Source organism: Nematostella vectensis, chromosome 2 (genome assembly GCF_932526225.1).
Source record: "Nematostella vectensis chromosome 2, jaNemVect1.1, whole genome shotgun sequence".
In the NCBI taxonomy this organism is placed as follows: Eukaryota; Metazoa; Cnidaria; class Anthozoa; order Actiniaria; family Edwardsiidae; genus Nematostella; species Nematostella vectensis.
In genome coordinates this window covers 1,059,696-1,183,709 of record NC_064035.1, presented here as the reverse complement: position 1 = coordinate 1,183,709, position 124,014 = coordinate 1,059,696, and the positions used below count along the sequence as shown (strand labels likewise).

The 124,014-nt window shown below is 41.4% G+C and overlaps 6 protein-coding genes across 17 annotated transcripts; 2 read left to right on the top strand and 4 right to left on the bottom strand.

Annotated features, from left to right (window-relative positions):
* Positions 1–3,816: 3,816 nt before the first annotated feature.
* Positions 3,817–13,859, bottom strand: LOC5509118. Its single transcript, XM_001629606.3, has 5 exons — positions 13,703–13,859; positions 12,792–12,983; positions 11,162–11,209; positions 5,652–5,816; positions 3,817–5,178 (listed from the first exon to the last, which is right to left on the bottom strand). Exons 1-5 carry the CDS (start codon positions 13,857–13,859, stop codon positions 4,505–4,507), a joined length of 1,236 nt encoding a protein of 411 aa, XP_001629656.1. The 3' UTR covers positions 3,817–4,504.
* LOC116616106 lies at positions 13,790–31,775 on the top strand. Of its 4 annotated transcripts, none has more exons than XM_048724344.1 (7): positions 13,790–13,919; positions 17,883–18,552; positions 20,788–20,871; positions 25,831–25,958; positions 26,348–26,464; positions 30,975–31,117; positions 31,508–31,775. In XM_048724344.1, the coding sequence occupies exons 2-7, from the start codon at positions 17,936–17,938 to the stop codon at positions 31,622–31,624; spliced, it is 1,206 nt and encodes a 401-aa protein (XP_048580301.1). In that variant the 5' UTR covers positions 13,790–13,919; positions 17,883–17,935; the 3' UTR covers positions 31,625–31,775. The 4 variants fall into 4 exon arrangements, with proteins under 4 accessions (XP_048580301.1, XP_048580300.1, XP_048580299.1 ...); XM_048724343.1 differs by lacking the exon at positions 13,790–13,919 and adding an exon at positions 17,248–17,388; XM_048724342.1 differs by lacking the exon at positions 13,790–13,919 and adding an exon at positions 17,571–17,742.
* A 686-nt stretch (positions 31,776–32,461) lies between these two features.
* On the bottom strand, positions 32,462–49,526 carry LOC116616105 (serine/arginine repetitive matrix protein 2). 4 transcript variants are annotated; one of them, XM_048724341.1, is made up of 9 exons: positions 49,395–49,526; positions 47,629–47,676; positions 46,979–47,035; positions 39,179–40,314; positions 38,745–38,806; positions 38,566–38,650; positions 35,934–36,043; positions 33,672–34,404; positions 32,462–32,788 (listed from the first exon to the last, which is right to left on the bottom strand). In XM_048724341.1, exons 3-9 carry the CDS (start codon positions 47,032–47,034, stop codon positions 32,751–32,753), a joined length of 2,220 nt encoding a protein of 739 aa, XP_048580298.1. In that variant the 5' UTR covers position 47,035; positions 47,629–47,676; positions 49,395–49,526; the 3' UTR covers positions 32,462–32,750. The 4 variants fall into 4 exon arrangements, with proteins under 4 accessions (XP_048580298.1, XP_032233863.1, XP_032233862.1 ...); XM_032377972.2 differs by lacking the exon at positions 47,629–47,676; XM_032377971.2 differs by lacking the exons at positions 47,629–47,676; positions 49,395–49,526 and adding an exon at positions 47,134–47,288.
* Positions 49,527–53,596: 4,070 nt separating this feature from the next.
* On the bottom strand, positions 53,597–70,429 carry LOC5509135. Of its 5 annotated transcripts, none has more exons than XR_007307068.1 (17): positions 69,831–70,428; positions 64,744–65,328; positions 63,228–63,296; positions 63,122–63,156; positions 62,618–62,754; positions 62,288–62,384; positions 62,081–62,136; positions 61,264–61,452; positions 60,849–61,050; positions 60,308–60,412; positions 59,919–59,976; positions 59,435–59,600; positions 59,234–59,348; positions 58,988–59,154; positions 57,140–57,272; positions 56,344–56,776; positions 53,597–56,084 (listed from the first exon to the last, which is right to left on the bottom strand). XR_007307068.1 is itself a non-coding variant. In XM_048724080.1 (17 exons), the coding sequence occupies exons 1-16, from the start codon at positions 70,276–70,278 to the stop codon at positions 56,540–56,542; spliced, it is 2,799 nt and encodes a 932-aa protein (XP_048580037.1). In that variant the 5' UTR covers positions 70,279–70,429; the 3' UTR covers positions 53,597–56,426; positions 56,531–56,539. The 5 variants fall into 5 exon arrangements, 4 of the variants coding, with proteins under 4 accessions (XP_048580037.1, XP_032233875.2, XP_032233874.2 ...); XM_048724080.1 differs by having other exon boundaries at positions 53,597–56,426; positions 56,531–56,776; positions 69,831–70,429; XM_032377984.2 differs by having other exon boundaries at positions 53,597–56,773; positions 69,831–70,429.
* A 2,317-nt stretch (positions 70,430–72,746) lies between these two features.
* Positions 72,747–108,799, bottom strand: LOC5509114 (histone-lysine N-methyltransferase 2C). 2 transcript variants are annotated; one of them, XM_032377982.2, is made up of 40 exons: positions 108,395–108,799; positions 107,019–107,065; positions 104,216–104,382; positions 104,042–104,129; positions 103,552–103,643; positions 102,910–103,402; positions 102,621–102,725; positions 102,195–102,252; positions 101,381–101,558; positions 97,730–97,844; positions 97,218–97,514; positions 96,456–96,911; positions 96,122–96,235; positions 95,788–96,000; positions 95,135–95,316; positions 93,945–94,109; positions 93,599–93,720; positions 92,736–93,313; positions 92,552–92,662; positions 92,072–92,253; positions 91,634–91,788; positions 90,404–91,126; positions 90,122–90,195; positions 89,945–89,992; positions 86,141–89,863; positions 81,865–86,055; positions 81,645–81,752; positions 81,434–81,543; positions 81,183–81,309; positions 80,841–80,975; positions 80,652–80,764; positions 80,149–80,284; positions 78,667–78,829; positions 78,227–78,315; positions 77,787–77,834; positions 77,492–77,628; positions 76,780–77,026; positions 76,113–76,289; positions 74,962–75,048; positions 72,747–73,319 (listed from the first exon to the last, which is right to left on the bottom strand). In XM_032377982.2, the coding sequence occupies exons 1-40, from the start codon at positions 108,399–108,401 to the stop codon at positions 73,227–73,229; spliced, it is 14,454 nt and encodes a 4,817-aa protein (XP_032233873.1). In that variant the 5' UTR covers positions 108,402–108,799; the 3' UTR covers positions 72,747–73,226. The 2 variants fall into 2 exon arrangements, with proteins under 2 accessions (XP_032233873.1, XP_048580036.1); XM_048724079.1 differs by having other exon boundaries at positions 92,558–92,662.
* A 5,525-nt stretch (positions 108,800–114,324) lies between these two features.
* LOC116616111 (uncharacterized protein K02A2.6-like) lies at positions 114,325–114,978 on the top strand. The gene has a single exon (XM_032377989.1). The coding sequence runs from the start codon at positions 114,325–114,327 to the stop codon at positions 114,976–114,978; it is 654 nt and encodes a 217-aa protein (XP_032233880.1).
* The last annotated feature ends 9,036 nt before the right edge of the window (positions 114,979–124,014 follow it).

Genomic DNA, 124,014 nt, shown 5'->3' with positions numbered 1-124,014 from the left:
ACGAGTTAGCAATTTGGACACTCTGTGACCTGCCTTGAAGAAAAGCGGCAACCCACCTGACTAAGGAGGGGTGTAACCCATATCTAGAAAGCTTACTTAGCAAGATACGATGATCAATAATATCAAAGCCCTTTTTGAAGTCTGCAAAAAAGAATCTTAGCGAACAGCTGCCATTATCCAGCGCTTCTAATGCGATATGTAATAAATAGACTAACGCTTGAGAAGTTGATCTACCTGCAAGGGCGAACTGTTTGGGGTCAAGTTTACTAGTTAATGAGGGCGTAATCCGGGACAAGGTGAAACTTTCCATTATTTTAGCGACTTGACTTGTTAAAGAAACTGGTCTAATGTCTTTTTCTACAGACTTAGCGGGTTTCTGCTTGGGAAGGGGTTTTACAATTGCACTTTTCAGCAGGGAAGGGAGCGATCCCTCAACCAATGACGCGTTGTAAATGTCACTAACAACGGGACCAAGCTCATGAGCAAACTCCTTTAAGATTATGTTCGGGAGACCGTCCGGGCCAGGGGCTTTTTTTACTTTGATCCCACGGAGCGCTAATTCTGCTTCCCATGGCGTTGCGAGCAGGTCTGGAGGTACAGAATCCACAATAATTTCTTTAACATCCGACTGTGCCAGGGGGGTGAAACCGGAGGTGAGACTTACAAAAAAGTCATTGATCTTGTCACACAGGGAGTCAACGGAGTCAATAATCAGACCATCAACCAGTTGGAGGTACCACTGCCCAGAATCATCAGAAACTCCAGAAAGAAAATATTAGGAGGGCACAAGTTATTGTGCACCTTGTACATTAGTATAGCAATGTCCTGCAGCCGTCTAACAGGGTAGGTAGCTTAGCCCGTTCGAGGAGGTTAGCGTAACTAGAGCTTTTGTCTTTGAAAACAGCCCTGAGTCCTCTTTCTTGTACCCTTTCGAGCTTGCGCTTGTCACTTGATCGGCAAAAGTGCCACACAAGGTGACAGTAGGTGAGGTGAGGCAGAACTGCCGATTTAAATAGTTGTAATTTGGCGTTGGTGGGGATAAGATTCCTGAGGCGCATTAGAACACCAGCTCTTTGACTGGCTCTTCTACAGATTTCATTGATATGGGTGCAAAAATTTAACTGGTCGTCAATCGTGACACCTAGTAGTTTGAGTTCATTAGTGTCATTTATTATTTCACCATGCGCATAAAGAGCTGCGTTAGCGTCGGCGATTACCAGTAAGATGTAAAAGCTGATACTTTTTTAGATTGCCGGCTAGGAGGTTTGAATTGTACCACTGAGAAGCATGGTCTGCACTCACTCTGAGATCTGAAATCACGGTGCTAAGATCGCTTCCAGTGTGATAAATCTGATGATCATCAGCATACATGGATAAATTTCCGTCAATGTGATAGCATAGGTCGTTCTGAAAAATATTCCATAATAGTGGACCTAGAGCAGAACTCTGTGGACATCCCCGATTGATATTCTTGTATGAGCTGACATGGCGGCCTAGGCGCACCCGGTTATTCCTTTCAGAAAGGTAGCTACCCAGTAGTGCTATCAAGTTCTCTTGGAAGCCGTAAGCTTCCAAGAGAAGCAGTGGTGGATGAAGTGAATCAAAGGCTTTAGACATATCTGTTGAAAGGATGCTAACTGACAGTTTATTATCCCTTGCTTTTTTCCAGCCTTCTATTAGATTGATTAGGGTCGTCTCACAGCTGTGTGATTTTCTGTATGCCGAGGAGTTAGTGAAAAAGTGTCTTTCAAAACCCTCTGCAACTTGTGAGCATATAAGCTTTTCAAAGACCGTATCTACACAAGGCAAAACAGTAATGGGTCTATAGTTCTCCTTTGAATATTTCTCGTCTTTCTTAAATACCGGGGTCCAATCACCGAGCTTCCATGAGCCAGGCCACACCTTTGACTTGATGCATGAATTAAAAAGAGAAGTAAGAGGTTTAGCAAGCTCCGTTTCACCTATTTTTAGAAGTTTAGGGGGAATGGCATCACACCCAGCTGCTTTTTCAGGTTTAAGGGAGTGAAGTTCTTTTAAAACCTGGCCTTCCGTGACAGGTCGCAGCTCACGGCAAGGAGTGGTGTTAGAACACACTTCCAAGATGCGTATTGTGCTTGGATGATCCATGAAATCGTCAGGTGAAGACAATTTAGCCTTGTCGCCACCGATACCGTCTGCAATGGTGGAAAATTAATCTACCACTATCTCAGCTACGCGACTTTGGTCTTTAACAAGTGTTCCATCGACATCGTTGAGATGAATTTCATTGTCTCGAGTCGTATTTTTAGTGCTTTTAGAACGTTTTGAAAAACTCCCTAGGTTTCTCTTTAAGATGCTCACATTGTTTCCTCCAGTAGTGCTTTATGGCTATTCTTCTTTGTCGAGTGGCCTCATTGCGGGCTGCCCTTTTGTTTTCCCAGTTCTTAGGGGTTTTGTTTTTTAAGAATTTGGATGTTGCCTTGCGTTTGGCTCGAATGGCCTGCTTCCATTCGGACGTCATGTAAGGGACGTCTTTATCACGCACTTTCATTCGCTCCATTGGGGCAGAGTCTTCTGTGATGCGTTGGAAGAGGGAACTCCAGAAATAGACCTTGTCGTCAACATCGTCAAAGATATCGCGCCAAAGTGCCAGGGCGCAACATTCAACTGCATTTTAAAGTCATCACAGTCAGAGAATTTATAACTTCTGAAAGAGATAACTTTAGGTTTGTTAGGGTTAACTCGGTCATTCAAGATCCCATAAACAAGCGCATTGTAACTGAGCGATGGATAGTAGTTACCACTGTGTTTTATTGTCTCTGGCTTGTTGACAAGGAGTACATCAATGAAAGACAGTGTAAGTTTGTTGGCACGCATTTCAATCCTTGTTGGCTTTGTAATAGTGCAAAGAAAACCTTGCTCGGTTTCTAGATCGGGAAGCAATTTCCCCTCCGGTTTGTCTGGTCTGAGTCTATTAAGGTTGAGGTCACCTACTGGGATGACATTGTTGCTTTGTAAGCTAGCCCAGTTACAAATATCACTTAGTTCATTTTCTAAAAGGATTTGATAGTTACCAGTGAGAGGCTTCGGAGGGCGATAGGGGCAAAGCATTGTTACCGTCTCCGATTTTATTTTCGTCTGTATGGCTATAGGTTCGATAGTTTTATATTTTTTCGTAATATTAAGCCGCTTGTATGCCAGACAAGCTGAGACAATTGCCATCACCCCTCCTCCGCCCTTCTTCTGGTCATTACGGTGGATAGAATAACCGGGAAGTGCGAAACAGTTGTTCATATAGGAAGAATCTATCTTTGTTTCACTTACGAATATCATATGCACATTCAGTTTTTTTATTAATCTGGATAACTCCTCGAATTTGTTTTGAATGCTGTTAATATTTATGTGGCACAAAAGTATGCCTTTTGTGTTACACTTTCTTAGAGTCTCTAGATGTTACACTTTCGTAGAGTCTCTAGATGTTTCTAGAGTTTTGTTATAGTTCTCAGTCCTGAGGTACCATTGCGCAAGTTGTCATATGCTTAGCTCGTGTGGTGTGTCAGTGTATGGCACGCAGTGTGTTAGTGCATGGCTCACTGTGCAGGTGGTCCCTGGGTACAGCTTGTGTGGTGCAGTGTATCAGTGCATGGCTCACTGTGCATGTAGTCCCTAAGTAAAGCTTGTGTGGTGAAGTGTGTTAGTGCAAGGCTCGATGTGCATGTGGTCCCTAGGTACAACTTGTGTGGTGAAGTGTGTGTCAGTGCATGGCTCACTGTGCATGTAGTCCCTAAGTACAGCTTGTGTGGTGAAGTGTGTAAAGTGTGAGGTGCAAGTATCAACTACTTTTCAGCTCATTTTAATAAATCTCAGTATGTACAAATGCATTTGTTATTTTTCATTATAATTATAAAAGTATTTTTTAATCCAGTACAAAGTATACGAGCCATCGCGTACCCAAACTGGAGGAGTCCTTTAAGGTGAGGTATCCGTTGGTAAGCCGATTAATTTTCTTCGTAACACGTGATGAATAACGAAGAAATACGCATGCGTATGGATCTAGCATGGCGGTAATGTCTCGCACCAGATGCTTGACTAGATGGCACTCTATGGATCTCGTGAATATACTATTCTGTCGTTTAATACATGAATATTTTCAGCAAAACCAGATGCTACGTCTTGGGAATCAATTGTCTTTTTTTAAGGCACAGCCCCAAGTCCTGGCTACGCACATGGAGAAGCACTGCTTTGCCTTCTCGCCCTTTATAAATGACATGGAATGGAAAAGCCTTGTTTATATATGACAATATTTTCTGGCCAAGTCACGTGCAATTAACACGAGCATCGTTAAATATTGCTAGTGTAGCCTCGCTCCGTTAAACGCAAACAAAGGGCATGTGACAAAGCTCATCACAGCATATTGCAACATGGTCTACAAACAATAAAACATTGTTGGGCACAGAAGTTCTGCGTGTCATTCCAAACAATAATGTCGCTATTTGCAAGGGTCTTACAATCACTGCTTTTTCATTCACGAAGTATTTGCCGTGTTTGTCCACCGCTGACCCGCTATCACCGCATCTAGGTCTGTCTCTAGGTAAGTCCTCGTGACTTGAGGGGAAGCTCTCTTACCCGTCGTCACCCAGTAGGTCACGTTAGCGAGGGGACTCACTTTGCTTTTCACCGATATCTCTCCCATCTCCTCCCTGCCTGGTGACGCTGAGAGATGCGACCCTGACTCGTACGAACAAGATGACACCGACTCCGTCAAAGAAACGGACGCCTCTGACGACTCGTCAGACATCGGAGTCGTTCGACCCGTGATCGGGACCCCCGACATTAACCGACGACTATTAGAAAGGTCACGATTATCGATCGGCGATCCTTCGGTAGATTTCTTATCACATCTTGGCGACCAAGATTGTGGTCGGTGGTTCAGACCTGGTCGGGTTCTGTTCTGGTGGTCCTCCTGGGGAACTAGTTCCGAGTGTGACCTGGTGCGGCCTTGCATAATTGCTTGTTTTTTAAGCGCTTCGAGCTGAAGTTCGCGCTTTATTTTCTCGCGTTCCTGATGCAGTATAGTGCTCAGGTCAGTGCTGGATTTGTGTCGATTAGACCTTGGCGGAACTGGAAGTTTTACCACGTTGGGTGCAGGACACTCCACTACTTCCGGTGTATGGTCATCCGGTGCTGGATATCCTGATTCTGTAGGGAGACAAGCGTAAGTTAACCACAACACCCACTTTATTATACGAACTTATTACACTATTGTTGCGAGTTCTAGTAGGTTTTCGCATTCGCGGACGCTAATATTATCTTATTTTTCGGAGTCCCATCACAAACACGACAGAAAGCCTGTGTGAAACTCGCGCCAAAATAAACAAAGAATTGGTTGCGGCCGTCACGCCAGATAGCAACGATGAAATAAAATATGTATATTTAAAAAAGCCCTTTCTGGCATAGAAACTATCTTGTTAATTCGTGGATGCTGAAAAAATTGCTTTTGTTGTTCTAATTGGCACCCAAATAGTCATGTGATTTCTTATCCCAAGACGCCTATCGCCCACCTTGTCTGACGAGTCATGGATGATTTTTAGGCTATAACTATATTCTCCTATGCGGCGACGACATCGCAGGGAGACCATAGCACTGTGTACACCGAACATTGTCCTACTTACTCGGGTCATCCTCTGTCTGCTCATGTTCTTTTGTGTTAGACCGCTGAACGTGTTGGACGCTGCGCCAAAACTGCTCGTGTAGGTTGTCTAGTGACTTGTTGTAGCTTGGAGGTAGCGATTTCGGACGCGGGGAAGAGCTTACATTCGCGTTAATACTCAGTTGCTCTGTAAGCCCAAGACACATGTAATTACGGTTAAAGAAGTGTGCGTTCTTGGGCTATCTCTAAAACGGGTAACGGGGAATCGGGGAACGGGGGACGATAAAACGGGGAATACTAAAACGGGGAATCTCTAAAACGGGGAATACTAAAACGGGGAATCTCTAAAACGGGGAATACTAAAACGGGGAATCTCTAAAACGGGGAATACTAAAACGGGGAATACTAAAACGGGGAATCTCTAAAACGGGGACAGAGTTAGGAATCGTGTTTTCCTGGTATGCATTCGCTGACAATAATAAATTTTAAAAAAGTTTTACTATATGGCTTTTAAAATTTAAAATACGAGAAAGCAAATCAACGAATATCGATTAGTTTATCGATCGATTTCAAAAAGGCGGGAAAACAAGAAACACTCGCGCACGGTCGACTAAAAAAGTGTAAAAGAGTGAAAACATTCAACTAAGACGAAGACAAGATATACCAAAAAGACCTTGGAATGAGAGATGTTGGTGTTAATAGCCCCTCAGACGTAAAAAGAAGAATGATCCATGGGCCCAAGAATGGAAAGCGAAGCAAAAAGGTTTAACTTACTTACTTGGTTTATTTACCGTTCGGCGTTGTTTTCATCGTTGTGGCAAACACCGTAATATAATTCAACGACTTTTAGGGCTATTTATTTCTATTTTAACCTTTTTGAAGCTACAGGCTTCATCCCAAACGTGCTATAGATCTAAATAATGAGAACGAAAGCTCAGATATCAGCCTTCACGGCATAAATGGACTGATTGGTGTGAAAACTCGACGGTATGTAGAGAACAAACTTTTGATGTAAGTACTTATAGCGGAGCCAAGCGCGGCCGCAGGCCGCGCGCGTAGCTCCATAGGCATAGAAATATGGTATAGGTATGCGACTTGGTTTTTGTGGTCATCGCGCGGGTACCCTGTGGTGTCACTCGCCAGCCAGCCAGCAAGCCGCGCGACTCCCAGGCCCCACTCGGCCCCGAAATGGCGACTAAATACAAGCACGGAGCAAGGGAAAAAGTTCTTGTCGATTATGCGATGATTATTTATTTTGCCTCAAATTTTGTGACTTAAGGATAAAGTCAACTAGAGGAGATCTACTGACATTCATTCACGCCAAGATTTATCTGGTTTTAGCTAGTAAATTTAAGCAAGTAGCAGTTCACATTAAAAAGCGAGCACAACCACAAGAAAGCGAGAAAAAAACAATGAAAGGTGAGTTTCGGACGACGATTCGTATTGTCTATTACGGATATGAAAGTTATTGGGCTTTTGTTGTCCTTTTTGTTTGCTTTAAGAATGCAAGTAATTATTTAGTAATCAAATTATTTGAGCATAACAGCTTTTGTTTTGGCATTCTTCGTTTTTGTCTATATTCTTGGTTGTGTTGAATAAAATACGATACACCAAAAACTGGGATTCGACTCTGCCAAATTTTCGACTTTAATAAGACTCCTTCAGGGCAGATTGATTGTGTTGGGATATTTCATAAAGGCTAACCAATATCGTGTTGCATTTGTCAAATACTGCCAAAGAAGACCGTTCTTGTCTTTATATCCTGTGCTCTTAGTCCTAAGAAGATACATATCCTTAGAAGATACAGCAGCTTTTTCAACTTAGAAAAGAGAAATTTTCCTTACCGAGGATAAAAAAAAATCAACCCCTATTGTCAATATGTATTGTTGTTATTGTCTGCATCTTGCATCTCATGTGTTTATTTTTTTTCGAATAGTTTTGGAAAATTAGTTAGATTATAAATGGCTTGATGAAAATATTGTTTTGAAAGATATAATAAATAATTGTTTTCACTCTTTCATGAACCAGAAACTACCTGAGGGCCAAGATGAATGCTAAAGACTGGAAGACATGGGAATTAAAAACCATGTCTTGAAGAGAACAGTAGGGAGTTCTTATTCACTAGTCATTTGGTACCCCCACATCCATGGTTCCAGGAAAGGGTGGGGGATTAGACTTTTTTAAAAGCATGTTTCCAAGTTAAGAGTAAAAAACAGTCAATACCACCACCCCCCTTGACATATTCTGGTTAAAAAGTGGTCTAAAACCCCACATTAACCCCTGGCTTCTGCGGGACCATGAGGGAGGGGGCTCAAATGACTAGTTCATTACTATGTGATTCAGCAGTACACACTCAATATGTTTTTTTAGAACAAGATACTTATATAATATAAAACTAAAAACAAACTTTTGCTTTTTAAATAATAAATCTGTAAAGAAAACAGTTTTTTATCAACCTAAAGATAATGGGAAAGGGAATATTTTAGGAAAGTACTGAATATAATTATTATATAATTATTATTGTTATATTTTCTTTTCAAACATTTAAAGAAGAGTCATATTTCTTCCTTTTACTTCTCCTACTTCTCCTATTTTTATGCAATTGATGCTATTTGCTATTTCCTCTCTACACAAAAAATAAATTAATAAACAAATTTGATTTTTAAATTAGAAATTTTCATTTAGTACTTTCACTTATATCTTTTTTTTAGGATTTCCTTTCCAAGTCAGTCTCCCATTACATTTATTAATGTCTCCCATTACATTTATTTTCCCATTACATTTATTTTAGAGGCTTAGTTTTATTTTACTGGAATGGTTGGATCCAGGGTTTCTAAAAACACCAAAATATAATGCTTTACTGGATGTATATTTGTAGATGATATTAATTCCCATGAGGATGGGAAATCACCACATGGAAACTTCAGTATTGCATCTCATCTAAAACTGTGTCTGACACTATATAATATCTTTGGAATCCTGTTTAATCCATTACTTGTTCTTAAGGACAAAGCTTGTCAGAATGTAGCTTTACAAATGTACATTCATGGGACTTTTATGAGGGGAAGGGTTTTTTAGGACAAGATACTTAAACTATATAACACTAAGCAACAACCATGTTATTTTTCAATAATAGAATTTAAAGCTATGTTCACATAGCTTGGATAGCATAGGCTTGGCCTCTTTAGAGGCCTGTGGTTGTGGAAGGGTTAAGATAATGGGAAAGGGGAAATGTCAATAAATGCCCTTTCAAATTATTTTCATTATTCTCATATTTTTTTCACCAAACCTTTCAAGTTGAGTCGATTTCCTTTATTTCTCCTCTCCCGTCGACTATTGTTTTAGTCAATTGATATTCTTTGCTGTTTCCTCTCTACCCCAAATATAGATCAATGAAAGGGTTTGGTTTGAAATTAGAAGTTAGCATTTTAGCACTGTCAGTGATGTCTTAGATGTACTTTTTTAGGATTTGCTTCCAAAATCAATCTGTTTTTTCTCCATTGCATTCATTTTGGAGTAGGCCAACAACAACAAGGCCACTATATGGTAAAGGGTGGGTGCACCAATATGTAATGCATTGAAGGAGATACATTTGTGGATTTTAATTTCCAGACATTTTTCTGAATATTCAGTCCAATAAAGGAGAGAATCACCACTAAATTGATACCTTCAAATTACAGTATGGCATTTAAACAGTCTAAATATATTATTTGGAATCTTTGAAATGCTGTTACATCCATGAAATATTCTGCACAAGGGCAGAGCTTGTCGGAGTATTGTTTTGATTATAAGAATATTCATAATGGAACTTCTATGGTGGGGAAATAAGAATTTACCATTAGACTCTTGACAACTTTGACAGCCATATTTACACCAGGAATTGTGTTTGTTAACTTTGATGTACTGCATAATTTAAATTATTGAATAAGGCCTGCATCCATTTGGTTGGCCCAATAAATCTCAGTAAAGAGCAGGATCCTAGATCCCCCCAAAATACTTCGATCAGTCAATACAAAAGGTGTTCAATGCTGGCTCCGCTTTTAGGCAGTGCCTTAATCTATATATTAAGTTAAAAAAACACACCAAACACTGTGTTGCTTTATGATGATTTGATAGAATATTGCATTTACAAAGAAGCTGCAGTATCTTAAAGATACTTTTTTTTGGGTATTTGCATCCCTTGTTATTTATTCTTTTGTTTGTTTGTCCGATTAATTTATTTCTTGGCTAACGGTGGCGCTCGCCGTCTTGTCAAATTGTTTTTCTTTTTTGGGGAGTATTTGCATCCCTTGTTATTTATTCTTTTGTTTGTTTGTCCAATATAAATAAGCTATGTATTTCTTGGCTATCGGTGGCGCTCGCCGTCTTGTCAGATTGTTTTTCTTCTTCGTCAAATTTTTTTTTACACAATCTTGTCAGGATAAAAATCTCCGACTCAAAAAGCTCGTCGCCTATTATCAACTTCTTAGACCTTTTCCAAGCTCTGTTAAAGCTCGGTTCCTAACTCGTTTCCTGACTCGGCCCTTTGTTTGTCTTCCGTTTTAGTATTCCCTGTTTTAGAGATTCCCCGTTTTAGTATTCCCCGTTTTAGAGATTCCCCGTTTTAGTATTCCCCGTTTTAGAGATTCCCCGTTTTAGAGATTCCCCGTTTTAGTATTCCCCGTTTTATCGTTCCCCGTTCCCCGATTCCCCGTTCCCTGTTTTAGAGATAGCCTGCGTTCTTGTATGACAACCCGGATTCGGATAAATTTTACATGCAATTTAAATATCCCAAAATAGTGAATTCGAGATATAATATATACATGATCCCACATGGATCAAATGATGCCGAGTAGATGACGCTAGAAAACTGTCGTGATCCCAATGTTTTTTTAATAATCCTGATTCCACCTACACAGTTTGATCCCTGATCCCCAAAAGGTTGATTTCTAATCCCTTATAGTAGTTATGCTTTGCCGCCTTTTTTAATTATGCTGGTGGTAGAAAAATACACTGCCAAATTCGACTATCAGTCGATATCAGGGCTTCCTGGGTGAGCAATGAAAGCAATCCCAGAGATGATATTATGATAAGTAGTTAGGCTACGTGATGGTAAGTCCTTATCATCGTTTAACACTCAATTCCAAGTCCTGATGTTAACTGCACTATTCTTAAAGTATCCCATTTGTCCACAACACACGAGTCATCGAAACAAAACAAATGCATCCTGATGTATTTGATGCGCCCTGCACAGTGGGGTACATTAGAGAACAGTGGTGAAGAATTATTGTAAACAATACAACTTGCAAAAGGGTATACTTTTATCAGGCTTCAAACTACGAAGACTTATGTTAGCTGTTATAAGAAACTTATGGAAGTTCTTATGTTAAGCAAAATACATCAATTTAATCGTCTATGTGCCTTTCACCATCAATCGGAGCAATGAAATATTGTTATGTTGCCCTCGGCGCGCGTGGGGTTTCAGCTATTATTATGTCTAAAAGGTTAAGGAGATACAAATTGCTTTTATCAAATGGATTTGCTTTTACATACCTTGAGATCCGCTAGGCTCGTAGCGATAGAGAGACCGAAAGTAGCTATCTGTAATGATAAAAGAAATTCAATTAAGTTTTAGTGTGTGGATAATCATGTCTCAGCCCACTTAATTTAACCTTGTGTTATTGCTCTTCGTAGTAATGATTCCTCGCGGTGTTCTGAGTTCACTAACGCGGTAGCATTTGGTTTGGTCTTCACTCGCTTGAACTTCAGCATAATTCTTAACCAGGTTCACCTCAGTGATCCCTTGCTGCATAATAATTCAGGGAACGCTCCCAGAAATTCCTTGATCCTCAGTAAATACGACAAGATTTGCGTATTCAGGTCTAATCGAGTAATTAAATCATTGCTGGCTGTACATAAGCACGATGAAGTCGGATATTTCCAGTGGATAGAAACCAGTGAGAGCCGGCGCTTCTGACGGTCGTATCGAAGGTTTAGGCTCCTATCTGGCGGGCTGCCGGTGGCTGCCGACACATAACCGGCATATCATGGAATGTAACTGAGCCATCACGATGTGATGTGCCGAACAAAAGTTTTAGACAATATGCAAACGATCAAAGCTATGGTACAAAACAAAGGACAGACAGGAAATGTCAAATTGGTTAGATTAGCTTTTAGCAATAACAACTAGAAATTGTTTTTTTTTTGACAAGCGACTCTAGTTTTGATGGAAAAACGACGTTCCCTATATATCAGATAGCAGCCTAGCACGTGGTTTGTTTTTAGTGTATACTAGCGAAGAGTTTGAGCTGCGTGTGGTATAAGCTATCAGCTTTGTAGTTTTATTAACCTCGGGTCAGGAAAAGAATAAAAAAGAAGTCGGAAACCAGTGACAATCTAGACTAAAATAGCGTGGGTGTATGGCGAGCTGACAAATTGTCGATGAAGCTGACCACTAGATGCAGTCGATGAAAACCATGCAAATCAAAAGTCCAAATTCTTCCCCTGAGCTTTTCCACTTTTGTCTACCTAGCCGCCCGAGGTGTTAATGCGACAACTAAAACATTTGTAAAATGTGACGGAATGTAATTACTTTAACGGAAAACTTGTAATCAATGGAATGCTTTTGTTTCATAAGGATTTTATGGCTTCTTTACCGACTGCTTCTCATAAACAAAGAAATTACTATGCAACTTTGCAAAGAACCGTAAATCTCTTTGTACACAGGGAACCCACCGTTTTTTGGGATGGAGTAGTTTGCTTAGCAACCGAGCAGACGGGGGATTGGGGACTTGTTTCGAGTTTTGTGGATGACAACAGGCAAACGCCTTTTAATTTCAATAGTCTTATATCCAAAGTCAAATTAGATGCTTAATAATATAACCATTGAATATGTGCACGAGTAAGGCCCCTGATACTGCTAGCCAAGCACACATAGTCTGTCCGATATGTCTGTCCTTCCACCCATTCCCCGACATCCGATATATCTTTTTGACCACCCGCCCCCTGGACGATATATCCTTTTGACCACCCGCCCCCTGGCCGATATATCCTTTTGACCACCCGCCCCCTGGCCGATATATCTGTTTGGCCACCCACAAACCCCGTCTACGGCATCAAATCAAGTCGAACCCCGGTTCCCGTTTAGCCTGACCCAGTCCGCTACTCTCTAGTACCGTCTCACCTTCTCTGAAGGAGGGCATGGTGGCAGACCTGTCTTTTGCGAGGGCGCGAATATCAGGCTGTGAACCACCAAGACCGCTCTGCGCCAAGCTTAGTTTCCATATCGGTTTCAATAGCTCATCACTTGTCATATATTCGACCTGTCTATCTTGGACAGTGGTCGCTCTTTGCCTGCCCGGACCTACCGGAAGTTCTAGAAAGGAAGTGAATAGAATTAGCTTCTTTGAGTTCATTTCTAAAATCTTAAGTTTCTTTGTGTAAAATTAACATTGATTAACATGCATTTCACTGTATTTTTGGGCAAAAAGGAAGGTAGTAATCTCAAACTAATGGGCAAAACATTCATAAAAAATTTCACCTGAATTACGTGCGTAGGTACTGTGCCTATATTCCCTAATCCCTAATGCTGTTATTTCTATTGTATAAGGCTAGAAATAGGCGGCGCTGAACCGTCATTAGCGTCATCCTGGGCAGAATTATTATGCTGAGTGTCAAAACATTATGGTAAAATACATATGACGCTCACAAATAAAGAGAGTTCAAAGAGAAGACCCTGCTGCTGGGTAAAATCGCTCCCAATTACTGACCATCACATAAAATCGAACTGACTAGGGCAATAAACACTTGATTTGTAACTAGATCATAAGTTAGTTTTCAGCTTAGTAAGATTCCCACGCGCTCAATCTCTTGTTGACTGATGTGTACCCACCACCATAAATACATGTGTTCGGAGCATTGCTTGTAAGTAGCAAGTATGCTGGTGGTATACGAGTCAAGCCGCGGGGCTTTCCTCAGACAAATCTCAGAAAATAAGAATAAACACGTCACCTCTCATGAAGGAGTTCTCACTAGTGATTTAGCCATAGGTTTGAGTCTATGTCTATATTTTGTCAATTGTTTTGTGTTACTTACTTTCGCAGAGTACGCACGGCTCGTCCTGGAAGAGACACGAGAAGCATCTGGGGTGACCGCAGGTGTCTATCACTCGCCTTTTGCGCGTCTTGTCGTACCTCTCGCCACAGTCTGGGCAAGTTATGAACTTCGGCGAGCTCATAACTGAAGGTGGCATCACAGAAGTTTGCTTCGTGTGCGCTCTGAAGTCTCTGTAGCTCTCGCAAATTGATTTCCTGTAAGTAATAGCGCGCGTCAGATATTAGGGATCACACGCTTTATTTGTTTTGTGACGTTTGGAATATAAAAGCTAGAACTAATGACCTATCTGATTTGAATAGCTTTTGTGTAAAAACATAGGAAATGTTTTGAAAAGTTTTGAAAGCTTATTATGGACGTTATGTGAAGTGTTTCCTCATGGAAATGCCATTTATCATCAATGCTGCTTTGATTGACACCTCATGATCGACATTGATTGACGCGACAGATGATAAAGTTTTACAATCTCACGATCATCTCTTGTGTACAAGATTGTTATATGTAAAGTAGTCACAGTATAGAAAAAGTGAGCAAGAAAAAGATAGTTGTTGTTGACAACTAAATATATTTAAGCGATTTTCTTGCCACATTTGTTTGCGCAAAAACCAACCATCTTCTAAAAAAAAACCGTCCACGGCTTGCAAAATAAATCGCGCGAAAAGAAATAAGTAACAGTAGAAATTGTGCGCCCAAAAACGTTTAAAAACATTTTCATGAAATGCAGAACAAGATCTTGTTAGAAGCTTACTTTATAAACACCGGATAGTGTATAGGATTTTCATTTCTCTATAATGTTTTAGCTACACCTGTTTGCTTGGATTTGTCTCCCTGTAATACATTGGTGTTTGTCGTACGACTAGAAAACTGTGTGAAACCCGGTGCAAATGCTTCTCTGAAATTTCTTAAAACCAGACGAAATATTGACTCTAATTTCAAGTGCTGAGAAAGTGCGCGGTGCAACTGCTATGACTTACAATATACATTGCAAAGAAGATATCCTTCACCTTTGGTCGAAAGTCTTAAATAAGTTTCCCAAATTAATGTTAGTAAACGCCTTAGCCTTGACTAGTCTGGTATAACCTCATACCCAATGACAACCATGACTTCTCTAACCATCCCGGCTTTAAAAGGTCTCCCCCGCTGTTTTTATTTCAGAAAACATTAGACCTATAAACCTTCAAATAATACTATAAACTAAAGTAAAAAGTTTCGAGTGATATAAACCTTCAAAGACTCAACTAGCCTTACCTTAAAACTTCAAATAAAGCTCAAAAGCAATTAAAGTCTTTGGCAGTCTTACAATCTGTACCGGCCTAATCGTCAGTATGAAGCGTGAGGCGTTGACAGGGGGATGTAAACTCCAAGTTCTCGGAGCTGTTGGCATTATAAGCTATCGGCTAACATACCCTCCGCCGCGTAGGAGTTGTTTACACAAAGTTTACGTAGGTAATGTTGTTTACGCAGGTAAAGTTCATGTAAACAAATCCTTTCACTTGGACATCACGTAGCTCGAACATAACAACACGAACACACGAACTTTGTTTGTAATCAGAACTTCGAATCTAAAACACAAGTTATCTACATTCTGTTTCTGGGTTGCGCATTTACGCTATCTCTTCTGGGAGGACACACAAGACAAATGCAGGACGCCTCTTGTCCCGTCTATTTTATCTGTATTATAGACATGTTCTCTTTGATCCTCAAATCCCTATACTCCTGTCCGTGTTTACCCTTGATACCCTTCTGCACAGATTCTGTGAGCATTTGTTGACCCGGAATCCTTAGAACACCAGCTAACGAAAATAGTCTTATGCGGGCATTGTGGTGCTTACTGTGAAAAACATATATGTTTTATGTCTTATCTATAGATAAGAACAAGTATGCCCGCAGCATCCCGGAGCAACAAATGCTCACAGAATCTAAGGCTTACAGAATCTAAAAGCCAGTCAAAAAGACAGGAACTGTTTATTAAAAACTGCCATTGAATTGGTTAACAAACTTACTAAACCTACTAATAAATCATACAGTTTTAACTTTTTTAAGTTTCAATTCCAGCAAAAATCTTGAAAAAATCGAGAAACATTGGCGGGTAAACAAAACACACTCGCATAAGCATATTTTCCATTCTTTTAAAAGGGAAAAATACTACATTCTTCGTCGTTTGAAAGTATTTAGTAAACAGAGTCAGAATACACGTTCGAGCACCGGAAGTCAAGCTTGCGTAGGCTTGCACATGGGTCATGTGGCGGAAACTCTTTTACCATTGACATATAGGAGACAGGCGCGTACACAGAATTGACTAGGGGGGGGGGGGGGTGCGCAGTCATAGGTATCATGAAAAATCATAGAATTTGAGGATTCCTTAATAAGAAATGACCAATTTTTTGGCCGCCAAGGGGGGGGGGGGGGTGCGCGCGCACCCTGCGCGTACTGGTACACACCCCTGTGTACGAGCCTGGGAGATATTTGTACGAGTTGTTTACAAGCGATGCATATGGGTCAATATTTTATTATTTTTTTAGCATCAAAGCTTTTTTTGGCAATGAGAAAATTCCCATGGGGACCATGGGGTTTAGCTCCGTGCCAACATCGTGTATAAAACGTGCTACCCCATGCTCACTCGGGCGCCCAACAAAAGAGGTGTTGTCCAGGCGCCCACAGCATACAGTGCAAACAAAATCATCGGCGGGAAATGCAAGCATATGCCTTTGCAACGTGTTCTTCCAAACAGAGCTTTCCAGTGGGTAAACACGCTATGACGTCATTCTATTTAACAAAATAGACAAAAAACACGGAAGACTGCTGGTATGCGAACATTCTAGTAGGAGGGATGGAAAACAGAATGCGAGCCAACAAGCCCGCCTATCAGAGGTTTTTGTTGTTTTGTTTGACTCGCGCGCTCACAAGTCTAAAAAACAGTTTCCTGTATAATCTGTCTGGTATGCGCAAGTGCTATATACATTCATAGAGTTTCTACAAAAATTGTGATACATGGCGCAAACTGCAACTGTAAACTCGTGGCCCCGTAACGTGGTAACAGTGCGTTTCTGGTACAATAGGCACGTTGCATCTCAAAAAGATCCTTGGTCGGAGCTGGGCGAGATCATGTAGTCTGCTTGCTTCTATGCTAATAGTAGGGTTCAGGCTGAGATTATTTCCTATCTTGACTATACGGGGCGTGTCAATAATGACTACAAAGGGCCTTTTTTTACATTGCGCAATTCTTCCGTACGGTAAGGGGGGGGGGGGGGGGTTGGGGTTGGATTGTTATGGTGATGAACGCAAACATTTTGTCAATGTCTGTGGATTTTAATTGAAGAACTTTGCAAAGTCGTACGGTATTTGATTATTCAAACAGTAGTAAAGTGTATTTTTTCTAGGCTACCGCTAAGAAAATTACCGCTAAGAAAATGAGTCGGCAGCTTTTATTTGATGAGACACAAACCCCGGAGAAACCAAACCCAGGAGAAATCCACCTGCCGACCGAGCTTTACCCCGAGGGTATATCGACTCAAGACGAGTGGAATTCGATTTCTCAGTTGTTGATGTTGCTTTATAATTTTACTTTTTTTGCTCGCCTAATCTTTTCGACTACCCACCTATTCCCAAGATCGAGCCGGCGCTTGAAAAATACACCATGGAAATATCAAGAAAGCAAGAATGTTCAGGTTGGATAACTGAATTTATCTCCGAATTTATCTCTGAAGTTAACAGTAAAAGTATACGTATAAAAGTATGATATAGAGTTTTCATCGGTAACGGGCCAGGTGTTTAGCGAAGCCTCTGTGTCCATGCCATCCGTGCTAGCCGTTGTTTACCTTGTAATAATACTAGTGCCTGGACCAATCACATTTCACTTAGTCTGAATAACTCAAAGTCGCTTGATAATATATGCAGAATATCGACGAGACTCAAACAAAGAGAGAAAAAAGAATAATTCGTTAGAAAATTAAATGAGTTTCTAGAGATCTTATTGCGATCAGACGTCATTTGAATCTACATCTCTCCGTTGTTTTATCCTAGTAAGTGTGTTTTATTTTCCTTTGTCGGGGATAGCTTTTAACGGTGTGTGTGTATTTTTATGAAAGAAGTACCTGCTATTCTGTATAATTTACAATACGATTCTAGTATCATATACAAATGTTTCTATTTTTCTCGCTAGAAATTTAACTATTAGAACCCCAATCAAGGTGCATTACAAGAAATAGAAGGAAGATGATTCCAAAGAAGGTCAGCGTTTCATCAAAACCCAAAAACCCGTGGCCACTGCCGAGTCTTCGACTCGTTCTAGTCAGTGTGTCGCTAGCCATCACTGTTGTGACTTGTGCGTTGATCATCTTCGTGGACGTGAGTGCACCGAACTTGGCAAGCATATTTCTCTCGCCAATGTACTTCCCTCTCGGGCAGGGACTTCAACTGAAAGCCAGACGGTGGTCAACGAACAGGACAGAGTGCGCGATTTATTGTAAAGGCAAAGACGAGAATCTCAGGCGATTTGAGGGGCTACAGTGCGGCCAGGCCGTTTGGCAGAGTACGGCCAACATCGAGGAGCAAGATCGATACGTAAAACGTATTGCTACCAATTATGTGATGTTCGAAAACGAGCTCGGCGCCTCGAACTATTTTAGAGATTATTGGCACGATAAATTAAAAGATCCTCTACCCACGAGCTTCTATATTGAGGAGACGGAGAATGCTCCGCGTGCTGGCCAGGAGTTCCGGGCTTTCCGTTGGGACCCGGCAAGTGTGAATGAGCCCTCCGCATCCGTACGCAACTCTCCCTGGAACCACAAGGCTGCTTCAACTTCCAAACACATGATCTACATCTTCAGGTACATATTCAATATGAGGTTTTTTGTTTTGTTTTTGTATGCATGAAATAATGATCAATGTCGTTATATTGATTCAATCATGCATTTTTTAAAGTATTTTTAAATATCTATTATACTGGATGCATTAGCGGCTATAATCTATTACGATATGTGTATACGTGTTGTGCATGAGGACTTGTTAACAAGTTTATTTTTTCGCGTTTGTTTATTGTTCTCAATGACTATGTACATTTTCAAGACAAACAGAAAAGGCAATGATCCATTCTAAGCTCTCTTCTTGTGCCGATGTGTTGTTTAGAGTCGGAAATCCTGGCAAAAAAACTACTTAACTCTTAATTTTTTTTCCTTCTGTGCAAAGCTCGCTACAGGTGTCCTGAGTCATTCCATAAAAATTGATTCAATTTGCTGTTTTGGCACTAAATCATCGATTACATCCCTTAAAAATGATCCAGAAAAGATAAATCGTAAACATGCTTGAACAGAAACAAAAGGATCTGGATTCTACTCAAACATAAAAAAATTCTTCCTTATTTTTACATAACCTGAATTGGAGAAAAATGCACAGTCGAGAAATTTGAAAAGGCCGTTCGTCTTGTGGACGTTCATTTCTGATCAAATCCACTTTTAGAATAGTCGTTATAGCCGTCAGCTGACCGGGACTTGTTTTTATTTGAAGAGAGGCCAGTTGTGTTTTTGTTGGTCGATGACTGGTACCGTCGGATGGGACAGTTCTTTTTTTCCTGAAACAGAATGTCTCATAAAATTGCATTACGGGGGGGGGGGGGGGGGGGGGTATGTTCTAATAGCATACCCCTAATGGATTACAGTCAGGTTAGTCATTTTCTTAGATGAGAAGTCTCTTGTGAACATGATCTGTGTAACACGCCAATACTTCCCGCGTGTCAGTGGACTTAGTTCATATCAAAGTCTAATAGAACAGGAAGTGATGAAATGCTCTGGCGCCATTAGCAACTCATTTGCAACTTAACCGAACGCGATATGTTTCGATTTCACCTGTATATTAGTCGTTTCTTGCAAAGCAACAACAGCATCGTTAAATAAAACAAGTATTATTACTAAGCCCAGCGATGTTTTACTGTCCATCACACTCTGTTGCATGTTGCTTGCCTATGTTGCATGTTGTCTGGCTCATCAATGTTTTACTGGTTACAACACTATGTTGCGTGTTGCCTGGCTCATCGATGTTTTACTGGTTACAACACTATGTTGTATGTTGCCTGGCTTATCAATGTTTTACTGGTTACAACACTATGTTACATTTTGCCTGGCTCATCAATGTTTTACTGGGTTACAACACTATGTTGTATGTTGCCTGGCTCATCAATGTTTTACTGGGTTACAACACTATGTTGTATGTTGCCTGGCTCATCAATGTTTTACTGGGTTACAACACTATGTTGCATGTTGGCTGGCTCATCAATGTTTTACTGGGTTACAACACTATGTTGTGTGTTGCCTGGCTCATCAATGTTTTACTGGGTTACAACACTATGTTGTGTGTTGCCTGGCTCATCAATGTTTTACTGGGTTACAACACTATGTTGCATGTTGTCTGGCTCATCAATGTTTTACTGGGTTACAACACTATGTTGTATGTTGTCTGGCTCATCAATGTTTTACTGGGTTACAACACTATGTTGTATGTTGCCTGGCTCATCAATGTTTTACTGGGTTACAACACTATGTTGTGTGTTGCCTGGCTCATCAATGTTTTACTGGGTTACAACACTATGTTGTATGTTGCCTGGCTCATGAATGTTTTACTGGGTTACAACACTATGTTGTGTGTTGCCTGGCTCATCAATGTTTTACTGGGTTACAACACTATGTTGTATGTTGCCTAGCTCATGAAGTTTTACTGGTTGTAGCACTATGTTGCGTGTTGAGTTTCGTACAAAAAGATCAAATCTTTAACAAAAGGACTTCTGGTATTTTCACTGGGCGACAAGCAAAGAGTGGAGCTAGCTAATGAAAATAACCCGAAAATTCGAGAAATCCAATAGTTGTACGGCTAAAGGAAAAAGTTAAAGATGAAATATAATTCCTCGATATTATGTTTGCAATACATGACACCCCACATTTATGTACGGTTTTTCTGAGACAGAAAGCCGCGTAAGAAAATTATGTTCGCGCAACCTAGATGCGCAGCTGACACTACCCGTGCGCTGCGCGCATTTGTTACTTTAGACGGACTGACGATTGCTTGTCTTTCAGGCAGGGCCGGATATTTGCGAGGCTACTGGTCCAGGGTTTCAACAACAGCAAGGATCAACGTCTTGGGGTTGAATTCGCTGGAAGGTAAAACCTCCTGTAGAGAAGGAAGATATATTGTAGTATATGCCATAGATTTCCTTTCCAGATAGGGAAACTTTGTTATCAAAAACAACAGCAGGATAAAGAGACTATTGAAAAGTGGTTAAGAGGAAAGTGTTGAGCTAAACGTCACAAATAGCCGGTCGCAGCTGGATAATAGGCTTGAGGAATAAGATAAAAGACATTGAAGTCCTGAGAGAGACCCTAAGAGAGCCAAGCGGATGAATACAAATTGTGTTTTTCAACACTTAACACAGTTGTCTTTTATTTGTTCATGTTAAACTAGAGCTACGACAAATGTGTAAAAAAGATAATTCCAAGCAGAGTTCCTTGACTCAGCAGCACTTAGGAAAACACAATACTTCCATAGGGTTCAGGGTTTAATTCGCCAGCGTCGCTCGTTCGATAACGTTTTGTTTTCTTAGTGACCTTTTAACGAACTAGAATAATGTCAAAGTCGAATTTTAAAAAGTCTGTTCACATTGAACTTGCTGTACCGTAGTGTTCTTATCAAGCGGTCACCAACTCTACAAAGTCCCGAGCTATTGGCCACTCAAGCACCGGTTTATATATTATAAACGGCCACGGCCATCATTTAACGGGTTATTCACTGCCACGGCCATCATTTAACGCGTTATTCACTGCCATTTTTTGGGCCCAAGAACTTTTGGTGACAAAAGTGATAATAAAAATAAGCAGGTTGTTGCTGAGAGCGTCAAGAGAAAACGAGCATACCAGCGACCAATGTGGCTTTCGTTTTATACCGTATCTCCTTCTGTCATTTTATACCGTATCTCCTTCTGTTATATTTTATACCGTATCTCCTTCTGTTATATATTATACCGTATCTCCTTCTGTTATATTTTATACCGTATCTCCTTCTGTGAGCGCGCTGATAATTGGACGGCACCGGTAAGTGCTGTAACTTCGACGTTTAGCACCTATTGGTCCTATTTGGTACCTATTGGTCCTATTGGTACCTATTGGTCCTATTGGTACCTATTGGTCCTATTTGGTACCTATTGGTCCTATTGCTACCTATTGGTCCTATTGGTACTTATTGGTCCTATTGGTACCTATTGGTCCTATTGGTCCTATTGGTTCTATTGGTCCTATTGGTCCTATTGGTCCTATTGGTACCTATTGGTACCTATTGGTCCTATTGGTACCTATTGGTCCTATTGGTACCTATTGGTCCTATTGGTCCTATTGGTACCTATTGGTCCTATTGGTCCTATTTGGTACCTTTTGGTCCTATTGGTACCTATTGGTCCTATTGGTACCTATTGGTCCTATTGGTACCTATTGGTACCTATTGGTCCTATTGGTACCTATTGGTACCTATTGGTCCTATTGGTCCTATTGGTACCTATTGGTCCTATTGGTACCTATTGGTACCTATTGGTCCTATTGGTCGTCCTATTGGTACCTATTGGTCCTATTGGTCCTATTGGTACCTATTGGTCCTATTGGTACCTATTGGTCCTATTGGTACCTATTGGTACCTATTGGTCCTATTGGTACCCATTGGTACCCATTGGTACCCATTGGTACCTATTGGTACCTATTGGTACCTATTGGTCCTATTGGTACCCATTGGTCCTATTGGTCCTATTGGTACCTATTGGTACCTATTGGTACCTATTGGTACCTATTGGTCCTATTGGTACCTATTGGTACCCATTGGTCCTATTGGTACCCATTGGTACCCATTGGTACCTATTGGTCCTATTGGTACCTATTGGTACCCATTGGTACCTATTGGTCCTATTGGTACCTATTTGTACCCATTGGTCCTATTGGTACCTATTGGTCCTATTGGTACCTATTGGTACCTATTGGTACCTATTGGTACCTATTGGTACCTATTGGTACCTATTGGTACCTATTGGTACCTATTGGTACCTATTGGTCCTATTGGTCCTATTGGTTCTATTGGTCCTATTGGTCCTATTGGTTATATTGGTCCTATTGGTACCTATTGGTCCTATTGGTACCTATTGGTACCTATTGGTCCTATTGGTACCTATTGGTCCTATTGGTACCTATTGGTCCTATTGGTCCTATTGGTACCTATTGGTCCTATTTGGTACCTTTTGGTCCTATTGGTACCTATTGGTCCTATTGGTACCTATTGGTCCTATTGGTACCTATTGGTACCTATTGGTCCTATTGGTACCTATTGGTACCTATTGGTCCTATTGGTCCTATTGGTACCTATTGGTCCTATTGGTACCTATTGGTCCTATTGGTACCTATTGGTTCCTATTGGTACCTATTGGTCCTATTGGTACCTATTGGTACCTATTGGTACCTATTGGTACCCATTGGTACCCATTGGTACCTATTGGTCCTATTGGTACCTATTGGTACCTATTGGTACCTATTGGTACCCATTGGTACCCATTGGTACCCATTGGTACCCATTGGTACCTATTGGTACCTATTGGTACCTATTGGTCCTATTGGTACCCATTGGTCCTATTGGTCCTATTGGTACCTATTGGTACCTATTGGTCCTATTGGTACCTATTGGTACCCATTGGTCCTATTGGTACCCATTGGTACCCATTGGTACCTATTGGTCCTATTGGTACCCATTGGTACCTATTGGTCCTATTGGTACCTATTTGTACCCATTGGTCCTATTGGTACCTATTGGTCCTATTGGTACCTATTGGTACCTATTGGTACCTATTGGTACCCATTGGTACCCATTGGTACCCATTGGTACCCATTGGTACCCATTGGTACCCATTGGTACCCATTGGTACCCATTGGTACCCATTGGTACCCATTGGTACCCATTGGTACCCATTGGTACCCATTGGTACCCATTGGTACCCATTGGTACCCATTGGTACCCATTGGTACCCATTGGTACCCATTGGTACCCATTGGTACCCATTGGTACCCATTGGTACCCATTGGTACCCATTGGTACCCATTGGTACCCATTGGTACCCATTGGTACCTATTGGTACCTATTGGTACCTATTGGTACCTATTGGTACCTATTGGTACCTATTGGTACCTATTGGTACCTATTGGTACCTATTGGTACCTATTGGTACCTATTGTTCCTATTGGTCCTATTGGTACCTATTGGTACCTATTGGTACCTATTGGTACCTATTGGTACCTATTGGTCCTATTGGTTCCTATTGGTACCTATTGGTCCTATTGGTACCTATTGGTTCCTATTGGTACCTATTGGTACCTATTGGTCCTATTGGTAGCTATTGGTCCTATTGGTACCTATTAGTACCTATTGGTCCTATTGGTCGTCCTATTGGTACCTATAGGTCCTATTGGTACCTATTGGTCCTATTGGTACCTATTGGTACCTATTGGTACCTATTGGTACCTATTGGTACCTATTGGTACCCATTGGTACCCATTGGTACCCATTGGTACCTATTGGTCCTATTGGTCCTATTGGTACATATTGGTCCTATTGGTACCCATTGGTCCTATTGGTCCTATTGGTACCTATTGGTACCTATTGGTACCTATTGGTCCTATTGGTACCTATTGGTACCTATTGGTCCTATTGGTACCCATTGGTCCTATTGGTACCCATTGGTCCTATTGGTACCTATTGGTCCTATTGGTACCTATTGGTCCTATTGGTACCTATTGGTACCCATTGGTACCTATTTGTACCCATTGGTCCTATTGGTACCTATTGGTCCTATTGGTACCTATTGGTCCTATTGGTCCTATTGGTACCTATTGGTCCTATTGGTCCTATTGGTACCTATTGGTACCCATTGGTACCTATTGGTACCCATTGGTACCTATTGGTACCTATTGGTACCTATTGGTCCTATTGGTACCTATTGGTACCTATTGGTCCTATTGGTACCCATTGGTACCTATTGGTACCCATTGGTACCTATTGGTACCTATTGGTCCTATTGGTACCCATTGGTACCTATTGGTACCTATTGGTACCTATTGGTCCTATTGGTACCTATTGGTCCTATTGGTACCTATTGGTACCTATTGGTACCTATTGGTACCCATTGGTCCTATTGGTACCTATTGGTACCCATTGGTACCTATTGGTCCTATTGGTACCTATTTGTACCCATTGGTCCTATTGGTACCTATTGGTACCTATTGGTGCCTATTGGTACCTATTGGTACCTATTGGTACCTATTGGTACCTATTGGTACCTATTGGTCCTATTGGTACCTATTGGTACCTATTGGTCCTATTGGTACCTATTGGTACCTATTGGTACCTATTGGTCGTCCTATTGGTCGTCCTATTGGTCGTCCTATTGGTCGTCCTATTGGCAGTCCTATTGGTCGTCCTATTGGCAGTCCTATTGGTCGTCCTATTGGCCGTCCTACTGGTCGTCCTATTGGCCGTCCTACTGGTCGTCCTATTGGCCGTCCTACTGGTCGTCCTATTGGTCGTCCTATTGGTCGTCCTATTGGTACCTATTGGTCGTCCTATTGGTCGTCCTATTGGTCTTATTGGTCGTCCTATTGGTCCTATTGGTCGTCCTATTGGTCCTATTGGTCCTATTGGTACCTATTGGTCCTATTGGTACCTATTGGTACCTATTGGTCCTATTGGTCGTCCTATTGGTCGTCCTATTGGTCCTATTGGTCGTCCTATTGGTCGTCCTATTGGTCGTCCTATTGGTCGTCCTATTGGTCGTCCTATTGGTCCTATTTGGCCCTTATAGGCTGATCTAGACAGCAGGATTTAGTTGTATGCAACTTGCCCGCGACACCTCTACACAACTCGAGTCAAAGAGTGTAAATCAGCCTACGACTCCTCTAAGATGCTAGACTACGAAAGTCGTAGTGTGTAATTCAGGGATTAGACATGTTTTAGGCAGGTCGCATACGACTAATTCATTCTTTCTAAATCAGCCTTAATAGAAAGGTTTTTCAGTGTTTGACGTTTTTGTGCCGTTGTCTCAGACTCGCCGGTGTCATGGCCGACCTGATTATGAGTAACGAGCCCACCCCCCTGCGTAAATTTCTGCTCGATGTCCAGTGGGGAGTTCGGTACTTTATCCGAGCCACGCCTCTTCTTTGTGCACAGAAACGTGAGTACAGCCCGCCCACCATGGGGGTTCACACTATGACTGTGTTGCGCTATGTTGCAGCACGGGAGGATAAAGGGGAGGGGGTGGATTGGGTGGATATCCACCCCCATTTTTAGTAAAAAAAAAGTTATTTTGTTTAAAGAAAATAAATGTCTGAGGGATGGGAGGCACTGTCCATGTACCTTCGCCTGCTTGACTTTGCTGACGCGACAAATTCAATTCAGCATGAAGTATCTATGTGACCTAAAAGGACCCACTGGATCAGTTATAAGCCGCCCATCCGACCATCATCCACCCTCCATTATAAGCCAACCCTGTGCAAAATAAATGAAGTCTGGTTTATGAGGCTTGTTCTTATTCAATACTTCGCTTTTCATAATGTGTTCCAGTTTCTACTGCCTTGTCCATACTATCGTACTGGACCACAAATCTACTCAACTGCACGTGGGAATCTTTGAGAGTGTCGATGAGACTGCAGCTTTTAGCCTTCTGGCGTCACGTGACAGGTAAATCCGCACGTGACTGATAACCAGCAATTTGCACATTTTCACATGACAAATATCATTCGATAACGTCCAGCCAAAGTGATGTCTGTCCTGTGAACATTTTTGTGCAGTCAAAACTCGCTTTTCTTCTGCTTAATAACTCCGCAAACAAACACCAAGGTTTTCAAAGCGCTATGAACGCACACAAAAGAAAGGTTCGATTTCTTTTATAGAATTATAATTAATTTTATAGAATTTATCATGAAACGTGAAAGAAAAAGCAATAACAAAAAAACTTCAGCATAGCAGAACAATAAAAAACTTTCTAGGTGTAAATCCATCAGTCAAATGCAAGAGTTTTTTTTCTGATATAAAAATAGTTGCATGGATTTTTATCTTACGCAAATGGCAAAAAATAACAGCGCGCGCTCGTTTTTACAGTCAAGCTTCGCTTCTCGGCCAGCTGTTTATTTTTCGTACCATTTCTCATCCTTGGACATTACCAGCCAATATACCAGCCGCCAGAAGGGCTTTATTTACTAATTATCCTACGAATGTGGATTGTGCCCAGGACTCTGTCAAAAGTGTCAAAAGCAAAATCAATTTGACTTATTATCCAACTAGCGGTCAGAAAGGATGCCGGGAAGTCCGTAACCGTACACTCGAGCTCTAAATTTATTACTCCGTAACCGTACACCCGAGCTCTAAATTTATTACTCCGTAACCGTACACTCGAGCTCTAAATTTATTACTCCGTAACCGTACACTCGAGCTCTAAATTTATTACTCCGTAACCGTACACCCGAGCTCTAAATTTACTCCTCCGTAACCGTACACTCGAGCTCTAAATTTATTACTCCGTAACCGTACACTCGAGCTCTAAATTCATTACTCCGTAACCGTACACTCGAGCTCTAAATTTATTACTCCGTAACCGTACACCCGAGCTCTAAATTTATTACTCCGTAACCGTACACTCGAGCTCTAAATTTATTCCTCCGTAACCGTACACTCGAGCTCTAAATTTATTACTCCGTAACCGTACACTCGAGCTCTAAATTTATTACTCCGTAACCGTACACCCGAGCTCTAAATTTATTACTCCTTAACCGTACACCCGAGCTCTAAATTTATTACTCCGTAACCGTACACTCGAGCTCTAAATTTATTACTCCGTAACCGTACACCCGAGCTCTAAATTTATTACTCCTTAACCGTACACCCGAGCTCTAAATTTATTAATCCGTAACCGTACACCCGAGCTCTAAATTTATTACTCCGTAACCGTACACCCGAGCTCTAAATTTATTACTCCGTAACCGTACACCCGAGCTCTAAATTTATTACTCCGTAACCGTACACTCGAGCCCTAAATTTATTACTCCGTAACCGTACACCCGAGCTCTAAATTTATTACTCCGTAACCGTACACTCGAGCCCTAAATTTATTACTCCGTAACCGTACACCCGAGCTCTAAATTTATTAATCCGTAACCGTACACCCGAGCCCTAAATTTATTACTCCGTAACCGTACACTCGAGCTCTAAATTTATTACTCCGTAATCGTACACCCGAGCTCTAAATTTATTACTCCTTAACCGTACACTCGAGCTCTAAATTTATTACTCCGTAACCGTACACCCGAGCTCTAAATTTATTACTCCGTAACCGTACACTCGAGCTCTAAATTTATTACTCCGTAACCGTACACCCGAGCTCTAAATTTATTACTCCGTAACCGTACACCCGAGCTCTAAATTTATTACTCCGTAACCGAACACCCGAGCTCTAAATTTATTACTCCGTAACCGTACACCCGAGCTCTAAATTTATTACTCCGTAACCGTACACCGGAGCTCTAAATTTATTACTCCGTAACCGTACACTCGAGCTCTAAATTTATTACTCCGTAACCGTACACCCGAGCTCTAAATTTATTACTCCGTAACCGTACACACGAGCTCTAAATTTATTACTCCGTAACCGTACACCCGAGCTCTAAATTTATTAATCCGTAACCGTACACCCGAGCTCTAAATTTTTACTCCGTAACCGTACACCGGAGCTCTAAATTTATTACTCCGTAACCATACACCCGAGATCTAAATTTATTACTCCGTAACTGTATACCCGAGCTCTAAATTTATTACTCCGTAACCGTACACCCGAGCTCTAAATTCATTACTCCGTAACCGTACACTCGAGCTCTAAATTTATTACTCCGTAACCGTACACCCGAGCTCTAAATTCATTACTCCTTAACTGTACACCCGAGCTCTAAATTTATTACTCCGTAACTGTACACCCGAGCTCTAAATTTATTAATCCGTAACCGTACACCCGAGCCCTAAATTCATTACTCCTTAACTGTACACCCGAGCTCTAAATTTTTACTCCGTAACCGTACACCGGAGCTCTAAATTTATTACTCCGTAACCGTACACCCGAGCTCTAAATTTATTACTCCGTAACCGTACACTCGAGCTCTAAATTTATTACTCCGTAACCGTACACCCGAGCTCTAAATTTTTTACTCCGTAACCGTACACCCGAGCTCTAAATTTATTACTCCGTAACCGTACACCCGAGCTCTAAATTTATTACTCCGTAACCGTACACTCGAGCTCTAAATTTATTACTCCGTAACCGTACACCCGAGCTCTAAATTCATTACTCCTTAACTGTACACCCGAGCTCTAAATTTATTACTCCGTAACCGTACACTCGAGCTCTAAATTTATTACTCCGTAACCATACACCCGAGCTCTAAATTTATTACTCCGTAACTGTATACCCGAGCTCTAAATTTATTACTCCGTAACCGTACACTCGAGCTCTAAATTTATTACTCCGTAACCGTACACCCGAGCTCTAAATTTATTACTCCGTAACCGTACACCCGAGCTCTAAATTTATTACTCCGTAACCGTACACTCGAGCTCTAAATTTATTACTCCGTAACCGTACACCCGAGCTCTAAATTCATTACTCCTTAACTGTACACCCGAGCTCTAAATTTATTACTCCGTAACCGTACACCCGAGCTCTAAATTTTATAATCCGTAACCGTACACCCGAGCTTTAAATTTATTACTCCGTAACCGTACACTCGAGCTCTAAATTTATTACTCCGTAACCGTACACTCGAGCTCTAAATTTATTAATCCGTAACCGTACACCCGAGCTTTAAATTTATTACTCCGTAACTGTATACCCGAGCTCTAAATTTATTACTCCGTAACCGTACACTCGAGCTCTAAATTTATTACTCCGTAACCGTACACCCGAGCTCTAAATTCATTACTCCTTAACTGTACACCCGAGCTCTAAATTTATTACTCCGTAACCGTACACTCGAGCTCTAAATTTATTACTCCGTAACCATACACCCGAGCTCTAAATTTATTACTCCGTAACTGTATACCCGAGCTCTAAATTTATTACTCCGTAACCGTACACTCGAGCTCTAAATTTATTACTCCGTAACCGTACACCCGAGCTCTAAATTTATTACTCCGTAACCGTACACCCGAGCTCTAAATTTATTACTCCGTAACCGTACACTCGAGCTCTAAATTTATTACTCCGTAACCGTACACCCGAGCTCTAAATTCATTACTCCTTAACTGTACACCCGAGCTCTAAATTTATTACTCCGTAACCGTACACCCGAGCTCTAAATTTTATAATCCGTAACCGTACACCCGAGCTTTAAATTTATTACTCCGTAACCGTACACTCGAGCTCTAAATTTATTACTCCGTAACCGTACACTCGAGCTCTAAATTTATTAATCCGTAACCGTACACCCGAGCTTTAAATTTATTACTCCGTAACCGTACACTCGAGCTCTAAATTCATTACTCCGTAACCGTACACCCGAGCTCTAAATTTATTACTCCGTAACCGTACACCCGAGCTCTAAATTTATTAATCCGTAACCGTACACCCGAGCTCTAAATTTATTACTCCGTAACCGTACACCCGAGCTCTAAATTTAGTACTCCGTAACCGTACACCCGAGCTCTAAATTTATTACTCCGTAACCGTACACCCGAGCTCTAAATTTATTAATCCGTAACCGTACACCCGAGCTCTAAATTTATTACTCCGTAACCGTACACTCGAGCTCTAAATTCATTACTCCGTAACCGTACACCCGAGCTCTAAATTTATTACTCCGTAACCGTACACTCGAGCTCTAAATTTATTACTCCGTAACCGTACACTCGAGCTCTAAATTTATTACTCCGTAACCGTACACCCGAGCCCTGAACCTAATCAAGCAAGGTCTTATTCCTGATGCATTCAATTTCTTAACGTACAACCAGTCCCAAAGTTCAAAGCCTGAGCCTCCATTACAAGAATTAGCCCCTAAACCTAAGCATTTCATTAATTAGCCCATAAGCCTAAGCATTCCATGAATTAGCCCCCAAACTTAAGGATTGCAAAATCAGTCTCTGACCTAGGCCTTTTTTTTAATATGCTGTAAGCCATAACTGCTTACTTGATGTGTTGTTCCATTTCCAGGATCCTGCGTGCGTGATTTGCATTTTTTCGGTGTAGCCATGCTGCTCTTAAGTCTCCACAAGCTACACACTATTCTTTTGGTGAGTTCCACGACATGGACTAGAAAATCTCAGCTTTTTGGTGAACATCATGTGGAATCCAAGGTATTTTTTGGCCCAACTGTAATGCTAGTACAGCAATACAAGGTCGGCACATAAGAAAATGCAGGCGAAACATCCCGCAGTACCAACTGTTTAAATAGCACAGCGATCCCTTGTCTTTATGCTGTGTTTGACAAAGCCTGGGCGACACATCTTTGCTGTCGTGTGTGCGAATAGTACAGCAATCCCTTGTCTTTATGCTGTGTTTGACAAAGCCTGGGCGACACATCTTTGCTTTCGTGTGTGCAAATAGTACAGCATCGTGAATGCTGCTTTTTTAATGTCGTGTTCGACGTCGATGTGATAATCGTGGAGGAAGGGGGGATGCCTAAGCATTGTATTTGTTGTTGTCCTGTTTTGGAGTCGTATCCTGATGCCTTGTTTCCTTCCCAGCCGTACGACCAGATGGACTTGACGCAGGTTCGGTGCCAGAGCATGTTGATGAGCGCAATCGAGCGAGCGCGCCGCCAGAACCTGCTCAACCAGGACCTGTTTCTGCAGACGAACTAATCCTCTTGCTCTACAGGATAGCATTATGAGGAATAGCCCAGAATGGAAAACAAAAACACATCGCTTTTATTGTGAAAATGTCAAAGATTTTATCCAAATTAATTATTATCTTTATTGTCTATAATATGAATAAATTATTTATTGCCACAAATGGAAAACAATGTTATTTTCTTTTTGAGTTCCCCCTCTCTCTGAACCCAACCTCGACGACAGCTGATGAAATAATAGATTACAAGAAAATATAGGGAATCTTAGAGATTATATCCCCCAAGTTATTTTAGCAAAAATCTTCAATTTAATATAAGCAGGCTGATCATCTCGGGCGCTGTGTGAAAGGGCAGTTCTTGAATACGTTGATTGGTCATCTCGAGCGCTGTGTGAAAGGGCAGTTCTTGAATACGTTGATTGATCATCTCGAGCGCTGTGTGTGAAAGGGCAGTTCTTGAATACGTTGATTGGTCATCTCGAACGCTGTGTGTGAAAGGGCAGTTCTTGAATACGTTGATTGATCATCTCGAGCGCTGTGTGTGAAAGGGCAGTTCTTGAATACGTTGATTGGTCATCTCGAGCGCTGTGTGTGGAAGGGCAGTTCTCAAATACGTTGATTGGTCATCTCGGGCGCTGTGTGTGAAAGGGCAGTTCTTGAATACGTTGATTGGTCATCTCGAGCGCTGTGTGAAAGGGCAGTTCTCGAATACGAGGCTGTTGTGGCAGATCTGTAGCAGGCCGCGAATTATTGGGGGGGAGGGGGGGCATGATACAAAAAAATTAAAAAAATATTGAGGACACAACCCCACCTGTACTACTCATTTCCAAATCTTGAAATGCGACCACCAGTTGGTTTATTCATTTTATTTACGCTGTTATAAAATGTGTATAGAAGTGCTTATAAATATATATGTACTAGACGTAAAAATACTGATAAAGTGAAGAGCAACCTGGCTATTCTAATAATCAATCAATAAGATCAAGAGAGCATAAATATTTATAGACATATATTTGACAAAATGTAAAAATGCTTAAAATGTTCTTGCTTAAATTCCTTGGTAATTCTGATAATCAATACATAAAATTAGTTATTGGATAACTCTATGTACAATATATCTATGCTTATCTATTGCTTGTATCACCTGCTCACCGGGATCACTTGGAATACTGAGCGAGCTGTGGAGAAACACACTTCGATGTTAAGCCTGGGTTGTGTACACAATCCAGAATAGAAAAACGTAAAATATCTGCATATCATTTGCTTCCCCTTTAGACAGATCAAAACTCTTAAAAAGTATCTATTTGATTTTGAAGCAGAGTTTTTCTTTCCCAAATATGGGTAACTCGGGAAAGATCGTCCTCCTAGAGGAGGAATGGGGCAAGAGTGAAAGAAAAAGAAGATGCGGAAGGTTTTGAATTATTAAGGTTAACTCTCACATAAGCGGGAAACTATAAAATGAGAAAAAGGTTTGTGAGTAGAACCTTCCACTTATAAGAATAGTTCCCACGAGCACAGACCAAGAAAACTGGTCAATGCCATCAACGCATTTTATGGGCAAATAGTGGAAATTTGAGCCAAAAAGCTTATTTCCGCTATCGCTTGGCCGGCGCAGACTGGTGCCGAAATTGGGAATGAAAGCGAGGCTCTGTGCATTTGTCAAAGAAAAATAAGCTAAGCAATAAGCATGATAACATTTTGATAATTTGCGACTGGTATCTGCAGCCTTTATCAAAGCTCGAGCAATTCATCTGTTATCTATTCTCTTTTCCTTAGCTGTATTCCACTTTGAAGGAGATAGTTAAGAGATTTTCCATGGTGGTTGCGTGAGTTGACTCTGTGGTCTGACATAGAGCAAAGACAAATGACCAAGCGTGTGGAGTGTTCTATGGTGTAGAGCAAAGACAAATGACCAAGCGTGTGGAGTGTTCTATGGTGTAGAGCAAAGACAAATGACCAAGCGTGTGGAGTGTTCTATGGTGCAGAGCAAAGACAAATGACCAAGCGTGTGGAGTGTTCTATGGTGTAGAGCAAAGACAAATAACCAAATGACCGGCTTACCGTTGACCGAGAGAATGTCTGAAACTGGAGTAGTTGGGCGGGAATTATTCAAGCGATTGCGTGATGGAGACCTTCGACGAGATTTCTCTTTAGAAGAAGAATTTCGTGACGATGCGTCACGTGCCGGTGAAGAGCCTATTGGCTGTCTGTTCCCCGTCGGGGATGCGTTGTGTGACCGATTCCGTCTCGGCGATGATGTGCGTGACCGGCGACCTCGGTTTGGTGACGAGGACCGTGATGATGGCCGTGACCTGTGACTACGTGTCGGTGATGAGTTGCGTGACCTGACCGGCGAGGATGAGCGTGACGTCGGTCGTGAGTGCGGCGTGCAGTATGTGGCGGGGTGTGACCGACTCAGGCTTGGCGTGACGGGTCTCGAGTGCAGACTTGGGGTGCGGTTAACCGGGTGGCGCTTTTTGGTCGAGCCCAGACTGAGGGCCGAAGCAGAAAGATGGCTGCCTGGACCTTTCGTATGATTAACTGTTCTGCGCTCGGTATTTGGACTGAGGCTCCCACCTCGACCCGATTTATTACTCGAGATTCGAGACCTTGGTCGACTGCGCCCCCCTGAACTGCTCCCACTAGTACTGATGTTCCGGAGGTCCTTGTCCTGCCTCGCGAGTCGTCGAGCGATCTCTTGGAATTCTGCTGGCAAGTTACTGTACGCCTCGATTCCATGTGTGTCAGTGCGAGGCTCGACGGTCCTATAGCTGGCAATGGGCTTGGACGGAATCTGAGGGGAAATTATCCGAGTCAAGACAACACGATTCACATGACTGAGATCATAGTTAAAATGTACAATGTCTTTTCAGACCCCTGCAGTAAATTCCTTTTTTTTACATTCATTTTTATTTTACGATTTACAATCAATTCTTTCGTTCGACTTTGTTTTCGCGTCAGTGTTCAAGCGATAAAGGCAGCTCAAACATTTGAAGAACTCAGTTTTTTTAAATTCTCATGAAAGTAATTTTGATTTTTTTAAAAATAATAAACCACATAGTTTTAGTTTAGTCGACAATGTAGAAAACAATCTCCAGCTTTTCTCGTCTTCTAGGGGTACAGTACCGTCTTCTAGGGATACGGTACCGTCTTCTAGGGGTACAGTACCGTCTTCTTGTGGTACGGTACCGTCTTCTAGGGGTACAGTACCGTCTTCTAGGGGTACAGTACCGTCTTCTATGGGTACAGTACCGTCTTCTAGGGGTACAGTACCGTCTCTTAGGGGTATGGTACCGTCTCCTAGCGGTACAGTACCGTCTTCTAGGGGTACGGTACCGTCTTCTAGGGGTACGGTACCGTCTTCTAGGGGTACGGTACCGTCTCCTAGGGGTATGGTACCGTCTCCTAGCGGTACAGTACCGTCTTCTAGGGGTACGGTACCGTCTTCTAGGGGTACGGTACCGTCTTCTAGGGGTACGGTACCGTCTTCTAGGGGTACAGTACCGTCTTCTAGGGGTACAGTACCGTCTTCTAGGGGTACAGTACCGTCTTCTAGGGGTACGGTACCGTCTTCTAGGGGTACGGTACCGTCTTCTAGGGGTACGGTACCGTCTTCTAGGGGTACGGTACCGTCTTCTAGGGGTACAGTACCGTCTTCTAGGGGTACAGTACCGTCTTCTAGGGGTACGGTACCGTCTTCTAGGGGTACAGTACCGTCTTCTAGGGATACGGTACCGTCTTCTAGGGGTACAGTACCGTCTTCTTGTGGTACGGTACCGTCTTCTAGGGGTACGGTACCGTCTTCTAGGAGTACAGTACCGTCTTCTAGGGGTACAGTACCGTCTTCTATGGGTACAGTACCGTCTTCTAGGGGTACAGTACCGTCTCCTAGGGGTATGGTACCGTCTCCTAGCGGTACAGTACCGTCTTCTAGGGGTACGGTACCGTCTTCTAGGGGTACGGTACCGTCGTCTAGGGGTACGGTACCGTCTTCTAGGGGTACGGTACCGTCTTCTAGGGGTACAGTACCGTCTTCTAGGGGTACAGTACCGTCTTCTAGGGGTACGGTACCGTCTTCTAGGGGTACGGTACCGTCTTCTAGGGGTACGGTACCGTCTTCTAGGGGTACGGTACCGTCTTCTAGGGGTACGGTACCGTCTTCTAGGGGTACGGTACCGTCTTCTAGGGGTACAGTACCGTCTTCTAGGGGTACGGTACCGTCTTCTAGGGGTACAGTACCGTCTTCTAGGGGTACGGTACCGTCTTCTAGGGGTACAGTACCGTCTTCTAGGGGTACAGTACCGTCGAAAGTGTCGCACTTACTTTGGCACTTCCGCCTCCCGGTGTGTGATTAAAGTTGGCGAAAGAGTTCACTTTAGACTTCGTGTTCGAGTAATCTACTTTTCTTTTTGTAATCTTCCCTCGTCCGCCACCTGGGAAAGAAAATGTAATAAATAGCAACGAATTATTAAACGCACAAAGGCAACTGGGGTAAGGGGAAGCCTTTAATTTGTGGACGCAGACAAAGGTCTCCTTTTTTAGAATTCAATGTTTAAAACAATGTTAAGATACAGTGAGTCAAAAGGGGAATAAATAGTTTATATTTGTCGCTTCCTGTATAAGACCCCTAGCCCAAAATAGACGCCGTGCATAAGACATTCCAAATTGTACTCTCATGGGACTTTATGCAGTTACGATGTAAGTATTATCAAATGTAATAAGTATTGTCAAGACAAAAGTTACTTTGCTTGTAGTGTAATAAGTATTGTCGAGACAAAAGTTACTATGCTTGTAATGCAATAAGTATTGTCAAGACAAAAGTTACTTTGCTTGTAATGCAATAAGTATTGTCAAGACAAAAGTTACTTTGCTTGTAATGCAATAAGTATTGTCAAGACAAAAGTTACTTTGCTTGTAATGCAATAAGTATTGTCAAGACAAAAGGTACTTTGCTTGTAGTGTAATAAGTATTGTCAAGACAAAAGTTACTTTGCTTGTAGTGTAATAAGTATTGTCGAGACAAAAGTTACTATGCTTGTAATGCAATAAGTATTGTCAAGACAAAAGTTACTTTGCTTGTAATGCAATAAGTATTGTAACGACAAAAGTTACTTTGCTTGTAGTGTAATAAGTATTGTCAAGACAAAAGTTACTATGCTTGTAATGCAATAAGTATTGTCAAGACAAAAGTTACTTTGCTTGTAGTGTAATAAGTATTGTCAAGACAAAAGTTACTTTGCTTGTAATGCAATAAGTATTGTCAAGACAAAAGTTACTTTGCTTGTAGTGTAATAAGTATTGTCAAGACAAAAGTTACTATGCTTGTAATGCAATAAGTATTGTCAAGACAAAAGTTACTTTGCTTGTAATGCAATAAGTATTGTAACGACAAAAGTTACTTTGCTTGTAGTGTAATAAGTATTGTCAAGACAAAAGTTACTTTGCTTGTAGTGTAATAAGTATTGTCAAGAAAAAAGTTACTTTGCTTGTAATGCAATAAGTATTGTCTAGACAAAAGTTACTATGCTTGTAATGCAATAAGTATTGTCAAGACAAAAGTTACTTTGCTTGTAATGCAATAAGTATTGTCAAGACAAAAGTTACTTTGCTTGTAGTGTAATAAGTATTGTCAAGACAAAAGGTACTTTGCTTGTAGTGTAATAAGTATTGTCAAGACAAAAGTTACTATGCTTGTAATGCAATAAGTATTGTCAAGACAAAAGTTACTTTGCTTGTAATGCAATAAGTATTGTAACGACAAAAGTTACTTTGCTTGTAGTGTAATAAGTATTGTCAAGACAAAAGTTACTTTGCTTGTAGTGTAATAAGTATTGTCAAGAAAAAGTTACTTTGCTTGTAATGCAATAAGTATTGTCTAGACAAAAGTTACTATGCTTGTAATGCAATAAGTATTGTCAAGACAAAAGTTACTTTGCTTGTAATGCAATAAGTATTGTCAAGACAAAAGTTACTTTGCTTGTAATGCAATAAGTATTGTCAAGACAAAAGTTACTTTGCTTGTAGTGTAATAAGTATTGTCAAGAAAAAAGTTACTTTGCTTGTAATGCAATAAGTATTGTCAAGACAAAAGTTACTTTGCTTGTAATGCAATAAGTATTGTCAAGACAAAAGTTACTTTGCTTGTAGTGTAATAAGTATTGTCAAGACAAAAGGTACTTTGCTTGTAGTGTAATAAGTATTGTCAAGACAAAATTTACTTTGCTTGTAATGCAATAAGTATTGTCAAGACAAAAGTTACTTTGCTTGTAATGCAATAAGTATTGTGAAGACAAAAGTTACTTTGCTTGTAATGCAATAAGTATTGTCAAGACAAAGTTACTTTGCTTGTAGTGTAATAAGTATTGTCAAGACAAAAGGTACTTTGCTTGTAGTGTAATAAGTATTGTCAAGACAAAAGTTACTTTGCTTGTAATGCAATAAGTATTGTCAAGACAAAAGTTACTTTGCTTGTAATGCAATAAGTATTGTGAAGACAAAAGTTACTTTGCTTGTAATGCAATAAGTATTGTAACGACAAAAGTTACTTTGCTTGTAGTGTAATAAGTATTGTCAAGACAAAAGGTACTTTGCTTGTAATGCAATAAGTATTGTCTAGACAAAAGTTACTTTGCTTGTAATGCAATAAGTATTGTCAAGACAAAAGTTACTTTGCTTGTAGTGTAATAAGTATTGTCAAGACAAAAGTTACTTTGCTTGTAGTGTAATAAGTATTGTCAAGACAAAAGTTACTTTGCTTGTAGTGTAATAAGTATTGTCAAGACAAAAGTTACTTTGCTTGTAATGCAATAAGTATTGTCAAGACAAAAGTTACTTTGCTTGTAATGCAATAAGTATTGTCAAGACAAAAGTTACTTTGCTTGTAATGCAATAAGTATTGTCAAGACAAAAGGTACTTTGCTTGTAGTGTAATAAGTATTGCCTTACATCGACTTACCTTGTCTATGGGCAGTGTTGCCGGGTGTGACCGTCTTAGCCTTTGCATTCTTTGTTTCAGCCTTTTTCGTAGCCGTGGGCACAAACTGTTAAAATGAAATATAAGACATGATTGAGATCATCTCTAACGAACACACAATGAGTTAAGAAATAGAAGACTTAACTGCGTGGTATTCGTACCATTTTTGTTGTACTGCGTGTCGGCCCATTGGCGAGTGGAGTCGTCTTGTTTGCATTTACCACTAAAACAATAGAAATTAAAAGTTCTGAGATTTCGAAGCAATCACTGCGTAACTAATTGACAGAAATGATAATCTTGCTTGGCGTCTCTTCAGAGATACTGTACCGATTCCTGGTCACGGTCTAACACTTACCTCTTGACGTGCGTATCGGCAACTTGCTTGGCGTCTCCTCAGAGATACTGCCCGATTCCTGGTCACGGTGTAACACTTACCTATTGACGTGCGTATCGGCAACTTGCTTGGCGTCTCCTCAGAGATACTGCCCGATTCCTGGTCACGGTCTAACACTTACCTATTGACGTGCGTATCGGCAACTTGCTTGGCGTCTCCTCAGAGATACTGCCCGATTCCTGGTCACGGTGTAACACTTACCTATTGACGTGCGTATCGGCATCTTGCTTGGTGTCTCTTCAGGGATACTGTCCTCTGACAGCAGCGACTCCACGCTGTTTTTCCTCGAGCTGCAGGGCGTCTTCGAAAACGCGAATTCCGAGGTCGGAGAATCTGGGTAAAAGTCTTTGTCCAATCTATCGTTAGACCAATTTCCTGAGTCAGGAATCGTATCCAGGAGTTCCCCATCCGTGAAAACCTCTGAACTTAAATCAGATAGCTCCGCATTGAGTTCATTGTAGTCACCAGTCTGTAACGTCCTGCTTTGCTGATTCACATAATTGAGCGTGCGATCGTACCGGCTCATACTCTGCAACACGTTCATGCCTGCAGCGCCATGTTTGTTCGCATCCCAAGCGCCATGTTTGTTCGCATCCCAAGTATCCTTAGCGCCCATCGATCTGTCCGTGTTTGCAGCGTCTGTAGCTCCATCATCCGGCCTGGAGTCGTGACGCGTCCCTGTGCTCATGCCAGGTTTAGGTGCCGGGGAACAGTTAGTTTCTCGCTCGTTAGTTGTCGGTGCAGTTAGCATATAGTCAGGACTCCTCTCTTTGGCGTCCGTGCGAATAGGAGAGTAGTCCCGGTCCTTACTCGGGAAATACCTCGGGCTCTCCACCTCTTGCTCAAAACCACTTTTCCTGGAAATTCTCGAGGCGTTACTCGAGAGCAATTTTCCTGGCATATCCGAGATATCCAGATGCTCAAAGCTTGCACGCAAATGCGTAGCTCCGAAATCCATGTCATCACCAGTCTCGTTAAGACTACCATTCCTCTTTTTCCCGGTCAGATCCATGCTGTCGTTTATAAGTTCTCCAGTTTTTTCACCAGAAGTTTCTAGCTTTAAATGGTCGTAATCACTTCCGGTTTTACAAGGGCTGTAGGAAGGTTTCTTGATCTTTCGTTTAGGGCTTGAGAGCGCTATGTGGTCATCATAGAGCTTCAGGTTGCCGCCCATAGAATATTTAAAGCACGCATAGTCGGACGCGAGGGTAATCGATGAAGGATCGTAGAAGGTCGATAACTCCTCCTGAATCTTTACTTCGTCGAACTTAGGCAAGTGATCGGTGTCTGCGTAAAACGCCGCGTCGGGGATAACAAGCCTCTGGCCCTTGGCCCTCCTGAAATGGACGAGCGTTTTTATCAACTTTCACAAGCATATAACAAAAAGCTAGTAAGAACAGATGTCATCTGTAATCGAACCTCCAACTAACACGGACCACTTTCCACTGGGTTTGCTTGATAGTAACTCCCTCGATAACTAGTGATCCCGATGGGTCTATGTCCGAGTGATTTCTGTTCTTTCTTACTTTTCAAATAGTTTCCTATCTCTTCAAGTAACCCTATATGTTTTAACTCCGGAAACTTGTTTTACTATATTTGTACAGTTATATGTCTACTTATATCTGTAGTGTCCGCCGCATTGCATTATGGATTGTTAAGGTGCGCAATGCACCATGGTAGAACACATGTCAGAGATCCGCCATCTTGTATTAAATGTGGAAGACCACGAGTCTGTTTCTTTTTGCTTTGTTCCTTGCCGAACACCACATTCTGGCGACGAGGATGGGATCAACAACTGGATAAACACATACTGAAGTTAAATCTGTCAAAAAAAAAGCCGGTATGGCCGTCTGTTTATCAGGATTACCAACGCCAAAAGCCTTCGACTGCATTGGCGAACCAGCCACGCTGGAACAAAGATGGACAATCTGGAAGTCCGAATTTGAGCTCTACTGCACTGCATCTGGCATCAAAGACTCGAAACAACAACGAGCAATACTTCTTCACCTAGCAGGAGCTGGAATACGAGAAATTTTTCACGCTTTTACGGCTGAACAACAGGGGGAGGACTATAAAACAGCCATGGACTCCCTCACTCAACACTTCAAACTCAAGAAAAACGTACCGATGGCCAGGCAAGCCTTCTTGACAGCGGTACCAAAACCCGGTGAGAGGATTCATCAATTTGCAATTAGACTGCAAACCCTTTGCGAACACTGCGAGTACAACGACCAAAAGGACAGTCAAATTCGAGATAGAATTTTGACCTTCATATTGGATAAACCCCTCAAAGCAAAACTCTTTCGTCTGACTCTCAGCAAGCTCCTGGAAATTGTCAACACGTACCATGACAAAGAAGCACTAGTTCTTGTGCCAGATCAAGGTGGTGTTAACCAATTGAGAGTACAACAGAAGCCTGACAGTGCTGATCCCAAGTTTGATGGCAGATGTCATCGTTGCAATAAGCAGGGTCATAAAGCTGCTGACTGCAGATGTAGCAAAAATCACCAATGTGAAAAATGTGGGAAAATTGGACATTTCAAGGTCTGCTGCAAATCAAAGCAGACATCTGGAAAAGCAAAGTCTGCAAGTGGACCAAAATCAAAGGGCAGGAAGCCATCTCATGTAAGACAAGTGGAAGCTGTTGATGTTCAAGAAACTGATAGCGAAGAGGAAGAAGATGTTTTTAATGTATTCTGCACGCACACAGAGTCACCGCCTGGTACTATGGAGATATCTATTGGAGGTGTTATACAGAATGTCATCATTGATTCGGGTGCAAGCTGTAACCTTATGTCAGAAAGGACATTCAATGACTTATCAAAAGGAGACATTGTTTTGAAGCCAAGTAGCAAGCAAATTTTTGCATATTCGTCTAGTGATGCTTTAAATCTTAAGGGTAGTTGTATGCTTAATGTGCATGTACCAGAAACAAATGTGGATAAGCGCGCAAAGTTTTTCATTGTCTCTGGAAAAGCGTCAACTTTGTTAGGTCGTGAATTATCTGAAGCTCTAGGCATACTCAAAGTAGGAGTTCAGGTTAATAGTTGTAGCTCAGATTTCTCAGCTATAAATACTCAGTTAAACAGCAAAGCAGCGCTTAAGGCCAAATTTCCTGATGTTTTTCATGGTTTGGGCAAGCTTAAAGGTTTTAAACTCAAGTTACATATTGATCAGAATATTAAGCCAGTAGCACAACCATTGCGTAGGATTCCTTTTAGTCGCAGGCAGAAGGTCGCTGACAAGTTGGAGGAACTTGAGAAGCTTGGTGTGGTGGAAAAGGTAAACAGTCCTACAAGTTGGATCAATCCCCTTGTGGCAGTCGAAAAGCCAAATGGAGATGTTCGCATTTGTTTGGACATGCGCCAGGCCAATCAGGCTATCTTAAGAGAAAGACACCCAGTACCTACTATGCAAGAAACCCTACAAGAAATCTCAGATGCAAAGATTTTCACCAAATTGGATTTAAACATGGCTTTCCATCAAATCAAGTTATCCCCAGAGTCCCGAGACATAACTACTTTCGCAGCGCCAACAGGTTTATATCGCTACTGTCGATTGCTCTTCGGTGTGAACATGGCTACCGAGAAGTTCCAGAACCTGATATGGCAAGTTTTGAAAGACTGCCCTGGAGCCTTCAACATGCATGACGACATTCTTATAGTGGGTAGGAACCAAAAGGAGCATGACGAGAACCTGGAAAGAGCTGTCCAAAAGCTGCAAGACAGCGGGCTCACCCTCAACTATGAGAAATGTGTGGTAGGAGCCTCGAGTATGGATTTCATGGGAGACACCATTTCTGCAGATGGTCTTAAGTTATCTGACAAAAAAATCGAAGCAATTGTCGAGGCACCTGCACCAACCAACCAATCAGAGGTGAGAAGTTTCCTTGGTTCTGCTCAATTTTGTGCCAAATTCATTCCACAGTTTGCAACCATTTCTGCTCCCCTGTGGGATCTTACCAGTAAAAATGCTAAATGGAAATGGGGTGCCAAAGAGGCAGAATCATTTGCACAAATTAAGCACTTGCTAACATGTGCACCAGTCATGTCTTATTTTACACAGGGAGCCCAGACCAGGATTATCACTGACGCCTCACCAGTTGGCCTGGGGGCCATACTAGAGCAAAGACAACCTGGTGATGGTCAATTTCGACCAGTGTACTACGCAAGTCGTAAGCTTAGTAAGGTTGAACAGCGCTACTCACAGTTCGAGCGAGAGGCCCTTGCTGTCAAATGGGCCTGTGAGAAATTTCACATGTTCCTTTATGGAACCCATTTTGAAATACTAACTGATCACAAACCCTTAATTTCAGTCCTAGGTCCAAAGTCTAAACCCCCGTCTGCTAGGATTGAACGCTGGCTGTTGTACCTTCAGCAATTCAGCTATGTGGTCAGGCACATTTCCGGAAAGGAAAATTCAGCCGACGCCCTGAGTCGTTTACCAGTTGGTCCAGTACAGACAGCTGATTCTAAAGCAACCAGCGAGTATGTGTTTAGCACTGCAAAGGCCGCAGTACCTGTCGCCATGACCCCAAAGCATGTAGAGGTTGTTTCAGAGAAGGACCCAACCCTTATTCTGGTACGCGAAGCAATTAGAAGTGGAGACTTCACCCGCCTCACAGGTACCTTGTACAAAGCAGTGTCAAAGGAGTTGTGGATTGCCGGACAATTAGTGATGCGTGGAAACCGAATTGTGCTACCAGAATCCCTATGGAAGCAAGCAATTATTTTAGCTCATGAGGGACACCAAGGAATGGTGCGCACAAAATCCCGCCTGCGAAGCAAACTATGGTGGCCGCAGATGGATGCACAGGCTGAACAGTTCATCAAGGCCTGCTACCCCTGCCAGCTAGTTGGACCACGTGGCAAACCGGAACCTGTTCGATCAACAGAACTACCTGAAGAACCATGGGAGGACCTCGCCACAGATTTGACTGAGATACCTGGAGGAAACCACTTGCTGGTAGTTGTGGATAACTACTCCAGATGGCCAGAGGTAGTACTCCTTAAGAAAACCGATGCGCCACACGTCATCACGGCATTGGAGGGAATATTCAGGACACATGGCATACCATACACGGTTCGCAGCGACAACGGACCGCCCTTTGCCTCGAAAGAATTTGAGAATTTCTTAGAGTTCTTAGGCATAGAACATAAGAAAGGAATTCCATATTGGCCACAGAGCAACGGCGAAGTGGAACGATGTAACAGAACAATTCTTAAAGTGATTCGGATAGCAAACTTGCAAGGAAATGATTGGAAGAAAGCGCTTGATGATTTCCTTTTTCAGTATCGCACAACAAACCATGCCGCAACTGGATGCTCGCCAGCCGAACTCCTAATGGGAAGGCAGCTCCGAGACAAGCTACCTAGTGTAAAGATTCCGAAGGATAGAGCGACAGAGTCAGAGTGGCAACACAAACTTAGGGACAGAGACGCTCTATCAAAACTCAGACAGAAAGAGTATGCTGATGCTAGAAGACATGCTGAGCCAAGTGGAATTGATGAAGGCGATGAAGTATTGCTGCGACAGACTCGCCGCGAGAACAAACTCTCTCCAGTTTTTGAGCCTGAAGCTTACAAGGTTTTGCAGAAGACAGGTAATGCAGTTGTACTGGAGGATTCTGATGGAAATAGGAAGATGAGGAATGTAGCACAAATGAAGAAGTTCATCAAACCACAGGAAGCAGTCGCCGCAGACATGCTGCCTACTCCACCTGAAATCGCGCAGGAACATCAAACCGCACCTGAGACCCAGAACCAGTCCACACTTGATTGTACAGCTGAAATGCCAGCGTCTCCTGGTTCTCTAGCCAATCAGCGACCTGCGCGCACTAGGCAACAACCTGTTCGTTTTAAGGATTATGTGCTACAATAAGTTTTGTTAGTTTTCTTTTTCTTTTCAGTTTTACATACATGCGTAGGACCCCTACTATAGCTGTTATAGTTATTTAGCTCCTAGTATGGACTTTAATGCTAAGTAAGGGGGGGATGTAGTGTCCGCCGCATTGCATTATGGATTGTTAAGGTGCGCAATGCACCATGGTAGAACACATGTCAGAGATCCGCCATCTTGTATTAAATGTGGAAGACCACGAGTCTGTTTCTTTTTGCTTTGTTCCTTGCCGAACACCACAATATCTACAGTTATATGACCTACGTAAAACGGATACTTTCCAAATTTTTCAATGGAGCTACGCTGGGAGCTACAGTGGAACCTCCATTTATAACGGACACCCGACTCTATTTTGCTCTTTTTTTAAGGTGTGCTAAATAAGTGTTAATAAGATGACTTATTTTTGGAATATTTTCTGGCTTAAGAACCTGGCGGTTTAATTTCATTGACAAAAAAGAACAACAAAAAAAACAAACAAACAAAAAATAAACAAAAAAACGGCATGTCAGGTAATGCATTAAAAAACTCATTATCCCATTTTTTTTCTTTTCTTTTTAAATATTTACAATTCCGCTGTTTAAAAGCCATTCGAGCAGGATCTATATATAGAGGTTTTAATTAAATTTTTGTACTTTCATATTAAAAAAATAAAACTTCAGTTTACTCAGCATGTTACACGGGTAATTCGAGTGAAAATACGCTTTTTGTTAGATATCTGGAGCCTGACACAAGTCTATTCATTTTTTTATATTAAAAAGTAGAGGAATAACATCTTCTGAGATATTACTCAAAGAGAAAATTCGTGTTTTAACTTACACATTCGATATAATGATGTCATTATCTCTCCTCAATAGGACAATCATGGAAATTTGTATAAAGTGTTCGTTTTCGCACCCTTAACAGAACGATTATCTAGCCGTAAATCCATGGAGAAGAATAAGGATCTCCACTTACCGTCATGTATTTTCAGAGTCTCAAAAGATTATGCCAGCGAGCAGCGAGGATTTTCAATATGCAAATTAGCCCTGCGGCAGGTGGGACGCTAGCGAGGTAGCAACATTATGGTTTTGAAATCGTCACACTGTTGCTATAGAAACTGCGTTTAACAAAGTCCTCTAAATATAATGTGTAGAATTGTATAATATAGAAAAGCCTCTTTTTCAGAGTTTTGACCGGCTTTAGCTCAATGGCACACAAGCCAAGCTGTACAAACAGGCAAGTAACGTCTTTTTGATACATTTGAATCTGGCCAATAACTCCAAGGAAAAATGAAATAGTTTGAGATCGTGATGTTGAGTTATAGGAAAAAGAGACTCTCTCGGGACTACCAGCGAGTTTGTGTAATCAAGATTTCACTCAATCAATGCAGTCATGGAAGGGGCAACTTATAGACACTATTAAGAGAATAAATCGTTTTTCTCCTATTTTATTGCTTTCTTTTACTTTTCTGGCTTCGTAGGATACGGTTGTGCAAGTACTCTGCCCTCCCCTCCCTCCAAGGGTTCCCCGTGCGGGGGAGGTAAAAAAACTAATGACCGTTATAGTGACATTTGTGGCGCTCTGTCCGGAAATACCCATTATCAAGTGATTTTCAAATGTCTTAATTGATACAACAGTAATTGCTTTTCTGGAATGGAACCCCTGTAAATACTCTAATCAACGATCATTTCTAAGGACGTCTTTATGGTGATGAATCGCAAAAAAACATTAGTTCGTTTTATTTGGCAAGACTTAACGTACAAGAAAATAAATATCTTTATCTGATAAGACCAGAAATTCGAAGGGAATATCCGTTCACACATTCCATTGATTAAAACAGGCGCCATGTTGGAAGAGTTTTTTTATCGTATTGCCTGGTCTTTTGGTCTGTTTATATATTTCCTTTTCATAATACTTTCTACCAAGTTTTGTCATAGTTATAATTTTATCAGTTAAACACCAAATGGAACATACTAAGACTCCAGAGGGGTTTTCAACTCTTGCTATGTTAAATTACTACGCTAAAACCGTGTATTTACTCGCGCCGTCATTTGGAATCAAGCCATGCGTACACCCCATAGTAGTAGTGATTGTCATATATTCACTCAACCTTCAAGATCATACCTTTCCAATTTCCGCCGTCTTTTTCTTTCCTTCCATTTCCCTCCTAGGGCGTACATTCTACAAGTGATAAAATCCTTTGTTAGGAATGCAACTAACAAGACAACTAACATCGTGATTAAAACTAGCACTTGGAAGACATCCCAAGGAATACTCGCCCTAAAGCGGTCCACATGGCGTCCACCAAGATGCCGCCAACGCCTCGTTGAGGATTCAGAAATGAGAAAAAGGGCTGTTTTAGGGGGTTTCAAAAAGAAAAGAAAATATCTCCCTTTGTTGTTGTGTACGTGGCCACACTCTTAGAGAAAGGACAACTGAAAGCGAAACAAATTGAAAGCAACAGGTTCTAACGGGTGTTTAAGCGCAAAACCACCAGTTCTGTTATGGATTTCTATACCTCCTATGTAACAACAATACTTCAAAACACGATTTCTCCGACACATAAAAAAGTGTTTTATTCCAAGACTTGGCGCCTTATTACAGGACATTCTGACAGTGGGACAGGAAAAGTAAAACAAGTAATTCTATTTTGATAAATTACTATAGCGTAGTATCCTAGAGAAAGGTCAAATGTCCACGAGTCACACAAGCCACTCGAGCCGTACACTATTTTTTCCTTTCTTGCCATAGAGGGGGGAAAACGACGAACCAACCTGTGGATCTTTCTTGACTTATGAGATTTGAAGAGACCAGTCAGCTAGCTACCAACAATAAAGATACTCATCAGATCGAGGCTGAGTAGGCAGCTTCAGCTTTCCCACAATACTTGGCGGGTATTAATAAAAACGGTCACGTGACCTTCAAGTGATGATGACAAGGCAATCAAAATAAGCACATCTCTCGCCCAGTTGGCCACGAATACTTACAACTCTTTTACTATGTTGTTCACATAACATCATTAGCTGTGCATATATAGTTTGCCCGTTTAAACATCATTAGCTGTGCATATATAGTTTGCCCGTTTAAAGTTTAAAGTTTCCCATAAGAAATAAACCTCGTAACTACCTACCCTACCCCGGACAAAGGCAGTATGTTTTGATGGTCAGCTGGTGCGTTTTATATCTCCAAATGATTATAATGAATAGTGATTTATCAGTATTAAGGGTGTACTGACATTAGTGTTGCTCAGTAACGACGTTGCTACGCTGGTGGCGTTGAGCGTGCGCCTAAACATAACACGGAATTCGTCATTCCAAGCTTTCCTGAAGTAAAAGAAATGAAAATGTGCGTTTCAAGCTCCCAAAAATTGATTTTAAGTTGATCTCAGCCTTTTCGGGTGATGATATTTCCCATATTTTGTAAAAACAAAGATTTAGCGAAGGTTTAGTCAAGCCAACTTTTTTAAAGCCAAAGTTTTCAATTTTCACTACCTGTGCTCGCTGCAAACACCAAACGCTCGCGAGCGCACTGAAAGTCTTATTTCAAAGTAGCGCGCGCTGTATCAGAATTTTAACATACTTTTTCCATTTTCATCTTGACATGACGGATATCGTTCCTTTGAAGTGTAAATACCACTAAACACTATTGGAATTTGTTTTTAAACTTCATTTAAATTTCATCATGTGAGAAATCAGTGTGTCTGGGCAGGCCGAATGAGCACGCGCGGGCTTTGTTTCACTTCCGGTTCTGCGTTTTCTAAAAAAAAAGCTTTTTTGTCGCCAAGTTATTTCAAAACGCAATATTTTCTTTGTATTCCTTTTTATTTAATTCTCCTTCATATAGCCAAGCATGGATTTAGCGTTAATCTAACAGAAACCAAAATTATATCAAATAATCTGGATTTCAGGACCTTTGAAAAATCATAAAAAAAACAATTACTCAATCATTTCTAAAACGCATGCTTGGCTTAATGCACCCGTCCCTCAAGATTCATAAAACGTATTCAATATTTGTTTTCGAGCAATTTTACTTGAAATATTTGGTTTTATCTGTATCTATGACGTCACATTATGACGTCACGGGGTAACGTCATCATAATAGTCAGCACACTTGTGGTGGCCAACTTGGCAAATATCACACCCTTATGACTTTCTGCAAGGCTTTTATGCTATATTCACTTTTCCTTAGCAACAGATGTCAGTACACCCTTAAGTATATCTCTTTAGTATATCTCTAAATACTGTATATAAAGTTCTAACACATCTCTGTCATCGATAGTAAAGATCCATTAAACATAAACAGATCAAAGAATTTGACACAACAAAGCATTCTTGCTACGGCTTAACTTAAGGATAACCCTCCACTATTCACATTTGTCTAGTATTTACTTGCTCTTTCTATAGAAATCGAGGTGTAAAGTCTCATTGCAAACCCTATTGGACGCGTATTCTGAAGTCTGTCCCATTTTCTACTTCACTATATGCTACATTATATGGATAAACTGAAAATTATTCCAACAGTGTGAAGTCGCTATCCTTACCTCGCCTCTTGAAGTGGGAAAAGGCAAATAATCCCCGAGCGAATTGGTCTTATTGGTGGACGACAACTTGAATTTGGCACCGTCGAAACGACCTAGTCCGCCATCTTTCTTAACCACAGGAATACCACATATTACAAGCGACTCCTTTGTACGTCTGCACGAAGGCATGCAATTATCGCATTTATTATGACACCAGGAAACAATAGAATTGACTTGATAGCCCAAAGTGAGCACAGAAAAAGGCATTATATCTTAGACGTTAACATACTTAAGTAATAAGTATGCTTGGCTAACGTACTAATACTAGGTAGATAAATTATCATAACTGGCTTTATTCAATTTAGAAATGTTATAGTAATAAAAATCAAGACGTGCAAATGTGTTCTGTCTGGTACATGTCAGCGGTTTCCAAAAAAAGAAAAACATGTTTCAAGGTCTAGCGAGGACAGGTGGGGCGGGGGGAGGTGGTGCGTTACTAACTAACCAAAGACTTTACAACTATATAACGTTCTAGTCTAAAATTTTTTTATTCTTGGGCAATGTGAACTTTATTTATCTTTATGAAGACTACTTTAAAATTATACTTTTTTAGGTCGCTCCTCCCTAGCTGTTGCCGTCATCCCTGCTGAAACTCTCTTGTTGCTTGAACTTTGATTACATTCCCGAGCTGGCGCCATCGTCAGGCCCGTACCAAGGATTTTTATTGGGGGAGTGCGAAATCCGAAAAAGTGGACCTAATTTTTCCGGGGGGGGAGGACTTTTTCTGATATAAATCTGACCACCCCCTTTGCAGTATCCCTACGGGACGTTTATTATCGGATTTTGCACGTCTATTTAAAACCGAAAGTGGACCTTCGGCCGTTGTTGGGAGGAGGGGTGCGTTCGCACCTCCTGCAGCCCCCTGACCGTGTTGCTTAATGCGACATGGGAAGGGAAGAGAGACGCCCCAGAAGCTGTGAAAAAAGGAAACGGGGTAGCAGGGTCTTACGAAATGTTTCTAGCTTTTTTTACTGTTCGTCTGGGAAGCTTTTCATCCCAAGCTTTTGGCCGTAAACTTCGCGAAACTTTTTTCAAGTTTCCCCATCAACTCGCTAGGAACAATAGCTTTTATAGTCTTATCTCTTTCCGTTTTAAATTCATTTGCATGCATCGCGTCATCGTAAAAACTGCACGTCTTTCCCACTACCTCCGACAAAGAGTTCGGACTCCAGCCTAACACCTAAATGTGAGGAATGAGGAATGTGGTAGATAGAAGAAAATAAGCAAAAAAGCAAATGTGTGAAGGCGTAGAAATGTCAAACGCTGTACCAGATCGATCTCGCATTTTTCGAGCGATTTGGTAACCGAAATCTGTTCACTGAACAAGTACGACGAGGAGGAGGGATTTTTGCATTTAACAGTTGAAAACTTACAGATGCTGTAATTGATTTAAACAATGAAGGTAATCTTCGCTTATTGCAGTGTTTCTGGACTTTCTTTGATTTGGGCAACTTCTAATGTTAAAACCACCACTTATACAGTCCTATGCAACAGGCCTATTTTTACCCCCCTGGATAAGGGTCCTGTGCAACAGGCCTATTTTTACCCCCCTAGATAAGGGTCCTGTGCAACTGGCTTATGTTTGAGCCCCTGGATAAGGGTCCTGTGCAACTGGCTTATATTTGACCCCCCTGGGTAAGGGTCATGTGCAACTGGCTTATGTTTAAAGCCCCTGGATAAGGGTCCTGTGCAAGTGGCTTATATTTGAGCCCCCTGGATAAGGGTCCTGTGCAAGTGGCTTATGTTTGAGCCCCTGGATAAGGGTCCTGTGCAACTGGCTTATGTGTGAACCCCCTGGATAAGGGTCCTGTGCAACTGGCTTATGTTTGAAGCCCCTGGATAAGGGTCCTGTGCAACTGGCTTATGTTTGAAGCCCCTGGATAAGGGTCCTGTGCAACTGGCTTATGTTTGAAGCCCCTGGATAAGGGTCCTGTGCAACTGGCTTATGTTTGAGCCCCCTGGATAAGGGTCCTGTGCAACTGGCTTATGTTTGAGCCCCCTGGATAAGGGTCCTCTGCAACTGGCTTATGTTTGAACCCCCTGGATAAGGGTCCTCTGCAACTGGCTTATGTTTGAACCCCCTGGATAAGGGTCCTATGCAACTGGCTTATGTTTAAGCCCCCTGGATAAGGGTCTTGTGCAACTGGCTTATGTGTGAACCCCCTGGGTAAGGGTCCTGTGCAACTAGCTTATGTGTGAACCTCCTGGATAAGAACCCTGTGCAACTGGCTTATGTTTGAGCCACCTGGATAAGGGTCCTGTGCAACAGGCTTATGTTTGAACCCCCTGGATAAGCGTCCTATGCAACTGGCTTATGTTGGAGCCCCATGGATAAGGGTCTTGTGCAACTGGCTTATGTTTGAGCCACCTGGATAAGGGTCCTGTGCGACTGGCTTATGTTTGAAGCCCCTGGATAAGGGTCCTGTGCAACAGGCTTATGTTTGAACCCCCTGGATAAGCGTCCTATGCAACTGGCTTATGTTGGAGCCCCCTGGATAAGGGTCTTGTGCAACTGGCTTATGTTTGAACCCCCTGGATAAGCGTCCTATGGAACTGGCTTATGTTGGAGCCCCCTGGATAAGGGTCTTGTGCAACTGGCTTATGTTTGAACCCCCTGGATAAGGGTCCTGTGCAATAGGTTTATGTTTGAGCCCCCTGGATAAGGGTCCTGTGCAACTGGCTTATGTTTGAAGCCCCTGGATAAGGGTCCTGTGCAACTGGCTTATGTTTGAGCCCCCTGGATAAGGGTCCTGTGCAACTGGCTTATGTTTGAGCCCCCTGGATAAGGGTCCTGTGCAACTGGCTTATGTTTGAGCCCCATGGATAAGGGTCTTGTGCAACTGGCTTGTTTGAAGCCCCTGGATAAGGGTCCTGTGCAACAGGGTTATGTTTGAGCCACCTGGATAAGGGTCCTTGCAACAGGCTTATGTTTCAGCCCCCTGGATAAGGGTCCTGTGCAACAGGCTTATGTTTGAAGCCCCTGGATAAGGGTCCTGTGCAACTGGCTTATGTTTGAGCCCCCTGGATAAGGGTCCTGTGCAACTGGCTTATGTTTGAACCCCCTGGATAAGGGTCCTGTGCAACTGGCTTATGTTTGAAGCCCCTGGATAAGGATTCTGTGCAACTGGCTTATGTTTGAGCCCCCTGGATAAGGATTCTGTGCAACTGGCTTATGTTTTAGCCCCCTGGATAAGGGTCCTGTGCAACTGGCTTATGTTTGAAGCCCCTGGATAAGGGTCCTGTGCAACTGGCTTATGTTTGAACCCCCTGGATAAGGGTCCTGTGCAATAGGTTTATGTTTGAGCCCCCTGGATAAGGGTCCTGTGCAACTGGTTTATGTTTGAGCCCCCTGGATAAGGGTCCTGTGCAACTGGCTTATGTTTCAGCCCCCTGGATAAGGGTCCTGTGCAACTGGCTTAAGTTTCAGCCCCTGGATAAGGATTCTGTGCAACTGGCTTATGTTTGAGCCCCTGGATAAGGATTCTGTGCAAGTGGCTTATGTGTGAACCCCCTGGATAAGGGTCCTGTGCAACTGGCTTATGTTTGAGCCCCCTGGATAAGGGTCCTGTGCAACTGGCTTATGTTTGAGCCCCCTGGATAAGGGTCCTGTGCAACTGGCTTGTTTGAAGCCCCTGGATAAGGGTCCTGTGCAACAGGGTTATGTTTGAGCCACCTGGATAAGGTTCCTTGCAACAGGCTTATGTTTCAGCCACCTGGATAAGGGTCCTTGCAACAGGCTTATGTTTGAAGCCCCTGGATAAGGGTCCTGTGCAACTGGCCTATGTTTGAAGCCCCTGCATAAGGGTCCTGTGCAACTGGCTTATGTTTGAGCCCTCTGGATAAGGGTCCTGTGCAACAGGCTTATGTTTCAGCCCCCTGGATAAGGGTCCTGTGCAACTGGCTTGTTTGAGCCCCCTGGATAAGGGTCCTGTGCAACTGGCTTATGTTTGAAGCCCCTGGATAAGGGTCCTTGCAACAGGCTTATGTTTAAAGCCCCTGGATAAGGGTCCTTGCAACAGGCTTATGTTTGAACTCCAGAAGACGCTTGTTGCTTGTGGGCCATGACGTAATTCCCTCCCGGCGCCAGTTGCACCTAGTTCCTCCAAAAGAGATTTATGTCTGTATTTCGATTCATCTAATGCAATGCAAAACAGAGAGCAATATTTTGATATACAACATTTATTCACATTAACCGGTTATAGTAAGAATAAACGGGTAATAATTACATCGCTTATGCAACAATCTAACAACAAGGGAAAAATATCACAGTAAACTATATAAAATACTAGAACCGAAACTACACGAGTTGATTCATTTTTTCTCATGTTGCAGCAATTTTCAATAACTTACGAATAACCTTCAAGTGCTAAATCGTAAAACCCCTTTTGTCTTAATTAAACGGCTTTAATTAAACGGCGTCTTTAAATGAATGAGGCGTGTTCAAAAGCCTTTGAAGTGCTTCAAAAAATTGATGGAGCCAATAGTACAATCCCTTTATTGGAAATAGTACGAGTAAGTTCGCAAAATATTGAACATAAAATAAAATATGGCAAACGCGTACAAGAAAACAATTTCTGGCAACAAATTACAAAGATCAAGAATTGCGCGTTGTTTTCCCTACCAGCCGACCAATTAACAACCGGAAACAAGGCAGGAATCTGAACACGCAAATACTTGTTTTCCACATGTTGACATTACCTTGTTCGTTTAAAATGACTCGTATATATCATAATATGCGGCACAGGAAATTCTATTTTACAGATCTAAATATTGCTAAAGTATTACATTTCCGGCGCTTGCATAGCAAGTGTGCCTCTATATGCGTTTCTATATGTGTGTATGTTAACATTATGACCAGACCGGCTGGAGTGTTTGTTCTTAGCTTCAGACAGAATCTGTCCAAACAAAGAACGGAAAATGTGGAGTTGGATTTCCCTTGATTCTAGATCCTCCAAGTGGAGTAAATTCTATTAACATGGGAACAAAGTGTACATACCGAATAAAACTAATTTGAAGTTTTCATCGTGATTCTGGACCAATAAAGTGTATTAATAGGAACGCTAAAACTATTTCATGGGTTAATCAAAAACACTATAATATACATTCGCTAAAAGAATTGTAAAAGAAGCCACAACATGCAAGCTTACTTCAAAGCAGAATAACCATAAATTTGTATTAAAATCTGTTACTAAATATCATTTCAAAAATAGTTCAGTTTATACAATATATTTGTCATATTTGGGTCTAGAATGGCATTTTAAGGGAGTTTGCTTAAAATAAATGCAAGTGCTTTTAGGCTGGCTGAAGTCAGACTACTTCAACAAAAGAATGCAAACAATCGAAACAAGCTCCCGTGAAAATATAGAGATATTTGTAAAACCTATAAGATATCGTGTCCTAATCAATACAGTTTTAGAATAAAAAAGAGGAAACAGATTCTGTGGACCAGCTACATAAAGAATTAAGTTTTCATTAAAATATCACTGATTTCTCTTTCGAAAGAAGTTCGTTAAATATAGCTTTATAGTACAGTTCAATGGTACATTGTACAATTATAATGAATTAAATATATGTATATATTTATATATATAATATGAAAAATCGAATAATTTCATTCAAATGTTTGGTGCGTTTTGCACTTTGAAAAGGCTGCATCTACGCTATTATCAGTTCTAGCATCTTTTGTGCAGTCTTTTCGTTAGACAAGATGTGGTAATAACTTGTTAAATAATGGTTATATAATGTGAATATTTACAGTCTCATTTATGTTTGGAGATATTGGTCTGCTATTATAGAATATAATAAAGTGTCCATCATTTACCACTTTCTAAATATGCAGCATTGCTTACGTAGTACCAGACGGACGGACGGACGGACAGACAGATGTGAAGCTAGCTGGACCAACAGTAAGTTAACAGACAGACATAAAGAGCGACAGACGAACGGACGGACAGACGTGCAGATAGTTGAACCAACAGTAAGTTAACAGACAGATGTAAAGATAGCTGGACCAACAGTAAATGAACAGACATACAGAGCGACAGACGGACGGACGGACAGACAGATGTACAGATAGCTGGACCAACAGTAAGTTAACAGACAGACTTACCGAACAACAGACGGACGGACAAACGGATGTACAGATAGCTGGACCAACATTAAGTTAACAGACAGACATACAGAGCGACAGACGGACGGACAGACAGATGTACAGATAGCTGGACCAACAGTAAGTTAACAAACGGAGAGACAGACATTGTTACATTACCATTCCGTAGATGAACCTGTGGTTTCAATATAGGGAGATCAGGAGGCATTCACATCGCATCATGAGTCACCGTCAAATCATTAAGTATTCACCTGATTAAACCCATATTATATGAAAAAGGCGAGAGCCGAGCTCTTATAAGTGCACTTGTCAGGAGCCCCAGGTGGAGACTGGTAAAACCAAGCTACACGATTGAGCTCACTAAACCGCACTAAACAAAACAAGTTCCTTAGCTCAACAGCTAGAAGGCCAGGCAGTAAGGTCTGCTGGTGTGTAAGCTGTAAAAAAAAAATAAAAGAAATAAAGGAGACAACTATCACGCTTTGATTGTTCCACAGGATCATGCCATGAGATTTCCCTGCCTTGCTTGGTCATAGGAGCACCTAGCCATGCTGTTTCATGAGATTTCCCTGCCTTGCTTGATCATAGGAGCACCTTGCCATGCTGTTTCATTATATTTCCCTGCATTGCTTGGTCATAGGAGCACTTGTCATGCTGTTTCATGAGATTTCCCTGCATTGCTTGGTCATAGGAGCACCATCTCATGCTGTTTCATGAGATTTCCCTGCCTTGCTTGGTCATAGGAGTACCTTGTCATGCTGTTTCATGAGATCTCCCTGCCTTGCTTGGTCATAGGAGTACCTAGCCATGCTGTTTCATGAGATTTCCTTGCCTTGCTTGGTCATAGGAGCACCTTGTCATGCTGTTTCATGAAATTTCCTTGCCTTGCTTGGTCATTGGAGTACCTTGTCATGCTGTTTCATGAAATTTCCCTGCCTTGCTTGGTCATAGGAGCACCTTGTCATGCTGTTTCATGAGATTTCCCTGCCTTGCTTGCTTATAGGAGTACCTTGCCATGCTGTTTCATGATGAAGTACTCGAACGAGTAAGTCATGCGCAGACGGGACCACTGAGGGGGTTCGGTCGTCATCCAAGTTGTGGTGTGTGCTGGGGGGGCCTGACGAGTACCAAGATAGCTCTCTATCGGGGGAAGGTCCTCGTACTTGTTCATTGACAGCAAGACTAGGGTGGCTTCAGATACTTCCTCCAGTTTAACTGGCTCTGCTTTGAGCTGCTGTTAAAAAAATAATTTTACGAATTTAGACTTGGATAGTGATAGGAATCTCAATGTGGATAATGACAATGCAATGTGAAAAAAAAATTTGCCCTTCAAAGTGGAACCAAATGCTACTGTGCTTGTCGTGAATAGAAAAAAGGGTAATCTTAATACCGTATACAATACTGTGTATAGTAGAAGTATAATACATAAAAAAAAATATGAGACACAAACCAACTAGGCATTTTTACAGTCTGTAGAAGACTTGTTCAATCACTGTAGAATCACTTCAGAACAAAACGATCACTAAGAAGCAAAACCTTTTTCTTCACTACAACTTTGGCGAATGATCCGGATTTCTCATGCGGTAGTGAAATATACCTCTTTCCTGCATTCTCTCTTGAGGACCTCAACCTCGTCCCGGCAAACTTTGCACACGTACATCAGGGATAAATCTAGCTGAAGGCGGTCATAGATATCCGCCGTGATACCATCACAAGCTGCGTGGATCCACCTGCAGATTCATGAAAGTGCTGTTGGTGACAAGGGCTTGGTCACTTATAATTTATGTACAAGAGCGAATTCAAGAAACGCCACAACAAGCAGGCCACCTTGACAGTTTGGAGAATTGCATCAATAAGGAAATGAGAAATGTACTATCTGATTGACATTAAGTTCAATAGTCAACCAGCAAGGTCAAGGGATGATTCAGTGCATATCTGAGCATGAAGGAATCCTCCTAGGTATAAAGTTCGCGTCAATCAAAAATGTGACCCTCGCATGCTATTTTGCTTACTTTCGTAAAACTATGTAATATCTGACTGATAACAAGAAATAGCTTTTCAAGCTGAAGATTTGGAGTAAACATTGGGAGTCACGGAGCAGTTAAGCTGATATTAGCCATTTCTTCTTGCTTTTGGGAAAGTGTCATTACTTGCATACGAAAAACAAACGTGCATCAACCTCGTTCCCAGAACCCACGTACCTTTGAGCCAATGGCCAGGTACAAGGCTCTGGGATAATCATTTTTTTTCACCAACAGAATCCTTTGTTTCCGGTTTTAATGCGCAGGTCCAAACAAAAAAGCGCCCGGAAAGAACATAGTTGGTCATCGTTTATAGAAAAGATGGTTTTGGTGTATATGTTGCCAACCGGGAATGGTAAAGCATTCCTAGTTCACGAAGTACTTGGATTCGCCTACGGTGTGTTTGAGTCTGAAGGAGAGCGCGAATACAGTTCAATTATTTTACTGATTTATCCATTGAATGTTTCAATGGAGGACAAGATTGAAAAGCTTCGCTCACGTATATTTTTGTGCTCAGGCATGTAAGGACACTCCATCGCTTCACGGCGTAATTATTTTATGTTTGCCCGCCTCGAAGTAGTCTTTAACGGACGGGGATTTTGATTCTATTGCCTTCGCGTTGTCTCTTACCGCAGAACTCTATCAAAGAGTTAATCCGCCAAGAACATGACCGGCATATACATATATATATATCGACTTCGCACGGTTTCCCGTAATTTGCCAGGATTTCCGCAAGGCCTATAGCTTGGGTAGCAAGCGTTTCGAGAGAAACGGGAGTTTCGAGAGAAGAGTAGCAAGAGAGTTTCGAGAGAAGAGTATGGCCGCGAAATCCATAAAACCGTTCCTTTCTTGTTAAACGCTTGCTAACCAGGCTACAAGCCCCCATCTATGTTATAAGACCCAAAAAGCTATAAAGGATTATTGTATGGTACTAAAAGTTCGTAAGCAGCAATTATAAAATTTGGTTTTAAACGAATACGCTGGTTTGTAGGAGTTTTCTCTGCAATTTTATTTTTAAAACAGGAATCTTTTAATAGTAATGACAGAATGTGTGACAAGCGTCGTGAAGCTTTTTTATTGTTCTATTCTCTTCTGATTTATTTGCGCATGCTCCCTGAAGCAATAAGAATCTGGGAGCCAATAAGAATCGGTCCCTGGAAGCCAATGAGAATCGCCTTAGGAATTGATTATCCCAGAGAATCTGGTCCCTGTGAGCCAATAAGAATCGCCTAAGGAATTGATTATCCCAGAGCCATGTAACTTGTCGCTGGCATAAAGGTACTGGGCACTGGGAACGAGATTTAGCGCGCATGTGCTTTCTGTATGCGCACAAACAATATGGGGCACCAACCTCAAAGATACTCCACGAGGCTCTAGTAAACACTGTATGTTGTAAAGCTAGCGTCCACTGTACTACAACTGACCTGCTACAGGAATCGCACTGAACACTCTGGGGCTGACCATTCCGCTGGCGGCACAGTGGACATGCACTCGACTTGTGCCCTTTGCAGTAACATGAATTACAGAGCGTGAAGTCAATGTGCCACTGAGATGTTGTTCTTGTCCCGCATTTATGACATTTACGACACTTCTGAAAATAAAGCAGAGGGTAGGACTAAATAAATGCGCTCCTGGTCATTACTTTGGTCCACTAACTGTACTTCAAATACCTCGCATTTCCAATGCATCTTTCCTTTGTTAGTTCCCAAGGGGTCAATGCAGTAAAGATGATAGGCCTTATCGCAAGACATGCAGGACAGCAGCCGCTCTGGACTGGACAATTGCCTTGAATGGAATTATATCATCAGAATCAGAAACCTCTTAGTGATTATATATATATATTATCAGGCGATAAAGCAGCTGTCGCAAACCTGCACGACTGGCATGACTTGCACATCAAGCACTCCCACCCTTTTCTGACTTGCTCTGTGGGCCGAACAGGGGGGGTACAGCAGTCTCCATGATAGTGGTAACCACAACGCGTACAAAGAAGAAGTTGTTCTGGGTCTCCTCCCATCTTACATTTGTCACAATGAGCTGCAAATAATACAATGTACGTTAAAGAAAAAATTGGTGATGGTAATATTGTGAAGGGGACTCAAGTAATTTCTCGGGTTTGCTTTTAAAGTATGGACTGGCAATGTGCCAGGTTTTTAAGTTGAGACTAAGATCAAGACTTCTCAACTTTATGATCTTCCTGGGCAATCAGAGGACGATATCGATTCATTCTTCATAGCCTGCTTGCAAGCATGCTACGTTCTTCAGGCATCTGTCTCTCCTTTAATTGTCTTTTTAAGGAAACTGTGGCATATGGAAAACTCAAGAGATTTTTAACATTTTAAAACAATAACTAACCAATTCCTTTGACATGGTCCAAATGGTCTGTACAGTGAAGTTTCATTGTCTTGACATCCTGTAAAATAGAAAGGAACATTTCTAAGTAATGGCACCCAAAATTTCATTGACAAATTCGACTAGTTATTGTTTTTTTTTTACAATTCCCTGATAATCTTTATAATATTCATAGATTGAAAGACCTCAATAATAAAGGAAACATGGTGTTAGTTGGTACTAATCATTATTTAATATTGCCCTCACATGATTTTAAGTATCATTCTAATTAAACCTAATTGTCTAAATTTCCAGGTTGGCTACTACACATGCAACAAACTTTGCAGAAAATTCTAGCTACATTAAAAAAATCCAACGAACAAGACTGGAGCAGGTGTTGAATGGATTCCTACCTGGAAACTTCCAGAAACCAGTGCACAGGGGTAATGGTAGACTTTGCCACATTCCCTGGCATCACAGCTTATACTTGCACCAAACCGGTTACAGTAATTACATCTCTGTGTACAAACATTGAAGTATGTATAAGTCAGCAAGAAACTGGCCAGCAAGTAACTTGTTTTATGTTTAATATAATACAGTATAATACAATAATACAATACCCATATATCTATATGTATAAAAGGATCAATCTTTCAATGGTACCAACATCGCTCAATACTTTATGTTAGAGCAAATTAAATAATATATATATATTTCATTTTTAAAGAATAATGTCATTCCAGTAGTAATAGAGCCAGTTAACATAGAGGTGTCCCTAAGAAAATTAAACACAGAACTTACTATATTAGTGTATAATTCAGACAGCAACTACCAATCTTTACCAGCTTATTTAATTATGATCTGACTGCCAGAATATGAACTGCTGGAACATGTTGGCAAATTATTCATCTTTTAAGTATGCATCTATTAAATATGTTTTTCTGCGATGTTTACCTTTGGAAGTATCTGGTTTGTGATGTCCATAGTTAGTCCTGGTGAGGAGTTTGTTGCTATCGATGCTAGAGTCCATGCAGCACATCTTTCGTGTACCCAGACGTGGCCAGTTTTGTCAGCCAGGGCAGCAAGGTCTGGCTCCTCTTCAAAACCAACGTCTGAAATATCTTCTTGGGTGGAACAGTATGGAAACCTGGATCTACTGAAACAGTATTTAAAAAAATTGAAACACAATCAGTCAAAAAGATAATTTCTGAAAACCTTTTGTTAAGCGAACCTGTTATTTATCCAGTGAAAATCTGATGTAGATTATATATCTTGAAATAATATTATAAGTTAATGCAATTTGTCTTACATTGTGAGCTTGTTAAAATGTTGGATAAGCATTTAAATACAATCTTGAGTCTTCAAGTACCTGTCGATATCGTTTCGTTGGAGGGCCATCCCAGGCCTTGGTTGGAGATTTGTATTCATCTGGTTGTTCACATGATTGGGTTCAGCATGCAGAGAATCACTTTTAGCTGGAGAGAGCCTGCCAAAGCATATCAGGCGGCCTTGTCCCAGAACACTGTTCTCAATGCAGTTACACAATGCACATTTCAGCCTGTCATAAAAAAAAAATAGAATGTTGCTTAGAAGACCCCGAAAAAATACACTAAAAATACCATGGTACAAAAAAATCACAACCCCAAAAAATATCTCTTACAAAAAAAATAACCCTAAAAAATACAATAAAAAAAGGACTTTTTTGGACTGGCACAGACATTTAGCGAATTGAGTGAGTATTAAGCATTTGCTTTAGCCCCGCTTCATATTTCAGTTGTTGTTCTAGTGTTGGCGATATCGGATATGATATTATAGTTAATTAACCTGATTAAGATCAAGTCAATTTAAATAAAGATGTGTGTTAATCCCGTGTTTATCCTACTTTCACATGGCTGCTCCATGAATAGAACAATGCAGACAATATTTCACCCCCTTATCACAGCTTTTAAATTGAAAACTTGGTGAAACTGAGGGGTTGCAATTTTAGAAAAAAGTACCTCTCATTCGAATTGTAGACCCTAAAAAATACCATGTTTTTTTTTTCGATAGGCTTTGCTTCAAATACCCTAAAAAATGCCAAACCTCGGATCTCAAACCCTTAAAAACATGACGTTTACCCTTACCCTCAATTTATAGGGAGTCCCCCCCCCCCCCCCCCCCCGGGCAATTATTATTTGCAGGCTTACATTGATTGTGAAGGAATTGGCATGTGCTGGGACTTGTCCATCCTCTCAGAGAGCAACTGTTAAATAACAAAAGCATGTTTAAAAAAGGGCAAGGCACTTAGCTTTATGATTTCCCAACTATTTATTTGCCTAAAACCTTTCACTATTTGAATACTTTTGTAACTCCTGATCCTGAAGAGGCTACTACAGTAATTCACCATTTGCTACCTTTCCTTTCTTCCCTCCAGATTCCGGATCCAATTCAACATCAATCTCCTGATCCTCCTCACTAGACCCTGTCGCTGATGAACTGCTTGACTCCATTCTGCAAATCATCAGCCAGAAATTGTGATAAAAAGAAATAAATAATTACCTTGGATCTAAGTGGATATGGGGACTTGAGCTACAGGAAACTTGTACAAACAATGACAGTATGTCTTTTAGGCAGCCGATTCAAAGATAAAAATACCCTAACATATCCTATAAAGAGTTCTACATTTATAGAGATTTTGATGATGTTATATGATTGGGTGTCTGCAATTAGAAAAGATCACATACCTCTCTCTTTTCCTTTTGAAGAGGATGGATGGCTGATGGCCTAGGTAACCATGGAAGGGGTCTGTGGCTTGGCTTTTAACTGAGTGCATACTGTGATAGCTGTGAATTCCCATCGAGGGTGAACTAATAACCTCCTTCTGCAATATCAGATATAACTTTAGGAGATTAACCCAAATTTATCACGTAAAAGGTATATGTCTAAGATTTTAAGTTTGAAAACAGGAAATAAGAAACTTTGAACTTCATTGAAAAAAACCTCTAAAATTCTTCACAAGCTTTCATAAGAATTTGACTACAATTATATAGTCCTCTTCAATACTATAATTGACTGCAATGAGCTTTTGAGTACGATTATATAGTCCTCTTCAATACTATAATTGACTGCAATGAGCTTTTGAGTACGATTATATAGTCCTCTTCAATACTATAATTGATGGCAATGTAGCTTTTGAGTACAATTATATAGTCCTCTTCAATACTATAATTGACGGCAATGTAGCTTACCATTGGGGACGAAGGTGTTCTTCTATGCACTTCAACTTAAATAAAATAAAATAAATTGTTACATTACATAGATGACAATGTTTTCCCTCATGATACACACACATACCAGATGATATGTTAGGACTTAGTTGTGAGTTCCTCCCAGTTGCACTATATAAAGATGACTTGAACCAATCTAGCAAAACAAGACATATTGTGAGCTTAGGGTATTTTGATAATTGCTATTGGAAGATAATGTATTCTTTGCAACTCATTATAATATGTAACTTATAATTGTAACAAAGTTAAAGGGAAAAAAATGTACAAAATAGTGTAAGTTTTAATATAAAATTAATAAATACCCACTACCAGCCTCGATTTGCTTCAACTATTTGCGGGCAGTGGAAACAATTTATGTAACATTTGGTTAAGAATAAAATGACTATAACTATGAGACCTTGATGGCCTTAAAGCAGCATAATGGGTGGAGAAGAGGGGCCAATAGTAATTTAACATTTACGGCAATAAGATGGCTGATCTTCTCAGTTAAAGTCACTGTATACTTTTAGAATGGCTAAAGAAGCAATTCTACATGCCTCTCATGTACCCATGTTCTCGTCTGTAAAGGAACCCTTTTTGATCTACATCCACATAAAGTATTTTTATTTCGAGATGGTCCATCCCCAAGAAAATGGAGAAATGATGAGATCTACAGCACATCAAGGGTGCAAAATGAATCACGTTATCGTCTTTGAATAGTTTGGTTTTCATGCATCAACAAGGCACCAAAAGGGTATCCTTATCAAATAGTTTCACTATGGAGAATGTTTTCAAATCATCGTTTTCTTAATTATGTGTAAAAAAACCCACATCAATATCAAAAAGGTTGTATTTTCAAACAAAAACTTAAATGTGGGGACAGGGTCTAAGTTGAACATTATTTATCTCAAACAAGTTACAAGGAAACTAACCTGGAGGTTGAACATTATTTATCTCAAACACGTTACAAGAAAACTAACCTGGAGGTTGAACATTATTTATCTCAAACAAGTTACAAGGAAACTAACCTGGAGGTTGAACATTATTTATCTCAAACAAGTTACAAGGAAACTAACCTGGAGGTTGAACATTATTTATCTCAAACAAGTTACAAGGAAACTAACCTAGAGGTTGAACATTATTTATCTCAAACAAGTTACAAGGAAACTAACCTGGAGGTTGAACATTATTTATCTTAAACAAGTTACAAGGAAACTAACCTGGAGGTTGAACATTATTTATCTCAAACAAGTTACAAGGAAACTAACCTGGAGGTTGAACATTATTTATCTCAAACAAGTTACAAGGAAACTAACCTAGAGGTTGAACATTATTTATCTCAAACAAGTTACAAGGAAACTAACCTGGAGGTTGAACATTATTTATCTTAAACAAGTTACAAGGAAACTAACCTGGAGGTTGAACATTATTTATCTCAAACAAGTTACAAGGAAACTAACCTGGAGGTTGAACATTATTTATCTTAAACAAGTTACAAGGAAACTAACCTGGAGGTTGAACATTATTTATCTCAAACAAGTTACAAGGAAACTAACCTGGAGGTTGAACATTATTTATCTCAAACAAGTTACAAGGAAACTAACCTGGAGGTTGAACTCTGTCATAATGGTAAGGATTCACACAGACTTTCTCGTTCTTTAAGTCATACCCAAACTGACAATACTCCTTATGCCTCATTTCCATCTTATGAACATCGGGCCACCTCCATAACCTTGCATAGATTACATGAGGAAAGTCCTTCTTCTCACCAACTTGAAGCCTACCATCCATAGTACGCGGAACAGTCACACATTTAGATGCTGTTCTTCCCTTAGAGGTGATGGCAATGATAAGTGAGTCAAGTTCATAGAATTTCTTCTTCAACTTTTTCACTAGGGATTCAATAGCCCTCCTACTAAAACTATCTGCCTCAACACTTTGATGACGCAAAACAGAATGCCACAATAAATTGCGAACAATTATTGGACAGGGATCTGCAGAGCATGGGATGCTATTTGGAGAGGCAATAGTGTGTGAGTTTGTAGCTACAGTATCATAAAAATGGCTTCCTCTATCGAATGAAGATGAGGATGCTGATGGCGACATTTGACAGTCCTTGGGTGACAAGGAAGACTCTGGACTCTTTTCAGGGCTGTTAGCCTTTAATGATGGTGGTGGTATACTTGTAGCTGAAGAAATGAAATACAATTTAAATAAGACTTAAGTTGATTGCATTCAAGGCTTTTATAAATATTATAAAATCCACATTTAAAGTATTGGCAGCCTAACATGTTAGCATTGTTAATCCTGAAATCCACAAGCAACATATCAATATCCAATTAACTACTGTAGTGAATGACGATTGCAACCCAATAATGTGTTACTTATAGAGAAGTCATTATTTAGGAGGCAGGGAGAAGGGTTGCTACGCTTGAAGGAGAGGGTTTTTTTGCCACAAATTTTTGGGAGGGTCTTGAATATTAAAATAGGGTTTAGGTATTCTAATCGATTTCTGGGCCTCCTGAAGGTCTAAAATTTCAAATCTCCCTGGGAATTAACTTTTACCAAAAACATAGTGTCAGAAAAGAATAGAAATTTAAAATAGAAAGTTTCAAACTTTTTTAAAACAATCTTCAATCATTCAATCAATCATATCAAATCATCGATATGCAGCTCAAAGTTGTAAGTAGTTATTATTCCTTGATCATTTGACAACAGTTCCTGACAAAGATTTCATAGATTTATTTCTGGCATTACATCTATAGGGGAAAAAAATAGCAGGTTCGATTCATAAGTGGCCCTCATTTCAAGCCTGAGAAAATGGTACATTGATTCAAGCATTCAAAAACCAAATGTAGAGCAGTTTGGCTTGCTGTGAGTCGCATTAGCAAATAAAATAATTAAAGTATATACTTTCCATGTGTTAGGCATATATTCTCCTAGCCTACTTGTAGGCTTTGATAGTTTTTCCGGCATAAAAACCCCTAAAACACGGAGTTCGCAAAAAACCCAGCTGCCATGTTGGATAATGAGCTCCGCAGGGGGAGGGGGAGGAAAAATGTGTGGGGCAGGGGGAGGGGGAAAAGAATGGCTACAGGATATGTCTCGCCTTTTTCGTTCTACGCCCCCAATATAACACGTGACGGAAAATTGACAGCTAAATAACATGTCACATAATCGTTGTCGATTATTAATCATATTTGATTCTCAAATTCAAAACAAAACAAACTCACATAGAGCTAAAATCTTCGCTGCGCAAAGGTAATAATGCAACATGTAGCTAGTCCCCATAAAACATAGCACCTAAGCCTGTTGAATTACTTGCAAACGACTGTTGTAGGATTTGCCCATTTAAAGTTTCAATTAAATACGGAACCTTTGCTGGGCCATTGAGGGAAAACTTTTACAGAGTCTCAAAGAACACAAGAATATTACGACAAGAAATCCCTTGCCGAGAGTTGTGTGAGGAATTGGGGTTTTCTGTGCCCAGTGGAACAAATTCAATGAAGCAGTCTACCAGCCGTGTGGAAGGATTCTTAGAAGAACACATACGTTTTATTTTGAATTAAAAGTCGCACTCACAAACAAGCATAGAGATAACGAACCATAGCCAGTAGATAAACGCCGGCGGTTCCTAGATCTTCAAGAATCCCACTAGTCAACTCTGCAGCAGCTGACTATGCTCTTAGTAAAGTGGGCATATTACTAGGATGGCAGAGTTTGTGCGATGTTCTTCTTGAGAGGCAATGGCTGATTGCATCTTTTATCTGCACCGGGGGGTTGAGGATATAAGTATTTATACCCCCCTCCCCTCTGGATTTTTAGGGCTCCAGATACCCATCCCCCCTGGAATTTCTGGGCTAATTTTACCCCCCTCCCCTTCTGGAAAAGTTACAGAGCTCCCTCTCCCCCCAAAGGAAATTTGTGTAACCCCCTTCCCCCTGCCAGGAAATGTGAAAAATCAGAAAGATAATAAAAGAGGTTTTAAGAAATCATAGTTAGGCTCCCCCCTCCCCCTGGGATTTATAAACTACTTCTCCCCCTCCCCCTGGAAATTTAAGAGTTTTGGCTCCCCCTCCCCTCAGAATTTCTTCTTTATCGTTATCCCCCCTCCTGGAAGTTTAGCCCTCTGGAGACCCCCTCCCCCTAGGATTTTTGAGGTCCTCAACCCCCCTAGTGGGGATAAAAGATGCAATCGGCCAATCTCAGAAACGGTAAAAATGATGCTCTTACCAAACCATGTCGGCAATACAGCCATCACATCTTTAGCTTCTAACAAGACTTTCACAGTTGCCTCCTGCTCTTGTCTTAAAATAACGGATTTGCCTTTCGAATGAAGAATAATTAGGGTTTTTTGGATCGCTTCGTTGGTAATCGCCACGTTAAATCATCACTGTAGGCCGAATGTGATAAAGCTATGGAGTGATGAGTAATGGGAGGCCATAAGCCAATCAGATCGCTTTGAAGTTTGAAATCAATGAACGAAAAAGGCGAGACATCCTGTAGGCGTTCATTCCTCCTTCTCCCTGCCCCGCGCATTTTCCCTCCCCCTCCCCCCTGCGGAGCTCATTATCCATGATGGCCGCCAGGTTTCATGCGAACTCTGTGTTTTCGGGTTTTTCGTGCCATGCAAGTAGGCTAATATTCTCCTCAACTTCTCACTTCATGTTATTTACACAAGTTTTAATATCATGTTACAGTATTTATCAGTATTAACAAAGAATACTTTCAAATTTTAGCCAGAAATGTATACAAGTTACGTAAGCTAGTGTTCCCTAAGCAGAACTATCAAGCTTTTTTTTTCTCGAGGAGGGTCTCATTTTTGGTCACCATTTGGAGGGAGGGGCAAGATTTTTGAGTTTTTAAATTGAAGGTTTAAAATTTTTGAACAAGAAATAACAATTGTTCCCTTACCTCTAAAGATAGTACCAGTAAAAAAATTACATTGCCTCCCACTGTTTTGGGGAGGAAAACAATGCCCATCCTTAAATAATTGCATACCATTTTATCAATATAAAAAATATAACAAAGTACCACAAGCAAAAATGCAAAAAGAAATCTTTATTAGATCTGTGGACCACATACAATGGGAATTTTAGGAAGGATGACATAATGAGAACTGGTGACCTCGCACCTTGAAATTTTCCCATTGAGAGAATATTTGGAGAAAAAATTGGACAAGATATCAATGGGCCTAAAAGACTCTAAAATTATAAACTGTAATAAAATCTAACAAAGGTCGTTTGAGTAAACAAGGCTTTCTAGACTTTTTAAATGGATCTTGATGTTCTTTTCCTAAAAAAATATATTTAGCTTATAATATATAAGCTTATTACAACATGATCCTTGTTTAAAAAATATAACTTCTTAAATTTAAACTAGGATGTAAGTTTTCGACGAAAACATAAGCTTGCGGGGTGGAAATATAAGGGAAAAAAAACAAATGCGTGTAGACGTGATGAGATCTTGTAACCCGGAAAGCCTTTCTTGTCTCCGTTGTGTCGTAAGTTGTATTGTTACGTGTAGATATCGGATGATGCATGGATTTTTCTCTCTCATCTTCACAAGAAAAATATATGCAAATCAAAAAAAGGAAAAGAAAATACAACCAAGTTCTTTGAAATAAAAGATGAAGCACTTGCAATAGTAATAGAAAAGCCGAGCAATATCGTGAGCGTATGCAAATAAGAACGAGTGTTACACAATTACTCATTCCTTATTCGCCGGCGAAGCTTGAAGAAGATTTAGTGTGTAAAATTCAAGACGCCCGCCCGAGAGCCAGACCTAACGCTATACGGACATAGTTAAATATATTCTGCGCTAAAAATACATCTACTCCAAAAAGCAGACGACATTTCAGACGGCGAGCAATAGCGCCAGACAATAACTACTAACCAACAATAAAACCAGACACAATAATTCAGTCTTTTTTTTTACGGACCTATTTCGGTCATTTCCTTGTTATAATCACGCTATCGCGACAACCACAAGGTCGTGTAGACGAAGGCAATCCAGAAAGGACAGAAAAGCAAACAGGTTCGAATCGTGTCACATTCAAGGAATTTTATAATTTATGCAAAACAATTGCGTGAATCATGGATCCCAATTTGCATTCGAGATTTCAATGGCCAATAACCAAATCACTATAAACCGTATATATGTGTTCTAGAATAATTCAAATTAAAACCTTCTCTAACAATAAAAATGGTGTGTGCGGTAAAACCGAACAAACAGCTAAAGTTAATTCCATCATGTCAAATGTTATCAAAGATGAGAGGACGGAAAGGTCAGATCAATGTAAGTATTCTAGGTGTTCCACTAGCCAAATAAAAAAAAAAAACACAACATAAAAAGGCAATTACACTTCTATGGTGCCCGCACACTGGCCCCCCCTTCGGGCGCCTTGTGGCGAAATCTGTTTCTAAAGGGTCGACACGGAATCTAAGATCTCAAACCGGTGCTTGCTAGATAAGCTCTGGAAAAACCTAAAGCACCTGGGACTTTTCAAAATATAAGTAGGCCCCAAAAGACGAATGGGGTTTGCTTGTCGGGGATCGAAAGACCGTTTCGTGTTTACGCCGTCGATGGGAGAAAGGCACATGCTGAGATAAAGAACACAAAACAAGCTATATGGGTTCCCCCCAAAATTACGCCTCGCCTCGTGAACAAACATATATACTGAAACACTTACCGGTCGGGCTGCGAATCCGTTCATAGTGGTAGGGGTTTACGCAGACACTTTCATACTTTAGGTCGTATCCGAAACGGCAAAAATCCAAATGTTTCATTTCCATTTTCTGAATGTCAGGCCATCGCCACAAACGTGCGTAAATTACGTGTGGAAAGCCTTTGCGTTCACAGACTTGGAGTCTCCCATCTAGAGTCCTTTGTATGGTAACGCATTTGGAAGGCTGTGCCCCATTTGTTGTTATGGTTGAAATAAGGGATTCTAGTTCATCAGTTTTTTTACGCAGCTTTTTCACCAAAGATTCGATGGCCCGTTTGGCAAACTTCTCTGTTTCGCCCCCTTGTCGATGGCAAGTAGTATGACACATTAAACTTAAAACTATACTCAAATTCGCATCAGAAGACGTTGGAGCCTTTTTCTGACTTGCTGCTTGGACCATATTTTTCTCCATTCTAAGGTCCTTCAATCACGTTGGGTCACATTATCCCGGGGATAAGAATTACCGCATAATTCTGAGGGAAATAGATGGCAATTTCCAACTCCATTCTAACCCAACTCACACTGAAGGCAAAACAAACTTGCAATGCGCAGAGAACGTGTCCGAACCAATCGAGTATGGTCATGTAGTTTTAGCCGCTCCACCAATCACGGTACGGATAGAGCAATCGATAAGCTACTTACAGTGGTTACTGTCAATCAAAATGAATGACATCGGAACATTGAAAACTAAAATTGATAAAAAGGCAAGATTTTAGGTTAGCACACATCAACAAATTCCACATATTTGTCAATAATTCTTGAATAGAATGGTGTATGGTTAGGTTTACAATCATTTGTGAGTGTTTCTAGAGAGGTACAACTGTCACACGTATGGCCCCTCCAGGACGATTCGCTTTCCGTGGCATCTGTCTGCATATATGCTAATAAATATTTTTCCCTTGAATAATGTTCGCCTAAAAAGTGCAATTAATTTCATTTTGAAGACATAAGGTTTCTGGTCCTGGGCTAGTTGTTTTGAGAAAAAACATAATCTGTGTCGAACCTTGACAACTACAAGATCAAGAATATGCTATTCTACGTTGCGTGTTACCCTGCTTTGAATAAAACTAAAATCTTGATATATTTCAGATATCCAGCCATACTGGCTCCAAAGGCTTCCGAGTTTAACACCGCTAGACAATGTTCCAGGGTTTTAATAACCAACTATGCGAGAATTTGAAGAATTATGATACCAACTGCGAGATGCTATAATTTTTATTTAAAAAAAGCCAAATATAGAGGTTTCCACACATTTAATAATGTTTTATACTGAAAACAGCTTCAATAGAGCACTTTCTAATCGTTATTTGGCATTATTCACTCTAGAATTCGAAGACTGATTGTCTACTCGTGGCATATAGTTGGAGCCAGCGCTTCCGTGGCCAGCGGGATGCTGCACCGCTGGCTCGCTAGCACCGAGACGGGTTTTCTTTTAAAAATCACGAAATTTTGGGCTGTTTACCGATTTTAACCGCGGCCCAGCCGCAAATCCAGACAGATCAGCAACCCTGTCGGAAAACCCGTCTGATCTGTGTCCTTGTTTCTGTCTGGGCTCACGTCTGGGAGACTGTCTAGAAACTCATGTCTCGTTTTAGGCCATCTCGGTTCGCATGTCTGCTCGGTCGGGCGCTCACTCAAAACAAACCACCTCATTTGCATATGGCAAGACGCCGCCGCCTGCTGCTTGAATAGGGAGAAAAAAAATCGCGGTTTGTCCGCTATGAACTTCGGCGATTACAAACTTAACTCGAAGTAATTTTTTACTTTTCGAAGGGATGATTTTCTAGCAGTTTCTAATGAAATAAAGCGCGAATTTTGCGACTCATGTCACGATACGTGTCCTCATTATTCATGAAGTTCTTGTTATTGTCAATCAACAAGGTCACGTTTTCAAAAAATACAAAGCGCTGGGCAATAAATCAAAATCTAATTTTCATATTTTAAAGGGAATTTTTCTTTTTGCCTGCCTGGCAAGAATTGTTCTATTAAAGGTGAGGGTAAATAGATACACATGAGATGGTGAGCGGGAGTAGGTGACAATATGGCGATCACACAAAAGCAAAAACAAGATTATTATTGATTGCCTTGACACTCGCCGATCTTTCTCATTTGTTCATATAAAATGTCGAATTTGGCTAATGGATTGTAAATGCTCTAGTTAGAAATTTTCATATGCGAAAATATTTCAACAAGTGTTTTTGATCAACCAAACCCACAAGCAAATACTATTTCGCACTCGCTGCAGTATTTAGTCTGTTATTGTCTGCCTTTCTCTCTCACACACCAAAAAAAACATTATTCCAGAGACCATTTTGACAAATTGTATGGTAGAGTCCCTTATCGCAAATTCACCTTGGCCCTGGGCCAAATCCTTTGGTGTAAAGCTTTGCGCGTGGGCGGGTATCTGATCACGTCTATGTGGCGACAGGATTGACAGATGCCTTTCAAAGTACATGCAATATTTACCCAGTATAATACCAGAAAATACGTGTTATACTGAAACACAAAACATATATAAAAAAAGCAGAGTTCCGTGAAAATACACCAAGGAAAGACAATTCAGCAAGAGTGTCAGAAACAAATGGCCCCGGAAGTGTTACTTATGCCGATTTTAATCCCGTGGAATACACCTTTGCTAAAATTAGCAGCACTCTAGTTTCTTTGTTCCTGGTTTGTGCTGGTACTTGGGCGGATTTAAGAAAAACACTGCTTGTTGAACAGGTGTAGTTATTTTGTAAATAATTTGCTTGTCATCAGTCTGAATGGCTTTAAAATTCCTTGCTTATATATGCCGTGAGCTATATCTTGAACGAATGGATCAGGATCGGGTATGAATTAGCAAAAACAAACGGGAAACGCGCAATTAATCAAGACACGGGATGACAAAACAGCAAATATAGCATTTATTTCCATTGCAACTGTTTAATAAAAGCAGACATTATATGTATTGTATTATATACACTCATTTTGGGTTGCACTAGAAGTGCATTAATGATATTTCAATAAAATTTGTAAAACATTTACTAAATATTCTATTCACTGGCGAAGTCCCAGCACGATTTGAACAGAATAAGAGACAGATGAACGAGAAGAGAGAGAAATGCACTCAAGTTAATGAGTAAGAAAAATCATGAAATGGAACTCACTGGCCGCTTTACAAATAGCTGTCCGAGCGTCCTCTTGGATTCCCAATAACAATTACATATATTGATTGAATTATTTAAATTCTTTATTATCTTTTAAACTGAATCTATGCTATTCTGGACTATATAAGTTGCGTTGGGGTTAATCTCTTAAAAAAATGTTCCCTAATAAATAATACGAGTGGGTATGAATCGGTAATGGCGTATGGTGATATGGCTAGTTCATCCACTTGCGGCAATTAGGAGCTCCGCACAGACATGAGATCTTGTGTTCATCATCCTCAAAGTCAAACTTGTAATCGTAGGTCAGCTGTAGAACGCAGGAAAACAAGGTTTAAGACAATAATATGGCAATAGTAGATCCTATGATATCATAATGGCATCGCTATCTAAAATTCATTAGAAATTACTAATAATCCATGCAAACGATAAGCTTATAGTCTGAATCACAAACATCGAAACTCTATTTCAACTCTGGGGATCTTGTTTTAAATTTTCAGCACTCACCGACAACTTAGACAAACTGGGATACGCCCTATAAAAAACAGTGTTGTTTCTGGTCGCCACCGCCCCTAGAATTTGTGCCGCATGCAAATTTATATATTTTTTTTTTATCACTAGTCTTCCATCTGTAAAACCGTTAGCGATCATGCAAACTTTGGTAATACTTTGGTAAGAAATGGAAAAAGATTGACTTCCTTATGGGCCACAAATCAAAAGCTGCGCAAGGGAGACCCTCTCACTGCAGTAGAATTGTCTGATTGTATGAGCCATTTTCCTCAGGCGCGAGAAATGCTATAACATACATTCTCAAATCGGCATATGTATTTTTACGTTATTTCCATAGAGAGAATACGTCTTTACGCTGCAGTATAGCTTTAAAGCCTTAAAATTTGAAATTCAAAAAATTATAAATAAATAAAAATTAAAACCGCCCGCGTGCTCTCGAAGATGAAGTCGAGAACAGAAACGAAAGTCATAGGAACAAAGTTGTTCCATTTGTATTTTTGCGATCTTTCATAAAAGGACCTTTCTATATTGTTTAGCTAATATCATATTATAATATTTGGGAAATTAGAAATCTAACATTCCTATCATAGGTTCATAAATTACGCACATGTTTACCGTATCATTCGGCTTTCATTTAACAGTGAAATACGCGAGAGCAAATATTTTATCATTTAACAGTGAAATACGCTAGAGAAAGCAGTTTATCATTTAACAGTGAAATACGCTAGAGCCAACACTTTGTCATTAAATACGCTAGGGCAAACACTATCGAGTTACATCTCCTTTTTTTCTCTTTTTCGTTCACAGCGGCTATTTGTTCTCTACCCTGCTGACAGAGGCCCTTCTCTTGTTTTCCCTCTATTTATGTGTTCTTGCTAGTGTTCGCAGTTTCGTCTGAACCAAAACAAACGACAACGCGAAAACCCAGAGACGCGAATGATACAGGAGAGATCTCTGCTAGCAGGGCATTTGTTCTCTAGTTTATTGCTCCCAATTTTTTTTGCACTTTCTTCTGGGTCATTGCTAAAAATCTTATTCCCATAGAAACTACAGCAAACCAAGAGTAACAGAAAAGGTGAGCTTATCGAAAAAAGAGTTACCCTTTCGTGTGGCTCGACAGAGCAGAGGGATTGCTGCCTATCCAAGCGAAAGCCGACAAAGTGCGGTTCAATTTAGGGCCATTATGCCCGTTTAGATAGATGTTGGTTGATCGACGAGACAAAAGAAACTATTAAGATGCATAGTCAAGAGGAAATGTACATACTTGAGGCGGGTCATCAAAGAACATAGAGTCGTATATTTGCGATAAGCATTTCGTGTGACATTTATCATGGCGCAACTGACACATAAGCCGGTTCCCCCACGCAATATACACTACCTTGTGGAGGAGCTAGCAAGCGAGCTGGCCTGATAAAGTTATCGATTGTTAAAAGTATAAATACCTCTTCCCCCTTCTCGATCTTGCGGCTCGAGATAATAATGATCTTCTGCTCCTTTTCGAATGTCACCACCTCAGCGACGCAGTTGGGCTATGGACAAGTTTACTTTGGTTAATAACTCATTTAACAAGACATGCCTAAGGCGTCGCTACAATATACACTCAAGCACTGCGCGTAAAACAAAGAACATGCCAAAAAGGCTGTAAACGAACACACAACTGTACTAATTTACACCGATGGCTTTTACATAGCGCCATGGGCACTTCCAAAGGCACTCATCCATCTTTAATAGTAATATCTAAGTGGGTGAACAAAAAGATTTATGGGAAAATGCTCTCCATCGTGAACCCGAGATAAAAAAGAGAAAAAGAAAAAAAAATTGACCTAAGGAGGGAAATTTCAACGTTTGAGAGCTATTCTAAACTGGTAAAAATGCCTTTTAAATATAGAAATCGTTTCTCTATTAATTCTCTACATACTGCATGCATAAGACAAATAGCTGCACTGGCCCGTATAACCCACCCCCTTAATAATATGAACACAAACAAAGCGTAGCCTACCATTCATGAATGGTTGATATACGAACACAAACGAAGTGTAGCCTACCATTCATGAATGGTTGATATTTGAACACAAACAAAGTGTAGCCTACCATTCATGAGTCGTTGATATATGAACACAAACGAAGTGTAGCCTACCATTAATGAATGGTTGATATATGAACACAAACAAAGTGTAGCCTACCACTCATGAGTGGTTGATATATGAACACAAACAAAGTGTAGCCTACCACTCATGAGTGGTCGATATATGAACCCAAACAAAGTGTAGCCTACCATTCATGAGTGGTTGATATTTGGACACAAACAAAGTGTAGCCTACCATTCATGAGTGGTTGATATTTGAACCCAAACAAAGTGTAGCCTACCATTCATGAGTGGTTAATATTTGGACACAAAGTGTAGCCTACCACTCATGAGTGGTCGATATTTGAACACAAACAAAGTGTAGCCTACCATTCATGAGTCGTTGATATATGAACACAAACGAAGTGTAGCCTACCATTCATGAGTGGTTAATATTTGAACACAAACAAAGTGTAGCCTACCATGCACGAGTGGTTGATATTTGAACACAAACAAAGTGTAGCCTACCATGCACGAGTGGTTGATATATCGCGCAGGCCCTCCGGCAATCGTCGCATCAATTACAGAGTCAGAGTCGATGCGAAACATGTAAATTCCTCGGTTTTGTGACTCGTAAATGCTCTCCTTCTTGTTCGCCACCTCGTTACGGATAATAGAACCGATGTATTCGATGACCATACAACCCTGTGACAGACAATAAACAACAGAGAAAAAAACACAGTTTATCCAAACGTGATAGGATTTGAAATATGAAGCGCTCAGAACATGGTTTATACTGTATAAGCACTTTAAAAATTTCATATTTAATTTTTTAAATTTAAATTTAGTTAGAGGCATTGAGGAGGGGGGAGGGGGGAGGGAGGGAGTGAGCCATGTTGAGATCGGGGTGGGGTTTGCGATAGGGTTTCGGTTGGTCAGGTACGGAGAAACGCCAGTTGAGCTGTAATCCAAACAAGATGAGGTCCAGTTAATGTGAAGTTTAGCTACTTTCCGTGCAGACAATGCCAGCATTGTATGGCTTAAGCTTGACAGCCCATTACATAGGCAATACTGTATGAGCAAAAGACGGGGTTGGCCCAGTGATATCTTTCTGGAAACATGTGCTCGCAAGGGCCGCTTCAGCAGTGTAAGATGAAGTTTTCACAGACGCACAGAGAGAAACAGCGCCACTTACCGGTTCCATGTCACGATTGGCGAAAAGACCAAGCCCCTGGATGTTAGACCTCCCAAGGAACACGTTCTGTCGCCACTCAGTCTTCAGCTTGCGGTACTGGGACGCCTTGGAGTACACGAACTGCTTCATGTAGAGCGAAGTCGATTCCTCCGCTTCGCGACTACTATTGCCTGCGGCATTGCTACCAGCGGTAGCTCTAGACGACGAAGAAGACGAGCCGCCTGTGGTAGTGCGCAAAGCGCGCGCCCTGGGGAGGTAACACGAAAAACGGTTATTCCTGTTACGCGAGAAAAAATAGAGGGTATACCGTAGAGTCAATAGAACGGTCACAATCACAGATCTCGTTACTTTTTGGGTGAAAACTTGCACGCGTTCCGGATTTCCGCGGCAAAATAACAACCAAAAGCAACTTATTCAGGACTTACAAAGTAGCCAGAAAGTTTATTTGTAGGAAAGGTCTTTATTTTCATATTTTCATGAGATTGTTTTTTGGCATTTTGGTTCGAACTGGGGGGGGGGGGGGGGAGGGCATGCGGCTTCTTAGTGCAATTCGCCTATTCCCCCGTTCTCTAAACATGCTTCGTGCGTTATTCGTGCGTTGAAGGCCTCGATCTCAAGAAGAGCAGTGCAGCCGCGGGAGTGCCACCACTGCCTACGCGCCTGATGTATGACCTCTTGAAGACTTCTCGTATCACAAATGCTAGATACTGACCTCGTGCTTCTGAAGTGCGTTTTTATGAGCGCCTCTGCGCGTGCGCACCCGGTGGGGTTAATTGCCAGGGGCATCTCCATGATACTGGAGGGGCCATAGCGCATGTTGTAACCCTGCATGTAATCCACGCCAGGCATCTGCCGACAAAATAGCAATGTTAATTATCAGCATACCGTGGATAGTGCTGAGAATTACAACTAGTAATGGTGGTGTTTCTGAGCCCCAGCCCAAGTAGTTCAATGAAGCTAACCTTAATTCACAAAATAAGGTGAATAAAAAAAGACTCAAATCTTACCGATTCGATGATCCGTAGTACGAACTGCTCCGTCAAACCAAAAAGGTCCTATGAAAAGAATGGCACACATTTGCATCAATAAGAACAATCAAATAATTTACATCTCTTTTCAAACAAATATAGCAAACATTGAGCGATGGCTGCGTATTTAGTGGTAGAACTGGTATAAGCAGATCACTGGTATAAGGCAGTAGTAATGAATCAAATTGGTATAAGGCAGTAGTAATGAATCAAATTGGTGATGCTCCAAGCTGGTATAAGCAGATCACTGGTATAAGGCAGTAGTAATGAATCAAATTGGTGATGCTCCAAACTGGTGTAAGCAGATCACTGGTATAAGGCAGTAGTAATGAATCAAATTGGTGATGCTCCAAGCGGCCATGTAGCCACGCAATGATTGAAATGCACAGATAAGAAAACAGCACAAAACCAGGACCTACCTCCCCTGTGATGTATGCGGGCCAGAGGTTCACGAGAACGGCTTCTTTCCGTAGCTTATGGATAGGTTCAAGCACTTGCTTCCAAACGTCTGAAACCGTAGGATATCTTGGTCAACGATCATTGAAACCGTAACAACCGAAACACAGAAAACGGGTGAAGGCTATTCCTCCAGTGAAGCAGGGAGGTGTGAGGCTAAGGGTACGGTAGTAGGTAGGGAGATATGGAGATATTTGTCCGCAAATGAGGGACGGGTAGGGTAGTAAGTATCAGACTGTCAGTGAAACTGCAAGGGAGGGAGCAGGAAAATATAGGGTAGGGACCAACTTGTAGTTTAAACAGGCATACAATAGGAACTAATTGTCGTCTATGAAGCAGGAAGGTTCACGGTAGAACCTATATTTCATTGTTGAAGCATGGAAATGCAGGGTAAATGACTAACCTCTAGGCGATTTCCCCTTGAACACCGTGTCCTCGTGTCCCTGCTCGTTGACGCGTAGTGTAAAGAGGGGCATGCCTTCGCACTCCTCCACCTTGCAGTGATACTGGCAACGTTTGTTTATTTCACGCATGCTCCAGTAGAATCGGATGCTATTGAATCCAACCTGAATAATACAATATCATTTATCAGGGGTTAGCAACAATTTAAAAAAATAAATATATAACCACTTTAGCTGAAGAATGCAAGAGCGCTATATGTAAACAGAAGATACAAATTAAAGATGGCCATTGAAAATAAAAGTAAACTGTATAAAACTCTGTTTTTGGAAGCATGCTTAGTAAGTAAAAACACGGCTTTTGGACAAGTTTCAGCTAAGGAGTATTTACATAGGCGCATTAGTAACATGGGGCGAGCGAATGAATTGAGCGTTTAATAAGGCTTTTACAATCAATGGTAGTAAAATATAATGTGCACGAGAGGGGTGCAAAGCACTGCCATTCATGTACTTACAGGGTATACTGTCATTCATGTACTCACAGGGTATACTGTCATCCATGTACTTACAGGGTATACTGTCATTCATGTACTCACAGGGTATACTGTCATCCATGTACTTACAGGGTATACTGTCATTCATGTACTCACAGGGTATACTGTCATCCATGTACTTAGAGGGTATACTGTCATCCATGTACTCACAGGGTATACTGTCATCCATGTACTCACAGGGTATACTGTCAACCATGGACTCACAGGGTATACTGTCATCCATGTACTCACAGGGTATACTATCAACCATGGACTCACAGGGTATACTGTCATCCATGTACTCACAGGGTATACTGTCATTCATGTACTCACAGGGTATACTGTCATCCATGTACTTACAGGGTATACTGTCAACCATGTACTCACAGGGTATACTGTCATCCATGTACTAACAGGGTACACTGTCATTCATGTACTCACAGGGTATACTGTCAACCATGTACTTACAGAGTATACTATCATCCATGTACTCACAGGGTATACTGTCATCCATGTACTCACAGGGTATAACGTCAACCATGTACTTACAGGGTATACTGTCAACCATGTACTTACAGGGTATAACGTCAACCATGTACTTACAGGGTATAACGTCAACCATGTACTTACAGGGTATAACGTCAACCATGTACTTACAGGGTATAACGTCCACCATGTACTTACAGGGTATACTGTCATCCATGTACTTACAGGGTATACTGTCAACCATGTACTTACAGGGTATACTGTCATTCATGTACTCACAGGGTATACTGTCATCCATGTACTTACAGGGTATACTGTCAACCATGTACTCACAGGGTATAACGTCAACCATGTACTTACAGGGTATAACGTCAACCATGCACTTACAGGGTATACTGTCATCCATGTACTCACAGGGTATAACGTCAACCATGTACTTACAGGGTATAACGTCAACCATGTACTTACAGGGTATACTGCATTTCTTGTGTGGAAGGTCTGTAGCTGATGTAGCAGAAGTTGCCCTAGAGACTTCACCACAAGACTTCCTATTCTCAGCGTCTGCAGTTTATCGCCGCCAGACTCTTGATTGTGCCGCAACATTCTAAAGAAGACAACAAGAACTTCAGTAATTTGCGACATTTAATAAGCTAATGTTTATACAAATTCCTTTAAGGGGGAAAAAGGCGCTGTCAAAAATGCCGAGCATGTTTAGAGGAGCAAGGGAGAAGAAATTGATTTGAACGTTATATTTGTATATTAGAATATTATCTTGATTTTCAGTCATCTGACAAATTCAAGTTTCGGGTATCTCACACAAAGTGGTATGAACTTGATTGAAAAACTTTATTTGAAAGTTTTCTTAACACAACCATGCTAAATTTACAGAACAAGACAAGTTGACAAACTTACTTAGTCAATTAGATTATTCTATACCAATTTGTCGAAACAAAAAAGCGAATTTAGCATACCTGGCTATTTGCTCGATCTCGTCTCTGTGAATAAACACCTTTCTGAAAACTGCATAGGAGGGCAGCCGGTCCTCCCGGTCGCCATCGGGCCGATGCTCATGGCAGAGCATAGTCTGTAAAATCACACAGTCGGTTGAGAAAGAGTGTTTTGGAAATAAAAACATCAAAAGCTGCTGTGGTTTGTAGTACCTTGTCCTTGAAGAACATACAGTTATTCCTTATGGCACAGCCAAAGTGATAGGTGTTAGAGCATCGCACTTTGTTGTAGAAGTTCACTCTGTTGCAGACCACAGTCGCACCCATCTTATGACACATACAGCATTCCTGTTTCAATAGAAAACAGGAAATACAGGCAGTGGTCAGTGAGGGCTATACTACGTGTCCATGAGGGGCTAACCTCCCGAAGTGAAGGTATTCTACTGTGAAAATAGGGGCATTAGTCATCACTCGAGTAACCATCGGTTTCCAAACCATGTTGGATTAATCTACTGTAATGAGGGATATTCCTGCGTAAGGTTATGGTAGCACTACCGTGTTGATTCCACGTTTGACTGCTAACATGACGTTCATGAGAGCTCCATTTAGCGTTTCGTAGACTTCAAGTGACCAGAGAGCGCAGTTGAGGTGAACCCAGACATCGACTTCCAGATTGAGAAGTCTGCGAAGAAACACACTTATCATGAAAACACAACAGATGAGCAGATGTTGCGATAGTGAGATAACACTGAGTTGCGCATCTGTACGTTTCGATTGACTGGCAAGCGTGTGAGTCGTTTACGTACCGTGATGTGCCTTCAGACTCGCCATCACCCGATGCTCCGCAGAGGGTACACTTCCGAGTATCTTCAGGAAGATCCATTGGTCGAAACACAGCACCATATTTTTCCATTAACTAAGCAAAAAAACACGTTCTCTTTAATAAAAAAAAATAAAAAACACACATTTGTGTTTGTCTTCCTATAATGCATCAGGTAGGGTACAAGTATCGTTTACCTCAGCGACTTCCATGGCATTTAGTTCCTGCTTGGGCTTGCTATCTTTCATGTCTGATTTTTGCCATCGCTTCCACCTTGTATCCCGACGAACTTTACCTTCCTTCTCCTAGAAAGTTCAAAGAGAGCTCTTATGACAGGAAATACTAACAGGCTCTTGCCACCAATGGAGAGTGCAATGATCAGTGAGGGATAAACAAATAAAATCAGATCAATCTTACCCCTAAGCTATCTTCTTCTTTCCAGCTGGGACGACGAAGCTTCAGCATAGCAGAAGCGGGCAATCCCTCAGCAGCATGCTGGCCTCGATTCTCTTGACCCACTGCCATGACCGCTTCCATGCTAGTCGAGTTTGTGGACTGACCTATGCTCACTGCTAGTGATGCTGCAGACAAAGACTTCACATCGTCTGTCTTCATTCCGGAGGATGTGGCCTCAAGATGCGAGTAATACTGCTTTAAGCATGCTTCTGAGCAAAAGGCGTCACGACTATCTCCAGCTTCAACGTTGACACTCTGTACTCTGAAATCCTTTTGCGCTGATTGTTCGTTCTGTTCAATATCAGCCTGGTCAATCGGGTCTCTTGTCACGCCAATGCCAATAATAAGAACATCACAATGGCGGCAATAAGGCCCATCTGGTTTCTTTCTCTCTTTTTTATCCAATGTCACGTCAAACTGCGAGTATGGATACGGAGTCTTAGACACAGTTGGAGACGTGACAGGAAATGAATAAGACCTGGAAGGCATAGAGTTTGATGTGGGGCTTGTTACCGACGTTTTCCATGAGGGTTCGATAACTATGTCCGAAGGTCTTGGAGGGGAACAGCCAATGAGCTCCGCCACAGAATGAACAGTCTCTGAAACCCGCATTTCAGACGAAGGAGACAAGGTTAGCGTAACATTGATGCTATCTAAGTCGTCAATATCTTGGTCCAGCCTGAGCGAGGGGCCTGCCCTGGAAGGCTGACAAGTCCGGCTGTCATTAGGGTTATCAGCTCGGGACGAACCAGAGCATGAGTTTGTGCCAAAAGCACTGATTTGCTCACGTTTGATGTTTACAGGCGCTAGAGGAGAAAACACAGGAGACTCCGAGATTTCACGGTTGGAAAGTGCAGGGAAGCTAAGGTTCTTGGGCTTGCTGCTAGCATCTATCTCGGGAGAGGAAGACATTATGTACTGGGTATCAGGTGAAGAGGCAGCAGAAGAGTGCTCTGTTGAAAATCCGTTCTCTGCCGAATGAAACCGTTCGGTCTTCAGCTCTCGCACGCTTTTCAAAGGGACCATGTTCATAGCCCGTAATTTTAGTGGTACTTTAGATTCTAGCCCCATGACTTCAACCTGCCCCTCAACCGTTACATCGCCATTTACAAGAGGCTTTCGCTGGGCGTACTTAGACAGCACAACATCGAGATCAGGTGAGGGAAACCTCGAATAGTAATCTGCAGTGTTCTCGATCGAAGCATTACCAAAGGTTCCATTCAGGGTACACTGACCATTAAATGGAGCTGAACCGTAAGGATGCATAAGTGCATGGGTGAGAAGCAATTTGGGTTCGCATAATGGTAACGACACACTATCACCTACACTTTCCGCCTCAATATTCTCCAGTTTACGACTTTTCTGCAGCTGATTCTCTCGCGTTTTTGTCTTCGGGGAGTTGCCAAACATACGCTGCCTCTTCCGTTCCTCACGTTCTCGAATCTTCTGTTCCCGAAGCTGCTTCTGTTGCATCCGTTTTTTACTTTGCTGTTCTTCAAATTCCCTCTTTTTTCGTTCGTATTCTGCCTTACGGAAATCCATGACACTGGCCACAACTGGTTTGATGTTCTCAGTTTTCGAGGTCTTTCTACTCCTTGATTTAGAGGGCGTTCGTGGTTTGGGGGCAACTGCCTTGGGTGCCAGCCTGCTGGTCATCAAGGCTCCCTGGCCTTCTGCCTGGATGATCTGGCCTCCAAGCATAGGGTCATTTCCAGATACCATGACGGCATCATGGTCAGGCACGGGTGCCGAAATGTTAGGTTCACGTTGTGCGAAATTGTACGATGGTTCGCCAGGGTTTATCTGATTGAATGACAATACACTTGGTCCAGTTGGGGCAAGATGCTCTTCTAAGGTTCCATGCGATACAGAAATTACTGATTCGGTCTGAATAGATGGGACTGTAGATGAAGCTGTGGAAATAATGGCTTTGGCTTCTTGCTCCAAGTCCAAACTACTACTAATGTTTCCACTATGGTTGAGTGTTCCCGAGTTGGGCTTGACGGTACTCTCATTTTTAGCTTCATGTGTTCCAGGTATAGAATCAGACTCTCGAGTAATTGAAGTGGGGTCTTGTTGAATCATGGTGGCTGTATCATTTGGCTCTTGTGAGGATACAATCTCCTTGTCTTGCTCAATTTGCTGAGAATCTTGGTTTGTTTTCGACACAGCTTTGGCAGCTTGATCATCAGAAAGGACCCGATCACTCAAAGTGCCTTGTTTTGCACAATCATCGTTGTTTTTCGAAGTATTTTCTTCACATATAGAACTAGAAGACTGAACACAGGAAGCCTCACTTTGCTCTTGCTCTTCAGATTTGACTGTTGAGACGGATTTTGACGCATTGCCTATCTCTAAATTCGTAGGAAGGGGTGAACCTTCACGTGAGTTCACGGCTGATTTTTTCCCTGTCTGTTGATCATCCTGCACTGGTGACACAAAAGAAGGAACCTCTTCATGACATTCCAAAGAAATGACGGAGTTGGCTTGCGATCCTGATGGCTGCATATTATGGTCTCGTTCCATCTGTTGTAAGGGAGACCTAAGCTCTGCTAGCCTACACAGATTCGCAACTTCTTGGTCAGTCCCTTCATTGTACAGATCGAAATCAAACTCATCTCCGTCCCTAGTCTCCTGGTCTTTGCATGCCTCCTCTTCAGTCGCAATATCTGCAACCATGGATTCCAGTTTCTGCAAGGCTCCACTACATGCAACCTTCTTGGTTTTGGCTTGTGTGGTCTCTTCACACGAAGTTGGGTCTTTAGAGGCTTGTGTTGCTGCTGTGGAATCAATAGAACTATCAGGAACTTGTAAATCACATTCTGGCTTTTTTTCTTGAACACCCCCGTCTTCTATGACGCTATCAGCTTTGTCTTTGGCAGGAGCTTCAGGGAGGCTAGGCTCATTACTTGAGGTCCGGGTGTTTACAACCTGTTCTCCAATTTGGGAAGCTGTGGATGGCAGAGAGGGTGGGATATCAGTCAGAATTTTGCCTTCAGGAACGGACGGCAGAGGTAACTTGCTGTTCTTTTCTTTTGTATTACGTTTTCTCTTGGATGCGGCTCTAGCTGGTTTAGCCTTCACAGGCATAACTCGGAAGTCGTCACTAAATGGATTATTTGCATCTGCTACATACTCCACAATGGGTTGCCTCTGGCGTGCTTGTTGCTGAGTAAATTGTAAGTACTGGTCAGGTGTAGGAAAGCGCTGGCCGAATGGGTCAGTGCTAGATGGAGTGCGAGGGCTTTGTGGTTCCACAAAGGGACTGCCAGGTTCAGAGCGACGCTGTTCATCCAAACTTGGTCTCCCTTGCTGCTGGTTCATCATAACAGGCAGGTGTGGGGATGGTGGTGGGCCCATTTGAGTTGGTACTGTGTCCCCTTGAGAAACACCAATTTGCGGAGTTGGTGCTTGAGACATGTGTGGTGCAGGGGTCCCTGGCTGCTGATGATGTGACATTGACATGAACTGAGAGGGTGAAGCGCTAGAGAGCACGGCTGGAGACGAAGAAGCTGCCATGTGTCCCTGAGTGACAATCTGCTGGGGCATCGAAAATCCACTTGGCTGTGACTGTGGTCCAAAATTCTGACTGGCATGAGAGACCATGGGTTGTGACATGACCGTTCCAGACATTGGAGGACCAAGATGTGTTCCCTGCGGTGCAGAGGATACCGATCCCATGTTCTGTGAAACAATACTTATTTGGTTAGGTGAAGAAGTAGCCATAGAGGAAGTAATTGGACCCATGTGCCGAGGTGCTGCAGGTCCCATGGGCTGAGCGGTTGGCTGCTGCATCTGCGGTCTTGGATTAGCCATGTGAAGAGGTCCCATCATCTGCTGGTTCATCCCTAGTGCTGGACCTACCGGACCTTGCTGTTGCTGCTCCTGCTGCTGCTGGATAAGCCTGTGACGCTGCTCAATCTGTTGGAGTATCTGCTGCTGAAGGCGCTGTTGTTGGAGTTGAATTTCAGGGTCGTCCAGGTCTGACTGTTTTTTGCTCTTCTTGCCCCTTGGTTTAGGCCCAGGCTTGCTGGCAGCAGGAGGGGAATTCATCCAATCAGCAGGAGGGCCCTGTCCAGGTAGAGGCGAGGCTTGTGGTGTCAGAGAATCTTTACTCTTCGCACGTGCGCGAGGCTTTCGCTGTGGTTTTTCCTAAGTAAACAATATATTAAATATTTAAAGAAACATACAAGAATATAAAGATCGTGGAAATAGTTAGGTTATGACAAATACTTACAGGTTTTGGAGATGGAGCTACACCTTCAGGCCGCTGTAATGGCTGTATCGGCATCATTCCTGGCATCAATGGAGCACCTGGCATACCAGACCTCACCATACCCTGCTGATCCTGACTCCAGGGAAGAGCCTGATTATTTGGACCAGGCGATGACACAGGTTGCGGGAACAGCGGTTGCTGGCCAGGCACCATGATGCCTGGTTTTCCTGGCACCTGTAATTGCTGCTGCACCATCTGCATGTGCTGCCAAACTTGGAAAAGGCTCTGCTGAAGGAACTGACCCTGCTGCTGGAGGGCTATAAGCTGGGCGCCGATCATGGGATCTTGGTTTTGCTGTAGCTGTTGCTGAAGGTGTTGGTACTGCTGCATCATAAGCTGGCGTTGTTGCTGCATTTGGAAGAACTTCTGTTGCAGCACAACCAACTGCTGCTGCATAACTTGCTGCTGGTTATTGGCCACAGACTGCGGTGGACCCGATGTTGGTGTCGGGAAAGGATTTGGCTGTGACAGCGGGTGGATTTGCTGCTGCTGAAGTTGTTGAGGGTTTGGCTGGGAGGGTTGCATAGCATGAGCTTGTGTCTGCATCACTTGTTGCTGCTGAGTTTGTTGGTTCGACAACTTGTTCAGCTGTTCATTAGCTGTACACGATTCAGTCTTTATGTTATTCTCCACTTTATTTACGTCAGGACCAGTTTCTTGTGATTTCTTTTCAGTGTTTGGGTTAGCTTGTGATTGATTTGAAACTGACTCTATTGTACCTTCTTTGGTTGGGGAATCATTTAAAGCTGTTGTAATGCTTGTGTCTTTACTATCAACTCCATGATCTTTTCTGGAGTCATCTGCCTTTCTCCCACAACTATTCTCTGTTTGATTATCACACTTATCACTGATTTCTCCAAGTTCTTCTTTAGCCAAGGGCTTATCTGCGCTACCAGGTAGACTTTTACTTCCTTCTTCAGTGTTCTCTTTGCCCGCCAGAACTTGGTTTCCATCGTCAGTTTTGGACTCCTTAGCTTCAGTTGATGTCTTAGACTCGTCGCTCTTCTCATCTACTGCTCCTTCTTTAGCCTCCTCTTCAGCATCACACTTTACGGGAACTAGTTTCTCCTTATCAGCACCACAAACAGTGCTGTTTGACAAAGTTTCCTTAGCTGCTAGGTTTTGGTCTTTGATGGTTTGCTGACTTGCCTCTGCCTCCGGATGGATGGTGCTCTTGGGATGTTGCTGCTGCTGCATTAAAATCTGCTGTTGTTGTAACTGCATTTGATACAGCTGCTGTCCATCAACACCAGGCAAGGGAACTTGGCCAGGCAAAATTCCAGGGACCTGTTGTGGAGGTGGCGGTAAACCAGGAGCTGGATGTCGCAAAGCAAACCTTTGGTGAGAGACTTCCATTACACCTTGAGGTTGGTTAACCTGCATCTGGACACCCTGCTGCTGATGCAGCTCCTGCACAACTTTGTCATACTGCAATGTCTGCTGTCCGAGATCATGTCGCTGTTGCATGCGCCGCTGGTATTCCATCATCAGTTGTTGCTGCATCATGTCAGGGGCTTGAGGCCGCATCTGTGCTATCTGTGGCTGCAGCATCTGAGGGTTATTAGGGTCGGCCGGCAATGCACCAGGCACAAAGCCCTGTACAGTATTCCACTGCTGCTGAAACATGGTTTGGTGGGCGACTTGAGCTTGCAGTTGCATCTGCTGCTTCTGTAGTTGTCTCTGGCGGTACAAAAACCGCAGGCGCTCTTGGTGCTCTTCTTCACTATCAATCTCTGGCATATCTTTGGTATTAACAACAGGGTTCATACGACCTCTTACAAAGGACGGTTGCACAGCGATGGCCTGTTGTTGTTGTTGCTGCTGCTGTTGTTGTTGCTGTTGTAGAGCTTGCTGTTGCTGCATTTGCATTTGAAGAAATTGCTGCTGTTGGGCACGCATGAGTTGCTCTCGCTGCTGTTTCTGCAGTAGCTCAAGTTGCTGCTGATCGTCTGGCTGCTGCTGTGCACCAACAGGTTGGACAGGAGGTGGCGGTGGTGCAGGAGGTGGCCCAGGCTGAATGTTCACAGGCATACCTTGTTGTGGTATCTGCACTTGTTGGTTGATTGGCTGTTGCATCACTGGTTGTTGCGCTGACATAGGGAGTGATGGTCCACTTTGCTGCTGGTGTTTAAGGGGAGGAACGCCAGATGAAACCTGTGTCTGAGACTGCCATTCTTGATGCATATCAACATTTTCCATCGCAGGCGGAGCTACTTGTTGTGCCATCGAGGAGGGTATGTTGGAAGAATGCCACTGGCCCTGACTCTTTGGGAGCTGGTGTGATGATGGGGTTGTCTCTGCTGTCATGTGGCCTCCGGATACAGACGGAGTTAAAGACATACCTATGTCCTCTGATGACACCTGCATTCCCTTCAGCTGAACAGGCTGGGACAAAGCACTGCCTTTCCACATTTGTTCCTGGTTGTGGTAAGTAAATCCCACACTGTGATGTGGAAGAGCCTGTTCATGGCTAACGCGGCAATCAGATGGTTGGGGAATAGGTCTGCCTTGCCACGACTGCATTACGCCAGTGTCTTCCTGTGAAACACTTGGAGCCTGCTGTCGTGGCGCAATGACCATACTTTGATCAACTGCCTGAGGTGGCTGGCCCATCCTACTGGGAGTGGTATGTGTCTGTTGAGGGCCCTCTCGGTTACTGGTCTTCGAATTTGTATTCCATTCGTTCCAGTTTCCACCAGCAACTTGCTGCATGGGAGATTGATTAACCATTGCAACTACATTATCAACGCTGGTGGCAGGCGAGAGAGGTCCCATGTCTTCTAGACCGTGACTAATTCCAGTGCTCGATGTAGTGTCCATCAGGCCATCTGAAGGCATGCTGCCTCCAAAGCTGTCCTGTAGAGAGGCAGACAGATGCGAATCAAGGCTACTGGAGGTCGAGACTGCAGGTGATGGTTGCATAGCTCCTTCGCTGTGATGATCCATACTGCTGCCTGATAACTCCTCCTCCTTGTCGCCAAAGGAAGGACCTGAACTGAACTTTTTGCCCGCCTTTTGAGGAGATTTCTTTTTCTTTTCCTCGCCCATCCTGAGACCCTTGGCTTGCTGGGTTCGTTTCAGCTCCTGCCTCATCATATGCGTCTCCTGTTGCTGCTGCAGTTGCTGCCTTTGGTGTTCAAGCTGACGCCTTTGCTGCAGAAGCTTCCACTGCCTTTCCTGCTCTTGTTGAATCTTGAGCTTCTGCTTCCGTCGTTCCTTCTCCCTCTCCTTTTCCTCCTTTGACCTCTTTGCTTTCATTGAAGCAGATCGGGCGGATGCTGCATTCTTTGAAGCAGGGCTAGCATCGTAACCAGGCTGCATGGCCAGCATATCAAGGCCTCGAGGAGAGGTAGGCGTCAAAGGTGTCATTGGAGCCACAGTTGAGATAGGCGTAGATGGTCCACTGCTACTCAGAGGAGTCGTGGGTGTGGTAGATCTTGGTGGGACAGACAAAGGCTGCATTTCTTGGTGTGTCGTGGATGGCAGATCACCAACTGCCATCTGGTGCTGCTCAGTTAGGGTGAGTGGAGGAGGAGCAGGCTTGGGTTGTTGGTTGTCTCTAAACACAAAGGGACTCGCTGCTTGGTGGATTGGGGTCTCAGGCTGGGTCTCTACTTGAGGTGCAGGTGTAGGTGGTTGTTCAAGAGCAGCATGTTTCTTTTCACTCTCACTCTGTCGCAGAAGCTACAACAGCAGCAACAAACAAAAAAAAACATAAAAGTTAGACTTGCCTCATGTAAGAGGATTTGAAATGTTTAAACTTACCCTTTTTTCCTGGTCTTTCAGTCGAACTCGGTTGTCGCGCGCTTTCAGCTGAAAGGCAAAGATATATTATTATGACCTTTTCCATCATGAGTTAGACGCTCTGTCACTATGATTAAATGTAATATTGAGTCTTAATCTCAGTATCAGTAGTTTAACAATATAAAAAAACCTCCATACCCTATATGGCTCCCTTTGTTCAACCGTTAGTTTGCGCCAGAGACGCGCAATCGCCCTGTATCTGTTAGTCCATTCTGCAAAAAACATGATATATAAGCACATTGGAGTATCATATTTCTTGATATAACAAATATAGTATTTTCTAGTAAACTCTCGAGAAAATCATTGAAATGCAACCTTACAAAGCAAAGATAAAAACATCCTGTCAGGAAAAAATAATATTTTTCTTTCTTTAGGATATGTTAATATCTTAAAATCTCATTACATAAGGAATATCTTCACCTGGGTATTCGGCGCTCAGGTTTGGATGCTCTAGATTCGCGTACAGCACTGGTGATATAGTGGCTGTAGCCCCAAGCTTTTCATCCTCTTGCCACTTCTGCTGCTGCTTCATTGGGTCCGCACGAGGGCTTGGTGGCCTTCTTCTTTCACGAGGAAGATCACTGGCCAGATCAAACTCTTGCTTTTTGGGGAAACCAGGGGGATCATTCTCGAACGGGTATTGCCCAATGTTACTCATGGCATGCGAAACACGACCATCAGGCTGGACCTGGAACGAATCACGCTCAGCCGCAAACTGACTAAATCTTTGTGAAACCTGTGGATACTGCGTAGGAAACGAGCGTTCGAACCCTGGACCATGTGGGCCTGGTGTATAAGGCCCGATTTCTGGGTGGTTTCCATGGTAACTCATGGGACGTTGCATATCTGTTGGCTGTCTGGAAATCTGGTCATTGGAGTTGTTAGGGAGGCAACCCTGGCTGTTGTTTTCTATACCAATAAAACCTGTTTCCCGGCATTTCATTTCCATTTCGATTCCTGCAAATATGTCTTCCACTTCTTGGCCATCGACATGGGGGAGAATTTCAAGATCAGATGGTAAAAAGTCCAGGTCATTTGCCTGTGCTGGATGAGGCTGCTGTATAAGAGGATCAGACGTCTGGGGCTGTCCATGGTTAGTACGGGTATGGGTACTGTTAACGAGTGAATGTTCTTGGTGCATATCTAGAAACAAAAAAGGATTAATTGGATTTTATTAATGGGAATCTATCAAGAAAATATTTTCCACAGGGGAAAGGGGTAGAGGTATGCAACTGTGCAGGATATGTACGCTCTAGAGGTATACAACTGTGCAGGATATGTGCGCTTTAGAGGTATACAACTGTGCAGGATATGTGCGCTTTAGAGGTATACAACTTTGCAGGATATGTGTGCATTGTTCGATAGTTTGGGGCTTTTTGGGTGGATTTGCACAAAACAAATGGGAGTAATTCTGCCTTTGCAATCCTTTAAAAACAAAAATAGGGGTCTCTCCCTAAAAAGCGTTGCGATGGTCAAAACGCAAAATATATTCCAGCCTTTAACCACACTGCATAAACAATCATGTTACAGATGGCACTGTGTACTGATTATCAATATTCCACATATTCAGAAGGAAGATCACTACAGAGGCAAGTGTCTTACCAGGAGTAATGTGGTATTCAGGAAAACTCGAAACAATCTACTACGTACTTTGCTCTACCGTTGGTCCGTCCTGTGTTCCTATAGGCATCACCTCAGCTGTGAGCATATCCAGGCTGCGGTAGAGAGCATCAGGATTGGGCAGGTCGTCAGGTATGGGAATCCCCTCAGTAGGCAGTGCTGCTTCTGCACCTGCGCTTTGCCAGCTAGAAAACCATATTAGACTGTGAGGTAAACTATTCGTGCACCTTTTATTCAAGGTACGACATCTTACAAATAGAGTTAGCCTCAACGAACAAGGATATCGGGACGCGTTGCATTGTGGACAAGTTTTAGATGCTTCTTGAGAAATGAATCGAGTTGAACACCGTACCTGGATACTTACATGTTTAACTTTTTAAACTATACAATGCTCAATGATATAAGGAAGTTTAACTGAATGATCATTTCTTAGTTCAGAGTGACTGAATGTGTGGAAAAAATTCATACCTTGTTTGTTGATCACGGCCAGTTTGGTCTTGGTTCATGGCACTAAGGTCAGCCATCGGGGTCTGGTGCAGGCCTTGGGAGGGCTGCTTATTTGTTTGGTGATCACTTGGGGTGACGGGCTCATGCTTAGCTTTCTTTTTCTTAGAGTGCGGTTGCAAAAGCTCTTTGCCAAAAAATGCATCCTGCAAAGAAATCAGGCCTAGCACCTACAATCGCCATGCACAATTTGCCTTCATTTAAAACATGCACGGTCTGTAACAATGGTCTTCAAATTACATTGCCAACAGCGTGTTAAAAAATGTAAGAACCAATCAGCTGCACCTCCGAAGGATTTACCTCCCAGACAAATTTAAAAATATGACTGTGTTTGGAAAAGAAACAAAAATTTACCAGCATTCTGGAAAAGAAAGACAGAAATGCTGCCGACCTTTTCTTTTCATTTCAATTCTTTAACATTGGCAACCATGTAAGTGCTCTGACCCCAACCTGCATCCAAGATGGGTAGGCTTCCTGCAGGGATGTCTCTCTTGTCTTATCTGCCTCATCAGCCCACGCAGCATTGCTGGTAGTATCCATCATCGCCTCATGAAGCTGATGAAACAAGCCAAACTATTCATTTTACTAAACACCATGTGAAATGAATCAAGACAGCAAGTGGGTTTACCTGCTCTTGACTTTCTCGGTGTCGACCTCTACCTAGCATCTTATCCAGCCCCTTTCGTCGAGGACCCCTTGAGCCACGCCCACCAAATTTCCTTGCTGCTGCTCCTCTACCACGTACCAGAAAACCACCGACACCTGGGCGATGGGCATTTTTTTTTAGAGTGGTTGCTGTCAGCTGTCTGGTGTAGTCAACTGCGTTGTCATTATAATAGTCTATGTTCATCTGTTCATCGTTCAAAGGACTCAAGACGCCTTTCTTCAGAGGACTCAATGGAGTTTCCATCTTTGATTTAATCTTGTTTTTTACCTTGGCTCTTCTTCTCGAGGCAGGAGAGATCTTCAGTCTACTCATCTGCTTTATCCCAGATTCTGTGAGGAGAATGTTGTCAGCTACAGGCTGTGGGGTCATCCCGAGATTTGGCGAAGTCGACTGAATCGGCAATTTCATTTCAACAAGGCCACTGTTGGTCAGTCGCTGACAGGGGTGAATTGGCTTAGCTTGGGGTTGAGGAGGATGTAATTCGGATAAGAATTGTGGGCGGTAGTGATGTAAGGCAGTAGCTCTTGGAGATGGCGGACCTGTGTCCAAAAAAATATTATCATATGGCTTAGAGATAGGTTTAGGCAGGACATCTACTATTACTATTACTATAATTAAAAACTGGGTTTACTGTAATTCTATATAAAGTAGTGTAAGATGAAGAGGACAGACGTCTATCACAAAACTCTAGTTTTCGACCTTGGAATGAAGGGCCAGAAGGCAAAAAGTAGTAAAAAAGTTACCTAAAGGATTAGAGGCAGAAGAAGAGAAGAGTGAGAATGAGGCTGCACCAGCACTAGAGGCCGAACTCGAGCAAGACATACCGCTCAAAGCCCCTAAGGAACACTTGGTCTTTGGCCTGCAGTACAAGCATTGGTAACCATAGTCAGCTGCCCTGTCCACTTCTTCTTCAGTCATTAGACCATCACATGAGCCGTGAAGCCACCTGAAAGCAAGCCAGCCGAGGTAAGTAATGTGACGCAAGTGTATATACTCCAGACTTGGATTGGCAAGATTCTACGGTTAAAAAAAACTCTGGCATTTATGAGAATTGGTATGTAAAAATATACAATTATTCATGAATATTTTTTAGAATACAATGCATTATCTCGTTAAGATGTATGGTGAATATGCACATAACTGTTTTCAAATTTTAAATAAAGAACAAACCTGTCACAATGCAGACACTGGATCATCAGATCGTTCAGATTGTACTTGATGTTACAGACAGGGCAAGAAGTTTTACTAGCGCACGGCCCACACTGGGTGTAGTTTGACTGCCACTCACACTGTGTGCCAGCACTTGTTGCTCCACAGTCATCACATGATACACACCTGTAAAAAGAGTCCATTCAGAAACACATAGCAATCAACCTAGCGTCTTAGTACATATAAAAACACAATAATATTCCCTTAACAGTACAGTGGAATTACTGATTCTGTCTATCAACAAAGAGAGAAAAACTCAAGACACCACACACGGACAGTACAGTTAATCTATTTTTTTATTTGACAGGTCTTGAATGGATAATATGCTCTTACATAGAGTAACTTAACAGTCTTCAACAGAGTAAAGTTACAGTTTTATTATTTTGTCAAATATGATAATTAACCCGACCTCGCTACAACAATATTTTCACCAGTGTTTTTTATATCATAAAATCGAGGACCTCTTTGCAGCAATGATACCTCTATTCTATGATACATTTTCTTTTTCCTGAGGCATATCATGAAATCCAGTTTCCACTGTAATACAGGAACACAATAATATTCCCTAAGCCATACTGTGCAAGGGATTTAACAGAACATATACTGTACGAACACAATAGGAGTCAGCCCTAAGACATTATGTGCATATATATTGCAAGATTGTGTCAGTTTTGAACCATATTGCACAAAAAATCATGATGCAGATGGTACTGTGCACTGATTATCAATATTCCACATATTCAGAAGGAAGATCACTACACAGCTAAGTGTCTTACCAGGAGTAATGTGGGTTATATCTCTTTATCTAAAGCTGGTATTTTCACAACAAATTTAGCAACTGTCCATATATTGCTTTATGTATATGTGACAATAACAAAGTTCAAAATTACAGCATAACCTGTTTCTGTCAGTGTAAAGAAATTTACAATCATTCTAAGTTTTTTTTTCAAATGGTGCATAAATGTTTGTACACTTAAAAAGTAATTTAGTAAAACACCAAATTTATTTACAACAAGTATCAATATACCACTGTATCTTTGGGGAAAGCAGTATCTCATTTGATTTCTCTGGACATCACAATCACCTCATGGTATCGGGCAGGGAGAGCTAAAAATAGACAATATGACAATCTCTGTTTTTATTCAACATACCATTTGCACTTCCATCCTCCGGGTGGAACTTTTTCAAGAGGGGGGTCCAGACAATAGGTGTGATAACTGATGTCACAGCTGTCACACAGCAATAACCGTGCCTCATCGCTACCTTTACCACACCCTTCGCACAGGGTACAGTCAAGGCACCGCCAGCCCTTGCTTAGTATCATTTTATTGACCTGAAAGTATGACAACTCTATTAGAAGGGTCGAAGATATATCAGAATGTTGTTTATTCCTTCTTCTGTTTACATACACATTGAGGTTGCAGACTGAGAATTAAGACTACCACAATCACAAAATTCAAGCCATGTGAAAGTCTAGAGGTACAGATGTAAGCTAAAGGCAATCCTTGATTTGTTTTAAATTATCATTCAGCATTTGTATTCCCCCTACTGTTTACTATTACACATGGAGTATCAATGCAACCTTATAGTGGTGAATGTGTTGCAGGGTTCTCAGGGTTTAACAATTGCATGCCTATCGTCCAATAACACAAAGACGTAGTCTTTTTTATTTCCTAGAAACCACCTAGATGGACAATCCCTTTATTTAAGCTATGAACTGCAATAACATGACAAAACATTTATTCCAATCACGCTGAAGTCTATTATCTATAAACTACATTAGCTAATGGACGATGTCTCTCACCTTGACACCAACACAATATGGATGGAAGCACTGGCCACACTGCGAACAGACAATGAGTTGACCTTCAGGGCCTTTGCCAAAGCTGCCACAGCACAAGCACATGTCCTGCTTGGTAGTGAACTCATCATCGGCTGAGAAAAGCACAAGCGTAGAATGCAGGCCTTCACTCTCCTCCTCCTTGGTGGGTGGTTCAGCAGAATTAGCCACACCCGACTGGAATAAAAAAAAACACAGTTAAACATCACACTGACACTTACAGTATTCTCTCTGACGTTTACTGTATTTACATGGATATTTACAATCCTACAATATTATTTGATATTTGGTAACATACCACATTTTCCTTCCCTGGTGATGGCTGCACAGAATTTTGCTTTTTTAACTTTGTTGGAGGTCGACCTCGTTTTTCGTGTTTTGGTTTTTTTCTTACAGGTGTCCCAGTTTTTCCCTTTAAATAAGAAATAACATTAAAAACAAATGTCATATATTTCTGTTCTTTATAGGCTAAACGCTTGCCTCATGGCCACACTGCTATTACAGACAAAAATAAAATACCTGAAAAGACAGAAATACAAAGAAATAACTGTCACAATGAATATAATTTCGTGTCAGGGTCTCTTTAAAGAGCCCTCCCAGCTAACATATTGCAGTAACAAGCCTTAACATACCTTGAACTTTGGTCCAGGTTTTCGCTTGCCACTGTTTTTGGGAGGTGTGGTGGTGTATCGAGTTGGAGCACAATAGGATGCACTAACAAACAGTTTCTCCTCTTGCATGTTGTCCGAGTGAGGTGGTGAATCAGGTAGGCCAGATGATGAGCCAAACACTTCCATCTCATCTTCCATTGGAAGCTTCGTATCACTGACCATCTTATCTAAGCTATGCATGGACATCTCTGTGTCCATCAGACTGTCGCTGAAAGTGCGTAATGGGTTCATGTCATCCAGATTGTTATCCAGACTGCTGTGCAACAATGGCAGCTCATCATCCATTGGACTGGGTGTTATGCGGCCTATAGCAGCAGATGTCAATGTTCTCTTATCTTCATCAGATAAACTCTGGGGCATGACTGGGTCATCACTCATTTGATTATTATCATAGAAGCTGCCATTGTCAGTAACAATCTGTAAAAATAAAAGCCTCGTTAAAGCCAAATCGCAATACCTTTTTAACGGACCAATACTGTAAAGGCTTAATGGGAGATGGGGGACATATTTAAGAGGGGGGGGTTTATCGCTACTTGCTCCAAGTTGCTCTTACAGAGTCACTATCAAATGATCATGATTCAAACATTTTCCTTACATATCAGAGATCAAACATAAAGAAAAAGAAACATGCCTTTCTAATAGCTACCTGTTTGGATTGGGTGGGGTGGATGCTACTGTAGAATCAGATAAAATCAAACAAGAACATATGGTAATCAAACTCACCTCATGCTTTTTAACTCTGCAACTTGGGCAGTGATAAGGAATCTTCCTTGAGTCAATACATCGATAAGTGTCTGGGTCAACATTGTCACACTCTGCATGTAGCCACTTCTCACAGATTTCACATTTTACCATTGCCACGTCAGAGATCTGCCTATAGGCTCTTCCACAAAGGGGACAAAATAACCCTTTATTCCTCTGTTGGTAGCAGCTATCACAGACAGTGTAGTTCCTATGCCAGCGTGAGGTTGGCCCTCCTCCAGGTGTGTTAGAGCCGCAGTCTTCACATCTCCGACAGCTCTATACATTCAACAAGGAAATCATTTCAATTAATAAGCTGTTAAATATGATAGATTATATTATTGTACATTTGAGAGTTTACAGGCTTGTGCCTTTTTTCGTTGTTGAGAACTAAAAGACTGAGTAAGAAACACATGAGGAGTTAACAAAGTTTGAGGTGTACACATATCACAAAACATATTGGAAAAAAAACACTTGAATAACAGTAAGCTCACCAAGCATTTCCAGCCTGTCTTTGGTATTGTTGTCATTGGTGGATCCAGGCAAAAGGTGTGGTAGCCCCTGTCACACACATCGCACACCAGCATCTTATTGTCATCACCTGGTTGCCTGGTCAAGCACACATCAATTTCCATAAATTATTCAATAAATATTTATATAAAATAACACCCAAACTGGAGAACATTTTAAATAAGCCCACAGGGTGCTAAAAGAGCGTTTACTGAACATGCACAAAAAATGCTGCAGTGATAGCTTTCAAATTTAACATCAGTTATTCAAGAATGGTTGGAACGTGTGTAACAGATTATTGCAATTTTTTACATGAAACTATAATGGTGAAATCTCCGATAATTTTTAATGGAAAAATGCGAAAAATATTTTAAAATTGTAAAAGCAGTAAAAGAAGTTTCTTTATGATTGTTATTGATATATTAGAATGGATGGCCTGTTAAATAGCATGGATTCTAATACATTCTTTGTCTTCTGTCAGTTGAAGTGTGATTCAAACTCAAATTACCCAGGTTATCTTGAGCACAATTAGCAACTAACATTGAAAGAAATGAAACATAAGGCTGTTAGAAAAGGACACAGCAATTTTTTAATATCTTCAAACTTTGTCTCATTGCAACCTAGTTGGCCAGGGTTGCAGTAAAAATTGGAAATATTAGGTCATGCAACATAATATGTAAGTAAAGTAAGTAAACTTTGCAAGTAAAGTAAGTAAATAAACTTTGTAAGTAAATAAGTAAACTTTGCAAGTAAAGTTAGTAAGAAAACTTTATTTTGACATGGAGAATTCATCAGCCAAACATATTAAAAGAAACATATTTAAAGGAACTTCGAATGAAATAAACATCCTGTAAAATATTTTTGCTGCATAAGAGAACTATCAGGCAAAGGAAAAGCAAAATATTTCAGAATAAGATACCATGATTGTTATTGAGAAGTTTTAGAACGGCAAGTTGAATCTAGAGATGTGTGACATTTCCATTGTCTTGGATAATGCTATGGCGACACTCTTTCCGCGGGCCACAAACACTTGTATAATCAGTGGCTTTGCATACAGAGTTTTAGTTTAAAATAACAGTTCGGAAAAGAGACCAAAATAATCTTTACATTAATTTGAGATACAACTGTATTTCTGCATGTAAAGTATATTTTGATACTCTCTATCGTGTTTATTTAAACATTGCTTATCCAAGTCGCAACGAGACAGTGTAGGTAAATTAGCAAAGCGAAAGTTATTAGGCAAGCGAAACTCCAAACAATTTCCTTACAAATGAAGTGTTTTTTTTTAAAGGGAACAAGTTGTGTTTTCATAATTTGCTTACCCTAGCATCGTCTATCTTTCGTGAGTTTAGAATTACCGACCATGAACTGATTGTGAACATCATACCTGTCAACCTCCAAAAATCTCAAGGCTTGGGAATTTTGGGGGGGAGGGGTGGGGTATATTCATTTGTTTGGGGGGAAGGGTGGGTTTAACCTTGCAGGCGTTTGCCGTATACAAAGCTCTCGCGAACTAATCCACTTATAGATCTCACAAGGGTGTTAGATAAATTGTGCTACGCAAGTGAATTGTTGTTTCAAATATTTTAATAGAAAATAGGCAAAATAATGATTTTTTCTATCTAATTATTTTCCGGAAGTGATAGAAATTGCTTAAAAAGCGGGAGAGCGGGAGAAGGGGTCCGAAATCTTGAGCCTCCCGCCTAATGCGGGAGAGTTGACAGGTATGGAATATAGACATCGCATGTGTTGTTTGTGATCGCGTGTCGTGTGCTGTAATAATAAAATTTCAGATGCTGAAATTTCGGGTGGCGCAAACTGCGGAAAAAACTATAGCTGAATTTTCGGCGAAGATACACTATATTTCGGATTAGAACAATAGACAAATTTTCGGCGAAATTAGTCAGTTTTCGGTTGCATTACTTTCTGCCAGTAATGTATTAAAAAAACTATATCACTGTATAATTACAAATTCTCAATATCATAATAACTATAACTCTAATAATACATATCTTGCTAATTTAAATTTAGAGCTGCTTTCCATAAATGCTGTGTATACTGAGCGATTGAAAGACTCAAGACTCTGAGCATCTTGCCTTACGTGGAAGACTGTTCTACAGTGTGACACCCGTACAGCTAAAGCCCCTTTTTATAGAAAATTTGTTTCCTTGGTTTCGGAACATTAAGTTTGTTCTCAGAGTCTCTCAAGTCATAGCTTGTTAATTAAAAAAAAAAAAACTTCGAAGCCCCCAGATATCTTGGAGCAAGCCCATGTAGATTTTTGAAAACTATCATGGCGTTTTGTGAATTGGGCTGGCATTTAAGACTTTTCCAATTTAAAGCATCAAGCAATTGGCTAGCATCAGCGTCATAATCTGAAAATGTCACCATGCATCTTGCTCGATTTTGAAATTTATGTAATTTGTCCTGTAAGGTAACCCTACAGTTTCCCCATACAAAGCCACAATATTCGAAATGGGGTTAAATTAGTGCTTAATAATTTTTTTAAGTGGCTTGAGGTACCGTGCCTCATACGCTTGATGGCCGATACCTGAAGCAATCTTTTTTGTAATGTTTTCAATTTGATATTTCCAGTTGAGTTTATCGTCAATTGTCACACCAAGTGATTTTGTCGTTTCAACCTGTTTGACTGGACTGCCGTCTACTGTAACTGTTGGGGGGGGGGGGGGGGGGTTGTGGGTATTTAGTCTGATTTTGATCCTATTAACATGAACTCTGTCATAGTTATATTTATTGTTAGTTTGTAAGCGTTTAGCCAACTGTGCATGTTCAACAAGTCCTCATTAAGGTAAAACTTGATGCTGCTGATACCCTTGCCTGCGTGAGTGAGATGCGTATCATCGGCATACATTCTGGGTTTACAATTTGATAACGAATTTGGAAGATCATTGATGTAAAGTAAAAACAGAAGAGACCGAGTATGGTTCTCTAAGGGACCCCACGTGCCAATATACGCCTTTCAGATAAGGACCCACTGACAGAACACTGTTGTGTTCGGTTATCTAAAGCATTATCAGATATACCAAAGTGTTTTAATTTAGCTAGGGGAATCTTGTGGTCAATGGTATTGAATGCCTTTTTTAGGCCAAGAAATAGTACTGCATTGATTTTTCCAACATCTATATTATATGCCCAGGAGTCAGTTGCCTCCAGTAAAGCTGTGTTTGTGGAATGACCTGAGAGAAAACCTGATTGAGTTTGACAGAGTATGTTGTGCCCCTCTAGATAGGCATATAATGACTACTTACTAACCGAGAGTGAGGTCATGCTGGGGAATATCAAACTGAGGCTTTGGCGTATCGACCGAGGCTTTTACTGATATTTGCCCTGGATTGGTTATTGTTGACCCATTCACCTTAAGTGAGGTCACTGACTTTTTCCCAGCTTTACATGAAGTTACCTAATTTATTGTGTGCCATGTTTTAAGAGTCACCTAAGTGTTCTTGAAAGGTTTTTTGATATTCTTTTTTAGCTAGTCTTATTTGATATTGCTAGTGTTAGTGAGCTTTAGAAGTTTAAATTGGACTGACATTCAGCAAACTCAATATCAGAAATATAAGCACATTAAGAATCAATTCATGGTATTCCTGAAGAGTGCGGGGAAGTGTGTTTACCTGCATCCTTGACAAACTTTGCAGTCTGGACATTGCCAGCCCATGCGAACAAGAGAAGTAATTTCTACAGCAGGATCTAGACAGCGGCCATGATAGTGTCGACCACAGCTAGTACAGAACAGCATCTCAGCAATCTCTTTGGCCTCTCCACAGAGATAGCACTGTGCCTCTGCACCACCTAGTTTTTAGGATACATCAAAATCATTAGCTCCTCAGATGCAAAACAGCTAAAAGTGGAACTTTTGTAGCAGATTTTGGTTGTGTTACCTAAGGGTACCATATTTACCAGCATATAATCCGCACTTTTTTTACTCCCAAAATGACCTTGAAAAACGGGGTGTGCATTATACGCGGAACCCATTGTTCTCCATATGATAAATAGCGGTAATCAATAAGAAAATGCAGTGATCCCATTGTAGGTGAGAAACCAGGCACATACACAGGGGTGTGTGTAGGGTGTGCGCGCATCCCCCCCCTTGGCGGCCAAAATATGGGTAATTTCTTATTGAGGAATCTTCAAAAACTATGTTTTTTTCCATATGATACCATATGATACTACCCCCCCCCCTCAGCCAATCCTGTGTAAGAGCCTGGAAACAGTCACAAAATCGCTTAAAAATAATGCAGTAAACGGTATTCTAAACGTACTTATGTTTCTTTTTAGGTTGTTTCTTATTTCCTTCTATTTCTATTGGGGTGCATATTATATGCGGGTTTTCGAATTTTCTTCTGAAAAAGGCCTTGAAAATTGGGGTGCAGATTATACGCCGGTAAATACAGTAGGTAGGGTGCATAGAAAACTAGCAAGACTTACCAAGACGACCTGCATCTTCCAAGTGGTCTGGACAAAGCATTGTCATGGAGTGAATTTCCTGAAAAAAATATGAAATAATAGAGATTCTGATTGGCTTACTAAAGCCTCAACAAATCTTTTAAGGATAATTGGTCCATTGCAGATTAACAAGCCATGTGAAAAACTACAGTTTCCAGTAGAAAGCCTTAAAATATTTGAAAACAAAGAAAGACAATTTTGAAACCGTCTTATAGAGACAACTACTGAATGAGGTTCTGTCATGCTGCAGTGAAAATAAAGTCATTTGTAATTTCTTTTTGTATCTTCTTTGCACTATAAAATAATATGTTTGATGAACTCTCAAGCATACTTGTAGCAATCAATCTCAATCATTAGAACCACATGAAAACCATTGCAAACTGATGTCCAACAAGGTTGAGACTGTACCTGGAATGCACCAGCACTAGCTGCACATGGGTAGTGGTATGTTCTACCACACCTAGGGACTTGGCATACCACACTGGCTCCAAATCGACTGCAGTGGGCACATCGCTAAATTGAAATAATCAATAACATATCACTGTTAACAACAATAAGTAGACATTGTTAAAAGGTGTTAAAACCCTCATCAGAAAAAAAGTCAAAATCATGAACATTCAATAAGCGAGTTGGATACACCATCATCTTTAATCTAGTGAGTTGGTTATACAAGCTTAGAGGTACATCATAGACTTACCTCTGTCATGGCCTGATAGACTGCCTTGTCAACATTAACCAGATCATAAGAGTCAGTTTGGCAAACACCCTCTGACCAGGAGGCACAGCAGTGATGGGCCCACACTGAGCCATCACTTTCAAATGCTTCATGAACTTCATGCTCCTTCACTGTACCAAAGGTGTACTTGTCGGGTGTCATGTTCTGCGAACTGTTTCGAAGGGGAAGTCCAATAACAACGGCTCCTTTCTTTCTACCTCTACCTGGGGGCCTGCCTGGACCACGCCTATGTACCATTGGCTGTGGAAGGGGAACATCATCCATGGCTTCCTTTCCCATGTCTGCTGGCTCACTGGGTACCATCTCAAAGTTTGGTTGTTGTTGGGTGGTGTTCTGGGCAGTTTTCTTGAAAGGGTTGAAGCCTGGGGTTGGAGCACAGCGTTGCAGTTTGCCTTGGAACATCCTCCGCTCAGGACCACAGTTACAGAATGCGCATAGCTTGTCTTTTAACAACCTGCATAGTTGAGTATCCTAGTCAGGCGTATCATTTACAACTATGAGACATACCAGTAACTGAACTTTTACAACATACTGTAGGAATGTATGACAGGAGTATCTTACTTGATACTCTTATCATTCCAGATAAGCAAAAACATAACTTACAGCTCTTCTTCTAGATCAGATGGTTGGACAGCACTACTAGCATCCAAGGGGACAGGCTGACCCATAGCATCCACCATCAGGGAACAGGGCTCCTACACACCGGAAACAACAAATAAATACCAGACAACAACAAATAAATACCAGACAACAACAAATAAATACCAGACAACACAAGGGGACAGGCTGACCCATAGCATCCACCATCAGGGAATGGGACTCCTACACACCGGAAACAACAAATAAATACCAGACAACAACAAATAAATACCAGACAACATAATAACACAACAAATAAATACCAGACAACATAAAAACACAACAAATAAATACCAGACAACATAATAACACAACAAATAAATACCAGACAACAAATAAATACCAGACAACATAATACAATAGTTGTGCCAAGATTCTGTCAAGAAGTTCAATTAGGCCACAAATGGTTTTATTTGCTTATATTGATTGAGTCACATTAAAGTTGTATAGCTACCTTTCTATGGTCTGTCATGCATTCACCCTCACGCCTTGGCATGTCGATACCCATTGCTCCAGCAGCATGTATAGGTGACTTCAGTTTGCTATCAGCCACAGATATTACATTAGGTAAGAAAAACACAGATAGTTATGTGCTTCTAAAAATATCTAGTTTCTAGTTCTATCTCACCTCTGTGCATTAACCCTGGTCTTCTTGACAGGATGAGATGACCTGACAGGAGGAGAGGGCTTAGAGCGCCCCCTGTTTTTGGTCGTGCATGGTTCAGTGATGACAAATCCCTCCTCTGAATCAGGTGTTAGAGGGGAAGCTGGTGGAATACACCGACTGGGAGTAAACTGGAAAAAAGAAAGCGTATTCAATAAACAGTTGAAATATACCAACAGGAGCATAAATTTACTGCACCTGCTAAATAAAAATTATAAGGCAGAGGTGTAAGTAAGATTATAATGCAAGACAAAGATAACTACTGTTGCCATCATTTTGGGAGCCAAAATGTGTGAGTAAGATGAAAGCTATATCTAAAAGAAAGCTAAATAACCTAAATAACTTATGCATTCTACTGTGCTATCCAGTTGAGCATGAAACGCCAGTAGTTTTGTCGATGAGTTTTTGCGTAAAAGATTTGACGTCACAACAGCATGTTGCCAAGGCGAGCTTTGAATGTTGTTAGGTAAAAGGAAAGTGGAATTTGAGCAGGCTATCTGATCTTCTGGGGTGGCATGTCACGCGAAAACACATTTTTAGCTATTTTGGGATTTAGCGTGAGAACATTGTGTGGTGGCGTGGTTGTGTTATGGGCTTCTAGCCATATAATTGGTCCAATAAGTCAATTCAAAGTGCTGTCGGAATGTTTGTAGGACACAGTCTCGACTCTAGAATTCTTTTGACAATGAACCAAACTAATGTTAAAGCCAAATACGACCAAGATTTTTAATATTTTTCGTTGATTTAGGGAAGCACAAACTGTATTGTATTTATTTTGCACTAAACTCTTTTAGTGACCAACGAACATTTTACTTTGAACTTGTTCACGAAAAAATAGTCAATTTTCCGGGAAACACTTTTTTTATAAGAACATCTGGCCTGAGATTTCACCAAAAGATGCAAAAGAACGTGCCGAGGCTCAGATAGCAGAACTTTTTTAGTCCTGATGCATTCTAAAATGCAGAATCAAATTGTTCTCCTTGTAACAACCTTATTATTGCTATTGATCATAAGTGTAATTCCTTTTCTAATAATTCATCAGGTATTATATTCTTATATACAATAAAATTTAAAAACATGGTTAAGAACATATTAAGCCTTAAAATGCTCCAAAAATAAGCCTCAGCCTCAAATGAAAATTAGACGTTCTTATAAAAAAAGAGTGTAATACATCGAGGCAGAGTCAAACTCGCCCTGAATCATATTGTTTATTATCAATGTTATTAAAATATTACCGAGAGGACAACCTGGTTTGAATGTTCGGCCTTTATTATTTGTTCGCTCCATTTTACAATTCCTCAACGGATGCACCCTAAGTGTTTTTGGCACCTTGAAAACATTGAGTTGTGGCGTCATAACTATTTGTTTCCACGCCAAAACGTATAAACAAAACTACTGCCGTTTCACTCTCAACTGGATAGCGCAGTACACTTTTTCATTTCTTTTCCAAAACAATAGCTACAGGTACAACTTTGTACAAGTAGCAAGGCAAAGTGGGTCAACAATTTATATCACCCATCTTAATATTACATAGTGGAGTTGAACCATGAACTGCAAGGTTCATTTCCATTTTAACCTTTCTGTATTATAATAATAATAATAATAATAATAATAATAATAATAATAGTTTATTACAACACTCTCGCAGACAAAAGTCTGAATTACAGTGAAGGGTCATGCACGCCACTACTTTACACAATATTACTGAAATCGCACACTAACAAAATTATTAAACCTGTCTGTATTTCCTTGAAACCTATTGGTACGCATGTAGCCAGACTGGAGTGAGTAGCTATGGTTGACTTCTGTAGTTTTAGGAATGATATAGTTTAGAGGAGGTGATATCTTTGCTTTGGTGACAAAACTCTCACAGAGGCTATCACGGTGAGCAGAAAAGGACATGAGCCCTGCATTGGTAAGAGCCGTGCAATAATCAGTCTGTGGGAAAATAATGTGCATCGCTCTCCTTTGCACCGCTTCCAGCATTATCAATTTCACATGGCTACTTTTAATGATATTGGAGATTTCATACACATCTACATAGTTATATAGTACTTTACCAGCAATTATTATTTTTTTCATTTGTTGTTTAGAAGCTAGAAAATTTGTACAACTTGACAAAATGCAAATTAATTTTATCTGTGGTAGCTTGAAACAAATATAACTAAAACTAGGATCAAGTTGTTTTCTTATAAATGAGCAATCTCAAAAACAAACACTGATAAAATGTTCATAATAAAATGTTGTGAGGATGAATTGTACTTGGCTACATATTGTAGCTAGCAAGACAAAGTATAATGCAATGTCTTTCTAGATATAATGTGGGGGATTTCCTATACTTATTTGGTGAGGAAACTAGCAACAAGTTATTGCATAACAATATGAAAATCAGGAAATGTTTGCGAGTGTCAATAAAAGGGCCATAGTAACAAACTCCAATAGATCAAAATCATATTTCTTAAAAAGTCATTTAGGAATTCATTGATGAGTGCAGTTGTAGTGATAGTAGTAGTTACAATATGTGCTTGACAAAAAAAAGATTTTCATCAACAACTCGTACAGTTTTCCATTCCTAATGTGCTTCAATAATTCTAATTCACGTACTCTTATTGAAAACGTTGAAAAAAAATATCAGGGAAATCCTCAGGACTAAAGCATATGGTTTGCAGTGGGGTACAACAACAAAATATTGTATTTAGTTTAAATTTAAAACCGTCAAATTACCCTTTAGTATTGTTTTGATGAATAAAAACAGACTTTGACTCACCGGAGTATCGGCGTTCCTTGGTCTTCTAGGCCCGCGTTTCGATCGCCCTACGGTTAAAACCCAAATATTACAAGACGATCTTTAGAGCAGATAAACACGCGTAAATACAACTCAGACAGCACGGAGTTTAAACCACCATAGGGAAATTTTTATCAATGGACACGCAAACATCGAGGTTACTATCTACTTTCCTAAGAAGAAAACCGTTCCAAACATAGTAATAAATGGCATTGATGATATCACACGTGCTTTCAGGCCTTCTAGGTTTCTGACAGACTAGGCCTTTCATTTTAAGAGAGTAAGATGTTTTGTGCTTCGTTCGTAGCTGGCAGAGAGGCAACAGATAGGGGTTGGCGAAGCTCGAACGATCGCCGAGGAAAGGCAACAGTTTGAAAGCGCGTGTTATAACAACATAAGTTAGAATGGTAACAGTGCAAGGAGGATAGGTTTTCTAGTGCGAGATTTATTTTAGTCTTCTGAGCTATAGAGAGCGCTTGGTACAACAAATGAACACTCATTAATAATGGAAAGTCGAGTTCAACGCAGATGTTCCGTCAGCTACAGGTGAAGTTCTGGCGAAGAGAGGCATTCTCCCAATCCCTAAAGCAATTTGCAACGATCTCGACAACAAGAAATTCCGCTGGAATCTCCTGAGAAATAGTGCACGGCCACCAAACGGGAACAGTTGACTATTTCCATCGGCCTTCACTTCTTGAGGCAAAGTAATTATTCATATAATCATATAGAATTTCTTTGTTTCCTTTAAAACGGAGGAAAAGAATTTCCCCCACTTTTGGAAAGCAGACCAATACGAATTTTTTGAACGATTTCTCTAAGTCATTGGTAAGGATTTAAAGCAGCTTTCTGTTTATACCGTCCAACGCCCATAAGAGCAGACTTTCAAGAGAATCTAGCAACATTTTCTGTTCGCTGTTGTTCACAGTTCTCACGAAATGCCGAAACAAGAGAAAACCTTTTCATTGCCCTAGTTTTCTTCCTATAAAACGTTAAGCAAAAAAAACTCAAAGCAATAGCTACAAAAGACACAAAATCAAGTCGAGATTCTGGCGTAATCTTCGAGAATTCGAGACAGCTTTTGTCAGAGCCGAATAACTTCGCGCCGCCGTTTGGGACCGTACAAAAATGGCGTCGTCGCAAGATCGCCGCAGACGAAGTAGCATACTATAACTTTTCACGCATTTGATAGTGCAGCTAGAACATCATCATTCCGTTCATTGCTTCTTGATTACCATGATCACATTTTGGACAAGTAAAACTCGCCATATGCTTTAGACTTCAACTTGAATTAGATGGAGACAAAGCTGACATAAGCAGTGGGGTTTTGCAGAGCCGATCGCTTCGTATTTTTAACTTACCAGACATTATAGTCCAAAAACACAACTTGCGGATACAACAATTCTCCCTTTAGATTCCTGGACAATTATTTATCCTTGAGATGGGTTTGAACAGCCTTTTCGAGGTGCCCTCGCGACCACTCGCGTCAGATTTGGATCCTCTCACGACTGCAAAGTAAGTCGAATGCACTGGCTATCAGACTTCGACATTCTCCAAACTTCCCCCAACTTTTCCACTTTCGCGCGGCGCCACAAGGGTTTTAACGATTTTTACCGACAGCCAAAAGATTAATAAAGCTTCCTGGATGAATACTCCAGAGGCTGGCAGCTTAGAAAATTTAAAATAGTGAGAAAAGTAAGTCCATTTGGGCCGTATAGCGTGCTACCGTGCATGCTTTGACCCTGGTTCGACTAGCATCGCACTTGCGCGAAACAACAAGCCCCCCCGCGAACGGGCCGCGAGAGCCAGGCCTTCTACACAATCAGCCAATCAGAGAGCAGCATTCCCAAGCGAAATTCAAAGCGCCATTCGCCCATGTAAGTCTTTCTTATGACGAGGCACTCAAAAATGGCTACCTTTTCTCTCGTTAATAGACTATTTCTGACGATCCTAGTTGTTTAACTGCACTTCTAAGGGCGTAGATTAATGAAAAGCGAGCTTTTTTACTTTTCTCCTGATATCAACTGGGTGCACTACGACTATGTTGACGATTACAGGAAGCCATTCGACTGCAGCTGATACATTTACAAGCAGTCCGCCGGACAAATTTCCGTATCGAACGAAGCATCATCAAAATGTTTTCAAGAGAGGGCTAAGGCTATTTTCCTTTCTCGTGTGTGTTTTTAATATAAAATAAAACGGGCTTAGCAACCAAAAGACCGAACACTATATTTACTCAGAGGTGTAATAGCGTGACTTTTCTTGCTTTATGACTGAAACTATTTATGGCTTTCAGAAATATAACGAACGACCGCTAGTACAGGCTCAGAACCTGATGCATTTTCTCAAGTTTCTTCGAAAATTTTACAAGATTTTTTAAAATAATTTTAAAATATTTTTTTTGTTTGAGAAGAAAAATCACTGTTGCTCATAAAATATAGAAATGAGCCTTCAACATAATGGATCAAAACCACCCCATACTCCGGTGAGATTGAAGGAGTCTTGAAGGAGGCCATGTTGGTTACTTAACTTCTTATGGACAAAATCTCGACCTTCTTTATATGTAACTGTTACTCAATTTATAGTGGAAGGGGGCCAGGGGGGTACCCCTCTGCTATCTAGCAATGGCATATATCCCAGCCCCTTCCATTATACAGCGGAAGGGGGGGGGGGAGGTACTTTTCCGACGTTGTTTCCTAATAAATTCAGAGCCGTAGCAGGCCTCGAAACATTGGGGGAGGGAGGGGGGCAAAACAGAAACATTAAGAAAATATGGGGGCACAGCCACGCCCCCACTGGTCGTTTCCTTATAATATTTGAAAAAATTGGGGGTTCACGTGTCCCCAGTGCCCCACCCCCCGCTACGGCCCTTAAATTTTATATCAATCAATCGGGTTTTTTTTCAATTGCAGTCGTAACTGAATTACAGGTTGTCAGCAACAAATAGACACTACGAATAATAACAACGCAAATTAGTAGTTTTCTTTGATAAATCCAAGCAATAATATTACAGTTCATAAATCAAACGCCAAGTCCTAGTGTCTAAAATCAAAATAATATTTTATGTAAGCAAAATTCCCTTTCTATGCCCCTGGTATATCTTCCCCTTGTTTTGCTAAGTCTCTCTGCACCTGACCGACGTAAGTAGGGCGACTGAACTCGGAAATGATTCAGACAGCGGCGGTAGAGCGTTAACGTTCCGCCTACCAATTAAGAGTAATCTTTCGCGTTTAAAATCGTTTAAATGCGTGCTTCCTGAGCTCTCAGTGCTTTCCTTATACACATCCTTTTTCTGATGTGTGGTGTGTATACTATGCAGAAAATAAGATGTCGAATGTCATTACTGGTAACAATCTGTCAATTTATGAATTACACCACAAACACAAGACATATCGCCGTATGGCTGGATCGATGTTTTGATCTTAGAATCTCTTGATATTCCTTAGATCCTTTAATGCAAGGAAAATCATGAAGCCGCCTGAAGAGCAGAAAAGTTTTTGTCTACTATTTAAGCATATGCTATTTTTGGCAAACTGTGGCTAAAAATACATCGGTCTGTTATCGGCTCACAAATAAAGAATGTCACGTACATGCTCTCTCCAGTCCCCGCAGCTAGCCATACCCGCGTGGGACTTGGAGCAGCACTCGTTTTCAATTTTCGTGACAAATTTGTTGACATTAGACACGAGTGTGGCATTTTCATAGAGTGCTCTCATATAACAGTCTGGTTACCGGGGGCATATTCCCCATCTATTTTAATTTTAGAAAAAAAAAGTCTTTAGAGTCTAAATGCTCAATATTTTAATATTGTTAAAACACCTTGCTTGCGGCAGGTCGATTTAAACAAATTGATTCAACCAAATGCAAGAATACCAAAATACCCACTTCCTCCCTAAAATGTCTTATATTGTCAATGCTTAAAAGGGTAAGCAAGGGTAATACCACGGGGGAGGTGGGGGGATGGAGGGCGTGATTGGCGCGGCAGACGACACTGGACAACATTCCATACCAAGAAAAGTGCCGGAAATTCGACTAGAAAAAAAATTCTATACTCCAAAATAACTTGAATTATTACAAATTACACTAGAAATACAAACGCGTAGGAAGAAAACCACAGCACAGCCTCTATCTGCTGGTGTGCGTCGGACCTTGTGGTCTGCGTCGACAGTTAATTATGAAATAAAAACCTTTAAAACTCTTCGTTGTTGTCGACTTTTTCTTATAAAGGTTTTACTAGTACCTCCCTTGTGTCACTCCGACCGCCGGAGGCTGCGAAGGAGACTAAGAAATACCAGGCCAATTTTCAGCCTTCACAAAAAAATATCTGAATACCAACACAATACACTTTCGATTTGTGCTAACAGGAAAATTTTATTATAAAGTCAAATCCTATTAAAACTAGACCCTGCACGCATGGTTGACTGGGATACCTGAGATGTGCAACTTGTTTGTGTGACATGTATGACAAAGATTTTACTGCCTACTTTGGATATAATAAAAAATATATATATAATCTTGTTTTTTATTTTAAATGCCATATCACAACACTGATTGGGGCAAGAAAGGTAAGAGCATCATCTCTTCAGGTGTGGGGTGGACTCGAGGTGTGCTCCATGAGAGTAGACAGGGCTGATTGTCCCATCTTTAAATACTATCCCCACATCAGAGTTAGCATCGAAATAAGATTAAGGAAAGCTGAGAATATGTTTTAAAATCGTTATTACTTAAATATTTCTTTGGTTCACTGCCCTCAATGTGCTATCACTTAGGGGTAAATCTATTTTAACACCCAAAGTAAGTCCTATTGTATTAACAATATAATTTTATTGAAATGTATTATTTTATTTATGTAAGTTACAAGTAAACAACAACAATTATTTATTTTGAAGTCAAATGAGAGGGCTATAGAATGTCCAGACTTGATTGAAATTTATAGTGCATAAACATATTTTCAAGATCAACAACACTACAAAAAATATTACAAATCTCTAGATTTTATTAAAATTGTTCCATAAAAATAAAATGACATTCAATGAGGGATAAAGGTATTTCAGGGAAATAATAAAACTTTAGCTTATCTAAAGGAAGCACCAAAGTGCCAAAATAATTTTCATAGATTTATAAGTAGATATTTTACACTTACATGACTTACAACACCTATGCTGTACCTATGCTTTGGTTAAAATGATGAGATTCAATGAGAGAGATCAAGATATTTTATAGTAAGAACATAAAATTCATCTTAGGTTGGCGGTTAAAAGTGTCCAATGTAAAGTAGATTCATCGACAAAGCGATTTGTAGGAGACGATTTCCATTAATTGTTTCAAACTACTTCCACTTCAAAATAGATTAAGCAATCGAGGTAAATACCTCGAGTCCATTCATGTGTCCAGAGTACATGTTATTACGTCTTGAAGTAAGCTGTATGAGTCTAAAGCAGGCAGCACTGGTCGCAAATGTAAACACGATTAAATACAGCGAAATCAATCCAAGCTAAGATGATTTCCAAAATAACTTGGTAGAAATTGAGGCTATGGTTAAATATGCAGTTATTAAATCGCGAATCGGGCCTTCAACTGCACAAATGACATGGATCTGAGAGCTGGAATCTCAAATTCAAGATGGCGGCCATGACACAGTTTTAAATTATGCAAGTTTTTGGTAACTAAGCGTTGCGATGACGTAGGACAGTAGGCTAGATACTTCGTGTAAGAAAAAGGCTTCAGTAAGGTCGCAATCAATAACAAGCGAAGTATTGACTATGGCGCAAAGGCTCTTGGGGTATTGCGAAACATTGCAGATTTCCCGGGACCACGGTAAAAAATAAACAGTTGCAAGCTTTACGAGGAAATTAAGAGTAATGTTTCGCTTAGGAAAACCAGCAAGAAATTGTATGCTTTTGGTCAAGAGGACGCGCTTAAGCTGAAAGGCGAGTTTGGAACGGAAGTTAGTATCTGTAGCCGGAAATGTGTTGCAACACTTTATGTTTTTGATGGCAATGCATCAGTTAGCAATTTGATTAGTCATAATACTGCTAAGAAGCTACAATTATTACATGTAAATTCAGTTTCAGAACAAGAACAGCAAATGTAACACTAGCCTAGGTTCGGAAATGAAGTCTAAATTTCCAGATTGCTTTTCAGGGGTGGGTAAACTAAAGGGAAATAAGGTTAAGTTACACATTGACGATAAGGTGGAACCGGTTGCTCAGCCAGTAAGACGATTGCCATTCGGTTATCGAGACAAGGTGGCGGATCTTCTGAAAAGACTACAAAAGGGAGACATAATCGAACCAGTGGAAGGTGTAGCATCGAGATGGGTAAGCCCTATTGTGGTAACTCCTAAGGCAAATGAGGAAATTAGGATGTGCATTGATTTGAGGAAGGTTAACCAGGCAGTTTTGCGCGAAAGGCATCCGATTCCGACTATGCAGGAAATGCTAGTTGAGCTTAATGGGGCTACAGTTTTCTCAAAGTTAGACCTTAAGCAAGGATTTTTTCAGTTAGAATTAGAGGAGGAATCGCGAGACGTAACCACTTTCATAACCCATGTAGGATTATTTCGCATGAAGATGTTAGGTATGGGAATTTGCAGTGCACCAGAGGTATTTCAGTATACAGTGCAGAACGTGTTAGTTGGATTGCCAGGAGTGTTAAACTTGGCAGATGACATAATGGTATTTGGTAAAGATCAGGCTGAACACAAGAAAAGACTAGCTAGTGTTATGAAAAGATTATCAGAGAGCGGGTTAACCCTTTAGAAAGGTGGAGTTTACGATTAGCACCTTTTAAGTTTAGGATAGTTTATAGGCCAGGCGAGTCTAACATTGCCGACCCGATGTCTAGGTTGAGCTGCAGAGGCAATGTAGGGTGATGATACTAGGGAGGATATTTCTATGATTGTTCAGGAGGCAGTGCCGGAAGCTATGTCATGGCAGGAAATCAAGGCCAGTTCAGATGAATGTGAGGTTGTACAAGTAGTCAAGGAAGCAATTAGGACAGGAAGATGGGAGAAATGTTCAACAAGCATCAAAGCAGTCAGATCAGAACTCAGTGAGAGTGACGGTGTAATCTTGAGAGGGAAAAGGATATTCATTCCACCAAGTTTACAAGATAGAGTTTAAGGCTAGATCATGAGGTACACCAGGGTATTGTCAAGTGTAAACAACGTCTAAGAAGCACAGTGTGGTGGGTAGGCATTGATAAGGACATAGAGAAACTGTGTAAATCATGTGAGTCATGTCAGCTAGTGTCTAGTTATGACAGACCAGTTCCCATAGCAACAACAGAGATGCCAACATCACCCTGGAAGTTTTGTAGTACAGACTTGCTAGGCCCACTTCCAGATGGTCGTTACGTTATAGTGATAATTGATTACTTCAGTAGGTACTTTGAGGCAGCATTGCTCAGATCTACTAAGACAGGGGCAGTTATAGATTTTCTGGATGCCATTTTTACGAGATTTGGTTACCCAGAAGCCCTCAGGTCAGACATCGGGCCACAGTTCACTTCGGTAGAGTTTGAGGCATACCTGAAAAGCAATGGCATCAAGTGGGTGTCAACTACTCCGTTGTGGCCACAGGCAAGCGGTCTCGTAGATAGGACTAACAGAACTATAGAGAAGATACTTAAAATAGCCACAGTAGAGAAAAAGGATCTTCAGAAAGAGTTTAGGAAGTTCCTAGTAGCATACAGGTCAACTCCGCATACAAGTACTGGGTGTACTCCCTTTTCTCTGATGTTCGGAAGAGAAATGAGGAATAAGCTACCACAGTTAGATTATTCAGCTGCTGCCATTCCAGAAGTGGCAAGAGAAAGAGATATGGAGTATAAGCTAAAGATGAAAGACTATGCAAACAAGAAGGCGGCGGATAGCAACATTCAGGAAGGAGATATAGTAGTAATGCTGAATGTGACAAAAGATAAATTACAACCGAATTTCTGACCAGAAAAGTAGAAGGTAATCAACCTTAATGGTCAGACATGATAGTGCAATCAAAGGAGAATGGAAGTACTGTTAGGCGAAATGTTCCGTTCGCGAAGAAAGTACAAGTAGCAGAACCCGATACTGAAGTAGAAGTTTCAGAGCCTGAACCGGAAACAGAGCATACAGGGCCAGATATGGTTACTATGGCGACCGAAACTTCAGCACCTGAAGTCAGATGGAGCGTACGAGTGCGGAAGCCACCAGCCAAGTTTGCTGACTACCTTGTCATCCACTAGGGGTCGTTCTTGCGGTTTATTTAGGTTTTTATCTGAAAGGGGTGGGATGTAGTGTATTAGCACACTTGACTTACTGTTACACTTTACTTACTGTTATGTATCATATAACAGAGATGACGTTATTGATAATGATTATTTGTAATACCATATAAGGTCATGGCGTAAATACTGTGATTAAATATCAGTCTATATTCGCAAAACAAAGCGTGCGGTTGTGTTAACTGACTCCAATGAATATATAGCGAAAGACACTAAACACCCCACAACAGGCGCTGGATTACTCCCAAAAGTCTTCGTCATCAAAGTATTGATGCTTCATTGGCGGCTCAAAGAGGTCAAGCTTGACAATGAAACCTAGAAGAACAATAAGTGGGCTAGTGTGCTTTTAAAGTGCACTCACTAGAAGAACAGGCACCTTTTTAAAACAAGGGAAAACGTTTGACGGGAACTGATATCGCACTTACCAGTTACCATACCACCAAGCAGAGCTATTGCGAGACCAAGAAACACTGCAGCCATCTGATATCCTGCCTGTTCCATCACTGTCCGACCATCACCGGGAGTCAGAACACCCATGTGGGTGAGGCGCATGTACCCGAGTTAGCCTTAGGGGCAAGCGCGCTCCAAATACTGTACAGCCTAGAATGATACAAGGTAAAGCATCTATAAATACTTATTCGAGTAAACCTCCAACGGAAATTGTGCCATATATAATGTACAGCCTAGAGTAATAGAACAATAAATTGTGCCACTTATACTGTACAGCCTAGAATAATACAAGGTTAAGCATCTACACTTTTTTATTTTTTTATAAGAACGTCCAGCCTGAGATTTTACCAAATTTTAAGAACATACTATAAGAACATGCTGAGGCTCAGGTATCAGAAAAATAGTGCGTTTTTTAAACCCCAAGGAAAAGCGCGCCCAAAATACTGTACAGCCTAAAATGATATAAGGTAAAGGATCGGATCTATAAATACTCATTCGAGTAAACCCCCAAGGGAGAGTTCGCCCCAAGTACTGTACAGCCTAGAATGTATAAGGTAAAGTATCTATAAATACTCATTCGAGTAAACCCCCAAGGGAGAGTGCGCCCCAAGTACTGTACAGCCTAGAATGTATAAGGTAAAGGATCTATAAATACTCATTCGAGTAAACCCCCAAGGGAGAGTGCGCCCCAAGTACTGTACAGTCTAGAATGTATAAGGTAAAGTATCTATAAATACTCATTCGAGTAAACCCCCAAGGGAGAGTGCGCCCCAAGTACTGTACAGCCTAGAGAAATAATATAAGGGAGAAAGATCCATTAGTAGCACTGGGGATACTGCACAGCTTTTCAAAGCAAATAAGGGTACTCTGTCCACTCACCCTAGTAAATAGCTTTAGAGCTTGGAATAAAACAAGTGTATGATTACTCAGACGGGTTACCCTTTAGGGGTGACGTCACATACCCGTTGTAGCCGTACGATGCATGGCTTGCATTAGCCGCAACAATGGCGCCCACGATGCCCCCAACGATTCCCGGCATGCCGTGCAGGTTGTGCACACCACAGGTGTCATGAGTTTTGAGAGTCTTGGTCATAAACGGCTGAACAGATAACGAGAACTCAATTATGCCTTTTTACATAGATATAGACCCTATATCCCAGTGATTACCTATGCCTTTTTACATAGATACATAGACCTTTATCCCAATGATGAATTTTCATGGGCGTTCATTGGTCAATACAGGTCAAGTGTACATTTCCACAGAACAAATCAGCCGATACCGTCCAGCTAAAGTGATATCTGTCCTTTGAACATTTTTCTGCAGTCAAAAACTCGTTTTTATACCAGAAAAAAAATTATAAAGTAAAGAACAACACAGGTTTTTGACCAAAAATACCACACGAAAATTGGTATCTGAAGCAACGCCAGAAAACACAACGAGTCAACTAAAAGATGTTGTGAACCTATTCGATGGGAAAAGCCCGTGGAAACTGCGCAAGCACCTGCCAGCATTGCTGGCGAATTTTCGCTTGACTGACTCTAGGACAAAGGAAATGTCAGAATGGGAAATGGACTTTTTGACATTTCTTTTGTCTTGTGGTCAGTCGAGCAAGAATTCGCCAGCAATGCTGGCAGGTGCTGACGCTGTTTGCCCGGGGCTTTAGGCCGGTGTGCAAACTGCCCCTGCTAAGTTCACGCGTGACTGGCGTTTGATGCATGACGGGACCAAAGGCAACCCAAGAATCCAAAATTTTACTTGTGTTTACAAAAGACAACCCAAGATTCCGCTGGATTCCGGTTGAATTCGGGTACTTTTGTCCCCTGATGTTGTAGCGGTTGTCATGACTACGAGTGATGATAAAAAAGCAATAAATTTAATCTGTAGTAGTTAAGATCTTCTTAAATACAGATTACAGTCTTACAGAGATAGAGAGAAATTGTAGTCGTACACGGAGTACAGTTACAATATGATTATTATGTCAAAGATGACCATTAACCCGACCTCGCCTACCCTCCTGCGCAGTGCTTTTTGTGTCGCTCGTGTTCTTTGTTGATAATGTGGAGCAAAGTAAACGAGCGACACAGAAAGCTCTGCGCAGAAGGGTAGACCTCGCTAGAACGATATTTTAATTTGATTTCCCCCATAACGTATAATCGAAGACCTCTTTGCAACGATACCTCGATTTTACGATACATTTTCTTTCTCCCGAGGCATATCGTAAAAACCAGGTTCCACTGTATATTCATTTAAAAGATTTGTTTTCGTTGCTCTCTGGCGTTACAGGCGTTTTAATTTTGCCTTATTTTGCTAGGACGATATCAGCTCAGTCACGTGATCAGCTAGTGCAGGGAGCGTGGAGTGTTGAAAATGACTGATGGTGTGTTTGAGTGGGAGGAAAAGATTTGGAAAGGGCGAGTTATATATAGTTAGAAGATAGATCAAAGGAACTCTAAAAAATAATGTACAGTATTGTATTATATTGCGACAAGAAAGCAATTTTTCATTACCGTTACGTAGACGTATCACAGGGTGCTAATTGCGCCTGCAATGCTACCGACCAGCAGAGCTCCCCATGGGTACACCACCATGTTACTAGCCGTTCCTATGGCAACACCTCCTGCGAGAGTTGCGTTTTGAATGTGGACCTAGACATGAGAAAATCAGAACGAAGAAAGAATTGCAATTGTGGTCGCTGAAGTCCTATGTGGGCTACGAAGTCAGGGGCGACCAGAATGCCATTAAAACTAGGCCAGAACATCCACAGGAATATTGTACCTACGCGGGGATGGAAAAGTTGATGTGATTTAGTTGTTGTTGGTGGTATTGATGATAATAATGGTAGCGGTGGTAGTGATGATGGTGATGGTGGTGGTGATGATGATGATGGTCGTGGTGTTGATGATGGTGGTTGTAGTGATGATGATGATAATAAAATCCCTCTATTTTTACCCAGAAATATGTCTATTGCGTTATGTTGCCGCTGCTGGTGGTGGATATGGTTATGTTGATTATGAGAAATAATAAAAATGAAACGAGATTATGATGATGCTGATATGATAATATATGATAATCAAAGCTTCGGAGATGATATGTTGACGGTGGTAAAAATGTTTCAGGTGGTACGGATACATAATAAAACCCTACCAATCATAGCAAATAATAAAAAATGAACACTTCTAATCTTTAGGTAAAACTCTACCAATCATAGCAAATAATACAAAAATGAAGACGCCTAATCTTCAGCTAAAACCCTACCAATCATAGCAAATAATACAAAATGAAGACGCCTTATCATAAGGTAAAACCCTACCAATCATAGCAAATAATACAAAATGAAGACACCTAATCATTAGCTAAAACCCTACCAATCATAGCAAATAGGTCTGAGTGGTACACAGACTCCTCTTTGTCGCTTTCGTCGTGAGCCTTGTCGTAAAGCACTCGTGCGATGGCGATACCAAAATACGCGCCGAAAGCGTGGATGATGATAGAGCCACCAGCGTCGGCGATCTTCAGGTAATGGACGGCGATGTACTCGTTGATGGCGAAGTAGATGACCTTAAAGAATCCGATGACAAGGAGCTGCAGCCGACTGACTTTGCCGAGGACTGCCCCAAACGAGACGAGAACTGCACCAGCTGTAAACTCGGCGCCTGTCATACTGGGAACAAATAATAAGAAACCACGATAAATAACGAGGTCGGCAATGGTGGAAAACAAGATAAACGTGTCAGCCGTAAAATGCACTCTGGCTCATTTCAGCCGCTACTCACGTCTGCACGTTGACCTTGATAGGACCAGCAACCCCCCATGGGGTATGCACGTCTGCACGTTGACCTTGATAGGACCAGCAACCCCCCATGGGGTACTCACGTCTGCACGTTGACCTTGATAGGACCAGCAACCCCCCATGGGGTATGCACGTCTGCACGTTGACCTTGATAGGACCAGCAACCCCCCATGGGGTACTCACGTCTGCACGTTGACCTTGATAGGACCAGCAACCCCCCATGGGGTATGCACGTCTGCACGTTGACCTTGATAGGACCAGCAACCCCCCATGGGGTATGCACGTCTGCACGTTGACCTTGATAGGACCAGCAACTCCCCATGGGGTATGCACGTCTGCACGTTGACCTTGATAGGACCAGCAACCCCCCATGGGGTATGCACGTCTGCACGTTGACCTTGATAGGACCAGCAACTCCCCATGGGGTATGCACGTCTGTACGTTGACCTTGATAGGACCAGCAACTCCCCATGGGGTATGCACGTCTGCACGTTGACCTTGATAGGACCAGCAACCCCCCATGGGGTATGCACGTCTGCACGTTGACCTTGATAGGACCAGCAACTCCCCATGGGGTATGCACGTCTGCACGTTGACCTTGATAGGACCAGCAACCCCCCATGGGGTATGCACGTCTCCACGTTGACCTTGATAGGACCAGCAACCCCCCATGGGGTATGCACGTCTGCACGTTGACCTTGATAGGACCAGCAACCCCCCATGGGGTATGCACGTTGACCTTGATAGGACCAGCAACCCCCCATGGGGTATGCACGTCTCCACGTTGACCTTGATAGGACCAGCAACTCCCCATGGGGTATGCACGTCTGCACGTTGACCTTGATAGGACCAGCAACTCCCCATGGGGTATGCACGTCTGTACGTTGACCTTGATAGGACCAGCAACTCCCCATGGGGTATGCACGTCTGCACGTTGACCTTGATAGGACCAGCAACCCCCCATGGGGTACTCACGTCTGCACGTTGACCTTGATAGGACCAGCAACTCCCCATGGGGTACTCACGTCTGCACGTTGACCTTGATAGGACCAGCAACCCCCCATGGGGTATGCACGTCTGCACGTTGACCTTGATAGGACCAGCAACTCCCCATGGGGTACTCACGTCTGCACGTTGACCTTGATAGGACCAGCAACCCCCCATGGGGTATGCACGTCTGCACGTTGACCTTGATAGGACCAGCAACCCCCCATGGGGTACTCACGTCTGCACGTTGACCTTGATAGGACCAGCAACTCCCCATGGGGTACTCACGTCTGCACGTTGACCTTGATAGGACCAGCAACTCCCCATGGGGTATGCACGTCTGCACGTTGACCTTGATATGGCTGTGCCCTTCGCCAATAATCTGGTTGAACACGCCCGTAACGATCGTCGCCCACTGACACACCGGCGCTGAGATAAAGAAGTTGTATCCGAGTGCGCTGAAGCTGTACTTGCGTAGGAACGTCATGAGAAAGCCAAAGCCGATGTAGATCACCACGTGTACATCCTGGAAAACTAAACCAAGTGCTTCAGCCTTGGACCAGCATAAACAACTAAATCACGTGCTTCAGCCTTGGACCAGCATAAACAACTAAATCACGTGCTTCAGCCTTGGACCAGCATAAACAACTAAATCACGTGCTTCAGCCTTGGACCAGCATAAACAACTAAATCACGTGCTTCAGCCTTGGACCAGCATAAACAACTAAATCACGTGCTTCAGCCTTGGACCAGCATAAACAACTAAATCACGTGCTTCAGCCTTGGACCAGCATAAACAACTAAATCACGTGCTTCAGCCTTGGACCAGCATAAACAACTAAATCACGTGCTTCAGCCTTGGACCAGCATAAACAACTAAATCACGTGCTTCAGCCTTGGACCAGCATAAACAACTAAATCACGTGCTTCAGCCTTGGACCAGCATAAACAACTAAATCACGTGCTTCAGCCTTGGACCAGCATAAACAACTAAATCACGTGCTTCAGCCTTGGACCAGCATAAACAACTAAATCACGTGCTTCAGCCTTGGACCAGCATAAACAACTAAATCACGTGCTTCAGCCTTGGACCAGCATAAACAACTAAGTCACGTGCTTCAGCCTTGGACCAGCATAAACAACTAAATCACGTGCTTCAGCCTTGGACCAGCATAAACAACTAAATCACGTGCTTCAGCCTTGGACCAGCATAAACAACTAAATCACGTGCTTCAGCCTTGGACCAGCATAAACAACTAAGTCACGTGCTTCAGCCTTGGACCAGCATAAACAACTAAATCACGTGCTTCAGCCTTGGACCAGCATAAACAACTAAATCACGTGCTTCAGCCTTGGACCAGCATAAACAACTAAATCACGTGCTTCAGCCTTGGACCAGCATAAACAACTAAATCACGTGCTTCAGCCTTGGACCAGCATAAACAACTAAGTCACGTGCTTCAGCCTTGGACCAGCATAAACAAGGTATTTGTGCGTTTTAATATGTGCGTCTGGGGATTTTTTCAAAACCAGCTATGCGAACGCTAAGTAGGCCATCAGAACCGATCATGTGGATAACAATATCAAATTTTACTAGGTGAATGAGCGTGTTATGGTATACCTGTTAAATTTGCTAGTTACCAGGCCGTGCGCAGCATGGCTTAGCTTGTAGTAAAATGGAACGAATAAAACAGAGCGGTTCCGGTTTTTGCAGCGCCAGGTTATTCGGCGACGCAGAGCTTTTTTGGTTTCTAGGATCTTACGTAATCCTCGCCCAACAACGCTACTTGCACATGGCGTAACTGTGATTTTACTCTTATCCTTAGTCCTGCTTTATCTTCTTGTTTGGTTATTAGACATTGTGAATTACGTAAGAGACACCCATGATCACACATACTGTATACATTTACATATCTGCAGAAGGGGCGTAGCCAGGATTTATCTTTGGGGGTGGGGCAAAGTGATTTCTCAAAATCATTAGCTTCGACTAAGATGTATTAGCTTTATTGTTCTAGAAAGGGGGGTGTAACCTTTTCTACAAGCATTTGACGCGATTCACACGATTGAGGCCTCAAGTGTTTCCATGTAGAAACACAAAGCCGAAAGAAAACTCTTAACATTCTCTAAAAGTCCGAAAGAAAAACTAACAATTTTGAAGGTAGTTTTGAGGGAGCCAGCGGTAACAACGAAATCACTGCTATTTACAAAGATAACCTAGATTCTATAACAGGAAGGCAAAATGCAAACACTCTTACTTAGGTAGTAGATTTGGACGTTATTTGCGATAGGAGGGTTCGCAGAAGTTGAGGTGTTAGCCGCCCGTGGCTGCTCGCTTGAAGGGCTTGCATGCTTTCCGTACTCGACAACAACGCCATAAATCAAAATAAGTACAAGTTGGAAGACGATTGTAAATACAGTGAAAGTCACTCGTGCCATATTTGCCCCAGGAGAAATAGAAGGGTTGCTCGAGCGTACGTTTGCAGAATATGAGACAGAATGGACCTCTTCTTTTGCCTACTTATTATGTAAAAAAAAAAACAGGTATGACTTGTTCTTAGTAAGAGATTTGCTTATTAATCATTGTGACGTCTAAATACCCATTTCGCAATAGTTTATTTTCCCTCTCCTTGGACATGATCATGATCATGATCATGATCACAATCACAGAGCAGTTATCTTAACAGAAATATACGCCGTATGCACTTTATCCGGTACACTTTTTAGGATTACCCAACAATGTGGGTATTTTGAGAATGGATATGTAAGACAATGGGCGTTTGTCAATGGGGTCTATCATGCCATTGTAAGGCTCAAGACGCTGAGCCAGTAAGCTAGGTTTTTAACCAGAATGTCAGGTTAACCAGTAAGACAAGTTTTAAACCAGAGTGTCAGGTTAACCAGTAATTGTATGTTTGTATATTGCTCCCATGGCTCCAGTTGATAGCATGGGGGCTTTTTCAGCCTCTTAATGGACTACCCTGATACGAAATGCTAAAAAACATTTCAAATAAAGGTGTCTAATGTCTATGTCTATAGAGAAAAACGTTTTAAAACTTTTAACAAGATCATTAGTCAGGGAGCAAATGTTAAAGATTTAAGTCCCGTGGTAATTTTCGGCAGCAGGCAAACCACCTATCGTAATGTGTAAAGAGGACCCCAAAAAGCATAAAAAACTTTGGTGGCACTTCTCCAACTCGCACCAAGCAGTTGTACGAGCTATTAAAAAAATGACCGTTTTTCTCAACATGAAAACGAGGCTGTGAGCCAAAATCACTAAAAATGTTTGTTAAATTTGATATAATTGCACAAACTTCGCAGGTATTACATATCTCGACGACCTATAATATATTTCAAGTAAGGGTGCTCACGTGACTAATATCATGAAAACGAGGCTGTACAGTAAACAGCGAAGGGTCATTCTTTACAGAGTTTAAATAGGGCATTTGAACACTACGTTGAATACGTATATGGGCGACTGGCATTGATGGGTC

Bases quoted from the DNA above. Each gene is read 5' to 3' on its own strand.
- LOC5509118 (XM_001629606.3), bottom strand. From the start codon at position 13,859: ATGCCACCTTCAGTTATGAGCTCGCCGAAGTTCATAACTTGCCCAGAC. The intron at 12,984-13,702 runs GTAAGTAACACA...CTTCCTTTCTAG, and splicing joins GCCGTGCGTACTCTGCGAAA to AACTTCCGGTAGGTCCGGGC. The intron at 11,210-12,791 runs GTGAGACGGTAC...TTATCATTACAG, and splicing joins CATGCCCTCCTTCAGAGAAG to ATAGCTACTTTCGGTCTCTC.
- LOC116616106 (XM_048724344.1), top strand. From the start codon at position 17,936: ATGATTCCAAAGAAGGTCAGCGTTTCATCAAAACCCAAAAACCCGTGG. The intron at 25,959-26,347 runs GTGAGTACAGCC...AATGTGTTCCAG, and splicing joins TCTTCTTTGTGCACAGAAAC to TTTCTACTGCCTTGTCCATA. The intron at 26,465-30,974 runs GTAAATCCGCAC...TTCCATTTCCAG, and splicing joins CTTCTGGCGTCACGTGACAG to GATCCTGCGTGCGTGATTTG.
- LOC116616105 (XM_032377971.2), bottom strand. The intron at 36,044-38,565 runs GTAAGTCGATGT...TTTCTTTCCCAG, and splicing joins CAACACTGCCCATAGACAAG to GTGGCGGACGAGGGAAGATT. The intron at 32,789-33,671 runs GTAAGCCGGTCA...GTTTCTCCACAG, and splicing joins AGACATTCTCTCGGTCAACG to CTCGCTCAGTATTCCAAGTG.
- LOC5509135 (XM_048724080.1), bottom strand. From the start codon at position 70,278: ATGGAGAAAAATATGGTCCAAGCAGCAAGTCAGAAAAAGGCTCCAACG. The intron at 63,157-63,227 runs GTATGTGTGTGT...ATTTTATTTAAG, and splicing joins AAGTCCTAACATATCATCTG to TTGAAGTGCATAGAAGAACA. The intron at 61,453-62,080 runs GTAAGCCTGCAA...TTTTTATGACAG, and splicing joins CCAATTCCTTCACAATCAAT to GCTGAAATGTGCATTGTGTA.
- LOC5509114 (XM_032377982.2), bottom strand. The intron at 97,845-101,380 runs GTAAACACACTT...GTGCTTGACCAG, and splicing joins AAAGTTTGTCAAGGATGCAG to GCAACCAGGTGATGACAATA. The intron at 93,314-93,598 runs GTATGTCTTGCT...TTTTGGACACAG, and splicing joins TTCCTTAGGGGCTTTGAGCG to GTCCGCCATCTCCAAGAGCT.
- LOC116616111 (XM_032377989.1), top strand. From the start codon at position 114,325: ATGCCAACATCACCCTGGAAGTTTTGTAGTACAGACTTGCTAGGCCCA.